The sequence below is a fragment of the Scomber scombrus genome, chromosome 16 (assembly GCF_963691925.1).
Source record: "Scomber scombrus chromosome 16, fScoSco1.1, whole genome shotgun sequence".
Lineage (NCBI taxonomy): Eukaryota > Metazoa > Chordata > Actinopteri > Scombriformes > Scombridae > Scomber > Scomber scombrus.
Genome location: NC_084985.1, coordinates 10,847,736 through 10,971,784, shown reverse-complemented (window position 1 = coordinate 10,971,784; position 124,049 = coordinate 10,847,736). Strand labels below are relative to the sequence as shown.

Genomic DNA, 124,049 nt, shown 5'->3' with positions numbered 1-124,049 from the left:
ATCTTCGGCAAGAGTAAGAAATGCTTGAATTACCTTAAACTTCCTGCCATCCAGAGTGGTCATTTCAGACTCTTTTCCGATGCTGAACGAGTGGACTTTTGTGCGGATGGGAGTCTTCATTGTGTAGGTGAAGTCTTTGCCCTTCTGCTCTATCACGATCACAGGTTTGACTTCCTTACGCATCTTGACAACCATTTCAGGTGCACCTGAAAGACACATCAAAATATATGATTTATGAATAATGAAAAAAAACACTTTAAATATGAATAAATTAAAAAGAATATTCTTACCGACTACTTTCAGGAACTCATCAAGATTTTCCTCAGAATAAACTTTCCAGGTACCGTTGAAGTCCATGCCTGCTGCTTGTCTTGCTTGCCTGAAGATGTTTGTTGTTCTTGGTGTCATTATGCAATCACACACACACTGCTGGTTGGCACGTTGGGGACTTCAAACTCCCTGTTATTTAAACTGGAATTTCCAGTGAGAGCCACAAAACACTGAATTTTCTGTTCGTTCTGCGGCTGTGGTGTAACATCTTTACACACTGGGACAACAGATAAATATATGTATGGTTGTAAAGGATAAGTAACAATAGGAGCTTTGGAACTAAAAAGACTGTAATGTTGAAGATATCTACTTGATTCGACATATTTGGATGACAGAAGCTTCATATTAGCTCTAGATAAACCTTTAAAGACATTTTTCGAGGTTGACTGTGGATTTGGCCCCTATTACTTACATTGTAAGTGCATTATGAAGGGATCTTCTAATGGTCAAAACAAACATGAGGAATGACTACAGCAAGAAAAACGTGTCAGTGTTCATTTGCACACCTGACTGTTGTTTTAAGACAGACTTTATGACCTGGTCCTTTAAGGCAGGTATACAGATAATGTTTCTGTGTTCATGGATCAACCAAATTACTCTTTAAACATCGTTCAACTTGTTGCGCAATCCAACAAAATCAAAGCATATAATTACTGATTGTAGGCATTGACAAACCTTTATTTCAGACATGAATTAAAGCTTTCCTTCATTTGAGACACATTTACAACTTTTTTTCCCCACAAAATATAAAAATACTTCTACTAGCAAACACATGTAAAGCAAAAATTTTTAAGGCAAACGTGCAGGCAGCAAAAGCTCAGGCAGTCCAGTGTTGTGCAGTGCAGATATGAAAAGATGATTCATCCCTTTATCATTCCAAATAAAACTCTCAATGCACGACCAAGGACAAATATTTGCATATTTGACTTTGACTTTCGAAACGGAGATATCTTCCACGATTAAATCTGACAGAACTGACAAACTCAGTTACTGCTGGAATGTATCTGAAGGCCATACTAGTCAAAACACTTGAGTTTACACACGGTCACATTACAATAAAAAGATCAAGATGGAGAACATTTTGAACAGAAACACTTTTTTCTGCAGTGGGCAGCTGTTACTGTGCCATGTTGCAGTCCCTGAGAAAAACATTGATCAGTCATGCAGCGACGTTTATAACGATGAACACAGTGCTACACTTGTTCACAGACCTCGGTCAGACAATACTGGCATTTTATTCTTCACCTTTACGTTAATTTTACAGTCTTTGATCATCAGACTGGCATTTTTTTTGTTTTCACCACTTCACAATGTTTAGTAGCTCAACCAATGAAATACTTTTATGGATGATACAAATACTGTTATTTTAGAGTTTTAGAAAAACTATATTATTATATTTTGGTCGATATTCTTTTGACATAAACACATAACAGACAGAGACATTTTTGATAAGTTTGTTTTCTTTTTACAAGAATTTTAAAGACCAAGATATGCAGTCGGACAATTTACAGTTAAGCAAGACTAAGAGTCTACGGCCACGCTAGCAGCTCCATGAGTGAGGCTGTACTTTGATGTAAGGTACTGCGGAGGATAAGGCGAACATTATTAGTTTTGCAGATATTGGCACAAAAACATGAAATTTTGACCTGATGACGGCACTACTCGAAACCATACATGCTGACCTCACGACAGCGCTACAGGAAAAGCCATCAGCAGGCAACTACGAGGGTACCATGAATGTCTGCAGGGCTGCAACAATTACTCGATTAATTGACAGAAAATTAATCAGCAACAATTTTGATGATTGATTAATTATTTTAGCTTTAAAAAAATTTTTGTAGCTCAAACATTTCCTAGCTCCAGCTTCTCAAACGTGAAGATTTACTGCTTTTCTGTGTTTTATATAATTGTAATTTAAATGTATTTTTGTTGTTGGTCGGACGAAATGAGACATTTAAAGACTTCATCTGAGGTTGTTGAGAGATTTCCGTCTCGACCACAGTGGCGGGCCGACTGACATCCAGGGAGCTAAAAACAAACATGTCAGTGTTCTCTGGTGGAGACACGGATTTTAACTTATTTCAAACGTCTGTTCTGTTACTCATCAACTGACATATTTGCCAATACTGATATATCTGCTGTCCACTAATATGGACCTGAACAATATATCGGTCAGGCTCTGCTTTATAGGATACTGTGCTTTAAGAGGGGTGAACTCCACCTATTTGGTGCTTCAAGCAGGTTAAAACAAGTGCTCTGCTCTGTCTTATTGGTCACTTTGTGCTTACTAGGAAACAAAATACTGACACAAGGCTCTCTGCATGCTGGCATACAATCCTCAAACAGCCAGTGGTGCATGCTTTGGTATTATGTTACATGATAAAAATCCTGAAAGAATGAAACAAAAGATACTTTTCAAAATGCGAGAAAAATATTTTTGCAAATATTACAAAAACAGAACATAAAACATCATAATACTGCCAAAAATGTAAATTTAAATATCAAGCTTTGCTACGACTCATTCAGGGATCTCCACTCACTGAATGCAACAGATTACAGGAGATTTCCCCCTCTGACTTCATTGCGACTTCAAGTACTGTGAATATTCATCACGAGAAGAAAACCCTGTCTTCCTCTTCATTCTTTGGACCAGGGTCACTAAGGCAGCGTGATAGTTTCAGTTGGTCTTGCTCTTCTTGCTCGCTGCTCTTGCCTCCCTGATCGCTGCTCTGATTGGGCCTCTCGGGCGAATCCATAAACATGGTGATGGCATCAGGAGGGCTGGGATTTGGCTCAGTTGCCGAGCCTCTGGGGCTCTCGTTGTCATAAGTATAAACCTGGTGTTCTGCCAGAGAGAGAGAGATCACAGTTACATTTTAGTGCATAAACAACATTCTCAGGCAGCAGTTTGAGCCTTAGTGAGGTTAGTTTTTCAGATGTTTTCTCTCCTGAGATGTTTTAATCTGGGAGTAATCTGTGTAATCTCTATACTTAGATTTTAAAATAAAAAATGTGTCTGCCCAATGGGTAAATCTTGAAATGCACTCTTTTAGAAGTTCCTCATATTTAGGGAAGCAACTAATGATTCTTATCGATGTATCTGTCAATTGGCTAATTTGTCGTTTGTGCTAGAAATAAATGACCTAAACGATGAATCAATTATCAAAAATTCTTTTATGGCAATGGTACAAAATGTTGATCAGTGTATCCCAAAGACTAAAACACAACTTAAAATGTCTTTAGTCCACCAACAACGATATTCAATTTACTGTCATATGGGAAAACTGGGGATCACCCTCAATTTTTAATCTGCTAATCCAGCTTTTTCAGATCTTTTTATCTGTTCTAATTATATATATATTGTTATTAAAGCTTATAAATCTTATTATTATTCAATCTAGTAAATCTTGTTTTGGCCAAATGTTGTTGAATTTTTACATTTTTAATCTGGTTTTGTAAAGCACTTTATTATTTTATTAGTGTTTTATAGAGACTGGGAATGACCAAATAAATAAAAACACAAAGTTAGGTATTGTATATGCTTTGTACCCTCTGTGTTCAATGATCTAAGTGTTGCTCCCTCTTTCATTACTCTTGATCTCATCATCAACACAGCTGTAAGTTACTGTTATTAGTTATATTTCACACTTTTAAATGATCCTTTACTGCATCATATTCAGCCCAACTACCTTAAACAGTCTTAAACTGTAAATATCTATATTTACTTGAGACACTCTAGGTATTATTTTACTTAAAGTTTAAAAAATAACTCAGTTCACTCTTCATATGATAGAAATGAATGCTGACATGCATCCTTCACTGACCTGGTTCAAAGCAGACTTTTCTCACAGGGGGCGTTTCCTGCCGGTTTGCAGGGACGGTGAGGTAGTGACTCATCTGTGAACGAGATGAAAACGTGTGTCAGGAAGAAATTGATCATACAAATGTGAAAATCACAACCAATGATAATAATAATAAATACATTTAAAGACACAATAACTTTTAAAATCAGTCATATGTGGAGATTCAGAGGTCTGGAGTCAGGCTGCTCTTTGATACCATTTAACCACAAACCAGCTTCAGCACAAACATCCACGTCTCTAAATAAGCTTTCATATTCAGAACCACAGTCCGTATTAAAACTCACCCTCCTCTCCAGCTCCACCTTCCTCCTGAATCGAATCTCGCTCATATTGTCCTCAAATGGGTCCATCAGCAGGTCGTGTCTACTGTAAGAGCGAAGCTGAGGACACACAAACACAAAAAGAAAACCCATAACATGAGTATCAGTTTTTATAATTGACGTTTTTGCTTTGAAAATCACCAGTTGAACAAAAAAAAAAAACATTTATTTGCACACAAATTTACAACTTAATCAAAACCATCTCTCCTACCCTCTGTCTTGTCTTCTGCATGTTGGCTCGCAGAATCTTTCTGATCTCTTCTTCACGGCTTTTCGAGATGCTCGGTATCGCCCTTCGTTTGGGCGCCTCTCTCGGCTGGATGTTCCTGTGGGGATACACACCACACATCAATGCTTTTTAAAACAACTAATTATTCTATAAATGACTCTCTGTCAAGATTTTAACTGCTCCAAAGCACAAAATCAATTAAGCAATTAAAACTTAACTTTAACAACTTAAAACTTTTTAGAGGTACAAATAGGTCAAATTATTAGTAATTTGCAAGAAATAAAGCTGAGACTTAATTTTGTGCAATTGCTCTTTTCTTGAGACCCCTCAAATTTACCTTGTGATTCCACTCATTTATATAAATAACACCAGCTTTACTTCCTAAAGTGAAATTTTATGCTTTCTCAACTGACTTTATACTCTTTTTTTGTTTGTGTGCCCGCTGTTCTCTGCAGTCGCCTGCCAAACCGTAACAAGACCACGATCTCGTGACTGATACTTACGGCATGGACACGGTCGTCGTTACAAGCGACGGCAGCTTGGAGGCGCTCCCGCTCTCCACCATCATCATGGCCTGCTTCATCTCCATCTTGTTGTAGAAGGAGATGAGCTGCGGTTCGTTGGATCGGTCGCCAGCGATCAGCCACTTTTTCACGTAAGACTTATTGAAGCGGTTCAACCTGGAAACAGCAGAAAAGCAGAGAGAATCAGTTATTACATTAGAGCTGCAACAAAAGAATTATTTTTTATTATTGCTGAATCTGCCAATTATTGTCTTCATTAACTTATTGTTTAGTCTATAAAATGCATTACATGAAAGCAAATAATCATGACATTCACCATTAATTAAGGATACATAAAAGTACAATAAAGGGGACACATTTAAATTAAAGATAATATAAATAACAGGTAGAATCAGATTAGAAGCTGTACATAAACAACAATAATAATCGTACTTGTCTTTCCAGTGATGATGTCCATAATGACCACAGATGTCTTCAATTCCTGTGAGAAGATGATCCAGGAACTGAGGACAAAATACGTTTTTATAGGTATTTATATTTAGTTATTCAGCCTAAAATGACATATCTGACTCAGAGGGTTTTAGTGTTGATACCATTTATCTTTAAACTACTCAAACAAGATATTTATGATGAACAATGGTAATTCTCTTTTTTTGTCTTGTTCTGTAACAGGTATGGATTTCACCTGTGTGTGAATCTCCTCATTAATCGATTCTTTGCTCTCCTTCTTTCTCTTCACGGCCAGAAGCTCCACCAGAGGCCTGATCGTCATTCCCTGAAGACACGAGAAAGAGGAGGAAGAGGAGGAGGAGGAGAAATGAGGTTAAATGGATATTGCTTTTCTTTTTTCCCCCTGACACAAAACAGTTGAGAAAATACAACTCTTTGATAAAGCACACTCTGGTCAGATTTGAGAACAATTTTAAGGAGCCATATTATGCTTTTCGTGATTTTCTGTTATCTGTATATTATTGTTGTTTTTGGATATATGTGCTAAACAGATATAGACCTGGAAAAGTGCATGATATGTCCCCTTTAATTCACAGTAAACAGTTTACTGTAGCACAGATTTGTGCAGGTTTTTGCAAATTCTGCTAGTTGCCAATAGAGACAAACATGACAGTATGAGATTAATCAAAAGCCTCAAATGTGATTTAATAAAAAGGCAGACAGAAAAATCTTCAGCCTTGATTTAAAAAGATGTTGCAGCAGACCTGCAGTTTTCTGGGAGATTATTCCAGATATGTGGAGCATAAAAACTGAACGCTGCTTCTCCAGGTTTAGTTTGGACTCTGGGGACAGACAGCAGACCTGTTCCAGACCACCTGAGAGATAACGTAGTAGCAGGTCAGAAATGTATTTTGTCCCTAAACCTATTCAGTGATTTATAAATCAATAGCACTTCTTTAAAATCAATAATCTGACAGACAGGAAGTCAGTTCAGATCTGAGAACTGGAGTGATGTGATGCACTTAAGGCTGTGGTTTGGTCTTAAATAACTTCATGCTATCATCCGCTCATCATCTCGACCGCTCCCACCTGCACAAAGACAGTGAAGAAGATGACCGTGATGATGGCGGTGAGGAACATGTTCTTCAGCCTGCTGTCGGTCAGCAGGAACCCCAGTGAGTATGCGATGGCACCTCGCAGGCCACCGTAGGCCACGATGAACTGGTCCTTTTTGGTCAGCTTCACAATGCGGAATTTATTGATGATGTACGTGAGGCCGATGACCCCTGAAACACACAGAAAACACTGCGATTGGATTTATAGAAGAAGGAGAATATAATCGATACTTTACTCAATATTACCATAAAGTATTAGGTGTTTATAAGGAGCTTCAGGTTTCGACTGAACAGAAATGACCCACAGTGAGGTTTAAACCCTGTGGGAAGACGGTCTGAGACAAGCTGAAAGAGGCTTATTTCAGTTAATGAAGACCAGTAGTGAGTCTGTGTCTGTTGGGAAAAGGTAGCTTCTGTTTGTTTCATGGCTTCAGAGGCTGAGGCGCCGATTGTGTACGCAGGGTGAAATACTTTGAGTTATTGCTCATTAAGTCTCAAATGACCACCACTGAAGTATACATTATTCTATTCACTTTGTTTAATCTTATGTTTATAATATTATCAAGTGTGTTTATTTTCCATCTAATGTTCATTTACATGTTTTTATGTTCATTTTACTTCTTTTTTCTTATGTGAAGCACTTGGTACTTGGTCTTTTGTAAAGCACTCTGAGGTGGAATTTTTTGTATGAAAGGTGTTATATAAATAAAGTAAATATTAGTATTATTGTTATCAGTGGGGTATTGCATGTGCTGCAATGTCACAATGTCCCAAATCCTCTAAAAATACTCAAGTCTGCACCTCAGTTTAGGTTGAGAAAAATTTAACAATACTAAATGTTTAATCTAATCTTCAAATATTTGTTTCTAACAAATAATGTTTCTTTTTCCATCAGTTTGGCTAAATGTCTCTAAATACTACAATACCCATGAGCTACAGCCTCTTTCAGTGGAAGAATCCGAGTTTTAACAAATTCAAATCTCTTCATTGTTGCAAAGTTGCTGAATTCACCCAAAACATGTTTGGTTTAAATCCAAATTTATAACAACATTTTTGATCCAGAACCTGAATGTTTTATTATATTTCCAGACCATTAACCCAGAAGAACACAATCTTACCATGTCCATGTTTCTTTGTACTTACCCAGCACTCTCGACACCAGGCAGAGGATGACGGTGCAAATGACGAAGGTCCAGTTCCAGGTGTGCGGACCGGCGACTGTGGAAACACCCAGGAAGATGAAGATCAGCGTCTCGCTCACGCTGCTCCACATCTTCAGGAAGTATTTGATGGTGGTGTAGGACTTGTGCGATATGTTGGCCTCCACGTACGGCCGCATCGTCACGCCACACGCTATTAACCTACATGGGATAAGAAAAGAAACAACGTGTATCTCTGTTGTATGTTTTTCTAACTGTGTGAACTGAGGTAATGTAATGATTGGTTTTTTTGTACTTACGCCATGATTCCTGACAGGTGGAAGACCTCAGCAGAGAGGTAAGCCATGTAGCTGTAGAGAAACACGAAAAGGGGCTCGATGACACGCGTGTGCGAGGTGAAGCGGGACGTAAAGGCACCCAGGATGCCGTAGAAGGCTCCCACCATGACGCCCCCCAATGCAACCACGAAGAAACAGACCACGCCGAGGAGGGCATCCATTACAGTCACCGTCCCTTCGTGGGAAAACTCATCGAACAGGTGGTACAAAACCTACACGGACAGAAACACAAGCAGGCGGAGTTTGTTAATTTTTTGATTTCCTGATTCTTGTACTGTTTTCTGCATCAGTTTAATTATTTACACACAGAAAAATGTCCAGACTATCACTTCTAACTCTGCAAAAGGGGTCAAGTTCTCAGTTAAGATGCAGTTTTTTCTACTACTACTTGAATAAAATAAATATTGCACACAAACTATGTACACTTATATGCAGACATGGATTCAAACCTTTTTATTATTAAAATACATACAAAAACGCATTTTGAGGATTTGGCAGAAATATGGAATGCGTGAAGTGCTTCAGGGCTGCAACTAATTATTTTCATAATCAATTAATCTGCTGATTATTTTCTTGATGAATCATTTTTGGCTGTAAAATGTCACAAAATAGTGGAACATTTGTTATATTCAAAGTCTTGTTTTGTCTGAGTAGCAGTCTAAAACACAAAAATAGTCAGTTTGATGTATGACAGAAAAAAGCATTAGATTAGATCACATTTTAGAGACTGAAATCAGCTAGTGTTTGGCATTCTTGCTTAAAAAAAAAAAGACTAAAACTATTAAATTATAGAGATATTGTTGCAGCTCTACAGAAGATAATGGAACAAGAGATCCAAATGACAAAATGTGATGTAGAAATGAAAAAACTTTCTTTCCTGTTTCAGTAGTAAAACAACATTTATCAACTCCATCTGTGCACTCCTCTTCACAGATCATTAGCATTTCCTGTAATCTCACAATGCTGGGTTGCTTTATCAGATGTACTGGTGTCACAAACAGGTAAGCCAATCTTTAAAAAGTCCTTTGAACAGACACCTCTAATAGCTCCACCAGCCCCCCTTTCACTCACCACAGTGACGGCATCGTTAAGGAGCGACTCCCCGAACACCAAGATGTGCAGCAGCTCGTTGATGTGGATCTCCTCAAACACGGCCAGCACGGCCACGGGATCCACGGCCGAGATGATGGAGCCGAACAGGAGGCAGGACAGCAGGTCCACGCTGCCCAGCCTAGTCCCCTCAATCTGACACACGCCGTACATCATCCCGCCGATGAAGAAGATGTTCCACAGGGTGCCCACCACCGCGAACACCAGGATGGTGCCCAAATTCTCGGTGAAGGGCCTGATGGGCAGGAAGTAGCCTGCATCGAGGATGATGGGAGGCAGCAGGTAGAGGAAGAAGAGCTTTTCGTCGAGGACAGGGATATTATCACTGATGGATGTCGGAGACGACGCTCTGATCAGGCCGCCCACCAGCAGGCCGACGACGATCAGCAGGCAGCTCTCTGGAACAACGTGTGACACTCTGGGAATGATGTGGAAACCTGCGGAAGAATGAAAACGAAATTTTGGAGTTGATTATACAATTAGTAGATTAGGTTGAAAATTTAAGTTTTTCTTCTTTTTCCTTCAGTTTGATGTTTGAGCTTCACTGTGCAGAACGGTGTACGTGCAGAGTTTGACATTTAAAGGCTGTTTTAATATTCAGCTGCTGAAAGTGGAAAGTTTCTCTGTACTCACTGAAAATCTGAGTTTCAGCCGTGTACCTAGAATGATGTGAAAACCTGAAACCTCCAGTGCACAAACACTGAGGATGTGAAATAGTTAACATTTTGACATGACCATATTTGCCTATTTATAGATTCTGGGAGAAGAAGTAAAGGTAATCTTAATGATTTTTAAAAACTAACTGAGCTTTAGTGGAAAAAACACGTCAGACACAAATTATTATTTCCAGCAGAGGATTCTTTAAATGTCATAAAATGGTGTCTGGAGGAGATCTTTAATTGAAAAGAGTCCAGAATCAGGTTTATTTGTCACTTCCATTAATACACACTCAGTGAATACATGGGAGCGAAACGCAGCTCTCCACAGATCAGGGTGTTCACATATAAAAAAAGACACATCCAATTAATTTAAAATAAATATGTATGATTAATCATGCATGAAGCAAAAATGCCAATAATTATCTGCTTCCTGTGACTTCAAAGTGAAAACTGATGATGGAAAATGTCATCATGCGTTTGGTGAACTAATGACGAATGGATTATTTTTTGACATTTTATTAACTAAATGATTAATCACAACAATATTATTGAGCTGAGCATAAACATTAGAAGAAGAAAAATGATTGACAAAAAAAAACATTTGGGAACTATTTTATAATCTTTAAAAGTCATTTTTCAAGCAAACATGCCAAACATTTGATAAAGATCGTGGAGCTTTAGACTACTGGTTTGGGAAATTGCAATGGGTATTTCCACTGTCCCCTGATGCCCAATAGACAAAAGTAATTGCAAAAACAGACTGTAGAATAAATGCACAATAAGTTAAAACATAAAACAGGACCACACATTCAATAAAAAGGGAGACCGTATGACATAAAACAGACATTATGACCCTGTATTGAGTCTACATTTGGACATACATCAGTGTGTGCATTAGAGCTGCAGGATGAGACAAGTTCAAATCTGAGCAGGCAAAATCAGTCTTTGTTTGAAGTGCTCATGACTTGTGTCTAAACTGAGAGGATAACCTGTGATGACGGGTCATAATTATACTTTGACGAACTTTAAGGGTTACAAATACAGTTCAGTCACAAGTAAACTTTTATTTCCATCAACAGTAGTTAAATTTGGTTATGTGACTCTGTTCTGGGAGCTCTCTGCCCGTCCATGTGCTTACATGGAAAGACTCCGGCAGGGAAATCAGCCACAAGGACCCTGTGGGAACCTCTCAAATGTGAATATTTTCTGGTGTCTTGAGTCCTCTGTGAGAGTAAACTGAATATCTTTGGGTTGTGGACTGTTGGTTGGGGAAAAACAAGACATTTAAGGTTTTATCTCATCTATCTATCTAACTGTGTGCTATCTTGGTCTATAAAATGTCAGAAAATGGTGAAATATGTTTCCCAAAAGTCCCGACCGAGAGTCCAAACCCAAAAATATCCAGTTTATTCTCACAGAGGACTAAATAAAATGGGAAAATATTTACATTTGAGAAGCTGGTTCAGACACATTTGGTAATTTTTGCTTATAAAATGAGTCAAAATTATTAAGTGATTATCAAAATAGGTGGCGATTATTTTCTGTCAATGGGCGACTCTAGTTTTGTGTAGTTTTTAAGTGAAAATGCTAAATTCTCATGTGTGGATCTTTTCTGTTTTTTTTTCTAACTAAACACAGGAAAACCATCTTGAGAAACAGTGATCACCATTTTCTGACAATTTATAGACCAAATGACTAGTAGATTAGCCATCAACAGATTAATCAATAATTGTTAGTTGCGGTCACAGCCACAAACCATTGATTGATCATCAGCAATAAAAAAATGTCTCATGAGCCAAATGGACACTTTCCAAACAACATCACTGACTAATCTAATATTAAAGCCATAAAAACGGATCAGAAAAGCAATAAAATCTTTCAACGTCTGTCCTAAATTAACCATAATAGAGCATTCAGGAGTCTGATGCAGCAGATCGGGGCTGAACTGAGCTCTGTAGCAGCTCTCGCAAGTTTCACACTGGGCCCGTTTGTTCATGTCATCTCTCAGCTGAACGAGGCCTCGACGTTCAGTTTTTCCATCATGTGACTTTGGTCTCAGCTGCTGTAACAAACGTTTTCTGCAGTCAGTGATCTTGTGTGCAGCCACTCCTCGCCCCCTCTTCTCCACTGCGACTCTGCACATTGCGGCCTTTTGTTATCGAGCAGTGCATTATGACAGGAAGTCGGGATCGGCCCTCGGTTGCAACAGCTGGACTTCCAGATAACATGCCAGACGGTTTCAGTCTGCAGACTTGGCCAACGACAAACCGTGGGAGAGACTCCCTGCAGCCAATCAGCATCACTGCTCGCTGTTTTGGCATCCAACATGATTTTGAGATTACAACAAAAAAGTCAAAAGTCAGTAACTGTGACTGTATATGTTTTTTTATTTATTTTATAAATATATTTTAATATTTTTTATGTTTTACATTTGTGTATATACTTTAATATCATCTTATATTTCTATTATTAGTGCTATTTACTACTGATGTCACCCCGTCTCTACTGTAGTGCCTTGTGTTGTAACTTGTGAAACACTTAAGTCAACTACAGATTTTTAAAAAACAAACATGACTTGACGATTTTAATATTTCTGCGTGTCTGGAGTTCACATTCACAGCTCTGATACTTTTTATGGCTTAATGTCTTCACAATGGCTTATTTTAAGCAAAAATGTCAACTTATAACAGCAGATTTTATAGTATTTGTACAGTATGATACAAATATAAACATCAAGGAGCTAAAATTGACAGAAAATAGAATTAAATATAGTTAGAGCTGAAATTAATTAGCTGATCTACAGAAAATTAACCTGCAACCATACTGATGAAAGATTAATCATTATTTTCTGGTTGCAGGTAGTTGGACAAAATACAGCAAATAAAGCTGCTTCAGGGAGCTTTTGATGGTTATTTTACACAATTTTCTGACATTTTAGAGACCAAATGATTAAATGACAAATTATTGTTAATTCAGGTTCGATTTTACAGAATTTGGTTGGTGGCCAGTCAGAGAGCTGACATATGAAAAGTGTAGCTACGTCAAAGCTAAAAAGGTCAAAGGCAAGAGATGAATTAGTGGAAATCTCCACAGGGATGCATGTGATACCTTTCATCAGTCACAACAGATGCTTTGAATCCCACTTGGAAGGCCACACTCGAGCTCTAATCCTTCAACATTTGCTCTGCTCCAGGCAGACTGATGCTCTCACCAGCAGGCCCATCCTTAAATAAGTTTGGCACCGGAAAATTTCTGGAGCACTCAGTGGAAACACTATTAGCACTCTGACATCGTCAACAATATCTCATCTTTCAGCAGGACTGTGGTTAGACAATATGAGCCTTAAAGACCCCCTCCATTAAAGGGGACCTATTATGCTTTTCTTTATTTTCCGTCATAAATATGATGTTACAGTGTTGGATGTTCATAATAAACATGGTCAAAGTATCAAATAATGAGATAAATGTTTGCAGTAATAATCCCTGTGAGTAAAAAGCAGCAGCCTCAGACTGCTCTGAACACTCTGTTTACAGTGGTAGTTTTTAGCTTGGGCCGACGTCGGCTTGTGTCAATGACGATTTGTGACATCACAACGAGTTTGAAGCCAACACTGGTCCAGTATGAATCTTTAAGTCTTCAGAGCAAAAACCCTTAAAAATATTGTGAAAAACGGTGATGTCTTTATATTGCTGGTTTTGTTTGAGTCCAAAATGTTAACATGTTCACTTAACCGTCATACATGAAAGGAAAAGGAAATGGCAAATCTTCACTTTTGAGAAGTTGGAGCCATCAAGAGTTTGGCATTTGTCTTGAAAAATGAAACAATATTACTTTTAGATTATTGACGAATCAACTACTAAATCTATCATGGTATCTCTTGTCTCATTAAAGACTGTTGGCACAATGATGCTGCTGCTAAAAAGCTTTCAGACCAGTTTGTGCCAGCGGTAGTTGGTTGTTTCTATAATCAGGTTGGAGCTGCTGGAGTTCAGCATCTCAAATAAAGGTTTTTTAAAATGTTTTCATTGTCTTCTGTCATAGTAAGTTTTTTTTGGACTAGCATAAGACATCTGAAGACATCTTTGTCTTCTGTCATAGTAAGTTTTTTTTGGACTAGCATAAGACATCTGAAGACATCAGCTAAGCGTTTTCACTATTTTTAGGGTACTAACTGATTAATCTAAAAAACAAACAAACAGATAAATAAAGGAAAACAGTCATTGGCTGCAGTGTTCACTCAGTCAGTTTAGCATTCTCAGTCATGATCTTAATCACTACTGTTTGTATTTATTATTTTTGTTAATTTTTGTCAATTAATTAGACTCTTTTTGGGGCCTCTCGTCATCGTTTCTATCTGCGTCAATGTAAAACATTTTGAACTGCACTTATAGAAAATGTTCAGATCAACTATTTTTAAAACATTTAAAAGCTGGCCGCATGAGACTCCAAACTGACCTGAGAAGACCATAAAATGCAGTTCAGAGGGCCTTCAGCCTGAATGACCAATACTCACAATTAAATATAAGACACTCCCTCACTTGTGTCAGATTGGGCAGTGTTTTTGGCAGCCTGTAATTTGAGTGATGTGCCACTCACCAAGTTTCATCAGCAGGGCGAGTAGGATCCAGAGAGAGATCTCAAAGGGCTTCCTGACGTGTTCGAAGTTGAAGGACAGGACTGGGAAAGCCTTTTTGTGAGAGCTGGAGTTAGTTTTGTGATGGGGGTCCCCTTGTTTCCCTGAATTTTTGCACGACTCGTTGTTTCCGGAAGCAACATCACGACTCGCGGAGGCAACAGTGACGAAAATGAGCAATAAAACGCACATTAACCCCGTTAGACGCAGACCGGAGCTCCGGCCGGGACGGAACACAGCCATTTTCAGATGGGTTTTCACGGCTGAGCTGCTCCTGCTCAGCTGCTCCTGCTCAGCTCTAGATCCGATGAAGATGAAGATGAAGATAGCAAGGGAAGTGAGCGCTGTGCGCCGCGGCGGAGCGCGTACTTTTACGCACAGAATTCCCAATAATCTTTAAATTACGCATAGTTATAAATCAACAAACGGAGGTTTATGGTGCGTGGGCAAACAAACAAGCTCCTGTCATCGGTGGATGGTGATTTAAAAATAGCATCACGCTTCGTATCTGGCCTGAGATGATTTAAATCATTGATGAGTTGTTGTCAGAGCCTGATGTCTTCTCCACAAACCGTGAACTTGCGTATAGCGGCACCATCCACCAGGCAGAAAGCGCTCTCTTGCTTTTTCTCTCTACTTTTCAAGCAGCTCATCCAAAGCCAAAAGTTAAAGTGACATCTGCTGGAGTGGAGGACGAAACTGACCTCCACACTACATGTATGCACAGATATATATCCACATATTTATTTTGTGATTTACATTTACATTTTAGATTATTTACAATTCTACACAATTGAGACAGAACAATCAACATCTTGGGCAAAGAATAAAAAATGTATATAATAATCTAATACCTTAATCTAATACCTCTGTGCTGTCAAATGGTGTCATTCCTTTCACATGTATTGAACATTTCCTAACTCTGTGAATCATCACAAGAATATCTTAGCACCTTTTATCCAGAGAGGATACATCTGCGTCAACCAGCAGCCTGAAAGAGTCCCTCTGCTCTCCAGTGTCATGAATCATTGCATTTATTTTACGGGATGTAATTTTCCTGCATGGAGAATCAATATCTAGATTTCCTTCATCAATGATTCAGGCACCTGAGCTGCGGCAGATTTGTGGCTTAAAAGCATAAATCAAAGTCTGTTATTGGCCTCTCACTCCTCTCAACTTTTATACCCAACAATTTATCAACTCTGCTGGCCTCCACTGTCACTCTGATGACCACAAAGTCATTTAAATCCTGTTGGTGCCACTCTGACATAAACTGTTATCTGAAATAGTTTTCAGTTAAAGATTAGTTCAGAATAAACTAACCGCTCACAGCTCACACATCCTCTTCATCTCTTTCGGGCTCCAGCAGAGAAGAATTAGTAAAACCAACAGCTGTGTCTGTTTCCCACAGCGTCACATCTCCTCCTCTCACTGCTGTCTAGCTAACGGGGGCTAAAAGAGGCATAAATCCAAAAACTAACAGAGGCTGTTAGTTTTTGATTGTAAATGGACGAGCCTCCAATTAATTATAATCTGGCTCTCTGTATCAGCCACAGGGGACACACAATTGTGTTGTACTGCTGTTCAATGACAATAAAAGCATTGGCCTTAGAGCCTTAGAGTAGGAATTTAAACTCCAAATAAACTGTGACATACTGCTGCTATAAACATTTAGTCAGACTATTTTGTGAATGTTCCCTCTGATGTTAAAGACCATGTTTAGTTTGACTGCGGCATCTCATTCATGTCAGAGTAAAAACTTCCCACGTCTGAGTTTCATTCACATGAATCGCTCCATACAGACTGTGCAGTCGCCCGACACTTTCTGTTTCCCACCTAACTTTTCCACATGGATGAAGCCCGACAGACACGGAGCTGTTTTAACGCTGCGAGGAGCACTTTGAAAACGTCAGCATTCACTCAGTCTGCACACAAACGTCAAAAACATTGAAGGTATTTTTATTAGAGAATTACATCAGATCACCAAATGTGTTACTGTGACATTTTCTAGTGTAAACATGAAATAAAAGTTATAATTTAGCAAACAGCTGATGCTCTGATGAAAAACAAATAATAAATACTCAATTATTGTGATGCTACTTCAGGATTTACAATCAGAGTTCAAGACATTAAGGTGCTAAAAACTTACCACAGAACTGAAATACTTATAAATACTGAAGGAAAAGTGTGTGCACGAGTACAGTAAACTGATATATGATGAGATATTTCCTCTCTACATATTTTATTAGTCTTTCTGTGATTATTAATATCACACAAACCTAATTTAATGGTTTGTTACAGTGTCTGAAATTGAGCCTAACACTGAAATACTGTATGGTGACACAGGTCCAACTATAAAGCTTGTGAACAGAGTGCCTGGTATGTTCATTTATAGCAGTAAGAATACAATCATTGATTAAATACACCTTCTTAAAGCTGGAGACTTGCTGAACCAGTATTTGCTTATAAATCTGGTCATTGAGGGGAAAAAAATAAAGGTGTAACCTGTAAAAACTTCCTGCTGGGAACTCAACAATGACTCACATTTTCCTTCCGGGGCACTTTCCTTCCAGCAACACGACAAACACACAAACTCTCTCTGAACCTCGTCAGACAACGATCATCTCCGACATCCACAAACAAACAAACAAACAAACAAACAATCTGTCGCCCTCAGAGCCGCTCTGACTGCTGCTGCCGAGTATTTGACCTCAGACGTTTGCTTGTTTCAGATGGACCCTCTCTGCCATCTGCCTGGCGCTGTACAGAGACACGCATGTCCCCACTGTGGCCATCGTCATGGCGATGGGATCGATGAGGCTGTTCTGCGGCTGCATCCGGACCTCACCTGAGACCTGCCTCTGGAGACAGGAGGACACACAACAAGGGTCTTTTTTAAATACTGAAACCACTAAGTGTAGGGTTTTTGGGTAATTATTCTGATGGCATACATTTCTGTGTGTGGAAACAATTTTGAGGTAACTGTATTTTCATTATGTTCTACTTTCTACTTTCTATTCCTACTCCACTACATTTTCAGAAGGGAATATTTTGTACTTTTAACTTCAACAGATTTATTTCACAACTAGTTACTTTCCAGAACAATATTTACATGGTGAGTTTGTTATATTTGCGTTGTTGTAGATCATTAGACTGTTCAACAGTAAAAAAGGTGTTAGAATTAGATTTACCTTAACTATAAATATAGCGCTGTACGTTGGGCCATTTTGCCTAATGAGTAGCCTACTTTTACTTTTGATACTTTAAGTACATTTTGCTTTTAATTAAGTGCCATATCCTTAAGCCAAGAAGTCATTAGAGATGGACATTATGAATTTTTGTGCTTAAACTGAATAATTTTGCTGAGTTCAGTATAAAGATTTATAGTAACTCTCTATGAGTCTTTACCTATTTTAGCTAAATTTAATTTCCAATTTAACACTTTTAATCATGTTTAAATGTGTTTTTTTTCTTTTATATTCTGTCCTGATGCATTTTATGTTTTATATAAAGCACTTTGAATTTCCTTGTTGTTGAAATGTGCTATATACAGTAAATACATTTGCCTGAATTGTATGTTGTTTTCTCTTTTTGTGGAGTCACACCAGTCTCGTCTCTGTTCATCTGCAACATTAAGACACTGTTTCTGACCGTCTTCAGTCTGTCCCTGTTTCATTCACTTCAGTATGAAAAGAAAAGGAGCATTCAACTTCATACAGCTTTTATAAGCCATGCCGACTTTGGCGTTCCCTACTGGTCATTTTAAAAAGAGACGATGACAGAAAACAACACATCAACAAAGATCTGACCTGAAGATGAGATAAAAACTGTGACTGCACCAGTTTTCATCAAAATGGTAAAAAAAAAAAGCCTAAAACTAAAATAATGATGCTCTCAGAATATTTTTAACATGCAACACTTTATAAAAACTGTATATCAATAAATAAAACAAGCAGTGAAATGACAAGAACTGCAACATCAGTTATTTTTCTGTTGCTGATGAATAAATAAATTGAGATAAAAGTTTAAAATATTTGAATTAATGTGATAAATGATCATTTTCATAACATTTCTACGTCATGTGTGCTTCTTACGTGCAGCATGAGTCTGAGCAGGTTATATAATGTAACCTCCTGAGATAACCTCCGTCAGCTCGTTGTAAAATATTAATTTATATGTTGTATATTGATGTAATTCTTCAATCTAAAGTGTTTCTATATGATATTTGTTGAGTATTAATGCAAAATCAGTGGATATATCCTTTCTGTGAGAGAGGAAGAGTTCATTTTGATAAAACTAGTCAAATGTTTTCTGCTCTTATTAGTTGTGATTAATCAATAAATAAATTGTGGTATCACTGAGAGTGACGAGCAGACACTGACCTGCAGGAGTCTGAAGTATCCTGGCGTCAGTCTCCCCAGTCTGAAGATCATTTCTGCTCCTTGAGCTTCTCACACGAGCCAACGACCTTCCTGCAGAGGGAGAAAAACAACCAACACTATTCAAGATTTCAGCTCTGATCTATTTGTAGGTTCACTTCTCTAATTTGGTTAAATTTGTCTCTGGAAAAACAGACAAAACAAGCATGAACCTATTTTTACCCTTTGTCACAAGTTGTATACTTTAATGAGCCGTCTGCTTTTTATTTGAATGATTTTATAAATTATGAAGAGGTCATAATCTCACAATGAAAAGAGGAGATTAGATTTTCTCATTTATTTGTTAAGAACTTGTTTACCTATGTATTATCTCATACATTTCTCTCAAAACTTCAAATAATGAAAACTAGTTGTCTTGAAAAAGATCATCAGGAACAATTAAGCTACATTAAAGAGAACTATATCATCAGTGTTGTAAGTACTATGCTTTTAGAGACACATAAAAATACAGATAATATAATTAACAGTTTTTCATCCTTTTAAAAACAGACACTTTTTAAACTATCATAAGCTCTTCTCTTCACAAGCCATCTCACTGATTATTAAATACTCTAACATCCTTTTCTGACAACTGAACTTTATGTGTTGAAGCCACTGTGACGACTAAAGAAATACATTAAAATACTGTTTTTGTCCTTTTATGATCTGTTATATTTGTTTTTCCACCTGATATCACAACCATAATTATATTTTAAAACAAAACACAAATCTGGGACTTTAAGTTGTTACAATTTGGCACACATGAAGCTAAAGTTGATGAAAGAATGATATCTGGTTTCACAGTCGAAGTCTGAAAATGATTATTTCAATTTATGAAATGTTTAAAAAGTAGAAATAACTTATAAGTACAAATGAATCGAGGAGTTTCTACGACAACTAGACTGAATTTAAAACAAAGTGTGTCTCACAGTTTGAAGTCAACAGGAGTCGATCAACATCAGATCCAAAAGCAGCATCAGCAGCAGCGGGACGCTCGCCTTCATCGACGGCTGCAGCAGCTCAGCGGCCGCAGACCAACAGCATGTGAAGCCGCTCAGCAGCCTGAACAAACAGTGACTGAAGAGGCTCCTGTGTGTCCCCGGCTCTTTTGTACAGTGTGAACATCCCAGTCCAGTCTGACGGGCTCAACTCACACATATACACACACACACACATACACATACATACACACACTCACATTCATTCACAATGGTGCATGAAAAGCACCCGGTCTGCCTGTCAGAGATAATTTGGTCATCCAGCCAGTAAAATGTGTTGAGAGCAGAGAGAGAGAGAAGAAGAAGAAGTGGCTCTTTGCAGCATGTTGCACGCTTGAAGGAACAAGTGTGTTAATGTGCTGCAGTGAATTATGTAACCCAAAACACTGAGGAGAAAATTACTTTATAACTGTCCTAAATGAACTCTGTGAGACACGCAACTGCCAAATACTGTACAAGCTTTGATAAGAACCTTTATCCTCTACTGGACACGATTAGACCTCCATTTTTTTTAACATAAGTAATTTAGTGTAGTTGTAACTCTGATGTTACGTAAGGCCTCAGTTATCGTGATGCTACAGTGACTGTTCAGGACCTCTCTGCTTGTGTTAGGGTTATATAAAAGGAACATAACGGAAAATGAATGATGGAAACGACTTTAGCCTTTGTGATTATATGTTTAATCAGAATATTGTGAAAAATAGACGTGAATACGTGAAGCAGGGGTGCATTTTTGCTTACAAATAAAATGATATATATTTAAACTTTTCTTGTATTAAAACCTCATCTGAAATAAAATACACATTACTTTTCTGCTATTTCATTTGTTCACTATAAATACATTTTAACCATTCTGTGCATCAGACATTTGAATAAAACATGTTAAGGCAACTAGTGTACTGCAGCTGTGGTGTGTGTGTGTGTGTGTGTGTGTGTGTGTGTGTGTGTTTGTGCTAGACTACAAGGTGCTGATTGTGCACATCTAGTGACCTCATGTCTGCATTTGTTGCCAAAGTCACTTCAGTATATCTATAAGAAATAAACGACGATTCACAATAAACATGTACATCCAGAATAAAGTTTGGTCTCTTACTGATGTTCATTAAGTATAAATATACAAAATAAAGGTACATCAATTAAATAAGGAATTTCATTCATGTATCTTTCCTGCCGTCAGTCTTTTACAGACACAGTGCTGAAGTATTCGGGCGCTCGTGTTGTGGGTTGTATTTCTTCCTCAGCGGCTGTCTTGATGTGAGTTCTGGCCAGCGTCAGCTTTACTCCTGCAGGCCCCTCAGCGTCCGTGCTCTCCACAGCCAGAACCTGCCCGATGAACTGCTGAAATGCACAGCAACACGAGAACATGAATAAACATCAATAATCATCAACCAATAAAATCAATGTATGTCTCATTGTTCTTCTGCATTTGTCTTTAACATGAGCTAATTTGTAGATACATTTGATATAATTGCAGCTATACGAGGATTTCACCATACTGCTGATTATATGATTACTTTTATAATTATAATTAAAGACAAAAAGTCTAAATGTTCTTATTCTCAGAAAACAGATTCATCCAGCTTGCTGAAAAAACAGCAGGTTTTTTTCCTTTGTGGCCAAATGACTGACTGTGTGCAGTGTAACACTCATAAAATCTGTTAAAGTAGATTATGTGTTTGTGAGAAAACCTCTGCAGGATGAAGGGCGGCGTCTTTATGCTTTGACTTGTTTCTGGATGACTCAATATATTTCTCCCTCTGTGCTTTTACTTCCTGTATACAAGAAAAGACAGAATAAAAATGACAGTTGTTAAAATTCTTCAAATTCTCTGAGGGGAAGGATGATTTGGTTTATATATCTGAGGATGTAAGAAGAAGATTAAACCTTCAGGATCTCGTAGTTTGAGGTCTTGGTGACGTAATGGTCCCATGACTTAGCTGTGAGCTCCTTTTGCTTCCAGTGAGACTTTATCTGCGTTACAAAGACACAAAAACAGATAGTTTATGAAAAAAAGGCATCTGCTGAGCCTATATTAATCAATTTAAGTCTAGTTTAAACTACTGTCAGTGAAAATATCCACTGATCTGATCTGGTAGATAAATAGTAGAAAGCACCCAGAGACAGCACTAAAATCTCAGCACCTCTGTGTACATGAGCTCCTCCTCGCTGATTTCTGTCTTCTCTAGTTGCTCCAGGATGCTGCTTTGCTCCTTGGCGACCCTCGTTGCCGTGTCCTCTGTGATCTTACACACGCTGCTCAGAGCCTCCTCATCAGGGGTGACTGGCCTCACGCCGTCCACGCTCAGCTCCCTGCTGATCTCGTCCCACACCTCTCCGACCTACAGCCACATGACATGATGGATGTTCCAGTTTTTCTTTTTTAATCATCTGAAACTGTGACGTCTTTCCAATTTGATCACATTTGTAAATGATTTGTTGAGGATTTTAGAGTGTAAATCTGCAACCATGAACATTTTGGTCCCATATTTGGATCTGTTGTATCTGTATTTGACTCCTTTTTGCATTTTTGTGATTATTCTGATGACTCTGTTATTTATCTCAGTGTCCTCGCGTCTTTTTGTCATACTTCCACTGAGAGGCACCAAAGTAGAGTATTTTCAAATTCAACACACAGCAGCTTTATAAGAAAAAAAAAATCTCATTTCATCACTGACAAGCTTTTAACTCAACGAACAGCTACATTTTTACCTTGAAGTCCAGATATCTTTTGACAATGCTCAATGTCACATAATCTTTTGTCCTCAACCCGGGTAGATCCTGAAAACCTGCAAAAGTAACAAATGATCAAATTTGACAGCAGATCAAATTAAAGATTAATTAAATGATCATGAATCACATTAATTGATGTACATGTTTTATCAGTGAAAGTTAGGTTTTAGTAAATCTACAGATTTTAGGCTACATGGTTTTTAAAAAACGGCACAGTTATGGGTGCAGATGTGTTGTTTAAATAAGGGATACTGTATTTACTACTTGATCTGAAATAGGTGTTTCTTGTTAAGTAAAGTTTGAACACAGTCTGGTCTGATTCTTCAGGCGAAGCTTTACCAAGTTTGCAGAAGATAGAGTAAATCTTTGACCGCAGGTTCTCTGCCATCTCCAGCACTGATGCACTTGCCACACTAGCAGGAAACGACAGCTGGGATTCCTCCTGCTGGTGAGGACTGAGGGTCGGCCTCTTGGGATCTTAAGGTCAGAGGTGGAAAAAGAAGAAAAATTAAGACTGGAAGATATGAGAAGAGAGGGGAAGAAAAGAGGAGCAGTGCAGCTTTAAAACTTTTCGATTTTGACAGAGATGGATCTGGATCAATTCCCTTTGGTCTTTATTTACTGTTTCTAAATACATCCATCCTACAGGTAATCTATAATTTTATGTATTTTTCTAATGTGTGTTGGGTCCAATCCACTAAGGTGAACACTTTGTCCTCCACCTGCTACAGCCTGAAACGTTTGTTAATTATCAAATTTGCATTTACTCTCATGCACTGATGTTACATTAAACACAGGAAAAATCTTTTTACTTGATCTGATGCTCTGTTGTAAGTATTAGTGCCCAAAACAGAAAATGTTAATGTACTTCCAAGCAGAAAAAGTTCCTCATGATCTTGTTCTTGGCTCATTGTGTAAAATCTTTAGCTGCAGACTGACCTGCGATCTCTCCGTTTCGGCTTCGACTGACGCCCAGCTCTGCCTCCTCCTCCCTCCACAGCTGCAGCAGGAGTCTTGGAGCCGTCTGACCGTCTCCGTCCCTCCAGCTCAGGATGTGAGACACAGTGTTGGAGTTGTCGCATAATTCCAGCATGGTGGCGAGGACGATGCCGTGCACACATCTTGGGCTCGACTGAGAGAGAGAGAGAGATGCAGCATACACATGGAGAATAAAGTATGACACTTTTTAAACCAAAACAGTGACTTAAGATGACTTTCAGTCGGTGGAAATCAGCTGCTTACACCAAGTAAGTCGAGCAGAAGAAACAACCCCTCCTTAGCCAAAAAGAAATCCTCTGTGGTGTAGCAGCCGACAATACAAGACCTGACGAGACACAAAACATTCTGACTGAAACTTTCTCTGCAGTGTGAGTGCTTGTCTGGATGTCAAGTGATGATGCAAATTTATGATTCAATGAGTGAATTCTCATTATAGAGTAAACTACTGAGTGTGTTTTATACAAGGAGTAGTGGATGAGTGAATGAAGGAGTGATTTTGGACAAGCTATAGAAAAGGACATAACCTCAACAGTTGATAAGTAGCAAGTAAGACATCTTGAAGCTGATTTAACTGAGTGTCTGAATCCTCCACTGGAAAGATGTGTAACAGAGACACACTGATAGATGTAGGCTGACATGGATATGGCAAGTGTAACTGAGGTCTTTGTTGATATGTTTCATCTAAATGTATGATATTAATCAAATCCGTCAGACAGTTAATCTAATCTAAGTAAGTTGTGGTTTAGCTGAACTGACCACACACAGTCCACAGTGGACAGGATGAGCTTGTTGTGTCCCAGGCCGCTGTAAAACTTGTTGGAGCCTTTCTTCAGGAAGTGAACGACCATCTCAACTCCCTCTGATCCAAACAGCTCCTGTTCAACACAGTCACTGTATGTTTAGAGACTGATCTGAACATGAGATGAGATGGCTTCTGTCTGAGATACACGTACATTCAGAAAGGAGATTGTAATAGAATTCAGAGGTCCAAACTGAACAGATGAAGGATTAATATTCATATGTGTGATGAAGATAAATTGTTACAGTACAGGCTATCAGGGTCATTATCTCAGCTTCTCTGTACCTTTCTGTGCATGTCGGTCTCGCACAGCACTGAAAGGATCAGCTGAATATCTGACTTTATCTCCAGGGTGACGGCATCCTCCTCGTCAGGACTCGCTTCCATCTGCATCAAAATCCCTGAGAAAACCAAACAGGTCTGATTAGACTGTATACACTAACAGTATGAAGTCATATGAAGAGTTCCTGCTGATTCTGAACACCACACACAGTCAGTAAGTCAAGTTTTCATTAAAGGTACCCAGCAGCTGGTTGATGGTTCCTTGATCACACAGATCCTGGTTGACTGACTCGTCACCCAGAGACGTCACAGCTCTCAACACTCTGATGCAGTGCCGCATGTGAGCCTTCTTACTGCCTCTCCCTCCAGTGCCATGAAAGCTGTTGCCCTGACCAAAGTAAGCATCTGAAATAAAGGACGAAGGATAATAATTTACTCTTGAATTGTTTATTAAAGAATACATTTTATCTATTTTTTTGTTTTTTGGGGTTGACATGATCCACAGTGTCAGCAGGGACTTAGTATTTTGCTCAAGGGCACTCTGGTAGAACACATCATTGTTGCAGTTCGACCTTTGACCTTTCAGATACAGGTCTTTACCCTCCCATCCTTACTGCTCTCTCACCTTGCCCGACACACCAGTCCAACAGGAGCAGCATACACGCGTTACCCTGACACAACACGTAATCGTCCACCATGAGAGGAGCGACGGTGGCGAGGACAGCCAGCGCCTGCAGCTGGAGCTCCTCCTGCTGGATGGAGGACCAGTGAAGCAAACCTGGCCTGCGCTCAGCAGAGGCAGCAGGCGGCTTTATGAGTGTCAGCAGAGCCAGCATTACTCCTTCCTCTTTATAAAGCTAGGAGAGGAAACCATATAGTGTTTAAGAAATGCCACATTTAGTCTTATCACTACATTTATTCACTTACAAACATTCAAATAATCACTGTGACTGACCTGAAGAGCGGCGATGTCTCTTGACATTAAAACCAACAGATTCAAAAGTAGCTTCTTCATCTTCAAGTCTTCATTATTGTAGGTGAGCTTAAAGTTGTGGACTAAAGAGTTGTGACTTTTCACTGAAAAATAAATGAAGAAAAGTTGTTATCATGAAAGCTTCCGTTATAGTATTCGTAATAATTCAAATGTAAAAACTAAACTAAAATATATGAGAAAAGAGTCGTCTTACACTCTGGAAATGTGATGAAAGGCATGAGCTGTTTGGCAAATAAGCTTTCCTGAAAATCACAAACATGATGTCAAACAAACTGTAGCGACACATTTTACACAGTTTATAACATACTGAGAAATTATATAATTAAAAATATTATTTACACAATGTTTCCATTATACATTTGTAAGATTATATCAATATTTCATCATTTTATTCCCCGTCCTGTACTCACAATGAGCAGAGGGTTGGGATTTTCGGCGATGAGAGTTGTGATCACAAGCAGATCATTTCTGAGTTGGACGTCAGAATGTCGGAAACTGTTCAGCAGCTGGTGAAAAAACGCTTCTTTCAGAGAGCTGAGATACAAGAAAGTGAGAGATTTAATATCCATTTGTTCAAAATTAGAGCACAGGATGATTAAACAATGTCTTTAAAAGATGGAAGGTCATTTGTTCTTGACTGAAGAAAGGTCTTAAAGGGATAATCCAGTGATTTAGTGTTGAGGGGCTCACAAGTGGCACATTTTCTTTAAAGAATGATTGCAATTGATGCAGCAGAGCGTAAGTCATCTGGATTTTTAGTCCCAAGTATGGATCAAGCTCCAAAAACACTGGATCCTACAATTCCCATAATGCAACTAGCCTGCAACTTTCATTAGACCCTCCCTGCCTTTAAAACGATCCACTTCTTTAAACCTCCAATTTATATCTCAGGCTTTATCGCAGCCCAGTCCAAGATAACCCCGATGACATCATATATATTTTATATATACTGTATATATATTTGTCAGTGTTTTTAGGCTAAGTTGTACTCCTTATGACAAGTAAACAGAACTTTGTGTATAAAGTTGGTAGTGTACTCCTTTAAAGTTAATATGTTTTGGAAATGCTTATTAATAAAAATAAGGAAATTTACATTTTAAGATCACATAAATGTCAGAATTAGTTCCCAAAAATGGAATAATCTGCATTTAATTTCTTTAATTTGAGAAATAAATGAATGAAAATAGGAATTTAAAAAAATGTGTTTCTTTTTCTTATTTCACTTGGATGTTTGAGCTTCACTGTACAGAAAGATGTATGTGCAGAGTTCGACACCAGAAGGCTGTTTTGACATTTATCTTCAGAAGGAGGAAAGTTTCTCTGTGCTCACCATAAAATCTGAGTATAAGAGGTCTACATTCGAGCATGATGTCCTTACTTAAGATTTAAGCTACCACATTACTTTCATCAGCCACATTTGAAATCATCTTAAAACCACGTGAGACACATACACGACACACTCGATGGTGCTGAGCTGAGCGGTGACCTCGTCCTTGCTGCCTCTCTCCAGCAGGTTCCAGAGGATCTCTGAGGAGCGGAACAAGACCTGACCGGACGGGTCGTGTTCGTTCATGTGGAGACAGATGGTCTCTGCTCCCTGTGCTCTCAGCATTAACGCACAGTTCATATCTGTGCTTGTACAATGAAATACAATTAAAGAGATGTGATTAATGTAAAAACAACCCATTGACCTGCTGACATTGACACAAGGACACTTAAAATCACTGTTTTGATTGTGTGCCTGATTGTTATTTGATAATGAGGTGATTTATGCTCTTGAGGGCCGGCTACTTTATCTAATGAAGGAGGTCATCTGTTGGATTGACATGTCTGACTGATCCCCTCCTTCCTTCTCCTCCGTGGATCCAGAATAAAAACAGTTACTGACCGGAGGAGCTGGAGAGGATCTGAAGTGTCTGCAGGAGCTGCAGCTTGATGGCGGGCTGGTTCTCCACAGCGGCCATGGAGAGGAGCAGCGTCTGAACCAGGTCACTGCGCTCCAGCAGCTGCAGCCTGTAGCCCGGAGAGGTCGGCTGGAGCCCTGCAGAAAGAGAGTGTAGAAATACTATATATAGCAAAATAGAAAATGTTAACTGTAAGAAAGAAATAAAACAAATAAAAGATAACACAAGAAGAAAATAAAGATACAAACCCAGTAAGAATGAACCAAAGTGCCTCTTAAGAGAAAATGAGGGGAACAAGAACAACACAGATAACTAAAGTGATACACCAGTAATAAAAGGAAAGAAAAAGTTAGCTAATTGAATTATTATTCAAACTTAGGCCACAAGATAAGAGGAATAAGAGTTTTCATTGAAAGAAATAATGAAAATATGAAGGAAAATAAATACAAAAGATATCAAAATGTGAGCTTAACTGATGGTGGATTTTCTGGAACCAGTGCAAGTATCTGTATATGTTGCCAATATTACATTTTTATGCACACAAAAGTGTGTCACAAAGATGCATAAAGCATGACATTAACAATCATATTTACAAATAATTTTAAGCCAATATTAGTTAGTAGGATCAGCTTTATGACTATGTATCAGTTAAACTCAAGAAAAGAAAACAAAAGAAAACAAACGAAAAAGAAAAGAAAAGAAAAACTGAGCTACGACACCACAGAAGCCATGAGAGAGAGAGCCTCACTTAGTGAAAGTCTAGAAAATCGGTTGTCAGAGTGGAAAGTCCAAGGCTTTGGTTTGGTGGGACGGTCCGTACCATCGAGCAGTTGTTTAGGAGCCACACAGCTGTAGAACGATTTCACAGATTCAACTAACTGCTGCCTCACGTCAGCATCTGACACCCTCATCAGACGCCCTGCCAACACAAAGACATCTGTCAGAGTCACTTCTCAAAGCAACGCCTGCTTAAAAAATTAAAAACGTATTTTAAAAGTTTAACGAAAATAAAAAATACAAAATAAAACTAGAAATAGAAGCAACATTGTCTTGCGTTACAAAAAAAGAAAATCTTTAATGAGTGATTTGTGTACCCATGTGACCGAGGAACTCTGTGACGTCCTGAGTATAGTTCAGCTCATCAGACGCCTTCTCCTTCAGGAAGGGAAACCTGAGATGAAAGCAGAGCAACACAATAATAATCAGATGATGTCACAAGAAAAAAAAAAGGATTTTCTTTGCATAATTGAAATATTTGAAGCCCTTACCTACAAATTTTAAGTGCCTCACACAAAACGGGCACATATTCATGATGATCCTTCACTTTCTCAGCACAGATGTTGAGGATTTTGGCGACGCCCGCGAGCTCCCTCAACAGCTTGAAATAGGTTAAGAAGTTTAAACATTTTGGCGTTCACTCTTAAAGAGATAAATCAAAGCGAGGGAAGGGGGAGTGATGAGGCAAAGATCCGTCATAATGACTGAGGTTATTTCTGAGCGGGGGAAAATGCTGACAGACTCAGCAATCCAGCAGTAAATTAGAGCCCTGGGAGTCATGTTTGGCTGTGTGTTCAGGTTTGAATAAGTGCAGAATCTATTTCCATCACAGCACCAGGGGACGATAATGAGGAAAATCTGACAATCTGCTGCAGTGTGTGACACCAGAGAGACATTATTTTGTAAAAAGGGGGGTGTGTGTGTGGGGGTGTGTGTGTGTGTGTGTGGGGGGGGGGGGGTAGTCGACCTGCATATTGGTCGACTACATTCACCAGAAAAGATACAAATCCATTTTGGCTTCTCTTCAGTAGTTTCTTCAGCACAAAAAGATGTCGCTCCTTCAGGTTTGTCTTGAAGAAAAAAACAGACTATTCGGCATAATTACACATAACATAATCAAACTTTATTTATATGGCACCTTTCATACAGACTAGCATAGTTCGAAGTGCTTTAGAGTTAGTTGATTGACAAGCTGATAATAAGACAGAACAAGTGACAACATAAAGAAAAGGAATAAAAACAAAGATCTAATTAAAGACAAAATTTAATTAGAGAGATTTAATTAAGAGAAAATAAAAATGATAAAAATGTTTAAAAATTGAAATAAAAGAAGTAAAAATAAATAATTAAATAGATTTTTAAAAATGATTAAATAAATAAGTAAAATAAGAGAGGATAAGAGAAAAGGTTTATTAAAAGTTGGAGTGAAAAACTAGGTTAAAATAGATTAAACTTAAAACTGAACATACAATAAAGGTCTGATGATATTATAGTTTTAACTTACTGTTAAAGGATCTTTAAGAAGACGAATCACCTTGTTGAGTTCAAGACTTTTAGCACTGACCTGTTGAGAAAACACAGGCCATACCTATTAGAAAATACTTATTTAAAACATGACATTTGGTCCCCACTGCCACCCATATTTGTTAGGAAAGAGTTTGGCTATTGCTGAATGAGTTTTGTTTAATAAAGTATGAATAGATATATTTGAAGATGCTTCACAGGCTTTTATCCAACTGATTATTATTATAATTTAGAGAAACTCAAGAGGGACACTGATGTAAGTTATTCTTTATGTTTGGAGCTCAGAGAAACGCTGGTACATTTATTTTGGTCTTGCCTGCACAAATAAAGGAATATCTTATATTATCTTAAACGTAAGAGTAAGTAAAATGTCATGATTTATTGCTGAACACTTTATGTTACTTTGGAAAAGTGTATTATTTGGATTCACTGAATATGACAGGAATCTCTGCTCTCAGCTTTATTTAATTTATTTACTATTTATGACCAAATTCTGTATTCATGAATCAAGAATTTAAGGCAAAAAAGCCAAACTTTGTCCATATCAAACAATTAAAAAAACAACATAGTAAATGTGTGTAATTGTGGCAAATAAAAAAAGTCAATTAGGATTGCTGTCCCGGTCTTTCTTCTCCATATCAAACAATACATTTCTTCTACATTTCTTCAATATGTGAATATATCTCTTTTTCAATATTACAGCCTTTAGTTCCTCCTGGTGTATTTTTTAGACACAAGTTGTATACAAAGGTGCTGATAACTTGCTGAATCTCTCAACAAAGAAGATTAGCTGTCTGCACTCATTAATTATACTAAATCAGGAGACACCACAGCAGTATAATAAGTATGTGACTTAAAAAACAAACTCTTTACCTCCTGAATATGCTGAGTCTTGCCTGATGCTCTTGATCTGATTACATGGATGTCTGGTTTTCCTCTGTGCACAACTTTACCTGAATCCATTTTGCAAATTTTCGAGAAAAACTTCTTGCTTCAACTGCCGCAGTTGTAGATATGTCACTTTTAGATCATTTACATCGTTTAAAACATCACAAATAAGTCCCAAGTTTACTATGTTACTGCGGTATTTGTAAGCTAATGACAACTTGCTATCCCAAAAGAAAACTTAACCTTAATTAAAGTTGTTCTTCGTGTCAAATATCCGTGAAAATCGTCTAAAGGTATCGATGATCTCACTCTTTACTCCTTTTATGTTGCCGGCGTACAACCGTTGCTATGGTTACCGTGTAGTACGGAGAGCAGCTCAGTGCAAACCTTATAACCTAGTCAATTTTTTTCCTAGGATGGCGAAGTTATGACCCGCCCTACTCTGGCTCTGATTGGCTAGTACTCCTTGCCTTTCGTTGATTGGATTGGTTAGGTTTAACCCTGAGGAGTTTGATTGGTTAGAGTGAGTGTAGGAATATCAGAGTAAGCCAATCAGCAGCTGAGTAGGGCGGGTCAAAATGTTGCCGTCCTAGGGGAAATAATGCACCCATTTCCTCTTTAAACACAGGAAGTGGTATTCTGGCAACAACAACGCATTGATCCCCTCCCCTCCACCACAACAATAAAAGAGAGACGGGTTTTATTATTACAAAACCGCCAAACAAACTCGTGAAAACGTCCATAAATCGCGGTATTTAAAGAAACGCCGCGGAGTGCCATGCTCTCGGATGCAGGTCAGTGCTCATTACGCTGCAGCTGCTCGCTAACACTTGCATGCTAAACGTGACAGGCTCACAGTGTTTAAACAGCCCCTCTGCTGTGTGCATTTGTCCAATGTGTGTCTGTTTTTACCTGCTAATTCACCTGTGTGTCATTTACTTTTACCAGTCTGTAGTTAGCTACGTTGTTTTAGTTGCATTTGAGCATAATGTTGTCTATTATACAGAGCCACCAGTCACAACAAAGGCCCCATTTGACAACCGAGCTGCACTGCATTTGTCTGTGAGAGACTGTTAGAGATATATAATGTGGTCACTGATGTTTAGACTATTCTGGGAATGCCTCTGGTGCCCGGAGAGCCAAGAAGAGGAGCTCCGGGGAGTCACCGGGGGACGGACAGACCCTGCGCTCCTCAGGAAGGCAGATAAATGTCCGTGTGAAGCGCACCAACAACCCTCCACCTGGACAGGTAACCTGCAGCATGTCCAAGCTGTCTCCCTGCTGAGCACAGCCATACCTCATGTAACCCCTCTTTCCCTAAAAAACCTACTGAATTCAAATAAAGTAACTTGTCACATTTTTAATCATTCAGTATTAATCTCAGCACTACTTGCACACTTCACACCTTTGCAAAACCAAATTAGGGGTTTGAGGGCCCCAGACAACCTGTCATGCTTTATTTAAACCCTTTCTCTAACTGGGATTATTGGTTTTGGTAGAAGAAGTGAAGTAGTGAAGAATGAAAGTGAGGTGTTAACAGCACAATGGACTTAAAGTGTCTTGTTTTCAAGGTGGAGCTTTGAACTCTTCTGTAAGGATGGATAGTTTAACCAATAATAATGCATCATATTTTATTTGTTATTATTTGAATCTGCAGCATAGCCAGTCACATTTATCTGTCAGGTAAATGTACAATGTTTTCCTCTGAAGTAGAAGTATACAGGTGCTTATTTTTTAAGAGCTTTCAGAGACTTTTGTAACTAATTTCAGGGTACAATGAGTTAGAATACTAACAAAAGTTGATATGCTTCATATATAAACATCATATATTAGATATTCATATAAACCCAACCTTTGGCCTGGAGCTATTTGCTCTCTCTGTCTCTGTTTTAGTTTGATGTCTCTGTGTGTGAGATCATAAAACATATGATTTGTACTTTATTTTTCCATCTTCTTTTCTCTTTTTCGCTCAGTGTCTGTCAGCACTGTACAGCACATTGAATCAAATGTGTTGTGTTTAAATCAGAGATGCACAGATCCAACTTTTTCTCTCCTGCCACCAATTCGGATACCCCAACTCAAAGTGTCTGCAAATTCAGAGTACCAATCCAATACCAGGTTTAAAGTCTGTATTATTCTTCATACTTGGAATAATTTTAATATAAGTTATGATGAGGCCAAGAATTGCTGTAGCATTAAAAACTGAGTCAGGAGCCCATTGTGACTGAATGAATGTAACTCGTTGTGGAAACACCAAATTTAACCTTTACAAAGAAACTGTATTTATTGAGTTTCAGTCGTGTCGTTACTGGTACCCGATCAGATCGGTGCATCCCTATAAATAAAATATATTTATAAAGTACTCTATAAATGAGGTTTAGTTTGGCAATGACCCTCTCCTCTGGTTTCCAGAGCAAAAGAAAAGCTACAGACACAGAGGAGGAAGATGACCAGTCCGAGAAGAAGTACAGGAAGTGCGAGAAGGCTGGATGTTCTGCTACGTACCCTGTTTGTTTCGCGAGTGCATCTGAAAGGTAGAATTCAGAATAGAAAATCACAACCTTACTTTTATCACTTCTTTGTAGACACAGATGCATGTGATGGTCATTATCAGCGTGTTTTGACCCGTCTGTCTCTTCTCAGGTGTGCTAAAAACGGTTACACATCTCGCTGGTATCATCTGTCATGTGGCGAGCATTTTTGCAACGAATGTTTTGATCACTACTACAGAAGGTAAAAGAAATATTACCAGAGCAACCTTGCACACAACCTCAAAACAGTAGTTTTTATATATTGTAAATTTATAGATATTAAAGTGTTTTTTTGAGGTGTCCAGCATAGAAATATACTGTAGCAGCATGCCCACTCTTTTCCTCCTGGGTAATTAAAATATGTATGATCATTTTTTCTTTTTTCCAATGCTAGTCACAAAGACGGCTATGAGACTTTTGCTGCGTGGAAGAAGGTGTGGACTAGTAATGGAAAAAGTGAGCCCAGTCTCAAGGCGTTCATGGCAGATCAACAGCTGCCTTTCTGGGTAAGAACAGGCAGCTTTTCTGGTTCCTGTTAAACAGCTGCATGTGGTTATTTTAAGTCCTCGATGTCACAAATACAGAAATGTTCTTTTTGAAATGTTCTCATTCAGGTTCAATGTACCAAACCGGACTGTAGGAAGTGGCGTCAGCTGACAAAGGAGATCCAACTTACTGCTTCCCTAGCAGCAACGTATCGCTGTGGAATGAAGTTCAGTAACATCAAGGTAAACAGGAAGTAGAAAAATAATCAACCAACCACTCATAAAGTGCCTTTTTTTATTTTTTTGTGTGATGATAATAGTTTGTGTTTGCTAACAGAGTGAGGGACCAGACCAGTGCTCCCAACCAGAGGACTTGGTAAGCTGGTGCTGCATGCTATGATCTGTTTTGGGATATAAGCAGTTCTAACAAACTGCATTTAAGCAAAGTCTGCAACCAATGTGATTAAATTAATTTGTCATCTCTCTCACATTAATTCCCATAGAGAGTGGCTGAGGTAACTGACAGCTGGTGGCATTCGATGCTGATTTTGCCGCCATTGTTTAAAGAAAGCCCGGCCAGCCCTTTCCTCGCTGCTTACTATCCTGACTGTGTTGGAATGAGTCCATCAGGCTCTCCCAGCAATGTGTCTCTGGCTGATCTGAGGGCAGATCACTGCAGAGCCGTCCAGCCACAAAGTAAGGGCGTCACTGTGGGAGAAGTGGCAGAACTACAATCCAGTGCACTAGAAATGTACTCACACACATTCAGCAGTTAACAACACAAATCTGTAGACAAGAATATTTTGCTCCCATGTATCAGAGAATAAAGAACTCTGAAATTAAACTGAAGTAAGCAGCCATTGTTTACTGTACCATGCTACACAGATAATTACTCCATATATTGAGAGATGTGGGACTAATTAACCCATTCAGAGATATCAATCTAAAACACATGCTGATGTGATGTATTAATCTTAACTGTTTTCCTCAGTTCCAGGTCTGTGTCCGTACTTTCAGCCCTTCTACCAGCCTAATGAGTGTGGCAAGGCACTGTGTGTGAGACCGGATATGATGGAGCTTGATGAGCTTTACGAGTTTCCAGAATTTTCCCGTGATCCCACCATGTATCTGGCTCTGCGCAACCTTATCCTGGCCTCGTGGCACAAGAACTGCAAGGTACAGTGCAGACCTGTTAGGTTTTTGAACCAGGAATAGAAATAGCTTGTTGTATTTCTCTACCTTTTGAATAAGCCATTTCCTCTTATGTTTATTATGACAAAAATCAGCAAGAAATTAAAGCAACAAATATTAAAATCTTTTTTTCCTTAAGGAGGTGCTGACGGCTCAGAAATGTGCACAGCACATCATTGTTCGGGGATTGGTGCGTGTGCGCTGTGTGCAGGAGATGGACCGGGTGCTCTACTTCATGACTAGGAAAGGTCTGATCAACACAGGTGTGCTGGCTGTCAAAAGGCCTCTGCTCCCTGAAAGATATCGCTCTGTGAGTGTCCTCATCTTCACTTGATCATGAAACTTTAAAACAGCAAGTTTTTAAAAAAATCTTTTTTATTTGGTCAGGCTTATATCTGATATTTGGTCATTTTTGCAGAAGAACGTTGTCATCATTGGTGCCGGAGCTTCAGGGCTGGCTGCTGCACGGCAGTTGCAAAACTTTGGCACTCAGGTAGCTGTCATATATCTTCATACACCTGTTATTTTACTCTTTTTGCTGGACACAGAGCTGCCCCCTCACATGCTCTGATTTCATTGATTTACAGGTGGTGGTGCTTGAGGCGAGGGAGAGGATTGGAGGTCGTGTGTGGGATGACACCTCTCTGGGCGTCACTGTAGGTCGAGGAGCTCAGATTGTAAATGGCTGCATAAACAACCCCATCGCTCTGATGTGTGAACAGGTGGAGTAAAATTCTTACATGCTGAAAAATATGAAAAGGAAGAATGTGACTCTGGCCATCTGTGTTTTTTTCTGAACTGCGTCTTCACTCTTCTGCTGCAGATGGGAATCAAGATGCATAAACTGGGAGAGCGGTGTGACTTATTTCAGGAGGGAGGACAGGTCACTGACCCAGCCATCGACAAGCGCATGGACTTCCATTTCAACGCCATCCTGGATGTGGTGTCAGAATGGAGGAAGGACAAATCCCAGAACCAGGACACACCGCTCGGAGGTACTTCACTGTTATCACCGAACACAGCATGATTATTTCCATATAATGTGTGTGTGGTTCACTGACATTCAGCAAAGTCACTTAAACCAAGGCATTGTTTCTCACCTGGGGATTATTAGAGTAGAAAAATGCACAGAGGGAGTGTTTATTTTCACTCAGGCTGCCTTCAAACCTCCTTTAACCATTTTCTGCTTTACCTGGGATTTTTGCTGTTTTATTCACACCAGAATCATCACAGATTATCACAGAAATCTGATAATTTACTGCAACTGTCATAATGGAAATTTCCTGACTTCTGTTTCTATTGTCAACACAAATGTATTTTATCTTACAGAAAAGGTCCAAGAAGTTAAAAAGAACTTTATTCAGGAGTCTGGGATCCAGTTCAGTGAGCTGGAGGAGAAGGTGCTTCAGTTTCATCTCAGCAACCTGGAGTATGCCTGCGGAAGCACATTAGACCAGGTCTGAAGAAGTCAAACTATGAAAGGCTGCAAGATTTTTTTTTTTTTTTTTTACAGTGAAATATCCGGTGCCACCTGAATTTCAGATGTTTTGATGCATTGAAATTTCATGCTGGATTATTTATTTTTGCAAACATCCCTAAATCTGGACCTGTGCCATGTAGAATCAGAAAATCCTTTATCCCAGAAAATGGCGACATTTGTCTGTGTTTGTGTGGAGATGTTGTGTCATTTTATCTGTGTGAGCTTTAAGAAAACTTTTTAAATGGACCTCCAATGACGTGTTTGCATTGTCACAGGTTAATTTGTTGTTTGGATGGTTAATATTGTGTCTTCTGGATAATCATGACTAAAAAAATGTTCTCGGGTATATGTATGTTTTATCTGTAGGTATCTGCCAGATCCTGGGACCACAATGAATTTTTTGCCCAATTCTCAGGAGACCACACTTTACTCACCAAGGGCTATTGTTCTATACTCCACAAACTGGCCGAGGGCATCGACATCCGCACAAAGTGTCAGGTGTGAAATTCAACCTTTTAATTCTAGCTGCTACTTGTATCTCTACTACATGAAGGTGTATATGACATAGATTAATCTCAAAGGGAAAAATGTAATGTGCATTTTTGTTTTAGGTTAAGACCATTGACTACTCAGGTGACGTTGTCAAAGTTACTTCCTCCAATGGTTCCCAGTGGACAGCGCAAAAGGTAAATATGTGTTTAATAGAGGGGTTATGATGCGGCTGGGGTTGGTTCTTTAAAAAAAAAAAAAGATAAGTTCCTTATCATCGACTGTTCCTCATGTTGATATATAATCTCCAAAAATTATATTTGGACCTCAATTTAGTACATTTTTGAGAATATTATCTGTAGGTTTAAAACCACTTATTATGAGTTCTGTCAGATTTTCTTACAGATATCGTCTTTAGCCTGTAATATTATTCAGTTTTTCTTCTTCTCTTTCTTTACTTCTTCTAGGTTCTTGTTACTGTCCCGTTGACTCTACTTCAGAAGAACTTGATTCAGTTCAAACCCCCACTTCCTGAGAGGAAACTGAAAGCGATTCACAGTCTGGGAACAGGCATCATAGAAAAGGTAATGTATGTAAAAGCAAAGAAATGTATGTTTAATTCAAAGTGAAAACATCAGTAAATGTATATCTGTAAAGTGTTTCTTTTATATCAGCCACGTTTTAAGTAACAAAATATGAATCTAGTAATCATAATGCCCTGCTGCTGCTGATGATTAAAAAAAGTTCCTTCCTTATATTGCTAAAGTATCATTTTTAAAACCTCCTACAGATCGCTCTTCAGTTCCCCTACAGATTCTGGGACAACAAAATCCAAGGGGCGGACTACTTTGGCCACATCCCGCCGGCTCCTGACAAGCGAGGCATGTTCAGTGTCTTCTATGACATGAATCCACAGGTTGGTTTTTCTCCTTCTACCCACAAGACTCAGAATCGAACAACTTTTTTACAGTTAAAAAGTTACACATTTATAATTCAAGTGAAATGACACCTGTCCTACTTAAGGAAAACATGTTTGAACTATTGGTGATGGATTGCAAGAGAGTAGCAACCAACAACACAACAAGACACAGAAATATTTAAAAAAAGCAGTGACTTTAAAAAAGAACCTGGAAATTCCCCTGATTACATTCACATTGATATCGAGATGATAATGTACCTAATTGTGTGTGTGTGTGTGTGTGTGTGTGTGTGTGTGTGTGTGTGTGTGTGTGTGTGTGTGTGTGTGTGTGTGTGTGTGTGTGTGTGTGTGTGTGTGTGTGTGTGTGTGTGTGTGTGTGTGTGTGTGTGTGTGTGTGTGTGTGTGTGTGTGTGTGTGTGTAGGGGAAGCAGGCTGTCCTAATGTCTGTTATCACTGGTGATGCTGTTCCTTCTCTCCGGGACATGGAGGACAAGGATGTGGTAGACGAGTGCATGAAGGTCCTGCGTGAACTCTTCAAAGAACAGGTAATGCTGTCACAATCTGTCACAGGGCTGATAACACACCTGCACTGCCATTTTTTGGATAATACAAACACTTTTATTCAAGATAACTGATGATTACAGGATTTATACATGTAAGAATAAACTGACTCTGAAATGAACTTACTAAGGCAAACCAAAAAAAGTCCCAGGAGCAGCAACTATATTAAGTCACATTCCTCTGAATCTAAAAAGCAATGAAGTTGATGTATGACTCTGACCAATAATGGGAAGTGGTGTCACATTTCTGTAGAGTCGTAATGGTTATTGTTATTTAATACTGAGGGACGCTTGACTGGATGTTGAGATCCTTTTGAAATACACAGCTCATTCTCTATAAACACCAAACACATCAATTACGTTCATACACAGTTTTATAGATTTACTTGTGATATATTGTGAGTGTGCGTGCATGTTTTTTTTTCTTTTTTTTTTCGTTTTTGATGTCGCTTCCTGTTTTTGACAGGAGGTCCCAGAGCCACTGCATTCTTTTGTTACACATTGGAGCAAAGACATGTGGTCCCAGATGTCCTACAGCTTTGTGAAAACGGGAGGCAGCGGAGAGGCCTACGACATCCTCGCTGAAGACGTGCAGGGAAAAGTGTTCTTTGCTGGCGAGGTAATGATGCTTTTCCTACTGTGACTCTTTGGGTTTGGGTTTCTGCAGGTGTGTGCTCTTTAGTTTGTTCAGAACAGAAAGACTGTTTCTGTTGCCAGAAATGTAATGTTCTGAAATGACTTCCAGGATCCATTTAGCACAGAAATTATGATCCTTGACATAGACTAAATGTCTACTGTATCATATCCGTTACTGATTTACTCATTTACTTGTGCTATTACTTTAAAGGATGAGGCTGGCAAATTTCTATATTATTCTTATTGTCAACAAATTTCATGTGCAGAACCAAACCAACTATTCTGCCCTCCCTAGGTGTAACTGACTGGCTAGTATGGCAGATAGCGAACAGTCTTCACAGTGAACAAAAAGCTGATGTAAAGTTGAGGCTCTTTATTGACATGATTACCCTGAACCTCGTTGCCACACATGTTCCCACACATGCTCAGTGGCATCTGCCTTACACTACAGACTTGATATCATTTTAGATTTTGGATATTGTGATATGGCATAAATGTTGTCTTTTCCTGGTTTTAAAGTTGCATTAAAGTACTCTGATGTAATTTTCTGAACCCACCAGATGGTTCTAGCACTTCTATTGTTTACCTTTACTCACTTAGTCATTATATCCAAACTACAGAAAATCCCTTTTTTAAGCACTGATTTGAGCAGCTGGTTTATGTTTTGTCCTTAACATTGCAGACTGTATTTCTGTAAATGCCTCTATTGTTACTGATTTATTCTTACTGTTTTTTTCTTTGCTACCAGGCCACCAACAGACACTTCCCTCAGACTGTGACTGGAGCCTACCTGAGCGGAGTCAGAGAGGCCAGCAAGATGGCTGCTATGTAAACTCTTACAGTCCCAGAGCACTCAAAAACACCAGCATGGACACACGGGTTGCACAGAGCAATGCATCATGCATTCATGAACCCGGACTGTGACTCCAGTAATGGCTCCACTTGACATGATGTTTCACTGAACTGTAATGTGTCTGATCAGCAAGATGCCATAGTTGCTTTCCAATAGTGGGGTCAAGAAGGACTCTCCAGGGCCTGGCTCTAAATATTTCATACAAGATAAGTTAAACACTTTATATTTAAATCAAAAATCCAATGTTCTTTGTTGGTGACAAGATGCAAAAAAACAAAATGTAGCAAGACATGAATAATGGATAGTACCTGTGCAGCTCTCTGGTTGGGTCTGCTGTGCTGGAAAGCAGGAAGTTATTAAATTTGTTTATTGAATAATGTACTTAGCACTTCTGTGATGGTCAGAAACATTTAATTTTGAGAAATTATGGTGCATGAAACATTGGTAAATCGTTTAATTCTGAACTTAGTTGCATATGATTTAATCTCCAAGGAACTCTTAAGAGATTTATATTGCAGTGATATTTAAAACATTTTCTTTTGAGAGTTACCTACCGATGTTTTTTACAACTAATGATTTTGTATTGTTCTATATGTGATTAATGTGTTGGTACAACTGGTGACATGATAGGCAGGAAAGGTTAGATATATTGGAGTATTTCTGTGATTTAGCACTTTTGATTTAGAGCGTTTATTTGATTTAAAACGGTAAGAAAAAAAATTAATTAATGATGCGTGAGAAGTTGAATTCCTCGCAGGACTGAGTGTGATGAGAAGACACCAAGTTGCCCCCCCTTACTTTCTCAGGGATGTGATCAGGACAACATAAAATTATGTCATTGGACAATGCCGAGGTTGGTTAGAAACAAAATAACAGCCAACCAACCAAAGGAGGAGAAAAAACCCTCCATATTTGTCTTGTAGTAGTTCCTGAGTAATTCTGTAAGTTCCTGAGGTTTGGGGTTGGGGAACAGCACAACAATGTCCTTACTTTCTTTGATTTATGTTGACTAATGAAGCTTTATATGTGTAGGTCATCATATTTCTGTCAGTACAAGTAGATGATCATGTCTTGTTTGTCAGACATTACAGTGCTTGAGTATTTATCATGTATGTATGTAATAAAACTGAGCTGTCAACTGCCATAATTATATGTTTAACTTTTATGAATTTTTTTTTATTTTGTCCTATGTTTCCCTTTTTTGTCAGTAATTGTGACATTTATGCCACATTACGTTCGTTCATTAATAATAATAATAATAATAATACATTTTATTTTTAAGGCGCCTTTCAGGGCACTCAAGGTCGCCTTACAATACAGATAAAAAACAATTAAAAGAGCGAAAAGGGACACATGTAAGTGCAATAAAAAACAAATACAATCAGAAAACTGCAGGATGGATGACAAATTAAAGTCATTCAGAAATAGAAAAAGGATTTGTGAATTTGGTCAAATAGTAAACAAATCATTTCAATAAAACTAAGAGCAGATAGTGTTGTCATATTCAGTGAATCCAAACAATACATTTTATATCAGTCATTTAAGAGTCGACAAAATTAGCAATAAATCACGACAATTCACACCACAGTTGCTGTCAAATATATCAGCGTTTCTCTACAGAAAGCCCAACTCACATTGATGTCTTTGTTTAGTTTATAAACCACCTACATGAGTGTGAAAACCTCAGCTGTCACATTTATGCAATCTCTGGTGTGACGTCACAGTCCTGACAGCCATATAGTCAAGGCTTCCGTCGAGCCTCTCGTGATACGGAAGTGGACGTGGTTTGGTTTCAGAGCGGTAAGCTTGAAACAACGAAAGAGGCATTTATCGTGGCCACAGAGAAACAGGAGACAACTTAGCAATTACGGAAACGTTATTGTGTCGGTTGCTGGAAATATCCCAACGGGTTATACAATACAGGATTAGCTGTTTTTGCTAGCTTGTTGTCGATGTTAGCTCTGTTGAAACCCAGTAATGTTAATCATATCCATAATACTTTGCTTGCTAACATGATATGTAAACACGGCTGGTAATTGCTGCGCATATGTTTTAAGTGAAGTGTTTGTCCTGTAGCACTACAAAGTCAATTCCCATGATGCTGTGTCATATCGCACTGTTTATTCACTGTTTATCGAGATGTCTAAACTTTTCCTCCACAATGCATCCACGCATGTGCAGTTAATGAGCTCAGCTTTAGAGGGTGATTGAGAGTTCCTGTTTTGCACTTTCTTTTCTATTCTAGTGCCTTAACTTTGATCTGCATATATGGTCTGTAGTTATGTGCATATTCATAAGCATAAGGGTGCATTTTATGCGTGTATATTATGCATATTCAGCCATGTTTTTTATTTTTTTTTCAGAGTGATAGGCTATTGTTGTACTTTGGAAATTACTAGTGTGTACGTGTTTGTACTGCATTTCGTGAAGATGCTTGACCATAAAGGTTTGAATTTCAAGTCCATCGCTCTGTCTCTTATTGGACACCCAGCAGCGTTTCTGAATGCCGTAATCAGCTATAGTTTATTATAACAGGTGTTCATCTTTTTCATTAAACATTGCTTTACTTAAAGAACCATTTCTTCATGTAGTCGTTGAAGCTGAAGTTTGTTCTGTGTGTTTAGGTCAGTCTGGAGCCATGTCACAACAGATGGAAGACAGCCATAGAAGATTCCTTCAAAATATGATGGTCAATAGTATTATTGACGAACAAGGGGCGAGGATGCTGTATCAGCACTGCTGTGAAACACACAACAGTAAGTCATTTTAGATCCTGTACACATAGACAGTCACTGATCTCATTAATACAGAAGAACTCACAGAGCACCTCAGTATCAGGAGACTTGATTCATAACAGGACAAGGCCTATTTCTCATAGGTCCTTGAATCACAAGAGTAACACTGCCCCTTCAGTTCAACAAAATGTTTTTTGTGTTTTTAAATTTCTTGATTCTGGGAATAATTTCATTTTTAGAGCCTAATTATTGACATTATGATTTATTTTTTAAATGGCAAAGACGGTAGAAATTGTCATCATAATGAATAACTTAAAACAAAGAGTGAAAACAGAAGAATAAACATCACATACAAATTATTCAGCCTGTTCCTTAAACTAACAATCTGTCTTTTTCTTGCAGTGCAGCATGTCCCTGATAAAATGGACAAATTCATTGATACCATCAACTCAAAGCTGCAGCCCATATTCATGCAGATAACAAAAGGAATGTCTGAAGACAGTGGCGAGCAGCACTACGCTCTGGTTAGTGGTGTTTACTGCGTACCTGTGTGGTCAAATTTATGTCCTACTTAGTGATTGAGGCACAGTTGCATTAAAGGTATGATGAGCCACCAGGAGATATTATTAATTACAGTTTCACTTTAATTCTGTCTAGGTCAATATGGCTGAGACTGATGTCACTAGAATGTCGTCAAATTATGCGGACAATGAACTGGAGCTCTTCAGGAAAGCAGTGAGTTAAATTAGAATATCCTACAAATCAACATTTTGTGGACAATTTTGTCCAAATTATTTTAGAAAAATGTGTCAGAGCTTTTGATTGAACTCTATTTTTGAGGCTTTAGATTGTGGTCATGTATTGAATTGTATCATGAAGTGTTTCTAATATTTAGTTCCTTCTAATATACACATGCCAATACAATGCCACCAAAGTTACTGGACAATACCATAGATTTGAGTTTCCTATACTACTTTAACTGTCTATCTAATGTAATGAATGAAATCAACACCATCTGAACACAAAGACCTTTTAAATGTGAGGAAAATAGAAAGCATGAAATATTTGATGCACACTTGAAAAAAGTCTAAAAATGAAATAAAAATAATCTGTTTTGTACAGTTTTTAACAAATGTATCCTTCTGAGTTCTTCAGTTGTAAATAATTCCCTCCATTGCACAAATATTTTAAACTAGGTCAGTCCATCTGTCAACACTTAATATTTCTTTCTTCATCAATTTCTGAGTTAAGGACTCTTTACAAGTCACCAGTAGCAGTCTTATTTAGTATTAAGTCCTCTTCTGTGTTGTCCTCTTTTAGCAGGATCAACTCTTTATTTTCAAATTGATCATTCCTTATCACTTTCTTTCATCTTCAGTTGCTTTGCTTATTGTCACAAATACATATGAGCATAAGTAAAACTATTTTATATTATATTATGTTCTAAATTTACTAAATTACTAATGGATTACCACATCAGATGGATTTTCAGTGGTGTAAGAGTCAATCAAAATAATTATTCACTGAAGTAACAATGGCATGTATCAAAAGTAATAAGAGAAGCTGAGCTGCTTTAAAACCTATATTTCCTTTTAGAAATTGTGTGTTATGATTAATATTAGTTGGTCTGATTTAGGTGGACCTGATCATAGGCTCTGAAACTGGCACGGCTTCCTCCACGGACTTTCTGAATAGCGCTGACACCATGACGTCCAAAAAGCTGAAGAAGAGTGAGACAGAGCATCTCTTCAACCAATTCGTGCATGACAAGTGGCTCTGTGAGGTAAAATTCAGCATCTCAACCAGGATTTAAACTTTTTGGTGATGTGCTCTCTGCTCCAATTTCTGCTGAATGCAAGCACACAAATATCTCTAAGATGTAAGAGGTATTTAAGCACATAACCAAACATATGCACCATCAGCAATTCAAGGGTACTGTATTAAATAGGCTTAAGTACTGATCACCATTGGAAATGTAGGTCACTGCAGCAGAAAAACATTTTGTGACTTGGTCAGGTGGATTGTTCAGCAAAATTAATCATAATACAATTGCTACAAAGTCTAGATTCATTTTTCAAAACAGACTTTCATATGTTTCCTAATCAAACGAAATATGCTCGACCACATCTGGCCCCGACATTGTTGATTTATTTGTTTGCTATTGATTTCTGTTGGTTCATATAGAAACGGGGTGAATACAACTTGTCCACCAGATGTATCATTGAGATGGAGTCGTACATCCGCACAATGTATCAAGACCAGGTCAAAGTCTGCCACATCTGTCACTACATTGCTTTCCAGGTAAATGTTGATTATCAACTCTGTAATGTAACTCTTGAACCCCTCAGACAAATACCGTAATGAAATAAAGTGCTGTCATTTAAATGTTCCCATTCTCATGTCCTTCAATCATGATTATAAAGCAGAAAATCCATGTCTTACTGGTGAGAAGTATTGTACCTCAAGGACCGTATCCCATATAATTCCGTAATTTAAAGGCTGTGTTTTTGGTTGTGATTATATGAATCTGACACCAGATTTTTTAATTAAATAGATTAAATCATTTTACTATTTGAAGTTATTTTGAGATAAGCATGTGATAAAAAATTTAGACATGAGATTTTTAAGCTGCAGCTGTGTTAAACTTGCAGTTACATTGGTTTTGTATTAGGTGAATGTAAGTTTAGCTTTTATCCAGCTAATGTGTGAAAAAGACATCTATTTTAAATGAGTTTATCACAGTATTACTCTGATCTGATTGTCTTATTTTTTAGTGCCAAATATGTGAGAATCCGATATGTGGCATAAAACTACACAACCCATGTGTGGCCAGATATTTCAAAGGAAGATCAGAGCCACGGTGTCCAGCATGTGATGAATTTTGGCCTCATGAAATCCCTGGTATGTATTGTTTATTTATACATGCACATATTCTAAACATATTACACCTACAGTAATTACACAGAGACACTTAAAAATTCTTCTTACTGATGCATAAGAGATTTTGCTTTGCAAGAAAATGATGCATGTGCAGTTTTCAGTATATTGATGTACCACTGAAATTGTCTGATTCATGTAAGTTAAGTACATGAAACAAGATTTGAACATTGCCTCATTTATAAAAATATTCCTCCTTATCATGTATGATTGACAAGAACAAGAAAACAAGCTTGTTATAGTTCACATTTTATTGAATCTGTTCATTACAGAAGTCAGACTGCCCAGCTCTCAGTCCAGAAGATGAGGACTTCAGTACAAAGTGTGTTTTTTCTTTGTTAAAGTTGTTAAATATAATTTTCACAAAAAATTGTAATAAATCAGTTAATGTGGATTTTTAAAATTTATTATTATTGCTTAATTAATGACTTGAATGTTTCAACTCTATATCACACATATGAGTCCTCACTTCTGCCAGATGAAGATGGTGGTTAGAGAGACACTAGGGCAAAAATAAAATTATAACAATGTAAAACATGATCAACGGAAGTTTAATTTTGTTAAGCATAGTCATTTTTAGTTGATACCAGTCATGTACATTTTACAATGTTGTGTTTGTTTAGGGACATTAAACTATTTGTGCCTGAGAGGAGTCTCGCTCAAGTATCTTCAGGGTGACAATGAACTTGATAGCTTTTCTAAACCACGGGTAGAAAAAAGCATATATCAGTGGGTTCAAACAAGAATTAAAAAACAATAGCCATGACACAATAGCCCAAGATCAGGCGTCATTTGATTTCCTGTCCTGTGAGCGAAGGATAATATGGACAGAAACACAAATATGACAATACCCAGAGTCCTGGCTGTTTTTTCTCTGATTTCTTTGCAGTGACTCTTACGGTGCTGTTAACAACACCTGTAATATGAGACTGCATGGCACGAGCCTGAGACACCGCCACAACAAACACTCATGTACAGTAGTAGGATAACAGTGCAGGGGCCGATAAAAGTGAACACAAGGTCGACAGCTCCAGAGACATGGGTAATCACAACCAAACACTCTCCATAGCAGGAGTTATGCCCGTCTGGCTGCCTAAGACGGTCCTTTAAAATCAGCCCATTATAGAGAAGTGAACAGGCCCAACACAGACATACAGACACCTCAATTCTGCTGCGAGTGATTTTGTTGGGGTACTGCAGAGGGTAACAAATAGCAACATAACGATCAATACATATGAGCACAATGTTTCCCACCGAGGTGAGCGTGAAGCCGATAATGTAAGACAGAGCACACATGAGATCACCGAGCAACCAGGGGAACTGAGGGTAGCAGAGCTCCGCTGCTGCCTCCAGACTGTCCACCACCCATCACTCAGGCTCAAGCAGCACTCTGATATCATGAAACATTTCACAACTTATTTATATCTCAGACTCAGAAACAGTTTCATACACCAGGCTGTCAGAAACCTAAACTCTCTCCCCTCACTCCTTCCAGCCATATCCTCCAGGCTGTCAGAAAGCTGACCCTCCCCCTGCCCCCCCACCCCCCAACAGAATGAAATTGCTGTTATTAAATGACTGTTCTTTTTGCACTGTATCTGTTAAAAATATACATCTTGCCTTTTTGCACTACCACAACTTAACTATACAGAAATGTATGCTGCTACTTCCTACATATAAAAAAAGTAGACTCCAAAATCTTACTTTATCTTACTGCCTATCCCCTCTATTTTTTATTTTTATTTTTATATTATTATTAGTAAATGTCTTATCTGTTGTGCACTTCAATGCTTACTCTTTAGTGTTAAGAAACATCTGTCTTATCTGTTGTGCCTGTGCACTTTATCTGTTCCACCGTGGGATAGTGAGAAACGTCCTCTCGATTCCTTTGTATGCCTTAACATGTGAAGAAATTGACAATAAAGCCGACTTTGAATTTGATATCTGACTGCACTCCCTGATTTTCAACTCCCCAGTCATCCTTTTCATCACAGTTTCCTCCCTTTGCTCGCTCGTTTCTAATCTATTCCATCATACTTCTCCCTCCTCCCTATAGTTTCAGCCTATTCCGTTTCTCCTGCAACTTCCCTCCTCTTCCTCAACTCCCCCTTACTTTTTCCCTCCTCCCTTTTCATCATTACATGATGCAACATATTGATTTCATGTGATTGAGAAGTTTACTCTAAACTGCGCAACTTTCTTACAGTAGAGGAGAGGAGATACTAGTCTTAACTACTACAACTACATTTCACAGATGTACTGTTTGGGTTCTGCAGTTACATTGGAGGACTGGCAAGTCTATTGGTCGTCTGTAGTTATGGAAATATTACATATAAATATAAATAAATGATGTACGAGAAAGGTTGTCTGCATTAAAGGTATGATGAGCCACCAGGAGTTATTATTAATTATCCTGCCCTTTGGCAGGATGAACCAGAGGTGGCAGTGGGCGTTGTCCCTGCTTTAAACAGGTCAGCCACTGTTAGTCCAAACCATTACCAAATCTGTGCGACTGACTGGGGAGAGGCTCTGCTCTTCCTTGAGTCTCTGATACATACTTAATTAGAACCTAATTTGTTTTAAAACAATATATTGATTTATTTATGTACCATAGTTTTTATTTTTAAGTTTATTAAATTCTTTGCATTATATTGTGTCTATTGTTAAGCATTTCCCATAGTTTAATATTTTGATTATTTGATGGATTTTGAATTCTGCTATTAATTCTGTAATGTAAACTTTGTGTGTTAAGTTTCCTGAATCCTCTCTTAACTGAAGCACAACTGAAGAACAAATACAAATTGAGTCAGAGATAATCAGAGAAATCTTTTTAAATTGTGCTGCTGTAGGTGGCACCAGCCTGCCAGACAAATAGAGGAATTACTTACTATAACTTCTTTGCTGTAGTTGACATACATACAATACATACTTTATATATATACCATACATACAATGTATATACGTACAATACGTACAATGGTTGCCATGGGAATGCCGTCAAGGCCATAACTGACAGCTCCCTGCTTTGTTTACATGCCGTTCCAGGAGCACGCGCTCACCTCAACTCTCTCTCCTATTGGCTGTCCCAGATCTGCATCTCTCCTATTGGCTGTCCGTATCTGTAGCCCTGCCCACCACCTGCCGACCCGCATAAAAACGACAGAAACAGAAAAGTTGATGCAAGATTAGAGTTATTTTAATGTGTTTTTGTAATGTAATACATAGACAACATTCAAGAAACATTCTCCCTCATAAAACGACTTTTTCTTCTTTTAATAGCAAGTTTAGTTTACTTTTTTTTTTTTTTTTTTTAAACTGACTGAGAATAAAAAGCTACTGAAAAACAACACCAACATAAATACAGCTTATCACATTTAGGTTAAGCGTTTTTCTTTGATTTAAAAAATATATTTAAATAATTTAGGGTTGGGTGTATTTACACACATGCGCAATATGCCACATAGCGCTCATTTGATGGCGCCAGCGCCAAATACAAACATTACCTTAAGCCGCAGGAACACGGTAAGCTGCACAGACTGCTGCTCCTGGAGACACGGCTTCTCTTTTAGCTCAAATTTCACTTCACTTCAACTTCTCAACCTTTTCGAAGTAGTTCTTAATTAGTAATTTGTCGCTTAAAGATCCACGTTAAGCTGCAAGTTGCTCATTATTTTATCGGTGAGTTTAATGAACTCGGGTTGTTGTCGAGCTCATTTTATATCATTGTGTTTAGCCGGTTTAGCTCACTATTGCTAACTAGAAGTAATGTGAGTTGTGTGAGAGTTGTGGCTTAAATGAAGAAGCAGGGGGAGAACCAGAGTTTGCATCTTGTGAGCTTTATTTAGTAAGTTTGAGCTTTTGGAGCTGCTGCAGGAAGTTCAGTGTCCTTCTTTTGCAGGAGTCTGTTGTTCCTGGTTTGGTGACCGGGGGTAAAGTTGGACGATAAGGCTTCTGATCATAATGCAGAAATGATCAAATAACTTGTAACGAATGCATTGTTTAATAGTTGATGATAACGTGGCGATTCATTGACTTAACTGTGGTGAAATTCAAAGATTGAGTATGTGGTAGTTGTTACAAAATGTCTTCCTGGGCCGTTTGTGTGGTAGCTGCATTAAAGGGAGCACTGTGAGGCTTTCATTGCCTCTGTGCTGCATTTGTGGGGTTTTCTTCTGTCATGCAACTGCAGCATTTTAAGGCTTGAAATGTGTGATATTGAACGTTTCAAATGTTGGGAGGTTTTTAGTGGATGGAGGCAGCAGAGCGTGGTCAGTTTACGCGCTCATTAATAATATTCGCGCGTTATTGTGCGATCTGCAACAGCTGCATGATACATATTCATAAAAAAATAGGCGGGTTTATCGGCTGTCTTTGTGGCTTTTCGTAGAAAGACAGTGTGCTTTGTGCAATCCGTCACAGCTGCAGCCGGTGGTGGTTTCGCCATTTCCATATAAAAGCTAACCTCTTGCTTATCTGTTGAGCAAATATTAACTATTTGCTGCAAATTCATCTGCTTTTTTTTTTTTTTTGGTTACAGACAAAAGCTGCCAAAACCATGACAAGACGAAGGTAATGAACTCTTTTTTGTTGTTGCTTTATCAAGTATTGTATGTGCATTCGTTGATGAGCTGTTTTACATTATATTTCTGGCTTCATTTTGAAATAATCTGTTTCTCTGCAGTGGTCGCCTGCAGAAAAGATCTGAAAATTCTCCAGGGCAGAAATGCAAAGCAAAGGCAGGAGCCCTTTTTAAATTTTTAAATGTATTTATTTTTTTTAATAAACAAATCATTCATTTAAGAGGTTTAATAAGTGCTTATGTAGGCAAGCATTTTCCAGGTGGTCTGACATGCAACTTATGATGACTTTTCTTTTCAGCAGTGCAACAGAAAGAAGGTGCAGCCCCTGTCAAAGCTGCAGTGCGAGAAGGTACAGTTACAGTAAAGCTTGCTATTCTTAGCTGTTTGTTTGTCATAACCTGGCGCTGAGTTTTTCTCACTTCTGTTTTCAGAACCAGCTGGTACATGAAGATGCCTCCAGGCCTTGTGCTCTCATTGAGACCCCTGAGAAGGCGCTGAGAGATGACTTTGAGTCCGGCTATATAGTTCTCACTTCCAGAGAATCTTTGTTGCAGCCGTCTCCTCTTCCTCATTTTGGGTGATTATCACACATTATTCAGCGACGGTTTGACTTGTGTTGAGACCAACAGTCAGACATTTTTAATTTAAAAGTTTCTCTGGATGTTACAGACGGGAATCTTCAGAAGATGTGTGGGTGAAGATGGTCGTCAAGGAGCAGAATTACAGACACAGCAAAAGTTTCATGCTGAAGCATCCAAGAATACAACCCAGAATGAGATCCATCCTCCTCGACTGGTTAATTGAGGTCATTTTTCATCTACATTACACATATATCTCTCACATGCTTAATTGATAATGTTTGCTTTCAGTTCAGCATTCATCTGTCAGTTTTTTTTGGGTGCTGCTGATGAAATTTTGCAACTTTCTGGTAGTGGTGCATGATGATTTTATTGGCTCCTACAACCAAATGAGCTATTATGTTGTGTTTGACATATATCAGTACATGTATTGTCAATGTTTTTTCTTAGGTGAGCGAGGCGTACACTCTGCACCGGCAGACCTTCTACCTGGCACAGGACTACTTCGACCGGTTCATGCTAACCCAGAACAACATTGAAAAGGGCATGCTGCAGCTCATCGGGATAACTTGTCTATTCATAGCAGCAAAAATGGAGGTAAGGAAGAAAAGTGAAGGAATTAATTTTTGCGTAGAGTAACAAGACTTTCACTTCAACAGCAGATATCAGTATACTTGTGAGATATTGCATACAACACAACGGTTAGTTTATATCTTGAGGTTTTATTCATTTTTTTGCTTAATGGCAGCAGTACACAGTGAATATCTAAAGCATATGACTGTGACTGTGTTGAAGTGGAGTTTTTAGTTATAGTGCTGTTTTCTTTCCTTGTAGGAAGCCTGTCCTCCTAAACTCTCACAGATGGCCTACGTGACCGCTGGTACCTACTATGAACACGAAATTCTTCAAATGGAGTTAATAATTTTAAAGGTATTTCCTATTATGAGTGTCTGTATTTTGTCTCAGTATTATTCATTATTCATCAATGAGAAGACTTTGATATTTATACTTTGTTTTACAGGCGTTATGTTGGAACCTCTGTCCTGAAACAGCTGTGTCGTGGCTGAAGCTTTACTTCCAGATGACATCAATGAACTCCGACTCTGACCTGCTCGAGTCACAGTTCCCTCAGGACGCTTATGTACAAATGACACGAGTGAGTGATTGGATGGAATTTAACTTTTTAAGTATACACTCAGACACATTCCTCAGACTGTGCTAGAGTTGAGTCAGCACTTGTTTTTACACTGTCACAACAAAAACGAAACCTCTTAAAACCTCCGCAAAGGGTTTTTATTTCAGAGCTGTTGTTTTGATTTCATGCTGTTGCAAAACTTTGTCATCAAGTACTGAAACTTTCTCTACTGTGTCAATGAAACCATCCTCTTGTGAAATTAAACGACTGTCTCAGTACTTTTCCCCTTTTTGGTAATGAGTCACTTCTTCACGTTCCTATAATCTATTTGTTCAGAAAGAAAAGACTAAAGCACATCCATCCAATTTGGCTTGTGACTTGTGTTCATTGCTGTTTTTCTTGTTTCTTTTTTTCCTAGCTTTTAGATGTGTGTATCCTCAACATAAACTCACTGGACTTCCAGTATCGAGTGTTGGCTGCTTCGGTCCTGTGCCACTTCATTCAGCAGGAAACAGTTGAAAAGCTTTCAGGTAAGAGTTGAGATCAATGACATTAATAGAAATATGTGTGTGTAAAGTCTTATATATAAAACACCAGATTTTTTAAACCTGATATCTGGAGCAGAGGTTCTTCTGTCTATTATAGTATTCATCTAAGTTAATCAAGAAATCAGATATTGTTTTTTTGGGTCAGTATTGCTTCAAAGTTTCTTCTTGTGGTCATTGTATCAACATTGCAGATGTAGCTATAAATCCGAACCATGAAGCCACGTCATCATGATTTATTGTCCAAATTTGGATTAAAACACGTAGTATGACATCAAGAAAAGCCGAGTTTTTCAGTGCATGTGATCATGGCCATCTGAGATTTCTTTGTGTTTTTAACTGTTCTCAGGTCTGTCGAAAGAAGACATCCAGCCATGTGTCAACTGGATGGCGCCCTCTGCGGAGTTGGGGAGCCGATTTGGCAGAGCAGAGCTGAGGGATTTTCCTACAATAAAATCAGAAGACCGACACAACATTCAGATGCACACAGACTACATGACGATGCTGGTTAGTGTTTTCTTGTCCTGACTGTTGAGATTTGATATTAAGTTTAAGGTATTATGGATGAAAAATGATTGTGACACTGACAAGCTTTCAAAAGCCTAATAAAAGATGTAGCTATGTAAATTGTTTAAACTTTGAGTATCTACAGTAGCACATACTAATCTAGTTTATAATAGGCTCAGTAACATGTTTGGGCTTTACAGAAAGACTGATGAAAGAAACCCTTAACTCTGTATCTATTAGTATGGTAGTGATCTGGTTTGAATCATACTTAGATTAGCTTTACTGCTTGGTATTCATTGACTTTGGTAAGTGTTATTTGGTTTCAAAAAGCTCAAAAGAATAAAAATGTCTTCCTTTGGTTGATGTTTTGGGTGTACAGAAACTATTAATGAGGGTGCTGAAGTGGGTAAAACATTTATTTCCTGTTAGAAGATCAAATGAAACAGGTTTTTGTGCAGAGCTCTGCCCTCGTTGGCTGAGAGCAGGAAACTGAATTTTGCACACACAACCTTTTATTGACAAAGACTGTTTTTAGTGAGCTGTATCCCTATTTAAGTAAAGAAATAAATTCTGCACTGTTGTCCACATTATCATTTTTCCTGACTTTTTTTCTTCTTTCTTTTAGGAGGCAGTCAGTCAAAAGGAGGCGAACAGCCAGTTCCCCACTCCTCCAAACAGCACAGAGAAAACACTCTGCCCATACTGAACTACAAGAAGATGAGAGTGTGAAAGAAGTCGACACAGGGTTAATTTCTCACAGATAGACTCTTATTTACAGCCAGCAGGAATAGAGAGCACTGTTAACAGGAGTACAGAGTCTGACGGCAGCTTATTTCCCGCCGGCTGTGGGGGATCCCGATCCTGCTGATGTGAGAACTGTCACTGAATGCATTATCCAGGATAACACGACTGTATTTAAAAAAAATAAATAATAATCTTACATTTTTGCCATAGCTTTTTGTCCAAAAAGTTTTAGCCTTTTTTTTAGTAAGTGGGTGCTTTTTGATACAGAAAAGAAAAATGTTCTTTTAAAAAAAAAAGAAAAAAAAAAAGTTTTTTTTTAAAGTTTGCTATAACATTAATGATTTCCAGTAAATGTTTCATTAGTGAATGTGATGTGCAATTGTTGACTTTTTGTGCATATTATATATGTGCATAGCCAACAGGTAATTTTAAATGCTTCAGGGTATGAAATATGTATATATATATAAAAAATGATTATACTGCAGCTATTTCACTGTCAAGAACATTCTCGATGTCTTATAGTGAAAGATAACTTTTAAACAATGTTCTGCAGGAGTCTGCGCTTCGTGAACTCTGAAAGTGATTTTTTATTCACTTTTATTCAACACTGGCTGAATAAAGTGCAAACTCTTCTAGTTCATTCATGTTGTTTAGTTATCTGTTCCATGCTATTTTAACCAAGGCATTTTGTGACTCAGGGCAATGGATGGTCAGTGATTTTACTCTTGCTAAGAAATCATTACAAATGATTTCAAGTGTACAAATCAACAACTATTTATTTAGAAATGTATTGTATTTTTACCGCAAAATAAAATATACATTCCCAACCCCCCCCCCCCAACAGTCTGACTGAAGATCCTTTTTCTTTTAGAAATACAGTTTGGCCATCGCCTGCAGGAATCTCTTCTTCCTTTTCTGTGCAGCCAGCTGTAGCACTTCCTCTGGGTTACTGGTGTTCAATTCTGTCTGTCCGATCGCTTTTATCTGATGGAAACATGTTGGAGAAAAATTCAAGAAAAAAGATTAAAGACTTTATGGTTGAAATTGGACTGGTGACTGGTCCAACAACATTTAATGTGCTATATTTCAGTATAAAGTAGGTCTCACCTGCTGTATACATAGAAATATACATATTGAACTTCTGTTGTGTATAAAAACCACCTTTCAACTACATTTAGGCTGGTGTTGACCTAGATAATTTTTTAACCTAACATCACAAAAAACATGATACATTTTAACCATATTTAATAAAAGTTTTGTCAAATAAACCAGATATTTACTGCTGCACTTGAACTACTCACCGCTATTTGTCGTTTTTCAGTCTCACCCCGTTTGTGGTGAATATCTGATATAACACAGTCAAGGGAGAAAAAGTAAATATTGTAGAAAATATGAAGAGTTAAAGTGTTAAGACTAACTGAAGTCTATGAAAAATGAAGTAAAACAAAACATTTTTTGTTATCCAGAAGATGACCGACGTGGTTTTATTTTTGCTCCTTTTACGAGTTAACAGCAAGGATACGTGTGAGGTATTCCAGGATAGTGACGTCCCAGATGTAGTCGTAGAATGAGTCCATGGAGTCATGACTGAAACAAGATATTACAGATGTTAACGAAGGCGCTCTTCATTAGCTCAATCAGATCAATGTGTCGTGATGAAATCGTACCTGTTCTGCTCTTGAAGAGCCTTGAACGCCGTCATGTAGTCGACTTCTCTGAGAAACTGGCAGAGAACAGCAACCTGACGGGAACAAGAGACTATTTTAAAAACACAAAATGGCACTTTAAGAATTACATTTATGAAATCAAATGTTTTAGTTTGACCTCTGACCTGTGTGTGGCAGTTCATCATCGAACAGCACTTGATCATCCTCTTCAGGACCTGCAAAGAACAGTCAGTGATAATCAGGCATTCATTTACTTTCATGTAAAGCAGAAAAACAGAAGACTGGATCATCAACTCACCACTCAGTTTCTATCATTTGATGTTTTATGATTATAATTTGTTCACAATATATTTTATTTTCTAGTATTTTTTAACCTTTTACACTGTAGTTGGTTTATTTTAAGTTGGTATGGAAGAGACATTTGTTGGCTCGTTGTGAAACTGGGTGTATGTTGTTTTATCAGTACTGTGAGCGGCCTCTCTGCTGATCTACCTGGTCAGTGTAAACATCAGGTGGTACGGCTTTGGTGAAGAAGTCGGAGCACACGGCTCCAGCCTGGAGGTAGAGGTTCAGTGCAGCAGAGTACTGGTTGGTCACTACAGAGAGAGAGAGAAAACATCTGGTTTATTGGTGTGTTTTTAAAATTTCCCTGAATTGTTGTAGCTGACAGCCAGATGTTAGCCTTCCTCCTGTAGACTGTCCCCGTTTTTTTGTTTTTTGTTTTTACATGTGGCTGCACACTGTCAGGAGATGTTCCACGTCTATGAAGTCCTGGTGAGACTGGTGAGACAGTGAACTGAGCTGCAGGAAGCTGCTGTTTAATCCTTTTTTGTTTTGAGTTTTGTTCACAGTTGAGATGTACTAGAAAAATGTAACTGGTTTCCCATCATTCTTTGACTGGTACACCCAGGTTTGCAGAAACCTCACTGATGAAATACTTTCTGACTGTAGGCGGCACTGGAGAAAAACCAATCAATAAAGCCTAAAAAGACTTTCAAACACTTCTGACGCTTCGTACCAAAGTAGATGTCAGCCTGTGTGATGAGCCATGACTGGTTGTTGGGGTTCAGGGTGAGAGCGTAGGACACCAGCTCTTTGACCGTCACAGCCACGGCTTCCACATCCACTGCCTGTATGCTGGTGGACAAACATCATCATCATCATTACATCTAATGGTTTAAGTTGATGTGTAAAACAGCTACAATTAATAGATAGAACATTTGCTCTTACTTGGCGATAGAAGATGGCCAGATGGAGAGATGTTCTGCTGTCACTTCATTCACAATATCATCCTGAAGAAGAAGAAAACATTGGTTACTTTTGCTAAGAGGTTAGTGGAGAATGATTTTAGACTCTACAGTGTGCGATCACTGTTACTATAGTGTGCTGTTTAAAATCCAACAATTTAACAGCTCAAAGTTGAGAAGTACCCGCACGATGCTGTGGAGCCTCACAAACAGTGAAATTAGGGTTGTCAGTACCAGGGGCTCCTGTGAAGACATGAAAATTGTTACTTTTATATCAAAAACACCTCATTCAATGACACACTACTTCTAGGGCTGCAACTAACAATTATTTGTATCAGATACTTATTACTAATCCCCAAAATGTCTCGTTTTTTCCCGACAAACAGTCAACTACCCATACATTTTTCATTTACAATCATAGATGACTGAAAATATTCACACAGCTACAACCAGAGGATGGTGTTTTTTTCCCTAAAAAATGATCAATCGTTAGTTAATTTTAGTTGGCGATGGATTTGTCATTCGACTAATTGTTGTATCTGTTTCCTCAGTAGATTTTTGTCTGGCTTAATTGTGTACTTACTCTGAGTTTCTTGACGAAAGTGATGAATTTACTCCTGAATGGATTAGACAAAAAACATACCAGAATGAGCATTACTCTTTCACACTGTACACTGCACCTTGAGCTGAACATTTGAATTCAGCTCTGAAACATGTAAAAACTATAAAAGCAGCATCAAAACAAGCACTAGTATACATATTTGTACCTGTACATGATGCCCATAGAGGACTCTCTCTGTTTAATGAGTCCCACTCGACCGTCGTTGTTCCTCTTGTGTTGGATGGACATGCTGCAGATCTGCACCACAACCTCCCAGAGCTCCTTGGCAGTGCGTCGGCACTCTTTAGGACCTGGGAGCTCTTTGCATGTGGAAGCCAGGAGCTGCCCGATCTGGAAACAGTGGAGACAAGTTTTCTAAATGAAAACCACAGCAGTCGTAAGTGTGTCAACCATGTCAGACCCACCATCCTTCAATCTTTGTATTTGAACCCACAGCTTTACTTTGAATTCTCATGGAGATCTCAAGGTTTTCAAAAGGTATCAAATACGTCCTTGTAAATTATGGGAAATTGGAATAAAATTGAGGACAATACTTCAAAACAATCATAGGGCTTAAACAATGTGATGTCAATATGTTTTTTGATCTTGAAAAATACTTAAAAAGGAAATTAAGGTCAAAACCTGTTTTTTTGGTCAAGGAGTTCACGAAAGTAATTTTAAACCATGTGTGCCTTTGTGTGTTGATATTCGAGGAAATCTAGATACTGTGGTTTGTCAATTAAGTAAGTCAACTATATCAAAGACGTATACAAAGATTTAAGAGTAGCTCAGTGACGTTTAGATCAACATTTCTGCTTCCTGTGGACCAAGGGAAGACTAGCGACCACTTTATGAAAGGTAACAGAAATCCAAATAAAGAATAATGAGGTACATTTAACTATTTTGTAACATACAAAAAGAGGACCAGGTTACTGGACCAGTAACCTGAAAGATTTTGGCAGCAATGGGCTTGAAAGTGATGAAGAACAGAGATATGTTACCTTGATGTACGGGTTGTTATTGACCAGAGACGGTGGCACCTGCAGAGTCAGGTAGTCGTTCTCCCTCCAGTTCAACATGAAGGCGACACACTCCTCACCGACCACCTGACGAAGAGGCAGATCTGGAGACAAAAAAAAACAAGGACACTCAAATATTTAGAGCACATGAAGAGCTGATACTGTTTAAACTGCTTTAGGCTGTTAAGTGAAATGTAAAATATTAGGGACAGCTTTTATATACTGACTTGCTTTGACTTTTGCAAAGTAAAATATTATGTATAGATCCCATACCACATTTTTTGTGTGCTCTAAATGTCCAAAATGAACAAATTATCCCTCTGTGTCTGAGTCTATAAATATACGGTATAAACATACCTAGATAGAAATTGACAACGTAAAAGAGCATCCAGAAGTTTCTCATTTCTTGGGATGAAATTTAACACCCAACACTAGAGGGTTTGAACAAATTACAGGCAAATACAGGCCGGGTAATAACTCCACACTGTCACCATCCACTCACCATGAATCCTCATCTCCAGGTATCCCCTGACTCTGCTGACCAGGTCGGGGGGTGGTCGCTCCTTGCTGCCCTCGGCCGCCATCGTCTCGTGTGCACGGACCTCCAGCAGCAGCATCTCGTTCAGCATCACCTGCCTCAGCTTCGGGGAGAACTCGGTAACCAGCTCCAAGCAGGCAGAGAAAAGCTGCCGTGCATGGACAAAGTCCTGAGACGACAGAAAAAACATTATTATGTCTTTTCTGTGATATTCACAAACTGATTCAAGGCACTGGCTCCACAACACGTCAAAGCAGACATCAAAACAACCTTTACCAATAGTAAACTGTCCAACATTTAAATTTAGATGCATAACTGTGACGAAGAAAATTCCTCTTACCATGTAATGCATTTTTTTAAGCACTTTTTGAGCACTGATCATGTCATCATACCTTTATTGATATGCAATGGAGGCCTTTGGCCATGAGGATGTACACCAGGTCCTTGGTCAGGTTGTCTTTAATGCCAAGGATTACGTTAATGTAGTCTGGAGGAACCTCCCACTATACACACACACACACAGAGGAGGAAATTTGAATTGTGTCAGCATGTTTTTTTCATTGTATCTGACAATAAAGTATATTTTCTGGTGAAATTTCATTTTATGTTCCCCTTTTAGCATTTACAAGCAGTGCATAAACTGATAATGGATGACAATAAAGTAAAACTGCTGTAATAATATAAAATGTCTTGTTGGAAATGTTCATGTAAACTGCTTAGAAATGCTGAATAGGGGCATTCAAGTAAAACTAAAGTGGCACCCTTATTAAGATATAAAATATCTAATTCCTATATCATTTAATATCTGAAAGTATGAAAGTAGAATACAAAATACTGAATATCCTCAATATTAGCACTAGAGTTTATTTCTCTTCCACTATCAGTTTGTTGACCTCTGACCTTACTGTTGACCCTCCAGAAGGGTCGTTCAGCCATGCCGTGGAGTTCGATGAGGATCTGCCTGATCCTGCGCGGCTCCAAGGAGAGGATGAGCTGTTGCTCGAGCTGCCCAATGCTCACACTCGCTGAAGCTTTGAAGGGAAAATGCATTAAATCACAATCATAAAGAGAAGTCCACATGCTGAAATGTGCCGCTGGGAGTGTCCAAACACAAACTGTACCTGGAATGTCATAGAATGAGGGCAGAGGCTTGGCACTGAGGTTGATTGTGGCTGATCTCTTCCTCATCTGCTCCACCAGGACCTTCCTCTCCTCCTCCTTCAGCAGATCCATGAAGAGCTTATGAGAGGACACCACAAACACCAGAGACAGATCCTCCAGTGTTTCACACAAAGTCCTGCACGACGAGAATGGTCTCAATTAAAACAGTGATTGATACACAGCAGCAGTTCAGTGTCAAATAGAAGCGGTTTAATGAAAAACTACCAAAAAATGTAAAGAAGATACTGCACAGTGATCTGCAGAAAATACTATGCTAAGCTGTGATTTCTTAAATTCTAACTAACTAAAATCATATTTCGATGTTCCTGTATCTGGTGCACCAGTGTGTAACGTAATCACATGAACTGTCTGCTTATCTCTGCATCCGCTTGTTGTATGCGGCAAATAAAGTGACTCAGACTCTGCCGTATGTCACTCACTTCATAAAACTGGCCATGTTTCTTCTGGCTGTTTCTGATGGACGGTCCTTTTCCAACGATCGTGTGCACACCTACAAGACAAAGAAATATCATATTCAAATTTGCAGTAATGTGAAATTTTACCATCACCTGGCAAATTAAGATCAGTCTTTGTTACATGTTTAGCTCCTCAAACCTCAGTGCAGCTTACTCCATATGACAAATATTTTTTACACATCATGTCTGTTCTTAATTGAGATCAAAAACAACTTTTGTCAAAGTTACCAACAATCCTATTTTCATAACAAGGTTATTTTGCTTTCCTGCCACAAATATAGAAAAGTGATTGTTCTGCTCCTTTATTGACGATATTTCTGGATTGTTGAGCTTACCTCTAAAATGAAGTCCACCATACGTTTACTGGGCTTAAGAAGCACCTGCTGGAAACGCACACAGAGGACGTCTCCTTCCAGAGCGTCTCGGACAGCATTGCAAACACACAGCTTGTGGCAAACCTCATCCAGGCCAGTTTCTCTGCACAGACACAGGTTGTTGTGGTTCTTAAATAACTCTACTTACTACAGGGGTTGTTGCCAAGGTGATTAATTATTTGATGAGACATATTGATTTAAATGATTTCATTATAAACTAATAATGTGTTTTTCAGAGACAGCCTATGCAGGTAATACCATGTATAGATGGTAATTAATTACACATATATAGACTTATAACAGTCAAAGTTATGTCAGTATGAGTTCTGGTTTAGGAGTGAATAGTCATCTCACCCTTGTTGGACTTTGTACAGGAACTCCCTGAGAACCGAGCGTCTGAAGTTGTTCGGTAAAATTTGGGTCACGTTGTCTTTGATGAAGGCTTCAATGACCGCCTTAAAGAGAGGAAGTGGAATTTATTCACAAGTTCTACATCATATAAAAAGTACTACACATAATTAATAAATATCTCCATTTAATTAACTGTCCTTCCATTAATGAGTTAATCACTCATTGTGTCCATAAAATGTCAGAAAATAGTGAAAAATGTCTATTATTATTTTCCAGAGTCAAATGTTATGTCTTTAAATGTCTTACTTTGTCCAATCAAACAGTTGAAACAATGATATTCACTTGACTATCATGTGTAACAAAGAAGAGCATTAAATCATCACATTTGAGGAGCTGAAACCAGCAAATATATTGGCATTTTTCCCTTTAAAAAAAAAAAAAAAAATCACTGAAACATTTCTTTGATTATCTTAACAGTTGCCAAATTATTTTATGTTAAACAACTAATCGACTAATGAGCTCTAGCCTTAAATGTGACTAAAGCATATACTGTATGTTATGATGAATAGAAGAATTCCAGTGTATTTGCACCATCGTTTATCTCTTCACATTGTAGTCCCAGATGTATTTTTACATTTTCAGAGTTTTAATGTCAGTGCAGGGTCAGCTCTGACCTGGTAGCTGTGCGCCCTGATCAGACTGTTGATCTGGTCATAGGTAGTGGTCTGGTAGTCGGAGGAGTCACAGTCTCCAGTCAAAGCTTTGCAGGCGTTCCAGTAGCCGGCCAGACGCTTCTCATCCAGGTGAACGTGGACAGTTGAGTCCAGCTGAAAGACAAACAGGAATAACTCGGAAACTGCGGATTTCTTAAACTCCTTCTTTTTCAGTTTCTTAAAATCTGTATGGGAATAGTTGATTAAATTAAAACAAGATAAATCTGAACATTAAACGGTTACAAAGAACAACATTATTCAATCAGTCTACCTTCTTTAACAGTTCCTTTGTCTGTCTGAAGTGATCCCTTGCTTTTTCAAATGCTGGCTGGTCTGTGCAGCCTTGCTGGAAGAAAATAGCTCCCAAATCATAATGAACCTAAAAACACACCATGAAAATTGGACAAATATTAGTTTCAGCTTACCATACACTATTACAGTGCAATTATTTTCAACTGGGACTACATCGTAAAAATCAAACACAGGATAACTAACAGTTCCAGTTTTCAGCAGATTTAAAACACCAAATTTAAGAGTTGTATTCACACACACTTACCTGGAATAACCGTATGACCTACGTCTAAAAAAGAAAAAGAAAAATCAAAGTAAGACAGAACTAAGCAGGTCACCAACCTGACAATGTAACTCATCAGCACTGATGCGAAGCCCTGCGGTCGAGGACTCGGTCTCGCCGTTGGCAGCGGCATCAGCAGCCAGCAGATCCAGAGTCCTCAGGGTGTGAACGTAGAAATCTTTCTTCAGCTGCAGAGCTCCCTCCAGGACACTGATGGAGTCGGTGGCCTGCTCCTTCAACTGAGGGAATAACATCATGTAAAAAGAAAGTACTGGTGTCAGTGAAGCACAAAGACAATCTCTTAAAATCTCACAGAATAGGGATCATTAGAAAAAGTGATTTGATGAAATGTTGTTCAGTGTTTACAAAATGAAGGTTATTAAGTGTACTGAAATGAATCTAATTCCACTATAGGCTTCAAAAACATGTTCACTCACCACAGTAAGGATGTTGTCGGTCATCTCTTTCTCCTGCTGCACAACACTCAACCTAAAGCAGACCAAAGGAGAAATAAGTCACTAAAGTCTTGCTGTAGTTACTTAAGCTTGTTTGAAATATGACGTGGAAAAATTAGCAGAATTTACATGTTCATTTGGTGAGGACCTGGTTTGGTCTGTTTCTCTGGAAAGCTGCTCAGCACAATGGTTCTGATGGCCCTGTGAAAGACACAAGAAAAAACAGATATAAAGACTCAAACTTATTTGTTGTGCCATATTGATTTGATATATTTCTTACAATTTATGTACTTAACTAATGCTTAAACGGCCAAGTTAATCAAAATAAGCAGCAAAGATTAAACGTTTCATCTTGGTGAATCAGTATTCTACGATGTAGGGAATGTACTTTGATGGGAATCAGGAGCCAGAAGTTTGTTGCATGTGGCGTTTCTTTCCCATCATTTGAATGTTGCACAAGAATCAGATATCAACAAACAATGTGCATCACAATCATTCTTATACTGGTCAAAATATAAAAAGATTTGTGTAATTATTATATTTAAGCTTTTTCCTCCTTATAACAACTCTATATAATGACGGAAGTCATGTACAATTTCACTGTCAGAATGCTGGGTAAATAAATAATGTGCAATGAACTACAGTAGCTGGTCCGTCTGTCCCTACAGTTTTATGTCCTAATGGTTCACTCACCAGCGGTTGTAGATGATAACAGCCATGGCCGTGGTGGGAGGTAGAGTGGACAGATCCAGGTCCACGTGTTTCACCCCTGCTGGCACTTTGCTCACACAGAGGAGCTCGTTCAGTAACATATTTAATACTGGAATGGTCAAGCTGGCAGGGAAGAAGGATAGATCATCAAATACAGTGAGGCAACAGACTGTAAGACATTTTCAACTTTACATCTCCAACTTTGTAGTAAAGTAATTTAGATTTTATCCTTCAAATATGCTGAAAATGTGACTTTCCTTGTTTAAAGGGTAACATAAGAGAGAGCCTCAAACCTCTAGGCACATATATTAATCACAATTAAGACATACTGTTGATTCTGAGTCCTGACACACAAACCCACACTTACCCTTTCTCAAGTAAATCCAGATCCCATTTCATGTGTGCGGCTACTTTTAGTGCCAGCAGCTTCAGGGTGCGGTTCCTGCGGTTGTCTGCTGGAGGCTGCACCTGATTCTGCTCGTTCACTGAAGGTTTGGACGCCTGCTCCAGGAACTGGATGATCAGCTGCACTGGTGTCGGGTCTGTGGAAACACACACATATACTGTATATGAGCCAACATATGCCAACATACATGTCAGGGATCATTTAGTGTCATTTTAAGCCAGTTAAAACATATTTATCGAGGGGGGAAATCTGTGTTATACATCTATGCTTGATATTTTCTTCACTCTGGTCATTAAACAGGTAATAAACATGCCACTGTAAGGGCATTGTACAGTCTAATAAAGATTATACCAGGGTTTGACTTCTCCAGGTGTTTCTCCAGCAGGGTGCCGTCCAGGAGGAACTCAAACCAGGAAGTCTGAAGTGGTGTGCTGGGCCGACCGCTGGTCACAGCAGCGACTCGGTCCGCCGCCTCCGCACTCATCTTCCCCTGATGAACAGAGACACAAAACTGTATTTTACCTTTTAGGGACTTCATCATCATCATCATCATCATCATCAAACCTGTTGGACTCATTATGTAAAGGGTGATGTTTCATTTCAACATTTCCACAGAGGGCATGTATGAAGTGGACAAAAGCAATACAATACATTTGCATAAAGCAAGACAGATTTTAAAAAAACAAGATCTGTAACTAAGTACATTTACTAAATTTAACTTGAGTAAAAGAACTTAGTTACTTTCCACCACTGCACATACATTTATTGTTCAAATGTCTTATTTGAAGCACATAAAGTTTTACTAATGTATATTCTGTATATATACATTGTTTACATGCAGTTTTAGTACAGCAAGTGAATATAGAGGCACTTTAAATGTATAATATGCACAGAGCTTACTAAATAAGTGAGTGAAAGTAGATAGATAAGTTAGCTAATAATCAAAGATAGTTTAATTGCATGTGAGCTGGAGGAGAGCTTTATTTCATCTGTCCTTCTTTAGCTCCCCCTCTTCCACCCTCTCTCTGTTGTGTTTGGGCTAATTTTCCTGCTAACCTGCTGAACTCTACAGCCCGACCAGCAAACTAAAGAACGCATAGTCTTACCTTAACACGCCAAAAATGAAACAAGCAGAAAATATAAGTGCTAAATGTACACTAAAATCTGACAGAGTGCTGCTAGAGCTACACACACTGTTTTACTCTCACATAATTCAGTCTGCGCGTTTACGACTCTGGTCTGCACTTCCGGTTCCGCTCCGTCACCAAGGAGACACACAGCGGCGTCACATTTACGCATATTTATGCTCTGTGAACGTCTCTAATAGATTATAACATATAATATACATATTATAACATGTTAACAGTGTTGGGGAGTAACTAGTTACATGTAAGTTGTAGTAGTACATAATTTAATTACAAAATAAATGTAGGTGCAATCCTTACATTTACTGAGACAAAATGTGAAATTAAATTATAGTTACTTATGAAAATGTTGATGATTACAAAGGAGGTTACATCTGAAGCCAGACCTTTAAGATTTTGCTCAGGAGGGTTTTTTCCCTAATTTTTTAATATTTAACATGTTACTGAATACATACAATGTTGTTTTTAATTCTTTGAAACCAATATTTGTTTTAATATATGTTGTTAATAAATCATGACATGAGCTTAAATGGTGTCACAGTACCAATTAAGCACATTTCAGACTTTTTACTTTTTTCATAAAATGTCTTTATTTTATATTCCAAAACTCACATGAACTAATGAATACATTTTTAAATGAGAGATAAATCTTGCTTTATAAGAAATTATCTCCCTTATACATCATGTCAGTATCCATGAAAAACACCTGAACTTAGATGTTCACTGTTGACTGTTGGTGCTTAATGGGTACACTTCCCCTAACAGTGGAAAAAATTCATTAGAAAATTAGAAAAGTAATCAAAAAGTAATCAAACTAAATAAGTTACATTACTTCGATTAAGTAATTGAAATAGTTAATTACTTATTACATTTTAAATAGATTAACTAGTAATCTGTGACCTATTACATTTCCAAAGTAACCTTCCTAATCCTGCACGACGCACATGTACACTAAATGTCTCTAAATATAACATAAATTAATTTATGTGCGTATCAGATTGAGCATTTATTTAACAGTTTTAGTTACTTTTCAGATGAAGATTTGACACAATGGATAATATAACAAGCTTTTAAAATAAAACACATTGTTGAAGATGGAACAGTGGTTTCCTCTTAAAATGAAAATATATAGGAAAATTGGAAAGGGACAATAAACTGTAAGATATGAAATTGTTTTAGTTTCTCTTCCACTCTTCCACATTTACCCAGACACCACAGGTCAAAGGAAATGTTTTACAACATGAAAAACACATTTAAAGTAGCACATACCATCAAGGTTGCATCAGTACCCCAAGGGGCTCCTGGGCACTGAAGCTCATGTCCCCTAAACACTGCTGTCAGGTAACCTTGTAAACCTTGTAACTCACATATTTTGTTTTGGACACACTAGGTTTCTGAGAGTGACCATAAAATTGCCAAGATTGCCCGTATGGCAGATTTGGTCATGCATACCATGAAAAAAATCACAACATATCAACACATCATCAGTTTTTTATCAACTCAAAATTTTTTAATTTCCATCAGAAATTCATTAAAACCTAATATTCACTACATGGCCTTTTGCAGCAGGACAGTTATTGATAAGACTTTGCACGATAGCACCAGGAGGAATTTACCACCGAACACTTCAGGTAACAAAATGGAGAGCGGGAAATTATCAGGCTTTAGATGTAGCTGAAGAGGTGATCAATAAAGAGATGGCAGCAGCAGCAACAGTCAGGACCTTCAGACAAACCTGCCAGTTCCCACCTCCCAGCGTAAGGCATCGAGATGAAGAAAACCACGAAGGCAAAGCGACAGAGATACGTTTAGGAACAAGCCTCAGCTTCCCTTTAAGGCTGAAAGGGACACAGCTGAGTTTTAAACGTTTAAAGTTCACAGATGTTTGTTTCTAACGTCCTGCGTAGTTGGATCAACATTTTAAGTCACCAGTGTGACACAGTGTGTGATGTACATGAGCTGCTCCATAACAAAGACATGGCAAAAATGTCAAAAGCAGAGCACATAAGACACATCGTCTTCTTCTTGCTAACAAATATACTCACTGGCTGGCAGTAGACCCCAAAAATAATATATATGTGAGATGTGATGTGGGACAAAATCCACAATCTTCCTTCCATGCAAATATTAATTTAAAGGTTTATCTGAAGCTAATATGAGACATCAAAAGATCCAAATTAGTCAAATCAAGTCAGTATCTCTCAGTATTAGTTTTTTTCAGTGCAGCAGAACAGGAAAACACTGTCCGTCAAAATACTAAAGGTGAAGTCTCAAATTATCTTTAGATAAACTTTTAAATACTATTTTAGTTTGTTGCATCTCCCATCACTTATATTTTAAGTGCATTTGGAGGTTTCAACCTGTCTCAATGTTCATCTGGGCTCCTGATTGTTGTTTTAAGACATGCTTGAAAAATCGTGAACCTGTCTTTTAACTCAAGTGGGCGTCCTCTGCCCACTTCCCTTTAGCGGAACACATTACACCACAGAAGGAGACGCTCTCCCCCCATCAAAAGCTAAGCATAAAAGCAGCAGACATGTAAAGTATACAACACATACATACATATGGCCTGCATAAGTATTTTTGTCGAGAAAGAAGAGCACAAAGTGACAGAGAGCGAGAGCAGTTATGCTTGCCAGTATTTAAGTCTTGATTATCAGGTTATCTTTAGAGTTTTTGTGATCAGAATATGATCTAATCTTTTTGATATAAACTACAGGTTTGTGGTAGATTCTCATTGAATTAAGATTAAAATTACAGGGCAAGTTATATCTCCAAATATCAAACTATTTTCTCCTGATCCTGATTACTACATTATTTCAGGATATCAAATGGCAGTAATAATAACATTATGGTTAATACCACAACTTAGTTTATCCTCTTGCATTTTTGCTATGTTTTATCTCTTTAGGCCAACAGGAGTGACTTGATTAAACCAAGTTGAATCTCAAATAGTAAAGAGACATTTAAGTCAGGATCAAAAGACAACTTCATATAACTAAAATCATTACAACAGAGGTAATATGAGCCCTATATGTTGTCTCAAGATAACGACACAAGTTGTCATCAAAAAATAATGAGTCTAAAACAGCTGCTCCGTTCAAAGTAGACAGACATATTAACCTCCTCCTTCATTAAATGCATCGCAGTAACAGTAACAGTAACCCATGTCTTATAAAACTACAGTGCAGTGCAGTAATTCATATGGCATATTTCAACTACAACAGGGTCCGTTTCTGTTGATTTAAAACATTGTGCTCAGTTAATCCCCGTTGGTTCAAATAAGCAGTTTCACCATCTGCACTGCGGCGTATAAGATTACAGAGCAAACAGTGATTTGACGTTTTTCTGAGCGCACGCGCACACACAGACACACTGCAAAAGAACGATGCAGTGGCTTTGTGTTACTCTGTGGGTATGAGGTGGAGAAGAGCAGAGACGGGCTCAGTCAAGTCTCAGCAGGGAGGAGGAGGAGGCTGCTGTCAGTACTGAAAGGAAATGACAGAGTTCACTTTGTAGACGTGGTACGAGCGGTTCCAGAAAACTCTGGTGAAATAGTTTGTGTAGGGCGAATAGTTCATCTTTATCTCGTGACAGAACCTCCCGTGCTTAGAGAAGGAGTAGACCTCTCCTTTGTCATAAACGACCTGAATGGGACAAGACAAGAGCACACAGATCATGAATTAATATCTCATCTCATTATCAACATGTTTTCAAGAGTGAGGCATCTTTATGACTTTTGAGAATGAAAGTAAGGATATGCAGATCTAATTAATACTAAGTCTCTTTATTGTAATGAACTTTCTGTAGAAATAAGAATAGCATTTGCATGTCTGTCTATGTCGTAACTGAAACTGAAATCCATTCTGAGGTTGATAACACTCATTAAATTCTTCAAAAGTGAAGCATTTCTCTGGTGCTAAAAGAGCAACTCACATGTCCATTGGAGATGTCGAGTAGGTCTTTGATCCTGCAGCCCTTATTGAGACTGAGCTCGTTACAAATCGACTCTTCAACAATCACATAGTTTGTCTTTTGAGCGGTCAGAATCTTGTAGATGTCCTCCGCAGATCTCATTGCATACACCTGGTAAGTCTGTAAGAGGAGAAAACAAAAAACGAAAAAATCTATATTTTAAACACAGATTAAAACTAGAGTGCAGGACTTTTGTCTCCCCCTTCTGGCAGTAAGAGTAGAGGTGGCACCACAGGCGTGCAGTTTGCTCTCATGTGCACCCTGAAAGAAACAGATATATTTTGACAGTCCATTGGCCCACTGGGATTTGTCCCAGTATGCCCGATGGCCAGTAACCTACTGTAACCTGCTGTTGTGGCTGTAAAATGGTGGATACATTTATTTAAAATGGCCCACAACCTCTACAAAATGACTTGTTTCCCTATCAGAGTTTGATACATACGTTTCGATAACATTTGGAAAGTCCAGAGGATTAATAGTCAAACGACCAGCGTGGGAATGTTGCGCCGGACATGAGAATTAAAAACTCTATATTGTGAAATCAAGACATTTATCTGGCGGATAGGCTTGATCAAAACTGTGTGAACTTGTTTGGCAAATGCTTGAATATAATGGATGTTCCACACTGCAGGTTTAACTATTTAATGGTAATAAATGTTAAAAATCTGTGGGGCCCAGACCAAAATATATGATTTATTTACATTACATGAGAGGCTTTATCTCCAACATCAGTTATTGATTCAATAATCACCTTTTTAAAACCTGAGGATTTATATCATCTAGTTTAAAAAAAAAAACTGGTCATACTGTGTCTCCTGTTTTTCCTCCTAATGATAAATGTCTCTCAGCTGTGTAAGGCACTCACATCTTCAGTCCTCCTCAGCAGGCTGATGTCTGAGTAAAGCGGTAAACTGGTCACCGCCGAACCTGAACACAACTTCACTGTCCCCAGCAGCTGAGGACTGCCTGCAAACACCGCTGCCGCTGGAACCTGAGTCCTGAAGAGGAGGAGGGGACACATTTGATGTCACAACAAAGACTTTACAGATATCCATGACAATACAGTGGATGTCAATGCAATCAAACATCTAAGGAATAAGATGTCTCACCTGATCCAGCTGACCAGCTCGACAGTATCAGGGTCATAGAACTCCTGCAGATCAGACAGCTCTGCTAAGACTCGGGGACAGTACTGCAAGACAGAGGAGAGCAGATATAATGTGGCTTTAAATATCTGAGATAAAGAGCTTTGTGAGATAAAAAGCTGACAATCTCACCTCTCTCCACAAACTGAAACCAATGATGGTAGGAACGGCTGTGCTCAGGATCAGAGACTGGAGAGAAAAAGAGAAGTAGAAGAACAAAAACAGTATAAACCAGAACCATGATGATTTCACTTTTGGTTAGATTATTCTGCTACTTTGAGGAACAGTGATGATGATATGAATCACTTCTATTTTTATAAACTTATAATATATAACCCAATTAAGATATAGTTAGTAAATAGCAAAAATAAGGCAAATTTGACTACTTGTTTGTCAATATGTTTAAATAGCTCATTTACCAGTGGACACTCACCAGTACAACAGGGTGTATGGTCCTCAGTTTGAGCCACTTGAACACAGTCATCCAGATGTCTGGAGAACACACACCGAAAGCCGTAAACATGCAGACGTACGGGGTCCATAAGTACTTCATCCTGCAGGAGGAAAGAATACAGTCAGCCAAAGAATGAGTCTTTTAAAGAGCTTCATCTAATACGGACGTATTTTAAAAATCTAAAAACACATTTTCACTAACAAACATACCCATCAAACAGCATAGCCAGGCCTCCAAAAAGCAATGTGTGAAAAACATGATAGATGACCTCAGGCTGCTCTCCTATTCGTCCATCTTCTAGTCGGAGGTTGGTTTTCATTGGCTGGCCACTGCAAGGAAAGTTAAACGTTTAAAAGGGCTGAATGATTATTTACTCCAGCTTCCAACACAAAACCCTTTATCACACTTTTGTGTGAGTCACAAGCATCTAACCTGAGTCTTCTGTAAATGGTCTGCAGGGTGGACAGCAGGCACACTGAGAGCACCAGGAGGTAGAAGGGAAGGACTGAGGCCTGGGTGAGTCGTAGAAATAAGTCCTGACTCGGTGTCTGGAAACTCTCTTGGCACAGGAGGAAGTTGGTAACGAAGTCACTAACATAGATAAAAAGATATACTGCTATTAGATTACGTTAGATTAGATTATACAGGCTGAAAATTGTATATTCATAAATATGGCTACTGTTCAAAACCCCAGAGGATACAACATGATGCCCAAGTTCAGCCTGCATTGTATTTTATGTACATAATCTGAGCCTAAACTTTAATGCAATTTCTGTCACTCACGTTGTTGTGTTGAGACCAAATTTTACTTCAAGGAACTTCAATATGAAGTCACTTTCGCTTACAGGTAGAAGTTTCTGTAGATGGAAAAAACAATAATGAATATCCAGTAATATAATATATACCACTTAGTGCTTTTTACCTATTTCCTTGTAGCTTTACCTTGACTAAATAACTGAAGGTAATCCCTGTGGTGAAGACGAGGTGGAAATGTAGGAAGAGCTTCATTACTCTGGCCACAAGAGGTCCCTTCTTCATTTTTTGCTGGAATAAGAGACAGAAAACAGCACTGAGATAGTGTTCCTCTGATTGAGACCCATATTTAAACGATATGATAGAGAAACAAGTTGAGAAACCTAGCACTGAGAAGGTTTCTGCTCATAAAATAATCAATTATTCAGTCATCATTCCAGCACTGACGTTCAACCAGCCGAGATTCAATGCAAGTACAAACAAACATCTGTAATATTGTAATTTGACTGCGGGGGAGCAGCTAACTCTACCTGGAAGTACCTCGCGAGCACTGAGCCAATCAGTAGGCTGAGCAGAGGTGAGCTGAGCAGGTTCTGATTCTGAAACTGAAACAAGTAGGCCAGGAACAAAGAGCTGACGTACACCTTGTGAATGTCAGCCATCTTTCCACAAAAGAGACAAAGACAAAGAGAGAGAGAGAGAGAGAAAGAAAAGAAAGAAAAACAGACATATTTATGGAAATTGTAGGCACAACTAAAACAGTACAAATAGGTGTTAATAGCAGTTTAATACTATTCATTCTTTAATATTTTAAGCTTGTTATCACTAAAAAGATACAGAATTGATCGTTCTCATTCCTGTCTTACATTTATTAACATGTTTTCACCTTACCTTACGTGGTGGCACCAGGTCAAAAGAGTCAAGCAGGAAAACACAGAGGCCTTGGATGAAGAGCACATAGTGGCTGTGTTCCCAGACCAGGAGGAAGGTGAAGGTGGTGGCACTCATGGTAAGATAGCAAAACATCTACAGAGAAGTCAAGTTTTTTTTTATAAGTGTGAAAATGCAGTGTTAAATAAAACTTTTTATTAAAGATAACTTCAAAAATAAGCATGATGAGAGGCTCACCTCGGTAGCAGAGCTGATGTTGTTTCTAAGGAATCCAGTCAAAGCTGCCACCTGACAAGAAAAGTACGGCAGAGCCCAGTTGTCCCGAAGAGGTATAGCATGGTCCAATTTGGTTGTATCTGTTCTGAGGGAGAAATAAGCCACAGAAGAACCGTACAGTAGTGAACTTGAGATTCAGGAGGCATTTTTAAGCTTCACCACCCAGACTTTTCTTTACTTTTAAAGTCTGTTTTCATGTTTCATAGTTACTTTACCAAAGTATGAGGTGTGAACAGCGTGACAAAACTCCTCTCACCTGTTGATAACATACCAGGCCACGGCCAACATGCCAGCCACCCAGGTGCCACTCATCACCCAGCTACACACAAAGAGGGCCGTGACGTAGACCGCCTGGAGGCCAAAAACCGCTCCAATATAGAAATAGATTGGCTCCACAAAATCCTGAGGGCAGAGGAAGAGAAATATCAGCTGAGACCAATGATTTGTGAGTAAAAACATCAAAACCTAGTAGATCTTTTTTCTTTCTTTTCAGTGCTACAAGAACAGTATATAAAAGCAAACACAATGTGTGCCTTCTCACCTGGCTGTCTGTGACTCTATATATAAAGCTTGTGATGAGCTCTGGGTACAGAAACAGACGCTCCACCACATTGATAGTGTGTCCTGAAACAGTCCTGTTATCTATCATCAGCTCATAGAAACCTGAAAAACAGTAACAGCATGGGAACAGTCAATTGGAGTAGAAGAGAGTAAAATTGTTTCCATTTTGATGTTATTTTTAGTTAGATGTTTACTAAAAGAGAAGCAAAAATAATAAACGCACCTCTTTCAAAAGACGATGCTGACACCATGTGCTTGTAGTAATAATAATAGAGCCCACTGCCTCCTTGGAAGGTGATTTCACGCTCCAGATCCTGAGAAAAAAAACATGTGAAATGCTTAAAGCGGATAAGGACATCGACCCACTGAGCTGATCCAACCACCTAGATAAGAGTCACCCCCACCTGTCTAGTCGAAAACCAGAACTTCCTGTCATGGTACGCGGACAGATAGCCTGCATAAAGCATACCACAAGCCACTGCTGCCAGACACCCGAAGAACACCCTCACCAGACGCTGCAGAAACGCCGCTGAGGAGAAGAAACATGCCAGTTAACATCACACACGCACACTTGGTGATATTTTAGTACATGTTGGGCTTCAGTGATCTACATTTTCTAACACTTTATAGACCAAACAAGTAGAAAATAATTGACAGATGAATCAGAATCAATTTTATTGTCACTTCCAAATATAATCTTAACATATAAGGAAGCAAGATGCTGCTTATATGCTAACATAAAATATTTACAACATAAAAACATACAATCATAAAAAGAGCAGCCTTTAAAATAAAGTGCCAATGTGTTAATGGAGGACAGATAGTACTAAGAATTAAAGTGCTGGGGCATTTGTGACCAGATGTAACATCATCTCAGGGTGTTGGAGGGGGGGAAGGATGGCATCATGATACAGGAATATGATTTAAAAAGGTCCAATATCTTCAGACCTGACACTATACTAAGAGTTTATTTTGAGTACATGATCAGTTTTGACTCTGTTGCTTATTTAACAGTCAAGGTGACACAGTCCTAGGGAAACGATCACTTCACTGACACTTACAGTATGGTGACATTGGGCACAGTGTTGAAAGTACACAGGAAGGAAATCAACTTACATGTAGAGGAGCTCTTGCATTTTTTGACAGATGGCTCGTTTTTGCTCGATCCTTCTTCCTCTTTAGGTTGAGCATCCTCCTCTTTTTCACCTTCATCTCTCAGCTGCTTATCATCTGCCTCACCACTCGCCACACTCCCCTCATCATCTTCCGTGGTCACACCTGCTCGACAGACAAACCCTGCCTGGATCAGATGCTTTCTAAAGTCCTAACATCTCTTTGGAAAAAAAGTTTGCACACAAAGAACTGAATGTTTCTGGACAGGGAAGCTAGCAGCATTACTCCAGTTTAGCTAACAGCTAATTTAGCCAAACTTACGTGTGGTGTGCAGCTCACCTGGTTCCTCATTCTCCTCTTTATTCCCCTCCAAAGTTTCTGTTTTCCGACATCTTAACTCAGTCATGACGAGATCAAATTAATCCAAAAGTGAGATGTGATGACACAGCAGCATGCTAGCTGACGAGCAGTTAGCTAACCGCAGGCTGCTTTTAAGTCAACACACTACGAGTTAAAACCGGGTAGGTGACAAGTTGAGTTACCTCTCCACTTAAAAAGTATTTACCGGTGTTGTAAACAGTGTTCAGGGTGCTGTTAACTCTGCCGGAGGGCTGAACTCGGCACCGCTGCCGGGGATGTGACGCTAGCGGTCCTGCGTTGAAATTCTTCCCCGCAGATGTGTGTCTCCTCTAGCCCCGCCCCCCGGTGAACACGGCGACGGGAGCGCGGGTTCGGAAAAATGCATTAAAAAAAACTCGCGCACGATGGTGCTTTGCTCGTACCCAGGATCAGACCTTTAGGGGGGCTCAGCTCCTAATGAGAATTTGACCCTGCAAGTGTTCAAACCCCCTGCTCAATTTCTCATTTCACTGGATAATGTAAATTACAACAAGAAATATTAATACATAGTAAAGTGGTATACTATAGTGTATAATAATAATGGTTCAGAATAAACAATCACAGATTTCTACAGAGAGGACTCTAAGATAATTAATGAAACCCGAGGGAAAGACAATATAAATGACAGAACTAAACTAAGTACATTAAAGCTGTTAAAATAAAAACCTTTTGAACCTGTAGCATAATTGTTTGTTCCATCTCTAACAGACAGACCTGCAAAAAATAATTAAAGCTCCCACAGCTCCCAGTACCTCCAACTCCCACTAGAAAAGACTGATGCTGTCCCAACTATGTAAATCCCAGGAACATTGCACGCATGTATATAATCTCAGGAACTTCTGCATATTGCACATTTATTTACACAGATTGTTTACTGTATATAGTATTTTATTTATTTTATCACTTTCATCGTTACACTGCTACTTTTTTTCCACTGTACTGCTGTGTCAATTTGAATTTCTCCCATAGGGGATCAATAAAGATACATCTTATCTTAAGTGAATTTAACTGCATGAAACACCCTGTTTACCACAGAAAGTCTGGACTGTTAAAATCATACTGGATTGAAAGTAAGACACTGATACGTGAACTTCATAGTGAAAGCAGTTTAATCCGACACAATAGATTGTACAGTCAATTCAAAGCAGAAATCACTGTGCAACATCACTGCATTAAATTAGTCTTTTGAAAAATTAAAAACACAGAGGAAACAATAAAAGCAAACAACTGGCACAAATCGTAAAATAAAATCATACTGTTTTACATTGGCATAAAATGTTTCAGGAACTTGCAAAATTTGGTCCCAAACTTAAAAACTGGAGTATAAATATTAACCCCTTAAATTAAGATGTATGTACCATATATAAAACATGAACAATGAACACTAACTGTGATATTTAGAAGGTGTCTCTCCAATGGATTTAAAATAGTTTGGGAAGTTTCACTCTCTGTCTTTCTTCAGACACTATGTGGTTTAAACTTCCCAGTCCAGAAGGTGAAAGGTGAAAAAAAAGGGTGTAATTTCTTCTCATTGTTGCAGACTTATGTTTCATCTTCTACCAGAAGACTTCTGGTGATTCCTTCAAGGCCGTCTGACTCATCATTTGTGGGATCTTCAGAGATCTATCTTTCTGCATTACAGATAAAGAATAATGTTACTCTTTTATGTTCAGATTTTACAGCAACATGGTCGTGGTTATGTAATCAGTACCTGTTCTGGTTTTGTTTGGGCTCCCTGTTGCCCCGGCTTCTTCAACATCACACCTCTCAAGTATTATTCTCAAGATTTTGGTCACTTGTGGGTGTCTAGCTGCTTTGATTAAGGGTTCATCATCTGAACTGTTGCTTGACAAATCTGAAAAAAACATACATGCATGAACAGCAAATACATTTCTGAAAGATACATTCTTCCAACATACTACTTTTCTTAAGAATATTTGTCTTTCCAGTGAGGGGTTTTACTTAGCAACACCTCTGCTGTTGGTGTTATGATTTGCATTTTAATTTCTGTAAACTTTACCAGCTGAAGTCTTCTTTCTTGGCTGTTTGGCTGGTGTGGCCCTCTTCTTCGGGGTTGAAACCCTTTGTTTTGTATTGGGCTGTTTGTCTGTGCGAGTCTTTTTAACAAGACTGATCAAAGGTTCATCATCCGAGCTTTCATCTGATGTCCCTGCATAAAAACAGTGACAGCAGCAAGGATGTTAAAATGTTTCCTTCTGGTGAAAAATAAAAGTGTTTTTGTTTTTAATATTATTAAAATGTCAGAGTTGCCACATTATTTTTTCTAAGCATGAAAATGCGATCTTGCTTGCTGTTTGCTGTGTCGCATGTTAGCTCAGTGCATTGCATTTCTGTCGCTAACATGAGGTTGTAGGTTTGATTCCACCTGCAGCAACATTAGACTTGGTTGAATATCAGTACTGTTCGGCTTCCAGCAATGCAACACAATCAATTTCAGCTTTTTTAAGCAATGACTCTTAGATGACTCTGAGCTCCGCTACTTCATCTTGTCCCACATTCAGTGTTTTTAGGACATTTTCAACTGCTGCATACTTTGTACTTGAAAAAACATTCAAATGCCAGACAGTGAAGTTCATTCAGCTGATGTGTGCTGTTACTTATCTGTTTTCTAACATATTCCGTCGACTTTATATTCATTTTTAAATATCAAAATATAGAATAGCATTACAGTTTTTGAGACCTAAACGTTAATTGATAGGGAGAGCGCTCATTGACTGCAATGCAATCTGCAGGCTCTCTGTCTCCTCACTGTCCCATTTATTAAACTTAAAGATCATCTTTTAAACACTTTGTGCTCAAACTGTACTTCCTCATGCTCATCAAGTCCTGCAGCAGATATGAAATGTTTCAAAGTGAGCTGTTTTGCTGAGCGGCACTTCTACTACAGGTGTTATGATTTGCATTTTAATTTCTGCAAACTTTACCAGCTGAAGTCTTCTTTCTTGGCTGCTTGGCAGGTGTTGCCCTCTTCTTTGGGGTTGAACCCCTTGTTTTTGTGTTGGTCGTTTTCACAAGATTAATCAAAGGTTCGTCATCCGAGCTTTCATCTGACGGTCCTGTATAAAAACAGTGACAGCAGCAAGGATTTAGAAATGATTCCTTCTGGTGAAAAATAAATGTGTTTTTTTGTGAGTGATAATCTCTTAATGAATAATACTTGATGGTGATGTTTTTTATCCTTACTTTGGTTCATTTGTGGCTTATTAAATCATGACTGTACAGAAATACTTATGGACATGAAACCATACAATACAATATACAATGCCTTCTCTCTTTTTAGACGCGCTTCCTTGTGATACAGCTGCCCTTTTTGTTGTCTTTGTGTTTCTCTGCTTGCCAGTGAGGTTCACCAAGGGCACATCATCATCCGAGCTGTTGTCTGAGGACGAAGAGTCTTTTAAAATCCAAGAGGTTAGTAATTGAACTATCATACTTGTAATTAAGCTCATGCTAGTGTACTTAATTTTTAAATACACTTGTACATGCTGCCTACCTTTTAGTGATTTTCCTGTAAGTTTTGATTTTGTATTCCTGCTGTTTGCAGAAGACTTTTGCTCTTTAGCAGTCATCTTCTTCTTCCTCTTTGATGCCAGTGGCTCATAATCTGAGCTATCACTGGAAGACTCTGCATATTTAACTAGAACAGACAAAAATACATCTTTGGTACAAGTGCTACTAGAAAATCACTTTAGATGAGTTCTGATTTCCACATTTTTCCCACCTACCCTTTTTCCTGTCAGCATTCCTTTTGGATTTTGTAACCAGATTAGCTTTTCTCGGTGACTTTGCCTGACGTTGGGACTTTATTTTCTTGGCAACTTCAGTTAGAGGCTCATCGTCTGAACTAGCATCATCATTTGGTGCCTCTGTAAAAAAGCAAAGTCAAGAATTAGTTTACCAGAGAATAACAGCTTTCTGTTAATGCTCCAGGTGCATCCACAGAAAATAATCTTACCTTTCTTCTTTGTTTCAACAGATTTTTTTGGAGGCACAGAGGAAGGCTTTTTTGCAGTTTTGGAGGCCACCTCAACCATCTTTTTCAAAGGCTCATTGTCAGAGCTATCATTTGTTTTCAAGTCTGAAACAGTCACATATAGCACTTTAAAGCAGTCCACTCCAGAAATAATTCAACACAAAACAAATTAAATGTGGTTGGTGACATACAGACCTGCATTCTTCTTATTTGTGCCATTAGACTTGGTTGATGCCTCTTTTTTCTCTGATTTCTTAGCTGATGCTGTCTTCATCCTTATCAGCGGCTCATCATCTGAGGAATCATCTGACGCTAAAACTGCAGAAGATATCAGTATGCAAAATTTAGCACATTTATCTTTTCAAATATTACAGTTTGAAACTGGGTCAAACTGGCTTGGTAAAGTATGTCATATATGCGGCATTGTTGACAGTATGTTTATATCTGTGGTGCACACCACTTTTGTCCTTTTTTGTATTAATGTTGGAGCTGAAGGTCGAGCTGCGTGTGTTTTCACAGGACTGTTTGTCCTCGCTGTGTTGCCTCATCAAGAGCTTCGAGAGAGGTATGAAGTCGTCAGAGCTGGAGCTGTTCTTATCTGACAAGTCGGAGATGCAATGGGATGAATGCCAATATTTTAATCACATGACATGACATTTTAAAATGTGTTGGGTCATAAATGTTCAAAAATTAACTGAATGACCATCTACAAAGGTTCTCCACCAGAGTCATACTAGTTAACTCCTGGCTATAGAGTATCATAGACCTCTGGACCATCTAAGCATCCATAGTGGTTTAGATGTGATGATTGGATGCAATTACTAATAACTAGCTCATTTCTACTAAAAATAATGAGTACAAAGAATTCTCTCTAACCCAAACTATTTTATTCGACGTCGACTATTTAATTACAGTATTATGAATGTTTATTACATACAATTCATACTACAGCTGTAAAATAACCTCCGACAGTACTTGACTAAATGTACATGGTCAACACTTTTCAGGACTCTTTATTACCACTAATAGTAGTAATATTAGTGGTGCATTTCCTAAAAACTCAAAAAAATCTCCTTTGTTATCATTGTATTAATATGTAAATTCTCCCTCCCATCTTAACAGACGCTAGCAGCATTAATGTGAATGCTGCTAGCTGTTAGCAACAAAACAGTCCCAAAATATGTATGCTTCCACAGTTATAATTAAAAAAAAATAAGGTTGTAACCTAACTACCTGAAGAGTCGCGTGCAACATTAGCAGGCATGTCAGCTGTACAGTCCATTTTTGTTGGTCAGAGTAAGTTAATCAAGCTGCTGAAACAAAACGCGCCAAGTTTTATCTGCTATGAATGTTAGCAGCTTCTTCCTCTTCAGGAGTTGAATTCGCGGTCACTCTTTTAGCTAGTTCGTCAGCTTATAGCCTAATGTGCTGCTCCACAGGGTGTAATTACACATGTTAGTGCCGTTTTTCTCCACTTGTGGTTCTATTATTACTGTCTCAGCTCACGTTTATTCTTCTTCCTTCCGTTTGTATTTGTTTTCTGGGAGGTGGGCGTCAGGGCCAGTGTTGATGACGCTATCTGTCGTCATGGGAGCGTCACCTAGCAACTGAACTGAAGAAATAAAGTTAAAAGTTTTAATTAATGTGTTATTACAATCAGGGTTGGGAAGGTTACTTTGGAAATGTAATAGGTTACAGATCACTAGTTACCCTGTTTATAATGTAATAAGTAATGTAACTATTTCAATAACTTAATCAAAGTAATTTCACTTATTACATTTGACTTTTTACTTTTCTAATTTTCTAATGAATATTTTCAACTGTTAGAGTAAGTGTACCCATTAAGCCACCAAAAAGGTTTTTTTACGGATACTGACATGGGAGATCGTTTAAAAAATAAAGCAAGATATATCTCTAATTTGGAAAGGTATTCATTAGTTCATGAAGATTTTGGAATATGAAATAAAGATATTTTTATGAAACAAGTCAAAAGTCTAGTATGGGCTTAATACTGGTACTGTGGCACCATTTAAGCCCACATAATGATGTATTTACATAATATAAAAACATATTGATTGAAAAGAATTAAAAACAGCAATGTATGCATTCAGTAACATGTTAAATATTTAAAATTGAGGGTAAAAAAAACCCTCCTCCTGAGGAGTATCACGTCAACTCCTCCAGGATGATAAACCCCCAAATTCCCAGAAAAAAAGTTACAAATTGCATGAGTAACTTGGTATCCATGTGGTTTCTTGTAGTTTGTCTATCATGTTTGTTGTATGAATTAAGCTACAAATAAAACAAGGCTGTTAATAACCTCATCAATACAGTACTTCCCAACTTTTTGCCCAAAAGTTGCTCCTATTAGAACTGAGGCAATGTCGCCCCCAACTGGTTAAAAGTGGATTCAGCTCACCTGACTGATTTACTGTAGCTAAGTGAAACAGTCCTTACATCTTAGTTTTAATATGATAAAAAGACAGTTTACATGCCATCATATATTTTTTGATTTCCTTGATTGATTATTATTCTCCATCTATTATTTCCCATCATTAGAGTCAAATAACTGAGCCCTAATGTAATATGATTCACACTGTAGAAAAAATAATAATAAAAGTTCTACAAGTAATTTGGTAATTTTAAGATAATTATGACTGTAAATGGAGCACTTCAAGGCAAATAAAAGTCCTAATGTATTATAATGACACTTGACTTTTTTGGGCGTACAGCTACTACATATGAATTGTATTATATTGTTAATTTAGTACATTTTATAACAGGTTTACAAATCTGTGCAAAGTGTACACGATAGTAGTCACACATAATTATACGTTTAAAGAAAATTAAAGCCAAATCAAGGTAAATTATCATCACAATTTGCTAAAGTAATACAATAATTAATTCACAATGTAAATTATACTATTAAATGCCATGGTAAAAATTAAAGTGGTTGAACCATGAGGTAACTGTACAGTAACAAAGCCCCAGACTTTGCGGTGGCAAATGGGAAGTTCTGTCGATCATACATCAAGGGAACAAGAGAGAAAGCGTTGTGCAGACAGTCACATTTCAACTTTGAGCAGAGGCCAGTGAAGCTATTTCCCCTTTTGTGTCAACAACATGACGCTGATGAAATGCATGTTCATTGTTCTTCTGAGCTGTCTATGTCAAGGTAATGTAAACCTTTTTGTACATTTAAACCTTCAAAACATTTAATTGAAAAGATACTCATGAACTAAGTACTCATAACAGATTTGCTGTCAGCAGCGTGGCTTCAATAACAACGGCTAAGATGATGACATATTTTTGTGATTATATGCAGTTGTAACTATATTTAAATCTATTTTTCAAATGTGTAGATATTAGTGGTTCTGACTTAAATTGACTCCAGTTTGGCCTAAACAATGATATTTTTTAGCTACTGTTTTATATTTTACTATTCATAGCCACTATTTATCATAAGAAAAGTGAGTAATGCAATAAACAACAACAACAACAACAACAACAACAACAAAAACACTAACCCCAACTAACTGTGTGTAATGTAGGTGTACAATTATTTACATATTATATTTCGTTACAACCCTAACAAATTATCACAGCGTCGGACGTTCACTGTATTTCAAGTTACTCCAGTAGCTTGTTCAGGTCAAACTGATGTTTTCTCTCTATAAGTTTGAAGTTTATGATTGTGAAATAATTCAAAAGTTGAAAAGAGAGAAATAAACAGAAGAAAAGTGAATAACAGACTATGCTTCATATTTGGATTTGTGATTTTTAAAGATGTATTTATAATTTGTAATGGTGAATTTTTATTTGAAATCTTAGCTCAACACTAGGAATGTGCCACATTGAATTTCACGTTTCATAAATAAAGCATTGAATCTTTAATAAGATCGAATCGCAGGGAGTATAAAACATAAAGGTGCTGTGGAGGCAAAACTGAGTTCTGCAAAAAGAAGATTATATAAGTGTTAAATGTGGATTGACTACAATTAGGTGGTCAAGTGGTTACTCCTCCAAAGTGTGACATTAGTTTGATGTGGTGTGTGGCCTGAAACTCAAACACCTGCTAGCAGTGAAGTCAATGTGGTTTGTTCCCCCCTTCTTTGTTCCAGCTACTCAAAACTCATCTACTCAAACAACGAATGTCCCAGTGACATCAGATGGAAATAATACAGAGCTACAAGAGGAAGTTAACAGTAAGTTTAATCTTTTCCTGCAGTATAAATATGTTATTCAGGAACCTCTCTCACCCCTGATGCAGATTACGTATGAATATTTGTCACAGGATGTGGGGTGACCTGCTTGTGAAACATATCAGAGAATTTTGCAGGTGCAAATCAAACTGTGAGACAGCAAAGCATTCTCCTACGCAGACTCTGGATTGCTCTGCAAACACACTTTGTTGCTGTCTTGGTGGCTTTGTGCTTTACTTGCACCCTCAGTAAAGGAGGTTTGTCCCAAAAACATCTCAGTCCAAAAGAATCAAATAAATTATACTTTCCAGTTTACAATGATAACAGTGATGATGAGATGATGAGACAGTAAAACAGAACTGACAAAGCTGGATATTCGAATGAATATGAAGGTAAACATTGCTGTGAAAAGGCAAATATTGGTTGCTTTTAGCACGTATGTTGGTAATATATTGTTGACAGGAAACACAGACAGGAAATATGGGGGGAGCCTGAGAGAGGGGCTGCATTTATGGGTATGGGTATGAATGTGTATGTGGTCATCAGAGACGGAAAGAGTACTGATATATTCTACTAAAAGTAGTAAAAGTACCACTACTTTGATGAAATTTCACTTAAGTACGAGTAAAATTACTGGTCTAAAAATGTACTCAAGTAAAAGTAAAAAATAGCTTGTTTAAAATGTACTTTGAGTAAATGCTACTTAGTTACTTTTTTAACAAGGTGTGTGTGTGTGTGTGTGTGGGGGGGCTTGTGTAGTGCAAAAAGGACAAGGGGATAGGTTACTCAATTACAGTAACGTGAGTAAATGTAATTTGTTACTTTCCAACTCTAGCGGTCATGGGTATGGGTGAGATGTGCTTGGCTCGTGCGTGTGTGTATTAGTGTTATGTGTATATATCTTATATCTTTTAAAAAATTATTTTATGCTGCATTGGACGTTGTCGTTGTTTACTTGCAATGACAATAAAGATCTATTCTATCCTATGTATGTAAGAAAAGTCCCAACTTGAAGCTGACAGTCTGTATTTTGTAGTTATCTGTGTAATAACCACAAGCACATCTTAAAGAACCATAAAGTATTGTAAATGTATTGCAATTAAATATAACTTTTGGAAATTTAAAAAAAAAAAAAAAAAAAAAACACGACAGCAAAGCAAAAGTAAATTATAATACACAATCAATAGAAAGACACACACCCTTACATTCATTGGCGTTTATACAAAAATCATGCAGTAATTGCTAGTTCTGCACTTGAGTAGAGTATTAGGGTACTTATTCTCTACTTGAGTGTTTACGTTTTATATTACTTTCTACTTCAAACTTTTTGCTCCACTACATGTATTTGACAGCTATCGCTACTTTGCTGATTATGATTTTAAAACAAAATACACAATCAATTTATAAAATACAACACTTTCATATAGATAGCAGAAATACACTGACAGCAGTATATAATGTAGTTAAAATCAGCTCCGAGAGATTTTGAATGCAGAACTTTTACTTCTTAGTAAAAGTAAGTATTTTTACACAGTTGAATTGCTGCTTTTACTTAAAGAAAATATGGAACATTTAGACAAGGAACTGTCCCCAAATACTTCAGTATACTGTTTCCATATGACTCAGACCATTTCAGCATTTCCCCTTAAGAAACATGAACGTCAGGAGGATTTCCAATTCATGAATAATATTAATATATAGGATTTTTATGTGGCTGTAGATACGTTAATCTAAAATAGATTACAGACCCCAAATTGCTGCCTCATCTTTAGGTTAAAAGGAAAGGTCTGATGATATTATGCAGTACTGTGCAAAAGATTTAGGCACAAAAAGTAAAAGGAGTTTGCTTTAAAAAATAATGCCATGAGTATATTCTGTCAATTATTTTCATAGAATGTGCAGTAAACAGAATAAACCTAACTGAAATCGGTATTTGTTATGAGCAGCTTTGCCTTTAAAACAGCAGCAGTTCTCCTCAGAAACACACATTTTCGGGTACTCGGAATGTCCTTGATCCTCCATCTCAGAGAAGTTGCAGTTATAGTTCTTCTTCTTCTGTTGATTTTGGCGTCTCAGCTGTTTCTGTCTCTTCATGTAATCCCAGACAGACTCCGTGATGTTAAGATCAGGGCTCAGTGGGGGTCAAAACATCTATTGTAGGACTCCTTGTTCTTCTTCTTGTTGAAGATAGTTCTTTATGACTCCGGCTGTGTGTTTGGGTGCGTTGTCATGCTGCAGAATCAGACGCCTCATTGATGGTATTGCATAGGTAGAATCTAAAGGATAAGAATCTAAACATCTAAAGTGCCCAAAACCTTTGCACAGTATTGTATATTTATGATATTGTCAGCAAATCCAATGAAAAGACCTAAACCAACAATGATCTTCACAGGATGAATTATACTACTAAGAAGTTTGGTCTGCTTTTTTCCCCCAAAAAAGGGGAATCGTTTATTTTCACTATAATTCCATCGATAAGTAACACAATGACAGAATATGTGACTATTTAGGTCATAGGTTTCATACAATTTCTGTAATAAAAACGACTCATAAGCAAACCAGCAAAATACCTCAGATGTGAGTCCATGGTCTAATTTGTGTCAATTTAAAGTTTGAGGCCCTCTGCCATAGAAGTCCACTGTTCTCTAAAAACACATCAACCAGCCACACGGTGACATGTTCCTTCCGTCCTTCGTTATCATGGCAGCTGCAGTTTATTTTGAGTGTGTGAAACTGTTAAAAGGAAATTACAGAGCCTCTTTTAAAACACACACACACATATATATATATATATATATATATATATATATATATATATATATATATATATATATATATATATATATATATATATATATATATATATATATATATATATATATATATATGTGTTTATATATATATATGTATATATATATATTTGTGACCAGTTTTACAGTATTAGTAAGAACAAATGATCTTGAGGCTGAGTGCCACAGACTAACTGTTGAAGAAATAAACTATAGAGAAACACACTTTAGGTTTTAATCTTTTCATGCTGACCAGTTGCTACTAGTTCGAGGTTGAACCACAGGGGAGACTGGGCCTTTTCTGTTGTTGCCCCCAAACTCTGGGATGAGTTGCCTCTGCATGTTAGGCTGGCCCCCACACGCCTGTTTTTAACCCTCAAAATGGACCTTGTTTGACTGTTTATACAGCATAAGGTATAAATTATCACCCAATTCTGCGTCAGACCTTTTTAGCCAACTTCATTCCAACTTATTGCCACAGGTTTTATATATATATTTGGAAATTATCGTCAATAGGCCTCATTTAAATGATATTTCACCTCATTTTTTAGTTGACAGTAGGTTTAAATCCAGTCTTAAAACACATTTTTATTCTTTGGCTTTTAACTCAGTATGAGAATTGTCTTTTCTTGTTTCTTTTTCGTGTTTCGTCTACCACCGCCTTCATATTTCTTCTATGTTGCTTTTATGTTTTGTTTTTTTATTGTTCAGCACTTTGGTCAACTCCTGTTGTTTTAAATTTGACTTGACTTTTCATGCACTGGATAAAGAGATGTGTTAAAAATGATGTGTAGAATTCTAACACGTGGCAAATGTGTTAATCTTGTGTTAAATTTAACACAATCAATGTGTGAGCCATTTTAACACATACATTGTGTCAGGTAAATTTAAACTCAAATGTGTAACACATTAGGTGTTTATTATGTGTAACTGAAAATTATCAGAAATTACTGATTAATGTTTTATTACAACTTAATGTGCTAAACATTACCAGGTGTTTGTAATTCTTAAAATTTGAAAACAACAACAAAAAACATTATGTTGTGCTCCTCAGATTGCCAATGCAGAATCAGAGCTGTGGACACAGACAGAGAGAGAGAGAGAGAGAGAGAGAGAGAGAGAGAGAGAGAGAGAGAGAGAGAGAGAGAGAGAGAGAGAGAGAGAGAGAGAGAGAGAGAGAGAGAGAGAGAGAGAGAGAGAGAGAGAGAGAGAGAGAGAGAGAGAGAGGCAGAGACACAGAAAGAAGCAAAGACACACAGAGAGAGACAGAAATAAAAATGTATATGTAATTAATATAATCATATTAAGAGTAATTAATATGTTCTTTCAGAGTTACTTACAAATCCATCCCCTTTTCCTTTAATGTGAACACTCAAGGAAGGGAAAGTCGCGATGAGCTTTTCAGCACTTGGTGGGTAACTGGTGGGGACAGAGAAAAGCAAAATCCACAAACACTTAACTCCAATCAGGCCTGAAATGTTGCCATTTTCTCATTTTCAATATCAAAGCAGCAATCTGTCAACGCAAAGAACATTGAGTAAAATTCAAAATTAGCGAATTTCCAACTTTGAGTTTATATACTTACAATTTATGCTTCTCCACTCTTGACTCTATTGTAAGTGTTTATTTTTTTCTTGTGTTCCTCCATTATGTGTGGTGCTGGTGTGTTCATTTGTCTCTGGAACATACTTGATGGAAGTACAGTGAGACACATAGGTGGATTTCACTTTTAATATACTGTTATATAAAGTATAGATTAGAAAACATATATTGCACAGTACAGTGTACAGTGTACATTAAAAGGTGCAGTTTGTCACTTATCCAGGTCAGGGGTTTGTGTGGTTTATCAGCACTGTTCCCAGTAAACCATATTTTGACACAGCATGTGTCAAAATATGGTTTGACATATAGTTTGAAATATGGTTTGACACAGCATGTGCCAAATGCTATGGACACAGTCATGTGTGTTGTTTTTTGACACATCTGTTTTTGCAGTGTGTGTTTTGTTCACAATAATACAAATATGAAGTATTGCCAGCTATATTTTTTAATGTCTTTGTCATGTGCAGCAGTGTATCACCCAAAAATGTCTTAGTACTTTCGGCAGCTTTGTACTCCTCACACTGTGGTGAGAAAAAGTGATAGATTACCTGTAACCTGGAGGTGGAGGAGAGTAAAATGAAAATAAGTTTTTCAGTCATGTACGGGAAACTTTCTTTGATTCTGGTAAAAAACAGTAAAGTGGCAACAGGTACGAGACAGTAAACTCGAACATATATTTATCTTAAGCTGAGTTACGTCAAATTCCCACACAATAGTTTGAATGGCTTCACATAAATTCTTCTCTGTCTCTGCCTCTGTCTGTGTTCAGGGGACCCTTTCATAGACCGACTCTCTGGTAAATGCAGTTGGACTCTCAGGATGCCGGGAAACAGCAGCAGTGGCAAGGTGGCACTCTTATCAAATAAGACAGATTTAGCTGAACGTGTTTGTCGGGGTCTCGACTGTGGCAGTGTCTATCATGTGAATACAACCCGCTCACCTCCCAATACCACCTGCTTTCATGACTGTTTGTACCAAGATGGTCGTCTGCAGAACTGCTCACAGAGCGTGGGAAGTCACTGCACTGTGATCACTGAAGCTGTATGTGGTAAGGTTACCTCTTTTATGCTTCATACTTAAAATCTTGCAAACTGTGCACAAAATGGAAAGTGTGCAAACTCTGAACCCCCTAAACTCTCTCCTGCAGAAGCACTCATTTTACATTTGATATTTGATTTGTGGCATTGTGTGGGTAGATAAATATCTACACCCAACGCAACAAAAGTTATCAGCATTAATGTCTTTGGCTTGCAGCTTTAGTGTTATAAATGAAACATTTTTATTAGTATTGTGTTTGATCCTGTGTTCTAGTAGCAACAATTTTACAAATAACACAAATATAGTGTCATATATAGAGGAAACAACAGCTCTCATGACTTGGAGCGATTTGTAGTGGTTATACATTAATTATTGACTGATATTAAGCTGACAAAAACAATGTGTGTGTTCAATTTTTTTTTTAAATGAGCTACATAATACATTACATAAATCACTTTGAAAAAATTCCACCTCAAAGAAAAGAGGAATTAGGAATAAATACAAGAACTATGTGAGTTCTCTGTGGTTTTGACTTTTTTTTTAGTTCAATTTCAAACAATGACTGCTTGTTTTATTTTACATTAAGGAATATGCACCATGTAAGCAAAATTAAAAACAAAAATAATAAAGACCTTAAAACTCTATCTTGATTCAGGCACAGAAACAAGATGGCACCACATAATTAGATAATAATAAGCCAAATGTTGTAAAAAATATACAACAATGGTAAAAAAAAAAAAAAAACTGTGGTAAACTATTGGTTGGTAAAATTTGAACATTTACTAGTGATTTATCCTGTTGACAAAAAAATAATAATTTTGCACCCTTCAATAAAACATCAGCCCACTCAGAAATGGTATTCAAATGCAGGTGGGGAACGACAATTAATGCATTTTTATTCATCCCTGCATTAATTATTGGTGCTCTTTTAGTTTGAGCTAATATTAGGTGGATAAAAGAATGATGTCGTCCTCAGGCCACCAGGCTGTGCGGCTGGCAGGGGGAAGAGACCGCTGTGCTGGACGGGTGGAGTTATGGAGAGATGGGAGATGGGGCACAGTGTGTGATGACCAGTGGGACCTGAGGGATGCTGACCTGGTGTGCGCCCAGCTCGGCTGTGGTTACGCCCTCAATGTAACGGGACAGGGTGGTCCCTTCCCCTCAGGCAGAGGGCCCATCCACCTGGACGAGCTGAACTGTACGGGCAAGGAGGGGAACCTGTGGGCCTGTCCGGCCGCTCACAACGACACCGACTGTGGACACAAAGAGGATGCCGGGGTCGTATGCTCAGGTCACAAAACACTTCACTCACACAGTCAGAGAACTGGGGCTGCAACGATTAATCGATTAGTTTTCAACTATTGAGTTGATCACCAACTATTTTGATAATCAAGGAATTGTTTTGAGTAATTTTTGAAGAAAGGCATTTCCAAATTCTCAGATTCCAGCTTATTAAATGTGAATATTTTCTCCTCTGTGACAGTAAACTGAATATCTATCTATTATCTATCTATTTGAGGACATCATCAGTATTCACTAGGTGACATTGTAATGATGCATGACTAAGTATTTATGAGTTATTTCCTTCTGAGTCAAAGTTATTTTGAACCTGTTTCAGTGTTCATTTGGGCATCTGACTATTGTTTAAATATGAACTTTAGAAATTGTGAACCCAGAACTGCAGAAAATGCTGATTTTATTTTCCTGTAATAGTTTCATAGTTTGTATTTTCTGTGTGTAGAGATGAGAGCAGTCAGACTGACGGGAGGCTTGGACCGCTGCTCTGGTAAAGTGGAGATCCATCGTAATGGCAGCTGGGGGACGGTGTGTGATACCTGCTGGGACAGCGACATGGCCTCCATGGTGTGCTCCATGCTGCAGTGTGGCATGGCTCTGAAATCCACCCAGTTTGATTTTCCTCGCGCACACAACAATGGGACACTGTGGTTCTATCAATGCGCCTCAAAAGCCAAGAACCTGTGGCAGTGCAAAGAGTACATCAATGCACCACATCTGTGCTCCACCTCGAAATCATCTTATCTTATCTGCAATGGTGAGTGACAGTATTTTGTCATCAGTAATATGGGTTATAGGTTCTGAATTGACATCCTGATGACTTGGTTTAGAAACAGTAAAATTGTGGGAACAGCATGTGAAAATGGCAGGTTTGACTAAAATGGTTAATTTATCATATTTAACTTTCATAAAATGGGAAAAAAAGAAAACAGGAAGCTATAAGTGACATTTTATACTTTTAATACTATCATTTTCTTTTGTTTCCAGCATTTTTTGAGCTCTTATATAAAATATCAAATTAAGTCATATAACACAAAGAGCTGCTCTTATTCAGTTTCTATGAGATGATATCTAAAACAGTCAAAGTTATGATATAAATAATTAACAAAAAAACCCCCAACAAACGCTTAGATACAATTTCAAATTAGGCAAAAATGTATTTAATGGTTTCTTCACACAAACAGCTTTTGTTTATTGTATGGTCGTAGCTGTACAACTAGAAACTGTACAACCTCCTGAAAGAAAGGAGAAACTCTTCCCTTTTAGGTTTGCGTCACGATTAGATATTTTTCAGAGAATTGTTTCTTTCCATTTCTTGACGAATTCTCATATATATATACTTTTTTTTTTTTTTTGCTGTTCAAAGAATCATATAAAAATTTGTAGAAACATGTGTGACATTTGTGTCAATTTAATTCTGCACAAATAGATGAGTGAAAATGTGAATGACTGATCTCTTCTTTAATCCCTCCGTGTGGGTGATAAACTGTGATAAACAAAAAACAATTTTTTTCCTATAGGTTCCCTCGGGTTGCCTACATTCACCACAGATAATGTAACTGCAATTATCCATGGAGTGACAGGTATTTATGATATTTTAAAAAATCCTTATATATATATATATATTTCTATATATGTCTATATATATATATAGACATATTTCTAATTATATTCATAAATGTTACTTTAAATATCCCTTGACTTATTTAAGATCAAAATAAGTCTATACAATGGTTCTCTTCACGAATGTGAGTTTTGTGAGTCTTGCATCAGCTATCAGTTTTTAGAGAAATATAATGATTTGATTTTTTTCTGAACTGTCCATCCAAAGTTACAACAACCACCATCAGTCCGCCTGGAAAGCTCTTCATAGTGTCCCCAGAGCTGCTCACCTCCATGTCTCTGTCTGTGGTGCTCTTCGTGCTTCTGATCACAAACACGGTGCTCTGCTGCCATTACAGAAGAAGACACGGTTGGTTCTTCCTGACTTCAGCCTGCGCTAATGTCTCACTACTTACATACCTACACTGAGTAATTCTGCTTCAATAAGGACTTAAGATATGATGCTTTTATTTTTTTTAAGTAAGATCAAATCTATCAACTAAATCTTTAAAATCGTAGTCTTTCTTAGTTTGGCTTATATGCAAATTTAAACTGTCTATTACTTTCTTACTTAATAAGTTTATAAGTTTGGCAGCTTTGTAAAGTATAGTTAGAAAAGCACTAGAAGTTGTTGTGATATCTCTGTGTATTCCATATTATCTTTGATTCAGCTCCAGATAACTTGCACCGTTCATGAATGGAAATTCTCATGAGACAAACCAAAGCATACACTTTACTCAGTACCTCAAATGTTTTTGATACATTTTCTTCATATGGGTGGCACAAAACCTTCCAAATTCATCCCAAAATCTTTTATAGTTTTATAGTTTTTACATGATTAAAAAACAGAACAAAAAACCCCACAAAAAAAACAACAACACAAAACATCTGTATGTCCATCAGTAGCCAAACACAGTTAGGCACCTTTTCCATAAATTACAGCATTCCGGAAATGATTAATGATGGGCGGTTGTGGCTCAGGAGGAAGAGCAGGTGGTCCACTAATTAGGTCAAGGTCGGTGGTTTGAAGCCCAGATCCTCCACTCAGCTGTACATGTGGTGACAGCGGCAAGGAAAAACTCCCCTTTAATGGGAAGAAATCACAAGCAGAACTGGGCTCTAGGTGGGCGGCCATCTGCCTTGAAGGGATGAGAGAGAATGAAGGAGAGAGGAGAGAAAGACAGAAAAACACAGCAACAACAATAATAACAATAAAAAGAACAATAATAATATAAATATAAATGTGACTAATAATAATGCTAGCAGCAGCAGTGGGTATCAAGCCCAATGACATGCTCTAATGGTACATGAATGCATGCAGATAGAGAGAGGAAGGAGGAGATAGGAGCTCAATGAATCATGGGAAGTCCCCCGGCAGTCCAGGCCTATAACAGCATGACTACGTAATACGATTTATCAAAGAGGAGAGATTTAAGCCTACTCTTAAACTTAGAGAGGAAGCTTCCAAACTGGAAGATACTTTCACAGCAGAGGATCCTGATAGCCGAAGACTCTGCCTCCCGTTCTACTTCTGGAAACTCTAGGCCTGCATTTAGGGAGAGCAGTGCTCAAGTAGGGCAGTAATAATCTTTATATTGTCATTTATGTCCACAGCTTTCTTACTACAGCAGACACGCTCCGGCCAACCATTTTCCTCTTCCTCTGCACATCGTCACAACGATTACCACGACGCTGTCAATCTCGTCAAAGTCACTGCCAACCCGCAGCAGACAGATGGTCAGTGCTTGAACATTTCCAAGAATATGGTGAAGATGAGCTGAAAATGTGTGCCTGATATACTAATACTGATACTAATACAACCCAGTGTTCATAGTAAATCAACTTCAATTCTTTGTTACAAAACTTTTTTTTTATAGACAAGCTGCCTTATGTTCTGTGTTTTTTCCTTCTTTATATACTGCATGTATTTGTACAGTATAGATAGTCTATACAGCACGTTAATAGAAGTGAGGAAGTTGAAGAATTGTGCAGCATCTTAAAGGCATCCAGTCATCTCATCATGTCATTTCGTTCTTTGTGTTTGTCTCAAAAAGTCCCCTCCAATCCCAGGCATCTTTGGACCCAGCTTAGTAGTGTTGACAGCACGTCAGTAGATACAGACTATGAGCAGTATGAGCCAGGCAATCACCCATCTGTCCCTTTATCAACCTTTCGGAGTGAGCTACGTTCTTTTACTTCCATTTGTATTTATTTCTTCATCTTCTGTGTCTCGGTCTTTGCTTCTCACTGTGTCTCTCTCTGCATTTTGCGGTTGAAGCTGCTCTGCCATGTGCTTGTTCACAGTGTTTGCAGATCAACGCTGTTTGCAGTGAATGTTTGCAGGGAATGGATTGTGATTGAAAAAAATGCCTTGTGTGCATCATTTTGAATGCAGATTCTCAGCGGTACAGAACGGACGTGAACCCTTTGATGACACCTTCAGGTCTTAACAGCCTACGTGAGGAAGGTGAGTCACTTTTTGAAGAAAGGTGGTACAGGGACAAAGACTTTGCACTCAACAGATCACAAACACTGACGGTAATACTCTCATTAGACTGAACTGCATGTCTACTAATCATGAACGTTTTGATTATTCAGTGAGGTTACGCTGGGGTTTTGGGTGTGTCTAGAATTACTCCCTGTTTGCTATATGTATGTATATTTACAAGATATTGTTTTTTAGTCATTCATTGTATTTCATTTTCCATTTTCAGGCCCTGAAACCACAAATGGAGTGATGCGAGCCTTAACAAACTATAATGGTCTTCAAATAAGCGATCCATATGCCCGGGTGTCGAAGATCACAGAGGACTCATTTGATAGCTCCAGCACCTCATCCGGGGAATGCTACGAAAACACAAAACCTGATGATATCACAGGTAGAAAAGCAAAGAGATGCTGGAATATTCACGTTTGGTATAAATTTGACACTTTCTAGAAGTCACAATGAAAATAAATGTTAAAGCGTACATAAATTGAGTATGATTTGCTCCCTTTAGTTAGTATTAGTAATACTTGTTATAGTAGTGATACTGCTTGGTTGAAGCAGTTGTAATGTCCTGTTTTTTTTAATTGGTGGAGAAGTGTTGTAGTTTTTTTTTTTTACAAGTTGAGGACAGAAGAAAATATAAATAAATCTGGGGAGGGTTTAGAGTTTTAAGATGTGAAATATAACAGTATTTCATCATCATTATAAGCTACAATCTGTGGGTGTTTCTAGTTTAGACACAATAGAATCAGACTGGAAACTCTGTTTCAGTTCTTCCGATAGGAGGATATGAAAGAAGCCAAGTTTCCCAAAAAGCTTTCTCAGTTCAGATCAAATTCATGATCAAAATTTAAGTTAACATAAATAACTAAACTAAATGCTCTCCAAAATTACAGAGCCAGGACCAGGCCAGTCATTCGTTGTCAACGGTACCCCTGATCCTCCAAGGTTCTTCTTCAGCAATGACCAGATGTACTCTGGACAACAAACAAACCTGCAGAATTCAGGTAAATGTCACAAAACACTAAAAAACATTAAAAATGTTCACAGATTCACATTTTCGCTGATAATTTTCATTGGCTGATTGTTAGATGATGAAGACGATGGCCCTATCTACTCTCCTGTGAGCCCTGACTGCGACACATCATCTGAGGATGAGTATGATGACGTAGGATCATAATAGCAAACAGAGGAGGTAACTCCAGGTCACACAGACCAGGAACCTGTCATGTAAGACCAAATACCAGCATAAATTTTGTGATTTATGGGCAAAAGAAGTCTACATTTAGGTTAAAACTGGGCTCAATTCAGTTATAACGTGCAAATAGACGACATATAAACATTGTTTTATTAGCATTTGAATGACTATTGTATTACGTGGAGTGGTGAAAACCTTCTTAACACGGAAATGCTGTTGAAACATTAGTCATATCTAGCTGAGACATTTAAAAAAAATTATTTTCAACTAAATTTAGACTGATTTGATATCTCATGACTATCTTTCTCAAACTACTGTTTCCTGTGAGTCAGCAATAAAATAACTTCAATGTACAGTTGTAGAGACTAGACATTTGAATAAAATACTGTAACATACTGTGTTTATCTTCTTCAGACAGGGTAATATGAAAGAAGAAAGACAATTTAGTGGGCCCCATTTGTGGGCACCAGTTTGTAGTGATGTAGTGGTAACTTTGCAAGCAGGCCGAAGCCCTGATTTTTCACTTTTACAAACTTTCACCACAAGATTTGGTACTTTGACCATGTTTGACAGACATCTAACATCATGACAGAAAATCACAAAGCATGTCATGGCACCTTTAAAAACGTGTTAGCTGTGCATTTAATTATGCTCAGCCTCTCAGTTTTTTTATGAGAGGAATAACACTGAATGTATTTTTTGTCCAAAAATGAAACCCTGGAGACTAATTATTTGCAAATGTGGATGTTGTGAAAGGGTTAATATGTCATTTTGGTAATTTATTGTGTTATGTTTCAGCCTGCACTGACATCTGTGATGTGCAGTGCAGTATTCAAAGCAACTGATGCTTGCTGCATCATTAACATGCAAACATATCAAACTTTTAGTAAAAATCTTAACTTCATACTGTACTGGAAACACTTTACTTTAATCCCCCAATGTATTATTCATAAGCAGTATGTAAATGTAAATGGTTTATAAATCACTATAATGTTATAGTGTTTAGTAATGTCTTTGTCAACTACTATAACTTTAACTTTGGCCAACTATGCAACTGTATAAACAAATAATTAATGACAATACAGAAAAACATAATAAAATAAAACAGGTCTTACTGGATAAATTATCATTGCTCACATATAATGCACATTAGTAAACACTTAAAATATCAAAACATCTGCTTATAATTACATTATAGTGTGTTATAACCCATTTATTAAACAAATATATAAATGCTTTATTGGCTGCCTGAAAGGTAGGAAGTCAAACTTAAAACTGATGGTATGTTAAGGTGCTCTGTGAGTGTAATAGTGGTAACTGTCACATGTATAGTGTGTTGGATTTTTTCATGTTCTACAGATGTACAGTATGTATTTTTTTTATAGTGGTTAATAATAGCTCTGTTTGGATTAAGTGTTGATTTTTGCCATGTATCTACCAATAAAACTATTGTGTTCTAACTATCTCCATAATTATAATGAACTTTAAATGGCCAAAAGTATATGGATGTATAAACATTACAAATTGAACATCTCATTCCAAAACCATGGGTATTAATCTGCTGCAGTAACAGCCTCCGCTCTTCTGGGAAGACTCTACAAGATTTTGGAAACAGGCTGCAGGAATGTACTCCTATTCAGTCACAAGAGTGTTAGTAAGGTCAGATGCTGGGCCATAAGGCCTGGTTACAAGGTCCTGGATGGGGTTGAGGTCAGGGTTCTGCCGGCTGGTCATGTTCTTCCTCACCAAATTAAAAAAACAAACATTTCTCCATCGGTAAATGGATGCAGTTTATATACAGTGGTGTTTTTATCCAAAGCTCTCTCTATTTGCCTCTCATTCACCTATTTACCCGTACTCGATAGCAGGAAGCTACCATGATTTTTAGGAGATATTTGGGGTTTAGCGTCTTTGACGAGGACACCTCAACATGTAGATAGTATGAGTGGGAGATCAAATCGCCAACCCTGTAATTAGTGGATGACCTGCTCTACGGCTTGAGCCACAAACACGTGCCTTTGTGCACAGGTGCATTGTCATGTTGAAACAGATAAAAAAAGTCCACATACATTTACAGTGTATTCTGGAGCTGCAGCTAATGATTTTTGATTAAACTGTTGATTATGTTCTTTATTAATCAATTAGTTGCTTGGTCTATAAAATGTCAGAATATGGTGAAAGTGTAAGTCACTGTTCGTCAAAGGTCAAGATGCAACCTAATGTGTCTTTTTTTGTCCACAACTCTATCAAACACTATCAAACATGACTAAAGAAACCTGGAAATATTCACATTTGAGAGCTGCAAAAAGAAAAAGTTCAGTTGATTATCAAAATAGTGTGCGATTAACCAATTAAATTGGCTAATCATTTGCCAGACATATTTTTCCTGTGGGCACATTTGTAATTAAACTATGAAGTTCCACCACAAGATGGCACTACACACCTGTGAGTAACTAAAGGTTGAATGAAGCCCTTTCATGTAAATAACAGGAAAAAAAACCCTTGTAAACCCATAAAATGTTTTCTAGGTTGTAACACTTTGTTACAAATACCTGAATTGGTACTGAGTGAGGAATAAGTAAAAAATAATGCTCTGTGAAAAAGGTTTGAGAGGGGAACTCTGGATCCTGATCAGGGGCCAACATAAACCATCAGTGCAGTCTGAAACCAGACCTGGCACAGCTCTTCTTGCTCCATTACATCTGCAGCAGCTGCACAGCATCAACGCTTCCTCCTGATCCAAAGTGATGCCTTGAATCAAAGTGGTGTCTTGTTTTGTCGAAGCACATATAACAAACTGCTTCAAAAACACCTGTGAAACTTTTAAGAGGAGGTAGCGGCGGCGAATGTGCAGATAGACATGGATTAGATTCAGCTCAGTTAACGTGAGAAGTGGGAGTGATGATGCATTAGACAGATAACCAGCAAAATTGGGTGTTTTTCGACTGGAAGGTATTTGGCAAGGAAGAGGAGGAGGAGGATGTGTGTGTGTGTGTGTGTGTGTGTGTGTGTGTGTGTGTGTGTGTGTGTGTGTGTGTGTGTGTGTGTGTGTGTTGGGGTATGGGGAGGCAGAGAGGGAATGGGGGAGCTCAGGAGAAGAAGGGAGGAGGTGGACCAAGAAGTCGGCAAAGATAAAACGTGTCTGAGAGAATCATATATTACTCTCAAATTTAGTCCAGAGCTCTGAATCGAGATAAACAGGCAAATTAACGACCAGATCTCCTTATGAAACTCAATCTCTTTCACATGCCGGAGAATTCAGCACACACACACACACACACACACACACACACACACACACACACACACACACACACACACACACACACACACACACACACACACACACACACACACACACACACACACACACACACACACACACACACACACACACACACACACACACACACCACTTAACAGAGATTCCATCTAAAAGTATGCAGTATGATATATTACAGATCCTCCTTGAGCAGTTTGCTTTTTTTTTATTCTGCCCTGAAAGATTGATAAGTCAGAATCTTAAAATCAGTGGATGTACAGTCCTGATTAACATCAAGGGAAAGAAATGTAGTGCACTAGTATTTCAAGTAGCTTGTAGTATTTGAGGGATTAGAAGATCAACCCTCTGTTTTTACTTTGTTCATTAAATCAGTTACACACAAAGGATTACTGCTCCATAAGTCCATAAGTTGCTTAAAGTGTTCCCCAACAACAGATCCTGCCCGAGTTTAAACTTTTGAACTTAGTTTGGTGCATGCGGCCTGGAGACGACAGTACCTGCCTGCAAAAAAATACACAGAACATACTTTAGCCTGAAATTACAGTTGCAGCTGCGTGTGTGGAAGACTGTTTCTGGGTTTGTCATCCTCCGGTAAAAATTTAATGTGTAACATGTGACAACAACAAGAGTTTGGCCAACTTTTTAGCATGCAGAGTAAGGACACAAAACAACGTGTGCAGACAACACGTGTTGCACTCAGAGCTTTTACCAAGGTGAAAATTAAAAAAAAAAAATCTAAAAAAAAAAAAAAAAAATCTGTGATAACATTTTCTAATCTCAAGGGTCAGTTTTTAGCTCTTTCTGGGAGCTTATCATAACTTTCTTCAGTGAATGGAGCTTGTTTAGGGGCCATTATGTGACCGACATTAGCTGATTATGCACTCACTGAGCACTTTATTAGGAACACCCCACTGACATACATGAGGTGGGATAAAGATTATGAAAACCTCTCAATGTAATGCACACCAATACACCACGACCACCCACTATCACCTCAATAATGACCACAAAATAGAATTATCACCTTTCTGACAATGTGAGCAAAAAAAAAGTAAAAGATTCATAAAAGAAGAATTTATAGCAGAGCTGTTGTATTAGATTGCATCAGGTTGCACAGGTGTTCCTAATAAAGTGCTCACTGAGTGTATATTAGTAATGAGCAGGGGCGTTGTGCACTCAGTTGTTGCCAGTACCACAGGGACCAGCCCTAAAAGTGCGAATGTCTGTCCATCACTGACTGACTCACTGACTGAGTGATGAAGTCACACAAATGGTGAGCTGAAGGTGGCTGAAGCCCCGAATGCTGGAAATTTTGAGACAGGCTAAAGGCTACTATCACTTTATTAAATGGACTTATTATACTTTTCCTTATTTTCAGTCATATATACAAGAGTGTTGGATGTCCATGGTAAAAGTAGCCAAATAATGAGGTAAACATATGTAGAAGTATTCCCTGCGAGCATAAAGCACCGGGTTCAGACTGCTCTGAATGCACGGTTTACGTTTCTTTTTGTACTTTTAGAGTTAACATCAGCTCATGGTGGATTTCTTTATATAATCATCTGCTCTACGCACAGTGCACAAGTTCACTGCTCCGTTCCACTCTCATTATGGCATTTTTCCAAAGTTTTTGGGGTAGTCACATCGAGCCAGGACTTGGGTTCAGCTGGCATGCTGTGAGTGCTTTTCCATTACACAGCAATGCAAAGTAAAATAAGTAATTTACCTGTTAATGATGTGCTGGTCATCTGCAGCTCTTCATTAAACATTATCGTCACTGTGGCTGTTTTTCTGCTTGTTCTAAACCCCCCCCCCCCCATTATTAAAAGCTTTTAATAAGAAAGATTAAAGCAGTAAATCAGCGGTAACATAACTACACTCTGATGGCTGCTTCTCTGCAGACTTGCAGAAAGCTGGCCAATAAGAACAGAGTGGGCTCATTGGGAGGGGGGCGTGACAGAGACAGGGGCTCAAACTGCCTGTTAAGAGACAGAGGCTGAACTGAGGGCCTGGATAAAGAGCCAGTATAAGATAAATAGGTTATAACTAAATACGTTTTTTTAACTGTGAATCATGTACTAGTGGAGTCCCAGAATAAAAATAAAGAGCTGGTAATGAGCGCTCCCCTTTAAGTTTTAATATTTTTAGAGGTGAGAAAGTAACCATTTATAGTCTGAATATGTGGTCAGTTTATCCAAATAATGCCTGTTTGGAAATAGGAATTGTTGTGTTGTGCCAGTTTAGAATGAGCACTTTGTATCTTCATAGGGAGCAGGTCCTCTTCACAGAGCCACAGAGTTGCACCGCCATATTTCTACGGTAGCCCAGAATGGACAAACCAAGCACTGGCTCTAGGTTTGTGACCACCGTAAGATCTCCTACACACTGAGAAGAGGAGGGGGAGGGTATTCAGTTGGTTGTAATCTGCAACCTCACTGCCAGATGCCACTAAATCCAACATACTGCTACTTTAAGTGATACCTTTTTGCTTTATGGTTATTTGGAGAAAATCCCACATTTCTTAACGTTTTTAGCATGAGTTTGCTGTTGAATTTGAGAAGAATAATCCCCTTTAACCCTCATAAATCAACTGTGATACTCGAATCATTTTTCTTCTTAAAGTATGTGTGTACAGTTAGTATCCATATAACTTCAGGAAGGATAAAAGAGTGTTTAACTCTGGGAATAAAAGGCGTCAAATTGTTGAATGACTATTTACTGAAATGCTGATTTCAGTGTTGGTGTCTGGATTGTAACACATTCTTCAAACCAAGTTTCATGTTCCATTAAACCAATAAGAAGAAAATAGAAAAGCACAGACTCTAACTTGTCTAATTAGTGTCTTACTTCACTGTGACCTTGTAGGTTTTGCTCTTGACTCGCCTTTTGTATTGGCACAGCTCTTTGATTGCCAGGGACATGTTGCAGGATGGACTGCAGCCAGTGAAATGCAGTGAGGTCATCAGTTTAGGTAGAGCCCCAGATGGTTACAGACCCGGGCGAAAAATCCACTTCAGCTCATTAATCAAAGCCTTTTTTCTTTTGGCCAAGCAATGGCAAAGATTTATACTAAAGCCATTAAATTCACCAATATTCCCCTCTCTTGATTAGTCGCTCTCTGCTCAAATCAGCCTGTAGTTTGGCTGTAAACGACATTACAGCCTGCTGGGCTGAAGCTTCGGTGCGCTGGCGAGGCTCAGTAATAGTGTTGATTACTCGTCACTCATTAGGTTGCTTTCACTGCCGCCGCTAAGCCCTCATCAGGAGGTTTTTGGCTGAGCGGCCGGGCAGGGGCCCTGATCCAATTCACCTTTAAAGTTCAGTGGACCTGTCTGGGTTGCCACGGGTCAGTGCATCGCTCTCCATGCTGTGCACTCCCAGAGAGGCCCTCATTACCTCATTTCCTGTTACTACTGTACCAAACATGCATTTGAATCTCAGGGTTTACTTGTAGAAAGTTTGCAATATATTTGTCACAAACTGTATATGGAAGCTCCTGAATAAAACACTTGTTGAATTTGTGTCTTTGGAGAAGAACGAAGCAGAGAATCTTCATAATTAGCAGTTTCACATAAGACACATTTATTAGTCTGTATAAAGAAATGAATCCCAACTTGAAAGCTGGTCTGGTAGAGCAGCGTTTAGCTCATTAACCTTTTTTCTTCTTAGCACCTAGCTGCAGTTAACAGTCTGTGGCCTCTTCCCCACCAAGACACATTCATGTAGCTGCCAATCAGGTCAATGCTGCAATTAAGCTGCTTTAAACTTGTTCAGTGGTGCTTGGAGGCCGTAAAAATACTTCCGTTTGAGTGTCAATGGGAGCCTGTGGTGGTTAACGCTGCATTCATGGGAGAATACATTGTGACTAGTTAATGTAAGTAGTCTGGTCAGCGGGTCAAAAGGGCAGCATGACTGAAAGATACAAGGAGGTGCAGTAGTGTCCGGTTGTTTGAGATAAACATCAGTTTGATCATTCAGACTCGAAGCACAATGTTGGTCCTTTTTCTTCTTCACTTGTCCGACATTCAAATATCTCATGCAACTAAGAATTTATGGACACATTTCCTTGTTTGTCTCCGACCAGATGGACTGGGGTTTATGAGTGTGCGGTGCATGTCGGACACCGGCATCCCGCTCTGGGTATCAGTCAGTCAGGACAGGCGTCATCAATCTTGGCGCTCAGTGAATGGCAGATTGGCTGCCATAAACTGGGCCTGATTGCAGTGTGCTGTTCCCAGCGGAAGAGTTTTCACTGCGAGGGAGGCATGGAAACAAAACCCTGCACATACAAACAGTGTGTGTGTGGGACGCTGAGCTGTGCCACATTGTAACATACTGTACACGTTTGCACAAATGTTGTACAGAAATGATTCTGCGTTTATTACACTTGTTAATGAAAGTGATCCATCTCCAATTAGACACTAGTTGTTTTAAGGAAGTTTTAGACAGATGGATAAAATTAGAGAATAATTAAAGAAAACAGAAATATTATGTACACTATGATACACTCTGACTTGGGGCTGTAGCTACCATTTGGGACAATGAGGTTATGTCTTTTTCTGGAGATTTTGGGAACCTGGTGGGAGTTTACATATTACGATTGCAAACTAACTATTGCAGGATATTTTATTGGTGGATTTCTTTTTAAACTCATTTAAATTTGGGGCTACTAATATTTTCACTATTGATGAATCTGCTGAGCTTCCCAGTTCTCAATTGATCTTCTGATTATCTTCCCAGTTAGATGTTTTGTCTAGAAAATGTCTGAAAACGTTTTCAGTTTTCCAAACGGATGTCTTCAGATCAACAGTCTATGAAAAAGAAAAACATGAAATCAGCACACATTTAAGAAGCTTAAACTAGCTTTTTTTTGGCATTTTTATTTAAAACAATAAATTAGTTATAAAAAAAAAATTTATTTTGGACAGTAACAATAACAAAAAGCAAACAACAAACAAACAAAAGCCAAACAAGTAAGAAATAAGAATTAGTATTTGCTGGCAGTTATTATTCCTATTAGTATGTTTGCTTTAAAGCAAATTAACATGCTTTAAATCTTCATTTTGGCAATGATTTATAGACAATATAACTGCATGTTTACAGAATAAATAATAAATGAATAATATATGAAGATTTCATAAAAGTACAACTTATAGCCCTATTTAGCTTTTGGGTGGGCAGACATGATCTCAGTATTTCTAAAATCCTGGCTGCGGTCCTGCTCTGAACATGAAGTCTGAAAAGCAGCAAAGCAAACGTTGAAGACGACCGACATCTATTTTATGGTTTACAGGCTGTTCTCTGCACCAATTCTGCCTTTACTTAACAAGGTGAAACATATAAAAGTGCAGTTTGATCCATCGCTCAAAAACAATGAGCTGATGTCATTTGTTACTGGCTGAAACTGTGGCGTCCAGTCAAAATCCCTCCAGCGTTCAGACTGAACCAGAAAAGTGACTGAAAGTCAGGTGGACTGAGAGCAGCTGGCAGAGCTGTGCAAACTTCAGCTTGTAGCTCAGAGAAGTTCAGAAATGAAAGATTATGAGTTAATAAGCAGCTTTCAGATCATCGAGCACTGTCAACATATTTGATCAACTGATTTGTGTGTTTGGATTTCTTTTAGATGTGTAACAGTTGAAACATGCAGACTGAGCAGGTAAGATTCAAATTAAGTCGGTTGATGTTCAGACAAAAACATCAGCAAAGGCAAACAAGTCCAAAAAAGGGAACAAAAAAAAATAAAAAATCAGAAACAGGCAGAGATGAACAGTGCAGCTGTAGTGGAACAACAGAGGATCCAACAGAGAATTAGGCTGCTTTCAGAGCTTGTACGGATGAACGCAGTATGCAGTATGTCCTAAATACTGTGTATGTTGGGAATCAAACCAATCACAAGTAAAATGTTGGCATTGTACGTTTCAGCAAACCAAGGATATGATTTGAATGTCTAAATTTCGGTGTTGACCATTATCAGTTTAATAATGATGTGATACTGTTGTTAAGATCTGGTTAGATTTAGACACAAAACCTAGTTATTAGTGTTAGAGGAAGGTCATGGTTTGAGTAAACAACTACGTCACGCTGAAAACACCCGGTTTTGTCTCAGTGGTCTTCAACAGTCTTTTTGGCTGCTTTGATGCATTTTTAACTTTCCATACCTGACCCATCCTCCTCCGACAGTCAGCTTGGATAGACGTCACTTTGAATGTTGATTTTTTTAACATATTGAACGTAGAGATTCATTGTATCCGTGGTTTGCAGAAACATACAACACTTTATTCTGGCAACTGGGTTGCAGTAGAATGTACTGCATACTGCTTTTCATAGTAGTACGCAGTATTCAACTTTTAAATAAATTTAATTTGCAGTATGCTAGGCCAGAATTAGCCGGTTTCTAGGCTTGGAAAGCGGAAGTAAACAATAGCACGGCTAACGGCAACGGTCGAGATGACCAGCTGGTCTCACTCAGCCATCGGCTCCTCACATCTCTGAAAACACCAGACCAAATCTCCAAACATTCGTTAAATGGATGGATAAACATATTGGGAATCTGAATAGTTACTTTGTGACAAAAACATTAAAACTTAATAAAGTGACATTAACTGTCCTACAGGGAAATTACAACAGCTTTTAGTCTGGCTCAAAACCTCTGTGCTGCTGTCCACCATTTCGAAAGTAACCATGGTGTTGATCATTCCAGCGCTTTGCATTGTGAGACCCAGTAGGTGAGGTTGACTGGTGCATACTGGAGATTTCTTCTCAACCATTAAGACAACCTGGTATTTTTGGTGTACTACATGCTACATTTTGCCCGTATCAATACACACTGCTAATGAAGGTAGTGGTTTAAAATGCAGCCTTGTTTTTACTGCAATATGTACTGAATGGCTAATTAAGGGGAATGAGAGGCAGGTGTGCTGACAGGTGATGATCAGGTGACGGGGAACACCTGAGGGCTGATGACAGGACAGGCTCCCAAGCTCCTTTTGGTTTTAAGTAAAAAGACTTGACATCAGCTGGACATCCATCTTAGCATTTAGCTTGAGTTCAGCCCTGCACAGCTGCTAGCATGGGTGTACTCAAGTCATGATTTGGGTATTTTTATTAATGCTAAAACATTATTTGTAAGCAGCTGGTGTTTTGGCTTAGTATGACTACTGAAAAATACTGTTTTCAACTCGCCACATGTAATTTTATTACAATTTAGGGTGTTTTTCCCATTCATTAAAATATTGCTTTTAGTTTGTCCTGGTCTCTTACAGATAACATGATAATATATAAAAATATATTAATTTAAGCCACAATTCCTTAGAAAAGCAAACAAAAACATTACAGTTTTGTAGTAATTGGCCGTGGAACTGTGAAGTTTGCAGAGGAAAAACTACATTTGGCACAGACAGCATGGCATGCCAGGTGAGAGCTCGCTGTGGGTATGAGTCATCCCTGTTGTCACGGTTACACAGCATCGTCATTTGTTTGTGTGCCCCAGGCGAGGTCATTAATTACAGAGTCAATTTGGGACAGCCTTAACAAATCACGTTCGTAAATGTGAATGGCAGGCGTCTGTGCCAACACAGTCCTCATTCACCACGCTTCAGGCTCCTCGTGTGAAGAGGAAGAGGAGTGGCACGAAGAGGAGGGGCAACTGTAATGAAAAAAAACCAAAAAAAACTGTGAAACTGAATATGACAGAATTTTATTTAAATTTTTTGAACTTATGTCATTTAAATTGTCCTTGAAATATCCAGCAGGTAATTTTGAGTGATGCTATTCTAAAAATGTGATTTTGAGTTGTTTTTTAAAAAATTTAAAGTTCAAGATTTCAGATTTTTTTTTCTTTAATTAAAGTGTCCAGTGTTAAGAGTAGCTCAGTTTGCTAATTAAACTAGCTCATCTTGCTCAGTTTCAGTTATTATTATTAATTTTTTGATAGAAAAAGTCCAAAAATCTATTTAGATCGATGAAATTCAGACACCAAAATAAAAAATCAAACTTGAACTCCTAGGCTACTGAAGATAAGAGGTTAAGACCTTGGTCCTATCAGGTTAAGTCCTCTTAGCTCACACTTGAATTTTCCATTTGAACATTTTTTTTGGAATTGTAAAACTTAAAAATACTTTTTTTCTTCCTTTTAGACCACATGAATTCAGTTAAATGACTGTTAGTAAAATATTTCAACCTTATTAATTCAGTGGTATTTAACTCCACTGTTAAATTGCACATAAAGGTATTCTTCATTCTTCTTTCACATGATATAGGATGTGTGTTGTTTTGCAGTTTGAATGAGGTCACTGCAGGACTGATAACCTGGTATGGTAGGTGATGGTGAGTGAGCTCGGCCAGCTTCAAGTTTAGGAACTGTGTTTCTGTGTGTATGTGTGTGTGTTTGTGTGTGTGTGTGTGCTTGCGTGAGTGCGTGAGTGCGTGAGTGCGTGCGTGCGCGGTCAGTCGCTCCGTGGCACCAGCTTAACCTCTGGATTCCCCACATTCCAGCCCAAAGTCAGGCACAAGTCTCGCCACTGGTCCGTTTAAGGTGATTGACGTTATTTGCTACCATTAGGCACTACTATGTTATTGAACTTTGACCCCTCACAAGCGACCTGTTGAAACAGCTTTAAACCAGATCGTCTAATCTCCATGGGAAAAGCCCTCAATCTAGACTTAGGGCTCTAAAAGCAATCAACACCTAAAGGTGAAAGAGGGGAGCCGGGGTCACTGCCACCAGATCGCTCTGATCCCATCGGGGGGTGATGATGATCATTTTGTTCGGACCCACCGAGCCGCACAAACACACTTTTATCAGAAGAACAACTCGAAACTTCACTTCCATAATGATCCATGTCCTGTTTATGGGTTAAAATGCTGAAGTCCCTACCTGGAGTCTGCTACTCATTCCCTTTAAGTCAGTGTGATCCACGATTAAAGTTGCACTCTTTAAATTTCAAAGTAATTTACTAATATTTTGTGTCACCAAGACATTTTTTTATATAGTTGGTGTATATAGTTGTATATATATATGGTATAGTTGGTTTCTATCTTTGAAAGAAGAAGTTTAAGTTGTACAACTTGACAAAATGAAGCATAATCAGCTAAGTAAGTAAACCTAACAAGAAGGAAGTAAAAAAGTAACTTGAAATTGTGGTAGTAGTAATAGTTACATGTAATTACCTTTTTCAAGGGAATTGGTCTCCTAGGTTGAATTAGTAGGAGCTAAGTGTTTGATTTTACAGTGAAAAGGGAACACAAGGGTCACCACACCACAAAACATCTTGGCACAAGTCCCCCATTCATTCCAAAATGAATTTACAGATATTTTAATGAGCAGTTTAACACTAATATATTGACTAATTATAGTCGAGTTTCAGATTTTCTGACACTGTTTGTTATTTGTTTTACTGTAGAGATCACAGTCAACCCTGCATAAAGGTCTTGATGACTAAAGGAAGCGAAACAGTAGACCTTGTGTTTTCAGGGTTTGTTGAAACTAGCTACACTTTGTACATCTCATATAATGAAATGAAATTAAAGTAACAGATCAAACTGTCCACTTTTTGCTTTAAGCAGTCTTTGGACAAAAAGGGTATTTAACCAAACTTACTGCTGTTCCTTTTTAGTGCTGCAGCTTATGATTTCTTTCATTGGCTATTAATTCGCTATTTTCCTGACTCAAAATGATGAATCAATTATTAAATTAGTTGGCGGTAATTTAATGGTCTGCAACTAATTAACTAACGAAAATACAAACACAAGCACATTATTTAGTACAAAAAATATAAAATACAATGTAATACAGGAAAATATAACTGATGAAACAGTTTCACATCGTACATGCATTGTGATGCATTGGGATTTCTGGCTACCACATTTTTTTGGGTCAGAGAAAAGTGACATAACTTGACAAACTGATAAAAATGTCCTCATTGTGCTGCAGACAGAATAGTTTCCAAATGTCCAATCTTGATGGTTAAAAGAGTCATTGAGGACATTGAGAATGGCTTCAGAATAGCTAAAAATGTTTCTTAGAGATCACAGAGTATTTCTCTTTCAGAAAAAAGTATGGTAATACATGAGAGGCAGAAACTGGGGCTCAGTGCAACTTAATTTGAGCTTTAATAGCAGCACTGCTGAAGCTGGAAGTTATGAGACACACAAAATTATGATTTTATATATACAGCATGACTCAAACTACTCAGTTATGTGTCTTTAAATATACCTCAATATAACAGACTGGACCTTAAATCTAATTTTAAAATCTTCTCCAAAATATAAACATCAACTCATGTTTGTAGAAAGATGAAACTTTCTTCTTCAAGGTGGCAGAGTAACAAAAATATTTGAAAACACCTTCAACACGTTTCATTTTTGGCCGGAGAGCCTCAGCGTGTGACTCCAGGCCAGCTCTAAAATCCACTCTGGTCAAGTTTTTGTCAGCAGATTTAATACAATCTGACAGTTTGGAGGGATTAACAACAAGACATTGTTTCAAATGATATTGATCAAAGTTCACTTTAATCCTGTTAATTAAAGCAAAGAATAACACTGAGCAAATCCATGACTTAAAAGAGAGGCAGGATAAAAGATTTGATAAAAGATTCTGATCCTGTAATTCTCTGTTAGTTCTTAAGTTTTCTGATTGCCTGATTTCACCTCAGAAATGCTGCTGCTGCTGCTGCTCTTGCTGCTTCCAGACGGACCCCCAGTAATGTAGCAGCTGATTGACAACCCTATCAAGGCCCGAAGAGTGAAGGAACTTGAGCAAACCTGCTTTATTAGATGAATGCACGCGTTGTGGGAGGTCTGTCTGACTCTGGTGTTAATGCCCACAAATGCTGACCTCTCCCATGCCATGTGCCTCCCAAATCCAGATACGAATGGTGGCTTACGGATCAAAACATGCTTTCATCACAGCGCTCACAGAGATAAAGCCTGAGAGAGAGAGAGAGAAAATTAACTACTGTCTGTTCAGTGTTCAGTGAAATGAATCAATAAATGGATACAGTATTTCATATATGATATGAGATGATAATGTGACTTAACAGCACCCACTGACTCAAAAATGGTCATTGTTTCGTCAGTAAATAGTAAAAAAACATTAGAGGAAAAATACATTCTTGGCCTGAAACTACCAATTATCTTATCTATCTTATCTTATTTTTTATTCATCTGAAAAATATTCTCTTAATGAATCAATTGATTAGTGCCGTCAACACTTATATAAACAGAAGAAAAGCAATAAATTCTCACCCTGGAGAAGTTGGACATAGAAAATGTTTGGTGTTTTTGTTTGTTAAATCACTTAAATCATCTTTTATGTATCAAAATAGAAACTAAAGATGATACATTCTCTCTGGTTTGACTAATTGATTACTACACAAATTGTTTTAGCAGCAGGAATATTCACTGGTTTGGATACTTTCATGTCCACTTATCCAATCTAAGCAGAAATCGGTATGTAAAAACCAAAACAACAAGACTGTTTTAAGTAAAGTGACCATTAGACATAATTGACTGAATGTCACTTCAGCCCTAAAAAAAGAAACCAAGCTCAAAATAATTTTAAGACACAAAATGCCTATTTATTATGTTACAAAAAAAGAGGGTTTTCATTCTCATACACTGTCTGACCGGGTTGTTGACCATGACAGAAAGAGCGATAATTAATTTATTACTTTAATAAAATTAAACGCGGCAGGAAACCAGTGATAAAAATGGTGCAGGGTTACTGAGGTAACGTCTGATTTCTGCTTTCAGAAATATTGACACGCATATTTCCACATTTAGATTCTCTTCTACAAGATCAAATTTAAGGATTTAGGTTTAGTTCATGTGCCTGTTTATGAGTTCATTTAGTTAAAGACACTCACAGATATTCACACATGTACATTCACATACACATTCATATTCACATTCACATTCATGTGTTTGAAGAAAAAGCACATTTCTTTATTCTGCTGCAGTATAATGGAATAATATTACTGCAAGCCTCCAGTGTACAATAACTGGAGCACGGGCTTTAATATACTTTGCAGATCTAGCTATCTTTCCTTTGCCAAGAAAGCTGCATAAACATCTTTACGACCGCAAATACAAACATAAACAGACTAATACAACTGTCACACACGGAAAGCACAAAATCCAGTTAAGATGCATAAACAGGTACAGGATACATAAACAGGATTTCCAAAAACTTCCTCATAAAATGTAAAAGAAAAAGATGTGTTGGGTTCAGGTTTTCTACACTATGTGCAGAGGTATTGTGTCTTTCATCTTGCATATTGATGTTAGTAATTACATCTTTTTATTGAAACATTGACCTTTGACCTCTGCACACTCTTCTTACTGTTGCTCTCATTTTACAAGTCATTGTAAACGTATTAAAAACTGGAGCCATTAGGGTGAAAAATCATCATTTAAACATATTTGTGCTTCTGTTCAGTTCAGCATCTGGTTGCTTTCCCATCAACGTTCCCTCCACGTTTACTCCGTCTTTGTTTTCACGGCTGCATTTTTCTGTGGAGATAAAACCCAGATCCAACAGTTTATACAAAGTACAATGCTCCACTATTACATCCATGACATGTAAAATATTTCCTCTTGAAGTTACCACATATTTCCTCAAACTGCTTAAAAGCCATAATTGGAAACAGACAGCTTGTGTACCTCTGAGTCACAGTAGCCTGAAATATGTTTAAATCTTTATTTTTTTCCTCCCCTTTCGATCCAGGCGAATTAGGGGCATTTTTTGGACTTCAATAAAAGCTCTGTTTCGTTTTCGCACAGCTCTGAGAAGCAGCGATTTGGTGAATGCTGATTGGAGGGATCAGTCAGTCTTTAATCAGACTTCAAGCTTCAGTTTAAACCAAATGTTTGTGTATGTATTTCTTGCAAGTATGCATGGGAAAGTGCCCCAGCTGCCGGGTCTGTGTGGACGTTCTCTGTGAATAAATGCATGAATTTATGACTGTGTGTATGTATGTGTGTGTGTGTGTGTGGCATAGCAGCGGGGCTTTTCCGTCTTGTCAATGGAAAACATTAGTGTCATGCCCCCACAAACCCACCCACCACCCCCCTTCAGCCCCTTTCCCCCCTTGTTTAATTCAGTCCATCAACACTTCCTCCTTCAGCCTGTTAGTGTCACACTGCATTTCCTCTCTGGCCTCAACCAGACCGGCTCGCCACAATCGGCCCGGTTTTGGGTTTCCCTCAAACGGCAAAGGGCTTCAAAGTCAATAACTGCTTTTTTGATTTTTATTGACCCAAAGACTCACCCCCACCACCCCTATACCCAGCCCCCGACCCAAATGCCACTCGCCCCCACATTTCTTTAAGGGGAATAAATTACAGTAAGGAGGGCGATTGTGCCGAGGTTGGAAGGTGGTGTCGTCTCACTGATTTCACCTGCAACTCATTTAACGAGGTGTTTAAAAAATGTCCGGCCTTCAGCACCTCAGAAAGGGATATTTTTCAAAGTTTGAAGGTTTGTTAAATTAATTAGTTATTTTAATTTAAACACCTACACATTTACTAAAAGTTTCTGGTACTTCAGGAGTCTTCTGCTACATTTCTCAGCTCCTGTTTTTATTGAATCCTCTACACCATAGTCATTGTGGTGGTGGTGTGTAATTGTTTTATTGTGTAAAGCACTTTTGTGTTAATTTGTATTTGTATGAAAAGTGCTATACAAACAATGTCTGATCCAATGTCTGATTGATTGAATAGAGTTTAATTCTTCACTTTTGAACAGTTTCATAAAAAAATCCTATCTCCACCTCTGAGTTTGCTCAATTGCCATGGAGACGGTTTGTGAAATTATGAAACATTGACATTTTTAGTCAGCTACATTTGCTTGAAGGCTGTAGTTAAAGATTTTATATTACACATGAGATAAGGTTGATAAATATAAGATTCAAGATTCATTAAAAAAATAAAATCATTTTACAACAAAAGGTTGTATAACATAATAAATGTAATAATAAATAATGAGTTATATTGTGAGATTCACAGCCTGATGAAAGAAGCTGCCTTGTACTCTATTGGTACGACAGCAGCAGGATAAACAGGATGTGGTCAGACTGGGTAAAGTCTGTGCATTCACCTCACCTCACCAATATCACTGATGCTTGGTAGATGGGTATTTAAATATACACATAAATATATATAATTATATACAAATACAGCTGTTCTGCAGTAAATGTGTTTAATCTCTATGCACTCCTTCTTGTTTTAGGGTTTAAACGTGATGAAAGTATGACTCTCAGACTTTAAAAAGTTGTAGAAAATATAGTCAACCTGTACAGAACTCTTCCTTCCTTCCTTCCTTCCTTCCTTCCTTCCTTCCTTCCTTCCTTCCTTCCTTCCTTCCTTCCTTCCTTCCTTCCTTCCTTCCTTCCTTCCTTTCTTCCTTCCTTCCTCACCAAAACTGGAAATCACCTGACTTCACTTATCTTCACTATAAGTACTTTTTAAACTTGTTTACCGCTAATAGTTTTTTGCTTAAGTAAACATTGCATTTCTTCCACTGGATTGTATTTCTACTTTCAAGGGACTTTTAAGGATAGGAGCATTTTTTTTGGATTCCTGTAGACTGTCTACACAGCAAATAAGGACTACAATTCACAAATAGAGCAAGCTGTTATAAATGTCATTTAAATCCACTGAACTGATCAGCTGATATATGAAGTAGAGATGTCTAAAAAGATGAAGATGTCTTTAAAGCAGCTAATTTAGAGAATGTTTGGAAATGAACAACCAGCCCTGCAGAACAACATATACAGTAAATGTTTTTTCTGATCTGAGACCTGTATATTGACCGTTTGTCAGTGACTTGGTTACAGTTTAGGGTCTTTCCCTAAACTGTAACCAAGTCATGGCATATCTCAAAATAAGTACTTCGTTAAGGGTTAGGGGACATTTGTGATCAGAACCTTGTGTTAAGATTATGAAACAACTGATCATGGTTAAACGAAACCAACATTCTGTGTCAGCTGGAAACAGAGAAGTACGAACCCATTCATCTACCTCGACCTCTTTGTGACAGTAAAAAAAGGTCATTGAGAGGTTCAGGACGGGCCTGTTTGCGGATTGTCTACTACTAAAAAGATTTTCTGAGATGAAAAATATATGATTTGAATGTGAATGAAAATAATCAACTTATGTTCAGAAAATAAAGTCACAATTATCACAGTGATCAGAGACAAAAACAGCAGTCAAAAAAATACAGCGACCCACTCATCCTCTCTTTCTTACCACCTACCACGCAGGTGAACATTTGCTTATATTAAGTATACGAATATCACCGCACATATCCGTGCAATAACAAATGAACAAATGAGTAACCAAACCATCACAACATTTCCATGAACAATTCATTCTAAAGTCAGAAATAAATCAATTAATTCCTACAGTAACATTTCTTTTAAAAAGTGCATTATGAACAAATATTACTGACTTTCTTGCTTACTGTGGACTTTATGGCTCTGTAATGACATCACTTAAATAAAGGCGCCAGTACACTTCATCAGAAGTGCTTATCTGGTGGTATGCTACTCCATTGTACTCGAAATTACCTGCGACACGGAAAAATGCAGTGGAGTGGTCATTCAAGTTGGAATTCCAAACTTGGGCAAGATCCATTTAGCCGGAGTTCACCAACAGAAACACACCATGAACACAATGAACTGTAAGCAGGATTACCTTTTCATCCATTTCTTACTTTATGTCTCGTTTGTGTTGTGAAATGTGTAGCAGTTACCATTTCCATTCAGTTTATTTGTGCTTGATGAAAGATTTTGCGACCTACTCCTCCCGTCTCTTTTAAAGCGAGCTAATCTATTAGATCAGCTGCTGTCGTGTTGGGCTGGAATCAAACTCTGCATGTTCACGGCCCTCCAAACATCAGTTTGGTGCAGGCTTCCATGTTTTTTCCGAGCAGATGCACTGGGACGCATTTAGATTGGAAATTGGGAATACTGACTCGGAACTATCAACTTCTGACTCGCAATGGATTACAGATAAAGGGTGGGGGGGGGGGGGCTCAACGTGCAGTGATTGGCCAGGTGTGCGGATGTGAGAAAGTAAGCAGCGTTTGAACTTTTCTCCAGCTCTCTTTTTTTCACTCGTTACACAACAATTTCTGTCACTTCTCATGTGTACAACTGAATGCAACACAATTAATGTCTTCCAGAAAAGACTCACTGAAAATAAGCGCTGTTATCTCCATATTTAAGCAATTATCGTATCTCCCTGCTTTCTATGACGACGGCTTTACACTCCACATTCGAGAGTGGCCGTTTGGAAACAACTTTGAACATATTTGATTGTTCTTTTCTTGCAAAAGATAATTTTCGCCTGTCGGACAAGAACCATAATTACTACAGCTGCTAAACAAATGTTGTTTTGGGGCATTTGCAGAAACAACTGATTCGGTTGTTTCCCATGGGGAGGACGGCCTCCAAATGGGTTTTGTCTAGAGGGAAACCATTGATTTGCGAAATATCTCGTGAGAGTGATCATTTTAACCAAAACCATGATCTTTCCCTAACCCAAACCAAGTGTTTTTGTGCATAAACCTAACCAGACCTGTAATACGGGCCATAAAACATAATTAGACTGTACAATGATAAACAAAGCGCACAAGGAAAAAAGACGAAGGAACAAAACGTACAAATCTCAGTTTTGCAAATCTAGGGTTCTAGACACAACCCTCCAAATGGTCCAAAACAAATAGAAAAAGGGACAACATGACAGCTCCCCAAAAGTGAAGCCAAAACATCTCAATGACCCCCTGGTGGCTGGCTGAAATAAAGGTCATTAATCCTGCCTCCTCCATGTTAGCGGAACGGACATGAGCCAAACAAAAATATCAAAGTACAAGGATGGTTTCTGTTATTTTAGGTAGTTCTTATCACACTGATGTGTGTCCATGTGCTTATTTTTTTGATACATGTGTTTTTAAATAGTTATTTGAAGCTATAAAACAGAGATGTAACGTCATGATTGACAGCTGTGACAGCCGCTCTGAAACCTAGATTAGGCTCGACTGTACCGCACAGACTCTGGCTCCAAATGACGTCACATAAGCAAGATGGCAGCTCCCGGAAAAGAGATATTTTGGCTTCACTTTTACATAGCGGCTTAACATGGAAACATGCCGTCCATATCTATATACAGTCAGTAGTCTGACATGGAGGCAAATTCGAAGTGCCTCTATCCTGTAATTGCCACTTGTGGCTACAGTGGCCGCTATTTAGCAAAACATTTTAATTGACTAAATATAATTGAAATATAGGCATGATGATGAGGCATCAAATCAAATCACAAAGGAAGCGTTTTAAGAAATGTGCTTCTCTCCCTGCGGGTGGAAAGGTGGAGAAAGAACAGACAATCTGTAGGTAATCAACCGCCCAATGACTGCCTGTGATCTTTTTGGGGAAATCGACTCACTAATGGCTCGCCTTGTGTCCTGTGTCATTTCCTTTTGATGTGATCGGGCAGTGATGATCAGTGATCTGGCTGCGTGTAGTAAAGAGCTCTCAGCAGGCACTTTTAATTACCGGGGAGACTGATTTTGGCCGAGGAGCCCGCCTCGTCTGGTTTTTATTTCCAACTGCAGACTGACTGTAAAACAACACTACCGGCGCTGTCACCCAAAACCAAAGCTGCTCATGTACAAAAGCAGACTGGTCCCTGATTATCATTCTGTGCCGGGCATGTGAGCGACAGTTGCTCTGTTTTTACTTACAACCCCCCCCCCTTCCCCACACCACCACCACCACCACACTACCACCACCACCTCTCCCACCTCTTCTCTCTTTCCTTTAAGTATCTTTCTGCACACATAAAAACTGATGTCAAGTGCACACGCTACATGCTCTATCTCAGACAAATCAGAGCCAGGTGCGTCCGTATGAGAGAGTTCATATTAGAGAGAGATATTGCAAACATCTGCGTGTTCTGCGTGTCCTCATCATTTAGATCCCCGTGTGACAGTAAAAGGCTGCGGAGAGGAGAAGAGGGGAACACCCGCTAAAAAGTAACTCTGCCCGGTTTGTTCTGCTGCCAAAAGGCCTGACTGATGGGGCTCTGCTGCAGGGACAGGGAGCTGACACACACACACACACACACACACACACACACACACACACACACACACACACACACACACACACACACACACACACACACACACACACACACACACACATTTTTCTGTGTTTGATAGACTTCCCCTCACTTTCTCTGTCGACCCTCTCTTTCAAGTTCATTTTCAAATGTGCATGACCTTCAGTCACATTGTGGCCACATCAGGCTGAACAAAGTCTACAATTACAGGAGAGGTTCACAATTTTTCAAGTCAGGTGCCTATTTGAACAGTGAAAGAGGTTTTCCTCGCTGTAATAATTCCTCCTGCTCATACTGACTGTTAAAAATCCCCTTCATATGTGCTTTCAGTATAAGTGATGGGGGCCAAAACCCACACTGTGTTCACACAGTCATTTTGTGCAAAAGTACATTTAAATTTGATGTGAAGCTTATATGAGTCTTCAGCAGTCTGAGTTAGTCATATCAAGTGGATATCTGCCACATTTACAGTCTTTTATGCATTAAATCCCCTCTTTGTGTTTCCCTGTAGGGCTTCGATGGAAGTATAGTAACAAAAAGAGGGAATTTGGTACTATAAAGACTGCAATGGCGAAATATATCGACTTGATTTCACTTATATGGATGGCTTAAGTTTCAGATTAACTTACAACACATTTTTTGTGGATTTTGGTCCCCATCACTTAGTAGGTACATTATGAAGGGATCTTCTAATGGTCAGTATGAACAGGAGGAATGATTATGGCAAGAAAAACCTATTTTAATATTCATATGATTACCTGACTTTTATTTTAAGACAGATTTGAAAAATTGTGAACCCTTCCTTTAAGAATGTAAATTCATTCTTGACTTATTTGAGGTCCACCTACAAGCTTTTTATATTGATTTAAACCAAATCCATCTTTGTTTAATTGTTAATATTGTTTATTTCTAATAATGAAATCATGAAACTGTAACAAAGTAGACACTGAGTGGATTATCATGACTAACTACATGATGACAACTAAGCAAACTCCACCGATGTGTAAGCAGACCTTGAGTTAGGGTTGTTTTGTCAAATTATTTCCAAGGCTGAGAATGAACCTTCATATCAACCTGAAACATATGAACGACCTAAAAGTGCCAAAGATTAAATTATGACAACTATACTCATCACTTTTAAATCCCGCTCAAGAAACTATTCGAATTCAATGGCAATTAGGAAATGTCACTGTTGTGTGTCTTATTCTGATTGATTTGTTTGTATTGTTACGTGAGTAATAGCAGTCACATTATTAGAATTTGGTCTTAAAAGTCAGATTACTACTATTTTTTTTTTTTTAAATTAATTATTTAACAAGGTGAATCTCATTGAGATTGGTCCAAAACTCCAAATCGGCACTCGATGGACGAGTTTCACTGTGAAATACGACACTGTTTTGGATTGACAATCAAAGATTTGACAACGTTTCTCTCACAATTGTTAACTTTTGTCTCAGATGGGCAGAAATCATGTGTTAACATAAATGCTTCAACATCTTCAAGGTGTTCTTTTGAGATCAGGTGACAACGTATTTAGTAAATCACATACATTTTCACATTCATGAGCTTTCAGAGGAATTGTTCTCCTCTGAGGTGATACATGTAAAAGCATTTACTGCGCTTTTTTTCATCCATTCATTCAGATTTTTTCCTCATTCATCACTGACAAGTTCCGCTCCCACTCACTTTCTGCTCCTTGTATCTCTTCACATCCTTCCTCTTTAATTGTTTTTCTGTTTATTTGTTGGATTTCCTTCCGTTCTTCTCTCCCAGGCTCACAGTTTCTGTTTTCTCTCTCCTCCAATCTTTCCATCCTTTCATCTCCTCTCCTGTACCCCCCCCCCCATTTCGCTGTCTGCTTTCCATGCTTTTCTCTTTCTCATTCTTAATATTTTAAGCTCTTCCTTTTTCCTTTTCATACTGTCTTCATCTTGTTCTTGTTCTCTTTCTCCTCATCTCTTTCCTCACTTTGCTTCAGTTTTTCTTTCATATTTACTTCTTTCCTGTACTTGTTATCTCTCATCCATTGTCCTCTTTCTTCCTCTCTGACTTCATGATTATTTTCTACTTTTTTTTTTTTTTTTAAATGCCCATCTTTTCTCCCTTCTCTTTCCTCCTTTGTTTTACCCTCCATACAGTCAACAGTCACCCCTCATGGCTCTATTCGTCCTCCCTTCAGGTGCATCACAGACGAAAACGGAGTAGTATCAGGATTTTTCCAATCTCTATAAAACTTTACCATTATGAGATGTTGTGGATAATGTGAGTCTTTAAGATGTCAAAAAATGTGGATCCGAGCCAGCTGCCCTCTTATGAAACCTTCACCCGAGGCCACAATCTGTAAGAGACCAGAAAAGATCAAGTATGGGAATGCAACTGGAGGATCTTGTTCAAAGTGCGGAAACATAACATGTGTATCCAGAGTACTCTACATGTGCTGAGAGAGAGGCAGATAAAGACAGGGTGAGAGAGGGGTTAGAGCGACGGGAAATAAGAGACAGAAAAGGACAGATATAAGCTCTCAGATGGGGAAGAATCGGATCAGTGCACAATGAGTCTGTGTTGCTTTAACAAGTGAAAACTGATTCTTTATTTGAACTTAAAAAAAGGACAAAAGTTCAGGTTTTACTGTCTGGATACTTAATACTTAAAACAATGTATGTTTTAAACTATTGAACATACTGTATTATTTTTATTATTCTAGGATGCCTAACAACATCAGGCAAAGGGACTGCGGATGAAAACTAGCCTTTTGGCTAACTTCAGTTTTTGTTGAGACTGCAAAATGGGATAAATTAAGAAAAATCACAAAAGGAAATTTAGGATTAAAAATGCAAAAACATTAGAGATATGATTAATGTGACCAAAGACCTGAAAGGGTTATGAAATCACTGAACGCCAGTCTGTAACATTTTTCAACTTGTAACAAATGGGCCCTTCTTGCTGAAGTGCTACCTAAGATGAATGATATATTTCTTACTTATGCTACTTTATTTAAGTGCTGAATGATGGACAACATTATATGTTATAGCAGTTCAAAGTTTAAAAGAACTTGTTCAAAGTGAAAAAAATGCATGAATTAGTTATGACAAGAGTTAGAAAAGCAGAATTAGTTATATTGTGGAATTAGCTCTACATTACCTGGTATTATTAGACTTTTTCGCCAGTTGTTTTTATTGGATCCTTGAGGAATCGGCAAGCTGGATTAAAGCTCCCAAAACCAACATTTTTGACCTCGTCCAACATTTCCCTCGTCAGGAAAATGTCCAACGTGACAAAGTACAACATATATAAAGGCACAACACTGATTACATCCTGTTGATGTCATGTCAATCAGAAAACACATTTATATCCACAATATCACCCTAGAGAGGCATTACCAATAATAGAAATAGCTGCAAAAAAGAAGAAAAATGCACAAAAACAATGCATATAAAATATTTTAATATATGTAAAAGGGCTGCAGCCCATAGACTGGATACAGTATAAATAATGGATGTAGTGAGGTGTTATGATTGGTAAAGCCTGATTTTACCAATTTGTTAAATTTAAGCAGAATGGCACATTAATTGAAGATGTAAAGAACAAAACAGCTGAGAATACTTCTAATATAATATGATTGACTCAGTATTTCTAGAGAGTGATTGACACTGTTGAACGGGAGTCAGTTGGTGTCTAGCGGCCGTTGTTGACATTGGACACTCTCACGTTGGTTTCACCCTTAAGTTTAAGTTGTTTCTGCTTGGTACAAAATCCTTCCACACAAATGTAGGCAATGCAACATCATGATCAGTCACATCACAATAAGGTTAAACACTTCAACAAATCAAAAAACCTCCTCCATCAGCACATCGGATCTCTGCTCAGGTGGCTTTTTACTCTACTAAATGTGAAACTGTAGTTTGTGTCACTTACAGGCCGCCACAGTTCAGCAGGGTGTCAACGCCCACAGAGCAGGACAAACAGGAGGAGACTAAAAAACACTGTGACAACCAACCAAACACCAGAGTGAGTGACTGAGTCCAACAGCAGCCAGCACAGGTGTCAGTTGTCCTGCTGATGGAAGTGCAGGTGGTGTTAATGATACCAAATTCCTACTGATAAAGGTGGAATAACATCACCATAGACCTGTTTTCCAATTGCAAACCTTCACTTTTAGTATTTGAAATTGATTTCAAACAGGCCTTTAAAACTATTTTGTACTCTGGATAATCTGAACACTGGATTTATGTACTTTATTCAGCAGATTTGTTTAGTGTTATTTGTCCCTTGTGACTTATGTTGCAAAACCCCAGGCTTTGTTTTCTTCTTTTTTTGATTAGGTGTTAATTTAAAAAAAAGGAGACAAGAGGAAATAATGTCACCACATACCTTTTACACTGCACATTCACATTTTGACTTGTCACACAGCAGGAAAAGCTCAGGTGTTAGTTATAGCTTGAACGATGACTTCATTATATTTAAGTGTCCCAGTAGTCATGACGGTGTGACAGTGAGCCGACATGCACAGACTGAAACTGACGCAGTTAAATGAAATTCAGCCATCGTTAATCTTATCTCATTTATGCCTGAGCTTTTCATACTGTCACATGTCAAAAGTTCTCCTGTGAGGAAGCTCAAAAATTCAAACTACAAACTACATTTCCAATTCAACAGCATCAAACTCATATATAGCTACTAACATCTAACATCTATCTGTTTTTAATTATGTATCAGTTTCAGTCTTATATTATTGACTATTTTAAATTCCTCTTGTCATTCCTCTGATGAATAGATCTTGTCCTCTGTATATTTGTGTGTACTAACAGATCCCAGGAGGACTAAATACATTGCTCGTGCGCCTCTACAGTGCATTTTTTAGGCTGGATTCATACCAAATCCGTCAATCCAGCACTACGACGCAGGGGGTTTTGGTGGTGGGGGCGTGTTGTTTAAAGTAGTGGTGAGACATTGAAATACGGTCCAGGAAGTCAAGTTGAAGTTACAGATTAATGCATTGAAGGACTTATCGGAGGCCAAAACTCTGACTAGTGGTTTGTGACACTCACAGGCAGGATTTTACAACTCTGGGAAGTTTTCACAGCAGCAACTGTTTATCTTTCATCGTGATGATCACGAGGTAAACAGTCAAATAAAGTGTTTATGTTACAAGGAATGTGCACTTGCATGTAAAAGTTGATTCCAGTTCAACTTCTTGCTGGACAGCTGCTGAACTGTACGTGGCCCCCTCTCACGCAGCGTAAATCCACTACCTCTATCCAAATCAATTGGAGGACCGCTGTTTTTCACACATTGCCGGATTTGGTGTGAACGCAGCCTGAGAATGCCGTAACATTAACCTTAAACCTTGAACTGTGTCAGCAAAAGCGAAAGGGACTCCTCCTCACAATAAATAATACAAAATACGTGTTTTCAGTTTGTAGGGAGTTCATTCTGGAAAATGATAGAAAATTAAAAACACTTGAAAATCCTGCATGCAAACTCAAATAATTAGATTTTTTAAATGTAGTGTTGAGAGACACTATTGTTCTCAAAAGAAATGAATCTCCTCACAGCTGATACTAATTACCACAAATATGGACAGCGGTTCAACCAGCTGCAGGGACGTCTTCTGACTTGAGCTTTTTCAGCATCTCAGAAAATGAAAATTCAATATGTATTTATCTTTTTAATCAATCATCTCCATGTTTCACTGACAGACAAAATAGTTCACGGTCAGCATTAATGTGTGTCTAATATTTAGTTCTATAGTAGTTTTCAGTGCGGATTTGCATCACAGTTAAAATCAGAATCTGCACAGTATGTGTCACTTACTGTTTTATAAATCTAAACTGTGAGTGGACTTCTATTTTCCAATAGACATTCAGGGAGAAAGTGTTTTGCCAGCAGCATAAATCCTCAGCAGACACACCTGTCAATCAGGTGAGATTAAGCTACTCTGACCTCCTCTTCGTCTTCTTACTCCTCTATTACTTTGTTTACTCACTTTACTGTATCAGTTTGCATGACTAGAAAAATGATTGAATTTCTCTTAAATTTCACTTCATTACATCTGAGTTGATGTTTTTAAAGTTAATAGATTTATTATGGTCAAAAATTATTTTTTTATTGTTTATTTTGTCTGAATCATCACTGAAATCAACAAATATTTGGTTGATGACTGACCAAGATGTGTGATTCAAGTTCCTCGGATGTCACTGCACAATTGTTATTTATTTATTTAATTTAAGATTTATTTGGCAGAGACAGAACACATCAATCAACATTTTAGTTCACGCCACAATGTTAATGTGTCAGAGTTTGCCAACAGGCTAGTTTACATCTGTAGTCCCTGGCAGGTCAACAACTTAGCCAAACACAATAAAAAGAGAGAAAAAATAATAAGATGTTTAGAAGTGATGGTTAAAAATTACAGACAGACAGAGGACAAAAAGGTGCCGTAAAGACACTCAAGCAATAAAATAAGCATTCAGAGGACAGTGTACAAGCCTGCAGAGCAACGGGAAACAGCCAAACATCAGTACAATAATACAGCAACAATATATCCATCATACAATACAATGCAAGTAAGATAAGGCAATGAAACCCAAACAAGAAATACTGATTGAAACTATAACCATAATACATAATACCGTAATACACAGAGTAACAATAAGCGATAAGACATAAATCATAATCATCATGTTAATCTTGATACAATTTTAAAACATGCATTTACAAGTTAGTAAAAAGGTCAAATTGTACACTTAACACATAAACCATGCAGAGTCATAAAGAGCTATACATACATTTAGACTGTCCTCTATCACTCACGTTAGTTTTCTCTTTTAAAAACTTAAAAAACTAGTAAAAAATCTAAAAGAAACCAGCAAAGATATGCATCCCAATGAGCACCAAAGTGTTGATTTGAAGGTCAAAATGAATCTAAAAGTCACAACAGGCCTAACTTTGGGTGAAAAGTCAACATTTTTCTTAGACTCTATATGAAATCATATATATTTTAAAGTGTGGTCTGTGCCTGCTTCACATTAAAGTAACTGAATGTTGTTTTATAAAAAAAACTTTCCTGGATATGTCGAACGTCTTTTGACCTGCAGCAGAAAACACAGAAGTTTACTTAACTAACAGAAGGAGTTAACAAGTCACTTCCCTCGTATGTCAGTCTGAGAGCTTTGAGCCTGCTGCCATCTGACTCCACGCAGAGGAAATCCTCCTTAAAGCCTCCAACAGGCTGCGTTTACCAGAGCAAACACAGAGGTCAAGATGACAGGACATCACTTTTGCCTCCGACTAAAAGCAAACAAGGGTGACATGTGTTGGGTAAATACTTCAAGAGAAAGTTTTTTTTTCTTTTTCTGCTCTGATTGTCTGAGACACAAAATACTTTGTTCCAGATCTCTGTCACTGTGGTCATTTCTTATCCCGACTAAGCTTTCTGCTGCTGCCCTTGTGAACATGTGTGTAACATTTAACATCACAGAAA

General features: G+C 38.1%; 10 protein-coding genes and 1 pseudogene across 14 annotated transcripts in view; 4 read left to right on the top strand and 7 right to left on the bottom strand.

The window, feature by feature from the left end:
- The window catches only part of LOC133996569 (fatty acid-binding protein 10-A, liver basic-like), a 1,024-nt gene extending 652 nt beyond the window's left edge, over positions 1-372 (bottom strand). The window contains exons 1-2 of the mRNA XM_062436172.1: positions 291-372; positions 34-206 (exon numbers count right to left, since the gene is read on the bottom strand). Coding sequence (XP_062292156.1) covers positions 34-206; positions 291-357 — 240 coding nt within the window. The 5' untranslated portion in view covers positions 358-372. The remainder of the gene's footprint in view (positions 1-33; positions 207-290) is intronic.
- A 2,141-nt stretch (positions 373-2,513) lies between these two features.
- Positions 2,514-15,544, bottom strand: LOC133997018 (Na(+)/H(+) exchanger beta-like). The gene is made up of 12 exons (XM_062436561.1): positions 14,695-15,544; positions 9,401-9,876; positions 8,291-8,541; positions 7,975-8,192; positions 6,806-7,002; positions 5,952-6,041; positions 5,699-5,769; positions 5,246-5,422; positions 4,725-4,839; positions 4,478-4,573; positions 4,155-4,227; positions 2,514-3,175 (listed from the first exon to the last, which is right to left on the bottom strand). Exons 1-12 carry the CDS (start codon positions 14,972-14,974, stop codon positions 2,940-2,942), a joined length of 2,280 nt encoding a protein of 759 aa, XP_062292545.1. The 5' UTR covers positions 14,975-15,544; the 3' UTR covers positions 2,514-2,939.
- Positions 15,545-21,320: 5,776 nt separating this feature from the next.
- On the bottom strand, positions 21,321-31,119 carry LOC133995897 (cilia- and flagella-associated protein 69-like). The gene is made up of 23 exons (XM_062435409.1): positions 31,030-31,119; positions 30,137-30,196; positions 29,637-29,702; positions 29,124-29,233; positions 28,950-29,026; positions 28,676-28,774; positions 27,840-27,992; positions 27,403-27,580; positions 26,362-26,485; positions 26,145-26,193; positions 25,913-26,034; positions 25,583-25,814; positions 25,198-25,362; positions 24,961-25,076; positions 24,633-24,751; positions 24,120-24,201; positions 23,817-24,009; positions 23,217-23,354; positions 22,857-22,933; positions 22,289-22,486; positions 22,032-22,118; positions 21,836-21,919; positions 21,321-21,485 (listed from the first exon to the last, which is right to left on the bottom strand). Exons 1-23 carry the CDS (start codon positions 31,117-31,119, stop codon positions 21,321-21,323), a joined length of 2,784 nt encoding a protein of 927 aa, XP_062291393.1.
- A 570-nt stretch (positions 31,120-31,689) lies between these two features.
- LOC133997014 (lysine-specific histone demethylase 2) lies at positions 31,690-41,335 on the top strand. The gene is made up of 21 exons (XM_062436556.1): positions 31,690-31,838; positions 32,151-32,293; positions 33,457-33,578; positions 33,688-33,777; positions 33,970-34,081; positions 34,190-34,303; positions 34,398-34,436; positions 34,564-34,756; positions 35,052-35,236; positions 35,391-35,561; positions 35,670-35,744; positions 35,839-35,973; positions 36,075-36,246; positions 36,581-36,708; positions 37,098-37,229; positions 37,343-37,417; positions 37,688-37,804; positions 38,011-38,136; positions 38,562-38,684; positions 39,166-39,318; positions 40,084-41,335. Exons 1-21 carry the CDS (start codon positions 31,823-31,825, stop codon positions 40,165-40,167), a joined length of 2,505 nt encoding a protein of 834 aa, XP_062292540.1. The 5' UTR covers positions 31,690-31,822; the 3' UTR covers positions 40,168-41,335.
- Positions 41,336-41,979: 644 nt separating this feature from the next.
- Positions 41,980-46,234, top strand: LOC133997017 (non-structural maintenance of chromosomes element 1 homolog). Its single transcript, XM_062436560.1, has 8 exons — positions 41,980-41,988; positions 42,813-42,944; positions 43,326-43,447; positions 43,581-43,658; positions 44,560-44,706; positions 45,108-45,224; positions 45,698-45,824; positions 46,133-46,234. The coding sequence occupies exons 2-8, from the start codon at positions 42,827-42,829 to the stop codon at positions 46,165-46,167; spliced, it is 744 nt and encodes a 247-aa protein (XP_062292544.1). The 5' UTR covers positions 41,980-41,988; positions 42,813-42,826; the 3' UTR covers positions 46,168-46,234.
- Positions 46,235-46,416: 182 nt separating this feature from the next.
- On the bottom strand, positions 46,417-49,012 carry LOC133995896 (trace amine-associated receptor 13c-like; annotated as a pseudogene).
- A 1,311-nt stretch (positions 49,013-50,323) lies between these two features.
- On the top strand, positions 50,324-54,104 carry LOC133997016 (G1/S-specific cyclin-E2-like). Of its 3 annotated transcripts, none has more exons than XM_062436559.1 (11): positions 50,324-50,429; positions 50,542-50,596; positions 50,742-50,789; positions 50,872-51,017; positions 51,110-51,245; positions 51,469-51,615; positions 51,853-51,948; positions 52,040-52,174; positions 52,572-52,683; positions 53,048-53,205; positions 53,831-54,104. In XM_062436559.1, the coding sequence occupies exons 1-11, from the start codon at positions 50,416-50,418 to the stop codon at positions 53,909-53,911; spliced, it is 1,128 nt and encodes a 375-aa protein (XP_062292543.1). In that variant the 5' UTR covers positions 50,324-50,415; the 3' UTR covers positions 53,912-54,104. The 3 variants fall into 3 exon arrangements, with proteins under 3 accessions (XP_062292543.1, XP_062292542.1, XP_062292541.1); XM_062436558.1 differs by having other exon boundaries at positions 50,739-50,789; XM_062436557.1 differs by having other exon boundaries at positions 50,542-50,623; positions 50,739-50,789.
- Positions 54,105-54,794: 690 nt separating this feature from the next.
- Positions 54,795-65,465, bottom strand: ints8 (integrator complex subunit 8). Its single transcript, XM_062436555.1, has 28 exons — positions 65,349-65,465; positions 64,594-64,732; positions 64,204-64,378; positions 63,819-63,959; positions 63,255-63,326; positions 63,108-63,159; positions 62,730-62,909; positions 62,368-62,475; positions 62,058-62,210; positions 61,387-61,487; positions 60,994-61,135; positions 60,623-60,693; positions 60,143-60,318; positions 59,922-60,052; positions 59,414-59,524; positions 58,986-59,190; positions 58,466-58,587; positions 57,631-57,815; positions 57,447-57,480; positions 57,047-57,106; positions 56,847-56,908; positions 56,635-56,753; positions 56,109-56,212; positions 55,781-55,831; positions 55,617-55,690; positions 55,472-55,536; positions 55,251-55,294; positions 54,795-54,933 (listed from the first exon to the last, which is right to left on the bottom strand). The coding sequence occupies exons 2-28, from the start codon at positions 64,724-64,726 to the stop codon at positions 54,817-54,819; spliced, it is 2,988 nt and encodes a 995-aa protein (XP_062292539.1). The 5' UTR covers positions 64,727-64,732; positions 65,349-65,465; the 3' UTR covers positions 54,795-54,816.
- Positions 65,466-66,901: 1,436 nt separating this feature from the next.
- Positions 66,902-75,170, bottom strand: LOC133996146 (probable C-mannosyltransferase DPY19L4). Of its 2 annotated transcripts, none has more exons than XM_062435710.1 (19): positions 74,877-75,170; positions 74,559-74,720; positions 73,847-73,971; positions 73,666-73,756; positions 73,423-73,544; positions 73,138-73,283; positions 72,843-72,966; positions 72,606-72,740; positions 72,245-72,376; positions 71,904-72,005; positions 71,745-71,818; positions 71,394-71,552; positions 71,171-71,290; positions 70,941-71,061; positions 70,640-70,696; positions 70,472-70,554; positions 70,228-70,360; positions 69,324-69,482; positions 66,902-69,034 (listed from the first exon to the last, which is right to left on the bottom strand). In XM_062435710.1, the coding sequence occupies exons 1-19, from the start codon at positions 74,959-74,961 to the stop codon at positions 68,870-68,872; spliced, it is 2,295 nt and encodes a 764-aa protein (XP_062291694.1). In that variant the 5' UTR covers positions 74,962-75,170; the 3' UTR covers positions 66,902-68,869. The 2 variants fall into 2 exon arrangements, with proteins under 2 accessions (XP_062291694.1, XP_062291695.1); XM_062435711.1 differs by having other exon boundaries at positions 74,895-75,170.
- Positions 75,171-76,051: 881 nt separating this feature from the next.
- On the bottom strand, positions 76,052-80,496 carry LOC133996985 (nucleolar protein dao-5-like). Of its 2 annotated transcripts, none has more exons than XM_062436514.1 (11): positions 80,182-80,496; positions 79,406-79,546; positions 79,144-79,266; positions 78,931-79,053; positions 78,701-78,841; positions 78,469-78,612; positions 78,241-78,369; positions 77,900-78,031; positions 76,975-77,124; positions 76,666-76,809; positions 76,052-76,585 (listed from the first exon to the last, which is right to left on the bottom strand). In XM_062436514.1, the coding sequence occupies exons 1-11, from the start codon at positions 80,228-80,230 to the stop codon at positions 76,578-76,580; spliced, it is 1,284 nt and encodes a 427-aa protein (XP_062292498.1). In that variant the 5' UTR covers positions 80,231-80,496; the 3' UTR covers positions 76,052-76,577. The 2 variants fall into 2 exon arrangements, with proteins under 2 accessions (XP_062292498.1, XP_062292499.1); XM_062436515.1 differs by having other exon boundaries at positions 78,241-78,354.
- Positions 80,497-82,030: 1,534 nt separating this feature from the next.
- LOC133996541 (T-cell differentiation antigen CD6-like) lies at positions 82,031-95,308 on the top strand. Its single transcript, XM_062436128.1, has 12 exons — positions 82,031-82,123; positions 83,070-83,153; positions 88,311-88,589; positions 89,556-89,870; positions 90,321-90,632; positions 91,396-91,458; positions 91,707-91,847; positions 93,092-93,214; positions 93,873-93,944; positions 94,192-94,356; positions 94,862-94,972; positions 95,057-95,308. Exons 1-12 carry the CDS (start codon positions 82,072-82,074, stop codon positions 95,143-95,145), a joined length of 1,806 nt encoding a protein of 601 aa, XP_062292112.1. The 5' UTR covers positions 82,031-82,071; the 3' UTR covers positions 95,146-95,308.
- Positions 95,309-124,049: the final 28,741 nt, after the last annotated feature.

What these genes read in the sequence shown, in the direction of transcription:
- LOC133997018 (XM_062436561.1), bottom strand. Translation starts at nt 14,974, where the DNA reads ATGGCTGTGTTCCGTCCCGGCCGGAGCTCCGGTCTGCGTCTAACGGGG. An exon ending in CGCCCTGCTGATGAAACTTG is followed by an intron (nt 9,877 to 14,694) that starts GTGAGTGGCACA and finishes ATTCTTCCGCAG; the next exon opens with GTTTCCACATCATTCCCAGA. An exon ending in ATGAGGAGATTCACACACAG is followed by an intron (nt 5,770 to 5,951) that starts GTGAAATCCATA and finishes TTTTGTCCTCAG; the next exon opens with TTCCTGGATCATCTTCTCAC.
- ints8 (XM_062436555.1), bottom strand. Translation starts at nt 64,726, where the DNA reads ATGAGTGCGGAGGCGGCGGACCGAGTCGCTGCTGTGACCAGCGGTCGG. An exon ending in CCTGGAGAAGTCAAACCCTG is followed by an intron (nt 64,379 to 64,593) that starts GTATAATCTTTA and finishes GTGTTTCCACAG; the next exon opens with ACCCGACACCAGTGCAGCTG. An exon ending in CTCATTCTATGACATTCCAG is followed by an intron (nt 60,053 to 60,142) that starts GTACAGTTTGTG and finishes TTCCCTTCAAAG; the next exon opens with CTTCAGCGAGTGTGAGCATT.
- LOC133996985 (XM_062436514.1), bottom strand. Translation starts at nt 80,230, where the DNA reads ATGGACTGTACAGCTGACATGCCTGCTAATGTTGCACGCGACTCTTCA. An exon ending in TGTTGCACGCGACTCTTCAG is followed by an intron (nt 79,547 to 80,181) that starts GTAGTTAGGTTA and finishes CCGACTTGTCAG; the next exon opens with ATAAGAACAGCTCCAGCTCT. An exon ending in AAGAAAGAAGACTTCAGCTG is followed by an intron (nt 77,125 to 77,899) that starts GTAAAGTTTGCA and finishes GTTTTTATGCAG; the next exon opens with GGACATCAGATGAAAGCTCG.
- LOC133997016 (XM_062436557.1), top strand. An exon ending in CTTATGTACAAATGACACGA is followed by an intron (nt 52,175 to 52,571) that starts GTGAGTGATTGG and finishes TTTTTTTCCTAG; the next exon opens with CTTTTAGATGTGTGTATCCT. An exon ending in AACAGTTGAAAAGCTTTCAG is followed by an intron (nt 52,684 to 53,047) that starts GTAAGAGTTGAG and finishes AACTGTTCTCAG; the next exon opens with GTCTGTCGAAAGAAGACATC.
- LOC133996146 (XM_062435710.1), bottom strand. Translation starts at nt 74,961, where the DNA reads ATGACTGAGTTAAGATGTCGGAAAACAGAAACTTTGGAGGGGAATAAA. An exon ending in CCTTCAGTTATTTAGTCAAG is followed by an intron (nt 71,819 to 71,903) that starts GTAAAGCTACAA and finishes TTCCATCTACAG; the next exon opens with AAACTTCTACCTGTAAGCGA. An exon ending in GAGCTGGTCAGCTGGATCAG is followed by an intron (nt 70,361 to 70,471) that starts GTGAGACATCTT and finishes CCTCCTCTTCAG; the next exon opens with GACTCAGGTTCCAGCGGCAG.
- LOC133996541 (XM_062436128.1), top strand. Translation starts at nt 82,072, where the DNA reads ATGACGCTGATGAAATGCATGTTCATTGTTCTTCTGAGCTGTCTATGT. An exon ending in TCTGAGCTGTCTATGTCAAG is followed by an intron (nt 82,124 to 83,069) that starts GTAATGTAAACC and finishes TCTTTGTTCCAG; the next exon opens with CTACTCAAAACTCATCTACT. An exon ending in AACAAACCTGCAGAATTCAG is followed by an intron (nt 94,973 to 95,056) that starts GTAAATGTCACA and finishes GCTGATTGTTAG; the next exon opens with ATGATGAAGACGATGGCCCT.
- LOC133997014 (XM_062436556.1), top strand. An exon ending in GAACAGGCATCATAGAAAAG is followed by an intron (nt 37,805 to 38,010) that starts GTAATGTATGTA and finishes AACCTCCTACAG; the next exon opens with ATCGCTCTTCAGTTCCCCTA. An exon ending in AAGTGTTCTTTGCTGGCGAG is followed by an intron (nt 39,319 to 40,083) that starts GTAATGATGCTT and finishes CTTTGCTACCAG; the next exon opens with GCCACCAACAGACACTTCCC.
- LOC133995897 (XM_062435409.1), bottom strand. Translation starts at nt 31,119, where the DNA reads ATGGATTCAGGTAAAGTTGTGCACAGAGGAAAACCAGACATCCATGTA. An exon ending in GGACTGGTGTGTCGGGCAAG is followed by an intron (nt 25,363 to 25,582) that starts GTGAGAGAGCAG and finishes CCTTTATTTCAG; the next exon opens with ATGCTTACTTTGGTCAGGGC. An exon ending in AAAGATATCTGGACTTCAAG is followed by an intron (nt 22,487 to 22,856) that starts GTAAAAATGTAG and finishes ATGTGGCTGTAG; the next exon opens with GTCGGAGAGGTGTGGGACGA.
- LOC133997017 (XM_062436560.1), top strand. Translation starts at nt 42,827, where the DNA reads ATGTCACAACAGATGGAAGACAGCCATAGAAGATTCCTTCAAAATATG. An exon ending in GCGAGCAGCACTACGCTCTG is followed by an intron (nt 43,448 to 43,580) that starts GTTAGTGGTGTT and finishes AATTCTGTCTAG; the next exon opens with GTCAATATGGCTGAGACTGA. An exon ending in GTCACTACATTGCTTTCCAG is followed by an intron (nt 45,225 to 45,697) that starts GTAAATGTTGAT and finishes CTTATTTTTTAG; the next exon opens with TGCCAAATATGTGAGAATCC.